Raw genomic sequence first — 144,179 nt, 5'->3', positions numbered from 1 at the left:
GGCAGAGCAAAGAGTTCATGGATAGGTCTAGTAAGGTTGTAAACATGAGGTGAGGCTAGACTGTAAATAACCTTGAACAATAGACTAAGAAATTTGAACATTTTTCTTTTGTCCCCTTTTTTCTTTTTTTCCATAAAAGTATTTTATTATTTTCCAGTTACATGTAGTGATAATTTTCAACATTTATTTTTATAAGATTTCTAGTTTCAAATTTTTCTCCTTCCCCAAGACAGCAAGCAATCTGATATAGGTTATATATGTACAGTCACATTAAACATATTTCTTCATTAGTCATGCTGTGAAAGAAAAATCAGAGCAAAAAGGGAAAACCTCACAAAAGAAAAACAAAAATAAAATAGAAATAGTATAGTTCAATCTGCATCTAGATTCCATAGTCCTTTTTGTCTGGATTTGGAGAGCATTTTCCATCATGAGTCCTTTGGAAATATCTTGGACCACTGTTTTGCTGAGAAGAGTCAAGTCTATCACTGTTGATCAACACACAGTGTTGATGATACTATGTACAATGTTCTCCTGGTTTTGCTCCTCTCACTCAGCATCAGAAATTTGAACATTATTCTGTGAGAAAGGGGAATTGAGAGCTGTTTTGTTGTTGTTGATGTTGTTTTTAGGACAGTGAGACGATAATAACCATGACTTAGAATCAATCTGGCACTGCTCTGTGGGGTAGGTTGAGGGGGGGAAAGACCAGTTAGGAGGCAATTGTCATAGATTATATGTGAATTAACTAGGGTCTTAATCAGGGGTAATATTAGTGGGAATATAATGGAAGGGGGATAGGTTCTAAAGCAGGAGTTTTTAACCTGGAGCCCATGAACTTTTAAGAAAATATATTTAATAGTTAAATTTCAACATAATTGATTTCCTTTGTAATCCTTAACATTTTTATTCCTGGAAAGGACCCACAGGCTTTGCCAGCCTGTCAAAGAGTGTACACAAAAAAGGTTAAGAACCCCTGGACTAAAGATATTGCTAAATAAGAAATGCCAGGACCAAATGGTTGAAAGAGTATGAGGAGTAAGGCAGAGGGGCCTCAGAGGTCACTGGGGTCCTGCTTGGTTGCCTGGATTAATGGTGACTTCATTAAGAGAAATGGAGGCATTAGAGAGTGATGAGGGGGTGATGAGTTTGGCTTTAGACAGGATGATTTGGGGTTGGTAGAAGGTTTACATCAGTATTTCCAGGTATAGGTATAATAGAAGGGCAATAGAGGTAGCTAGGTGGCACAGTGGATAGAGCACTGGCCATGGAGTCAGGAGTACCTGAGTTCAAATCTGACCTCAGACACTTGACACTTACTAGCTGTGTGACCCTGGGCAAGTCACTTAACCCCAATTGCCTCACTTAAAAAAAAATAGAAGGGTTGAGGGGAGCTGGTGGCGCAGTGGATAAAGCACCGGCCCTGGATTCAGGAGTACCTGAGTTCAAATCCGGCCACAGACACTTGACACTTACTAGTTGTGTGACCCTGGGCAAGTCACTTAACCCTCATTGCCCCACCAAAAAAAAAAAAAGAAAAAAAATAGAAGGATGATAGAAAAATTTGGGACAGTCAAAGGATTGACTTCAATACTTTCATCAATATGGAACCTTCTACTAGTACAGATCCTAGCTTCTCTACCTTAGCAGATGGTTTCATGAATGTTCTTGCCAGAAAATCTGTCTACTGTGTAATTTAAGATTCTAAATGTGGATTCTAACGTGTTCCCCCAGTTTGGGGAAAACTGACTAAAAATCACTGATAAAACGAGTTTAGGTTTTTAAGGGTTTATTGGAAAATAGAAAGAAAAAGATTGAGAACAGAATTCTAACAGCCTGGCATTCCTATCTTTCCTCAAATTTCCTGTGAAGTCCTCTGCCGCCACCACCATCAAGTCCGGAAGCCAAAAGGCCAGCGCTCTCTGCACAGGCTCCCTTTCCTCCTTCCTGTCTCCTCCCAGACCATAGGAGGCTCCTCCAGTTGATTGGCTGGTAGACTTGATAGACAGCACCCATGAGCAAACGTCATTTCCTGACGCCAAGGAAAAGCCACAATGCCTCTGAGGCATTTAGAAGATTGAGGGTTCGAATCCCTTCGTGGTTGCCATCTGTTAAGGGCTAAAATTCTAGCTAAACTGTCTAAAATATCTAATGAGTGGTCGCCAATAAATCATAAGCTTTAGCAAGAGTTAGACTTTTAAGCATTTATTAAGGAGAATAAGAATTTGATAAAGAGAGAGAAAGGCCTAGGTTCCTATCTATTAAAGGGAGAGCACATTTCTAGCTCCGCTCTCCACCAGAGTCCAAAGGAAAGAGCCCCAGACTGAGCGCCAGTCTCTTCCTTCCTCCTCCCACTAGTCCGCGTCACTTCCTGATGCCAAAGAAAAGACTCTTGGTCTTGCCCTCAAAGATCTTCGCTTCATGGGTGGAACTCTTCTACAGTAAGTCTCCAGCAGGTGGCGTCATTCCAATCGTTACACAACTGAAAGATAACTTTTTGACTTCAGATGAGAGTCCATTACCAGGGCCATATTTGAAGCTTTGCTGGTCTGAGGGGACTTTTCAGAGCTTGAATTTCCCTGGCATGGCCCTCAAAAACCCAGAGCCATCTTGATGCCAATCATATCAAATGCCAGTCTTTGAGGGTGTAGATGGAAGAAAGTGTCTAGCAAGCAGTCAGAAGTGAGGAACTAGACTTTGAGAGAGGAGATGGGGTTATAGATGTCAATATGGCAGACATCTGCTTAGCGAGGTTATGGAAGTGAATGTGATCTCCAAGGGAGAGAATGTCAAGAGAGAACAGAAGGCTAAGGGCAGTACTTGGTGAAATGGTAACATTTGAGAATTGGGAAGAAACTAGAAAGAGAGAAAAGCAGTGGTGAGAAGTGTGGAAAGACAGGATGGTGAATAGCTGTAGAAGTCAAAGAAGGAAAGAGTAAGCAGGAAGACAACGGCCAAGATTCAAGTACTACAGAAACGCCCAGGGAGATTAAACCTGAAAAAAGGCCAATGAATAATCTGGCCAATGATGTCTTCTTCCCCCATTCCTGGTCACCCATAGCATTTGTTTTGGCATTTGATTCTTTTGTTCAACTCTTGATTATTGATTGTATTTTATCTGTCACTACTTGTTTTGTGTGTAAATCTTATCTCCAAAACAAAAGTATAAATTTCTTGAGATCAGAAACCACTATATGCTAACTTAGTATTTCTACAATGCTGGGTAAATTGAGCATTCACCGAAAAATAAAATTATATTCAACCTACTCTGATTAGAGACAAGGAAGTACCTAATAAAATAACTTTTTAAAAAAGTTTTGGTGATTGATGAATAACAGTGGAATTAATTATGAATTTGTCATTCCTTTAATTGAATGAATTAATTTTTTTAAAGCATTTATTAAGTGTTTATTATATTGCAGACACTCTGCAAAATTCTGAGCATACAATATAAAAAGAGTTACCATAGCTTTTGGGGCATCCAAAGATGAACGCATTAACTTCCTTAGAGAATGGGGGCATTTGGTGTAGTAGAAAGACCTGGGTATAAGATACAGGACCCAACACTAATGAGTTGTTTGTGACATCCCTTTAGGGAGCTATTTCCCTTCAGTGGGCCTCACACTTCTCATCTGTAAAATGAGGGGCAGTGAACTAGACCATCTTTAAGGTCTTTCCAGTTCCATGATTCTATCCTGAACTTGCTTCTGTTTTAAATTTTATTAAGTTTTAATCAGAGACCATCTTGGGAAATGTCTTGACCACAGAAAGTAGAATTTAATATGAAGCAGCTGAATGAGAATGAAAATGGGAGGCACAGAACCAAAGGGAACATGAATAAAATAAGAATTGAATAAAAAAAATAAAACCACTCAGACAACATCTGACTGTGTGGGTTCCATCTGGGTGTGTCTATGTGAGGGAGAGGCTCGGCAGCTCGCTTGTTCCCAGTGGTGGGAAACCGTGAGAACTAACCAGGAAAAGGGACTATGGTCAAGACGTCAGCTCTTTGAGCTTAAAGGAGAGAACCCATCTCCTCTTTACTTCTCTTTTATAGCCAGTTTCTTTTAGGCCTGAACAAAATTAAGGACATGCTGCATTCAGGTACAACTGGTGCAATTTCAACGTCCTGAACACAGACAGGGTTTGCTGTGAATCAGCAGCGTGGTGTGGTAGAGCTAGCAAGGACTGGGTTTAAAGTGGGGAGCAGTTCACATATCAGTTCTATCATTTGCTATCTGAGTGATCCTGAAAAAATTTCTTGGCCTCAGTTTCTTCAATCTGAAAAATAAGAGGTTTGGACTAGATGAACTCTGATATCCCTTCCAACTCTGAATGCCCCATAAGCCTTAAAGGGATTGCTATATCATAACAAATTGCAATCAATGAGGTTCGCAATAGTAATTGAGCATTCACCGAAAAATAAAATTATATTCAACCTACTCTGATTAGAGGCAAGAAAGTACCTAATAAAATAACCTTTAAAAAAAGTTTTGGTGATTGAAGGAGTTTCAGTTACATGGAAAATTTGCTTAAGTGAAACATAAATAAGATAAATAATCTTAACAATCAATTTAGAAACCTTACATAACATATCCCAACCCTACCTTGTATAAGGCAGTGGCCTGAAGGTTGCTTCCTAGGGCCAGGGATGGGGACTGGGCTTGTGATGTTGAGAGCTCTTGGGGAGAATTTTCTAGCAATGTACCTTCTCTGAACTCCTAGTCTTAGAGAGCTGCCTAAAACGCACAAGAGGTCAATATTTGCCAGAGTCACCTAGCTGGTATATATCAGAGTTATACTTGAAGATTTTCTGACTCCAAAGCTGGTTCTGTATATCCATGATGCCACAGTGTTCAAATCCTGCCTTACACACATACTAACCCTGTGACCTTGGGCAAGTCACTTAACCCTGTTTGCCTCAGTATCCTCATCTATAAAATGAGCTGGAGAAGGAAATGGCAAACCACTCTAGTATCTCTCTCAAGAAAACAAACAACAACAAAGCAACAGATCTCACCAAAACCAAAATTAATGGTTTAGATCCACATTCTAAATCATAAGTGGGTTGTATGTATCAGTTGGAGGCAGAAAAATGCCATGTAATAACAACAATGAAGTCAGATCACATTTGTATGGTATTTTATTGCTTACAAAGTGCTTTCCTCACAACAACCCTATGAAGCAGGTAGTGGAAACATTGTTAGGCCCATTTTACAGGTGAGCCAGTTAAGTTAGTTGGCTTGTCAAAAGTCACTGAAGGTAGCCAATGGTTCCCCCTTGTGAAGAAGAGATAGTGGTAAGCATCAAGGACTGACAATGAAGTTTAAAGATGGAGAGAGAGGAGTAAGGAACTACCACAGACAGCATTGATAGATGATGAAAAAAAGAGGTCACAGGACTTGCCTAAGGTCACACAATTAGCTCTATACAAGTAGCAGGTGGCCATGCTGTGCTCTTTCTCCTATATCACAATGTCTCTAAGTATAGCAGAGACCCTATACACAATCTAGAAATGTTATTGAATCTATAGTGGCTTTCATCATCTTTTATTTTACATGCTAGTTGCTTATTTACCTGGAGATTTCAACAAAATTCTAGTAATATATCCTATTCTTCCTTTTTTTTTTTTTTGCAGGGCAATGGGGGTTAAGTGACTTGCCCAGGGTCACACAGCTAGTAAGTGTCAAGTGTCTGAGGCCGGATTTGAACTCAGGTACTCCTGACTCCAGGGCTGGTGCTCTATCCACTGCGCCACCTAGCTGCCCCTCCCTTTTTTTCTTTTTAAAAAAAATTTTCTTTTTAATTTATGGAATAAAACAAGCATTTCCACAATATAGTATAATGAAAAGATAATTGCACATGAAACTGCAAATCTATTATGTACAACATGCTATTCTTTTAAAATATACAACAAAGTTATCATGTAAATTTCTTTTTCCTTTTTTTTTCTTCTCTCAGCTCCCCACCCCCAACCTAGGGATGGCCACCATTAGACACAAATAAGTGTGTGTGTGTGTGTGTGTGTATGTAATTCTATATGTACTTTATATTTTATATATTAGTCTATATATACTCTCTATGTATACTTCAATTTATCAGTTATTTCTCTAGATACAGATAACATCTTTCTTTGCATGTCCTTTATAGTTAATTTGGTTATTTATAATAGTCAAAATAACTTATTTGCTCAATCATTATTAAAACAATAATGTTGTTACTGTATACAATGTTCTCTTGGTTCTGCTCATTTCACTCTTCATTATTTCATGCAAGTCTTTCTATGTTTTTCTAAGATCATTGAGCTCATCATATCTTATAGCACAGTAGTATTCCATCACAATCATATACCACTTATTCAGCCATTCCCTATTCTTTCTATAAACACATTAAAAATCCATAAGATAGTTATGTCAATGAACTATACCGTACAAAGACTTCCACCAAAAAACCCTGCCTTTTTCTCCTTGTCATGCTTTTCACCTCTTGTAAACCTCCCCTAGATGCCACTATATTTTAAAGGCTAGGTGATCTCACTCTCATTTCAAATACCCTTCATTCCCATTCCCGGTAATTAACAGAATGCTTAAAAAGAGATTAGGTTTCCAGACGCTGGTATGAAATATTTTTTTTCTGAGCCACTGAAATGCCAGAAATCTGCTTTGTCAAATTGAAGTAATCAATTGTTATCTTGCTGAACCTGCTCATCAAAGAGGCAATGTTCTAGGAATCTCACACTGAGACATTTTACTCTGAATTCATCCCCATCTCTAGTATTAACGGCTTGACCCTGCACTAACCCTCAGTTCACAGGTCACTGAGCATGTGTGGGCTTAGAATGTGCCTAGGTATACAGCTTTGTCTTTCTGTCAGTTCTTTTCACAAAGCACAACACTTTTAACTGTGAATGAAAATCCTTATGGCTTGTGTTATCTGATGATTTTTTTAATGCAGTTCTCATTCTCACAGAACCAAAAAAGTTGGGGGTGGGGAGGAGGAAAGGGGTACATCTAGTTCTTGGTCCAGCCAGCTAACTAAAAAGTTAACAAAAGAAACCAAGAAAACATACTTGTTGAAAAGTGAGCTTGAGTTACTTGGCATCCCAAGTATGATTAAAAATCCAAGGTCTGAGAACATTAAATTCAAACATCTTTAAAATGTTAAAATTACTTATTTGTGCTCAATGTTGAACAAACGCAAAATCACCCAATCACTGGCGATGACTCACATGACTTGAGACTTTTGAAATTAAGTCCATTTATTTACAAAAATGTATAAAATATGGTCCCAAACTTAAAGGTTTCTAATGTTAAAGGGAAAAATCTCTCAGTTCTTAAATTTAAAATCTGTAAACTCCTCTAGGAGAAAAGGAGAGAACAAAATTCACAACATATTTGCATCACATCCCATCTCACAAAGTACCACATAATTTAATTCTGATGTAATCCAGAGCAGTTGAGTCAAGAGATTCAATACAAGTGACAGCCACATAAAGAGCAGTACAAAAAAGACAAAAGAATTTGTTGGTGAGGCCGTTACTGAGAGTCCTGAATACACAAAGGCATAGGATCAGACCCTAAATAGTTGGCAAACATTCCACCGTGTCATTGGCATGTCACTTGACTTAAAATAATCCAGTCTATTTCCTCTGAATAACTGAGAGTGTAACTATATGTTATACCTTATATGTAGAAACCTACCCATTTGCAGACAGGTGTGTCTATTTGTAAACAGCCAGATGGGCAAAGAATGATTTAGGGCTAATCCAAAATAAATAAAATATAGACACTTGGAGGGGGATGGCTTTTAGTTATGCTACCATCAAGTTACCTCTGACTTGAGCTACACATAAGGCATGTGACACATAGGCACTTAGAAATTTGCTTTAGTAACATGGAAAAGCAGAGAACAGTTAAAAAAGGGTCAAGAATAGAGCCTGCCTTGTCACCCACCACTTGTCTCCAAGTTTACACTGAACCTTAATGATTATTCTTTTGGTGTGGTCATTTAGCAACTCCTGAATACACAAAAGAGTCCATCATTTTACCAGGGTGTACTGATAAATGTTTAACAACCAGCTCTCCCTTCTTTCCCCTCCATGTACACAGGACACATTTTAAATTTTAATCTGCATTGTTAACATTTTCTCTATTCATTTCTTAAGTCTAGACAAAAACCAAAACAATAAATCAAGACCACATTTGTCATTTGTCAATTTTTCAATTTCCAAAATGTAAATACTGACACTGAAAATTTTGTGAGCTGGTATGTGTTGGCTACAGCACACCTTCCATAATTCTCCAATATATGCATCAGGAAAGCAGAAAGAATCCATTAAATGTTTGCCAAAATAAGTCTTTCAAAGAATATTTACAATAGTCCAGCAATGACATCTACCACTTCTGTCAGTACCCAAGATATTATTTCTAAGGGACCCAATGTTTGAATTCCTCATTAGCAACAACGGGTTCTCTTATTGTTCCCTTCTTTATCTTAGGAATTTAACTCCCAATGAACCATTTTTGTTCTATCATTTTAAGACTGGATTGTGCTCTTTGGAGGAGAAAGCAGCAAAATCAGCAGTGGGAAGTTTTGCATTTTCTCCAATTGCCCTTTATCATTCTCCCTCCCCATCCCATCCCAGCAGTCCTATTCTCTTCCATCTTTCTCTTTTCCTTGATCTAGCCATATGAAAAAGCCTCCCCTGTTGCCTCCATCATGCATAGCCACTTCTGCTCATTTTGAGCTTTACTGTTCTTGATACAATCCTTACAAGGTCCTCTCACTACTTTGAGTTAATTCTCTGTTTCCTTCCCTTGCTTCCATCTTCAATCTATGTCTTTTGGAAATTTAAGCAAAATCAATGATCACGGGTTCACAGATTTAGCATTAGAAGAGACCTTACATATGAGGAAAATAAGGCCCCAAGACATTAAATGACTTGTCTAAGGTCACATGGATATTATACTTGGCAGAGCCTGGCTCTCAGACTTCAAATCTAGTGGTGCTACAGCTACAGTATGCTGCCTTCCTATTTATTTTCTCTTCACCCATGTGTCTTTTTTATCTTTTTTCTAGATCAATACATTTTTCCCATTTGTGTTTTAAAATTTTCATTCCTGAAAGCTTTCTGAAACATACATTTTCAAACATACTTAATGTATTTGCAATGAAGGAAATCAAGGGACAACTCCCTTCCCTCCCCAAACCTGTTGAACTAGGATACTTCCCATGGATTTGAGCATGCCCTCTGACTCTTTCCAGGGGGTCACATAATCTGATCCTTGTGAAATAATAAACATAACTAGTGACTCTTGGCTGGTCCTTGTATGTCATTATGACTTGGGATTGTGTTGAAGATAATCAATGACTGAACCAGGAATGGTTACCCTGTCAAATGGTTATAAGAAGTATAGAAAACTCTGTCCCTCTTTCTTTTGTAGTCCCCTCTTATTTGGAACATAGCTCTCCTATGGATTTCCAGTGGGGAATGGATTTCTCACCCCACCCTCCTACCCCCATCAACAGCTATGAAGGTTAAGAGTACATGGCAGTCGAGGCAGCTAGGTGGCGCAGTGGATAAAGCACTGGCCCTGGATTCAGGAGTACCTGAGTTCAAATCTGGCCACAGACATTTGACACTTACTAGCTGTGTGACTCTGGGCAAGTCACTTAACCCCCATTGCCCCACAAAAAAACCCAACAAAACAAACAAACAAAGAGTACATGGCAGTGAGAATATGTATTTGCATATATAATCCTAAAACTAGACTTCAAGTCCCTGCCAGTAGTGGTTACTCAAACAAGGAGGATACCACAAGATCTGTGTCTGATGAAGAGAAAATCTTGTCTGAAATCCAAGTGGAGAAACAAACACTAAAAGAATTAAAAGTGACTATGGACAAATACCTCCTAATCTCACCTGATGTAGCTAATATCCAAGAATGTCCAGAGGAAGACAAAAATTATTTTAGAGAAAACTCTTCAAGAGACGAAGGCTATTTCACGGTACTAGATACTCTGCTTAGCAACCTCCAGCTCCATGGTCCAAATCCTGTTCTCAGACACTATCTTCTTATGCAGATATTCATTTACCAAATTTACCAATCTCTTCTGAATCCTCACTAATCTCTCCCCTTGGAAACCTAAGGTACAGCAGAGCTTTGACCAAACCCCAGGCACTTCCCCTTTTCCAAAGTCTCCAGAAGAATGAAAAGGAGTATTGGACCCAATTTAGAATCACCTGGGAGCACAAACATTGTAGAAGTTCTCCTCCATTTTGCATCTGCTGCTCGACCAGGTCTCAACTCCAGAGAACAAGATGGCCCGGGGGCAGCTAGGTGGTGCAGTGGATAGAGCACCAGCCCTGGATTCAGGAGTTCCTGAGTTCAAATCTGGCCTCGGACACTTGACACTTACTAGCTGTGTGACCCTGGGCAAGTCAATTAACCCCCATTGCCCTGCAAAAAAAAAAAAAAAAAGAACAAGATGGCCCTCCCAGGATAAGCTCACCACTTGTAATCTCACTACTGTGCTACTAGCTGAAGTGTTGATTGATGCCACCTCCCTGAGCTTCCTCTCCCCTCTGATTGGATGGTCAAGCACCAAACTCTTCCCAAAGCAGTCCTTTGTAGAGAGAAGAAACTGGACTCTCAGTGGCTCTTGTATCAGCTGCTCTTGTTGTTCAGTCATTTTTCAGTCATGTTCTACTCCTTTGTAAGGTAATCCTTCCACCTGTGCTTTGGATCTCATCATCTCCTCCTTCCTCCAATACTTTATTCCATCAATATTTTATTTCTTGTTATTCATTTATTTCTGTTGTGTCCAATTCTTCTTGGCTGCATTTGGAGTTTTCTTGACAAAGATACTGAAGTTCTTTGCCATTTCTTTCTCCAGTTCATTTCATGGATGAGGAAACTGAGGCAAACAGGGTTAAGTGACTTGTCCAGAGTCACACAGTTAGTGTCTGAGGTCAGATTTGAATTCAGGTCTTTCTGACTCCAGGCCCAGCACTCTATCAACTGTGCCACCTAAGAGTCCATCTGCTGCTCTACCTGCTTTCAAATCCATAGAACAAGTTGCCCTTGAGCTGGATACTCCCTGGTGACCCCCCATACACCTTTCCTGCCTTGTTTTGAGTGTTATCTCCCCCATTAGATAATAAGATTCCTGAAGGCAGGGAATATCTTTTTCTAAAAATTGTCCCCAGCACTTGGCATGGTGCCTGGCACATAGTAGGCACTTAAATGTTTATTGGATTGGACTGTCTGCCTCTCCTGCTATTTTGCACACTCAGTCTCCCACAAGCCATGAGCCCTTTTGCCAGCTGCCTCTCCACTTTCCCAAGAAGTGAAAACACTATTTTCCAACTGTGTAGAGCATGGTTTAGTCTGTGAAGTCAGTCTCCAGGGCCAATGCTCTATCCACTGCGCCACCTAGCTGCCCCCAAAAGTGAGACTCAACACAGCCCCTGGCACATAGTATGCACTTAATAAATGAGTGTTGGGTTTTTTTGTTGTTGTTTTAAAAGAAGGTGACAATTGAGCTGAGCCTTGAAGACAGCTTAGTTTCCTCATCATGTAAATGGGGATAAAAGTAGCTTTGACCTCCTTGAATTATTGAAAATATCTGTAAAGTGCTTTATAAACCTATTAATTAAATACAAGGTGGTTTAGAGAAAAGATCACAAATTGTTGAGGGGATCAGGAAAGATCTCTAAGTAGAAGGTGCTGCTTAATTTGCTTTGAGAAGAGAGGAGGAGGACATTCTTGGCATTGGCAACAGCCAGTGCAAAGGCAAGGCACAGAGATGGGAAATGAAGTGCTCTGTGTGAGGAACAGAGTAAGAGGTTAGTTAAACTGAGTGGAGTTAAGAGTTGGAAAGGGAATAGCTACTGTCTATAGCTATAAGGAAACAACAACTGTTTTCCCACCTTGAAGGGGGGGGGGCGTGTTATATACATCAGGTGTTTGTGATGGTTGTCTAGAAGGTGACTCATTATACTATGACTGCAGGGCTGGTTATCCACTATGGAGAAAGAAAGAGAGGGGGAGGGAAGGAGGAAGGAAGGGAGGAAGGAAGGAAGGAAGGAAGGAAGAAGAAGAAGAAGAAGAAGAAGAAGAAGAAGAAGAAGAAGAAGAAGAAGAAAGAGAGAGAGAAAGACAGACACAGAGGGAAACAGAGACAGAGAGACAAAGAGACAGAAACAGAGACAAAGACAGAGAAACAGACACACAGAGACAGAGACACAGAGACAGAAACAGACAAATGCACAGGCACAAACAAAGACACAGACAGAAAGACAGAGATACAGACAGAGAGACAGAGTCCAAGATGATTCAGCACAGCTGCAGGGGTCTATTGTTGCTGTGCCTGCATTCTCTTTCTGTTTGGGGTTTGTGTGTCTCTGAAGAAGTCTTCTCTCTGCTCTGAGTTACTCAGGTCTTGGGCACAGGTGGTGAATGTGTGTTACAAGGTCAGCACCAGCTGCATCCTTGAGAATACCTTCTGACACCTTTCCTCTTCTCTTGGCTGTATCTGGGTCATGAATTGCAGGAGTCTGCTACTCTAAACTATAAGCTATTTTGAGTTCCTCCTTAGTCAGACATTATCCTCCCCCAAAACAACAGGAGTCTGGGCTGAGCCTGAGTCAGGGAAAAAGGGGAAAGGTCAGTGATGAGCTGCTGAGGAGACTATTCCAAACTGGGGCTTGGAGGAGGAGGTGATACACATCAGGAAAGATTCCAGAGCAGGGGAAAAGTCAGTGTCCCCAGAAGTTTGCAGGGAAAGTTGCAGGGAGGCAGTCATCTGGAAATGGAAAATCCAAGTGGAAGCCCAACAATGGGGGGAGGAGGAAGGGAGCTGTTGATACATGTTATCTCCCAGAGTGAAATATGTTAGCAATATGTGCCCTGGTATGGGTTTCCATGTTCACACTTTGTTCAAGATGTTCCTTGCTCTGTGAGCACCAGGCCCTGGGTGGCTACCAAGCAGAATAACTTGAGTAGATAAAAGCTGGTCAAAGCTGATAAAACCAGAACCTAGAGTCATGAGCTGCTGGTAGGTATAGGGAGAATTACGATCTGCTTCAGAATAAAATAATTTTTTTTAAGTGAGGCAATTGGGGTTAAGTGACTTGCCCAGGGTCACACAGCTAGTAAGTGTTAAGTGTCTGAGGCTGGATTTGAACTCAGGTCCTCCTGAATCTAGGGCCGGTGCTCTATCCATTGCGCCATCTAGTTGCCCCATAAAATAAATTTTTTAAAAAAGAAAGGAGGCAGCTAGGTGGCACAGTGGCTAAAGCACCGGCCCTAGATTCAGGAGGACCTGAGTTCAAATCCAGCCTCAGACACTTGACACTTACTAGCTGTGTGACCCTGGAAAAGTCAATTAACCCTCATTGCCCCGCATAAAAAGAAAAAAAAAAGAAAAAGAAAATAAAAAAGGAAGGAGGTTACCTGACTGACAGATCTTCTGGAGGGGGAAAGACAGGAAGAGGACTTGAATTAAATAATCAAGAGTCAGTGGCTGAAAGATCAGACAAACTAGAAGGAAAAGGGAAGCAGGTAGATTGCAAGCAATAGGTCAGGTTTGGAGAGATCAAATGAAACAGGAAGGAGAAGATAGAATGTAGATTCTGAGTAACCATACCTGAGCTAAGAAAAATTAAGGATTTGGTTAAAAGAGCAAAAAATGTGGAGACAGGGGCAACTAGGTGGTGCAGTGGGTAGAGCACTACCCCTGGAGTCAGGAGGATCTAAGGTCAAAATCTGACCTCAGACACTTACTTATCTGTGTGACCCTGGGCAAGTCACTTCACCTCTATCGCCTCCCCTCCCCAGATAAAAAATGTGGAGACAAAAACCAAGATGGACATGTGAAGGGATAACATGTTAACCTCAAAGTCTAAGACTTAAGGATCATCCTGTATACAAAATACACGCAAGACAATTTTGTAGAGAAGATACTAGGAGCTGTAGAATAAGAAAAGGCTTCATGAGAAGGTGGCATTTGAGTGGAGCCTTGAAATAAACTCAGAATTCTAAAAGGCTGAGTGAGGAGGGAAGGAATTTTAGTTGTGGAGAACAGTCAGTGCCAAGACATAAGAACAGGAAATGGAGTGTCACATATGAGAATCAATAAAAAGGCCAGGTTGGCTGGCCTGCTGTAAATGTAATGAAAAGGAGTAATGTCTAATAAAGCTACAAAGGTAGGTTAGGCCAGATTGTAAAGTGTATAAATGCCAAAGGAATTTCTATTTGATTCTTAAGATCATAGAGAGTACTGGAATTTATTGATTAAGGCACTGACATGGTAAAATGACATTCAGACACTCAACCAACTAGATAATCTGATAGACCACTTATTGATCAGAGGGCAAAGGGTGATTGGGAATTAAGAAATAGCAGAGACGCAAATAAATTCTTTGCCTTGATGTATATTGGAGAATGGGTGCAGGGGATAGAGTGCCCAGCCTGAAGACAGGAGGGCTTAACTTCCTGAGTTCAAATCTGGCCTCAGACACAATATAGAAGTCATCTTAGATTCCTCATTATTTCTCCCCCTCCAATATCCAAATTATTGCTAAGAGCTGTTGGTTTTACCTTTGCAGAACCTTTTGAATACCTCCCCTTCTCTTGTATGATACTGCCATCACTCTAGTGTAGGCCTTCATCATCTCATGCCTAGATTGCTGCAATAGCCTGTTGGTGGCTCTGCCTGCCGCAAGCTTCCCCCTGCTGTGATCCATCCTCCATTCAATCACCAAAGTGGTTTTCCTAAGGTACGGGTCTGTTCCTGTCACACCCTGGGCCCCTACTCAATAAACTCCAGTGGCTTCTTATGACCTCCAGAAAGAAATACAGAATGCTCTGTTTGGCATTTTAGACCTAGCCCCCTTCTACTTTTCCAGGCTTCTTACAACTTACTCCGCCCCTCCCCCCCCGATACTCTTTGATCCAGTAAATAGGCCTCCTATCTGTTCCACAAATAAGACATTTCACCTCTTGGGCTCCAGGCATTCTCTCTGGCTGTCCTCCATGCCTGGAATTCCATCCCTCCTCCACTCTGACTACTGACCTCTCTGGCTTCTTTTAAGTCTGAACAAAAATCCCACCATCTATAGAGAGCCTTCCCTAACCCCACTTAATTCCAGTGCTTTCTTTCTTCTATTTCCTATTTATCTTGTATATAGTTTGCTTTGTATATATTTGTTTTCATGTTATTTCCCCCATTAGATTGGTTTGGTGTGTGTGTGTGTGTGTGTGTGTGTGTGTATGTGTGGCAATTGGGGTTAAGTGACTTGCCCAGGGTCACACAGCCAGTAAGTGTAAAGTGTCTGAGGTCGGATTTGAACTCAGGTCCTCCTGAATCCAGGGCCAGTGCTCTATCCACTGGGCCACCTAGCTGCCCTGCCCCCATTAGATTGTAAGCTCCTTGAGAGCAGGGACTCTCCTTTGCCTCTTTTTGTATCCCTGGTGCTTAGTACAGTGCCTGGCACATGGTAGATACCTAATAAATGTTTATTGATTGATTGATTATTGAATATTAGCCTGGTTGGGGGGGAGCTTGGAATAATATTATTAGTTCCACCAACAAATCCTCATGTGTCATGACCTTAAGGGCCTTCACCATCTTAGTTCTCCTCTGAACAGTCCACAGCTTAACACTATCCTTCCTAAAATGTGGAACTCAGATCTGAACACAATGTCTCAGACACAATGTAGATAGCACATCCAAACTATCAGATTCCCCAGGTCTCCTGTAACGATTGGAATGACGCCACCTGCTAGAGACTTACTGTAGAAGAGTTCTGCCCATGAAGTGAAGGTCTTTGAGGGCAAGACCAGGAGTCTTTTCTTTGGCATCAGGAAGTGACGGCGAGCTAGTGGGAGGAGGAAGGAAGAGACTGGCACTCAGTCTCGCTCTCTTTCCTTGGGACTCTGGTGGAGAGCGGAGCTAGAAATGCGCTCTCCCTTTAATAGATAGGAATCTAGGCCTTTTCTTCTCTCTTTATCAAATTCTTATTCTCCTTAATAAATGCTTAAAAGTCTAACTCTTGCTAAAGCTTATAATTTATTGGCGACCACTCATTAGATATTTTAGACAGTTTAGCTAGAATTTTAGCCCTTAACACTCCCTTAATGCAAAGTGACTGCGGAAGAAAGAAGACTTAGTAGGGACAGAAGAAGAGACTTCAAGTATTTCAGGGGCTATCATATGGAAGATTCATAACTGTTCCTTTCAGAACCAGAAGGCAGAACTAAGGGGGTAGAATGACAGAATCATAGACTTGGAGCTAGAAAGGCCCTTTTAGAAACTTATCTCAGGGCAGCTAGGTGGCGCAGTGGATAGAGCACCGGCCCTGGAGTCAGGAGTACCTGAGTTGAAATCCGGCCTCAGACACTTAACACTTACTAGCTGTGTGACCCTGGGCAAGTCACTTAACCCCGATTGCCTCACTAAAAAAAATTTTTTTTTAAATTTAGAAATGTATCTAATCTGATCCCCTTCATTTTACAGATAAGGAAATTAAGGTTCATAGAGGTTAAGTGACAACTCAGATCACACTGGTAATAGGAAAGGCAGAAGTTACAGAGTGGTAGATTTAGGCTTGATATGAGGAAAAAACAAAAAACAAAACAAAACAACCTCCTGAGAATGACAGCTATGCCCAAGAGCAATGGATTGCCTCCAGAGATAGCTGTTTCTCCCTCAATAAAGCCCTTCCAGCAAAGGCTTGCTGATGTACGACAAAGGAGAATTGCTGTAAGGTACAGACTCCTCAGGTGCTGTCCAGTTCTGAGATTTTGTGATAACCAACACGACTTCCATTCATCTGAAAGATTCCAGATGGAATTCTGGGAACTACAGATTAATTAATTATCCTTCCACATTAGAAAAAAATAGAATTTGCAATAAAAATGCAGATCAATGACTATTTCAGCAAACAATCTATTGGGGGCAAAGACAACATGGTTTCTCTAAAGAAAAATCATGCCTCCCTAATCTATTAGAGTTCTCTGAGGTAGTAAATAAACGTGAATAAGAGGGTTCTACTGGATGTGATTAATTATGCCTTTCAAAAGGCCTCTGACAATATCCATAACTAAAATCTACTAAAAAATTGATTCATTATTACCATGGAATCAGGGCTAACATTTTTCCTTTATAGAATTCTGTCTTAAGTCCAGGAACTAAAGGGAATAGATAGACTTATCTGAATGGAAAAGAGATAGTAGTGGAGTCTATGATGAATCAGTGCCAGCACTAGGCTAATACAATTTTGTAAATGAGTTAGTGAAAGGAGGATACAGTGAAATGTCCAAGCTTTCAGGTAACACAATACCCTTAAGGAGGCAGCAAAATGCTAAACTGATGGAACATTCTCTGGCAAGAGCTTGTCAGAATATAGTATGAGTAGCAGAAGGTGAGTGTTCCCCAATAACTCACATTTATATACATTAGGGCAGCTAGGTGGCACAGTGGATGGAGTGTTAAAGACTCAAATCAGCAAAAACAAGACTCAAAGAGTTCAAATCTGGCTTTAAATACTCACTAGCTGTGTGACCCTGGGCAAGTCACTTAACCCTGTTTGCCTCAGTTTCCTCATCTGTAAAATGAGCTAGAGAAGGAAATGGCAAACCACTCCAGTATCTTTGCCCCAAAAAAAAAAATCCCAAAGAGGTCACAAAGCATTGGACACAACTGAACAACAAACAACGATATAGAACATTGTTTTACAAATTGATTTACATATATATGTATGTGTATATATATATGCATATATATAAATACAATCTCATTTGATTCTTCCAATAGTCCTCTGAAGTAGGTAATGCGCTTGTTGTTTCCATTTTCTAGATAAGGAAACTGAACATCCGCGGTTAAGTAACTTGCCTATCAACAGAAGTGTGCTAATAAATATTTACCACAATCAGGCTCTACAGGAAAAAAAAAGTCTACACATCTGCTTTTAAGTTTAATTTGCATTATTAACACTTTCTTAAGACTAGATAATCAGCAAAACAATGTTAAGCTCAGATTTGTAGCAATCTAATTTATGAGGTACAAATGCTCACACTCAATATTTAACAACAGCTCTCAAGCCGGTTAGAGCTGGCTCCAGCACACTTTTGTCTGTCACCATACAGCTGGGAGGCAAAAACTGAACAGAGATCTCTTAGCCGTCAGTCCAGCACTCTATCCATTCAGCAACACTGCCTCCTGAAAAGCTTTTGGTAATTTAGGAAGAAGCAATTCAAACTCTGAAATGCAACATGGGGTAGTAGAAGGATGCCCTTGGAGTCAGGGAGGCCTGTATTCAAACCCAGCCTCATACATTTACTAGCTGTGTGACTTTAGGAAAGTCACTGACCGCTGCCTTCCTCAGTTTCCTCATCTGTAAAATCGAGATAATAACAGCACCTCTCTCCAAGGGTTAAGGTAAGGAAAAAACAAAACTTTTTGCTAACCTCAAAGTGCATATACATGCTAGCCGAAATCAACAGGCCCTTTGATTTAGCAAAGTGAATGGACAACCATTAGGTTTAATTGGAGATACCCTACACCTTCAATGTGGCACAGAAAAGGGATAAAACAAAAAAGATTGCCAGCGAATCTCAGCCACGGTAGTCTTCGGTCCAAGGCAGAAGGAGGGAGTCTATGATTTTCTTGGGAAAGGCTGTTTCTGGGAGTGGGCTCATTACTACACCAAGCTCTGGTCAGTCCTATAGGTAGGACTTCTGGGTCCGGCACCACTCCTTACATGAGGGAAACTTGGAGGCAGAATCAGGTTAGACATTTAGTCTCATTCTGTTCTGTCTCAGTGGTCTGATGGGAGACAGGTGAGGAGGTGCCATAGGCCATAGAAATCAGTCAACTAGAAATTTCTAGCTTATACACTTTTGAGCATAGAAGCTTCTAAACATTGGAGATCCCCCCAAAAGAGAGAGTACAGGGATAGAGGAGGCAGGAAATAGGAGAGAAGGGGGAAGGCATGGTAAGGTCAGAGACTATGACACTATTATCTATAAAACATCAGCCTGTGGGGCAGCTAGGTGGCACAGTAGATAAAGCACCGGCCCTGGTTTCAGAAGGATCTGAGTTCAAATTCAGCCTCAGACACGTGACACTTACTAGCTGTGTGACCCTGGGCAAGTCACTTAAACCTCACTGCCCTGCAAATTAAATAAAATAAAACAAAATAAAACACCAATTTCTGTTCCTATTAGAGGCAAAATACTGGCTACCTTGTAAAGTTGGTGCAGATACATATGTGCTGTCTGCCACCCTGGGTTGTTTTTCTCTTTTTTAAGAACACCCACTGTGAGTGTTCTCTTCCTATAGAAACATTAGCTGCTGTGAGCATCTGTGAGAATAATTAAGTCTTACCCCTTGCTGCTGTGAGGCTAAGTCCCAATTTTACATGCTATTTCTTAGTCCACAAACTTCCCTTCTTGGGCAAAGTATGGACTTCAGAGTTTAGGAACCCCAGACAAATAACAACCCCTCAGATGACCATCTTACCCCTCTGCCTTCTCAAAGTTCAGTTCTTCTCAAGTAAGGGAAGGGAAAGTGAGACATTAAACCCATACTATAACAGACATATACATGTCTATATGTTACAGAATGACACATACATGCACATATATATCACATACATATTTAAGTGCATAGCCATTCCTACATAATTTTTATGTTCATAGCAAAATCAAATTCATTATTACTATTTCTAGGTAATATAATCGTATCCTAATGATAAATGAATGTGAATTCAGCAATTATGGAGAGGTCATCTTGTCATCAGTCTTCTAGAGAAGTTAGTGGTGAATGTATTACCATGCACATCCCATTAAAATGCCAAAAAGAAGAAGGATTGTCATGAGACCATTTGTTAAAGGCTCTCTGGGCTCAGTTTATTGAACGGATTTAGTTTCTTATTTCCTAATTAAGCAGATTTTAAGAGTTGACAAATCTGACGCAAGGATGTGGGTGTTCCCACAACCTGTGTGTTCATCCTTGGATGATAACATCAATAAATTTAGTTGAAACTGGATTTGTTTGTGTCATTATGGGAAGAGTTACCTTAGACATAAACTTATATGTAGCTGACCCCAAACCTTCCAATGCCAATTTGGAAACATCCTCAATAATTTTTATTCTTAGAGAAACATAGGTTCTCAAGACAAATAATAACTCCCCTTTTTGTCTCAGGATTACCTGTGACAACTGAAATCTGAGGCTGGATCCCTGGACAATGCCCTCACAGTAAAAAGAAATGTTAGCCGTACTGTCACAAGGGAGCTGCAAGATTGTTCCCACACTGGAGAGCATTAGTGTCCCATTTGGCTCCTGAGAAAGGAATTGATTTGTGTTCTTTGATCTGCTATCCCATTATGATCTTCTATTGAAACTGTTTAGACAAGCTGAAGAGATGAAGAGGGGAAAGTTTCAGATTCATCACAGTTTATTCCATTCGTTCTGATTTTAAAATTAGTTCTCTGAAAAAAGCTATGTAATCATACACAGAAGATGCAGGAATAGGGGAGAAACTGGATTCCCATCAATTTACACATTTCACTTAAAAAAAATAAAGATGCCTCCTTACCATGAGCCACAAAAAGCCTTACCATCTGCCCACAAAAGTGAGGTGGAGAATTAAATCAATTAATTAGAAAATCCGCACCACAAAAGATCTTGAGCAGAAACATCTAGTTTATTGAACCCACTGTTTCCTTTTTTTTCTTGAACAACATGAGTACCTAATTCAAAAGTCCAATTACCTTTGCAGATATAGCTTTAGTTTCCCCAAAGGAAATGGTTTAGAGATCATGGATTCATAGGATTTAAATCTGAAAGGGTCAGGAAAGATTTTCTAGTCAAAACCCTTTTGTTTTATAGGTGAGGAAACTGATGCCAAAAAGTGGTAAAATGAGTTGCCCAAAGCTACATGGGTAGTTTAGTATCAGAGCCAGAATGAGTATTCAGGGTGTCAGAGAGAGTATTGAAGAACTCCATTATTCAGTCTCTGCCAGCCCTGTGCTCCACATTACAAAAGAGCATCTGCTCTCCGTGTTAAGGACACATTTCCCTCTTTCCCATTCCTTGTTTGTTGGTGGTCCTCTCATTCCCTACACCCTTCTGCAACTTCAGCCCAAATGCCTTCCTTGGGCCACTTAACATCTTATGTTTTTCTGACTTCTGCCTTAAAGAATCTTTCTCCTACTCCTGATTATTCTACCTTGATCACATCACCTTTTACACGTGGGCTACATCTTGAATGCTCATCATCTTTTGAAAGCATTTATTAAACACCTAACTTCAGGGAGTACTGGCATAATGCCTTTCAGACCCCCTCCTCCCCCTATCAGTTTTAGATACACAACATAAACCTCCTGCCAAAAGGTTGGCTGGTTTATAATAGTAAACTCCCTATTACCTGTATTGATATAGGATAACTCAAAATAATGGGTGGTCTAAAAATAAGTCTCTTGGCTTTGGAATGCATTGTGGAATTACTTTTGAATGAGGCTAAGTCTGATGTCCTGCAAATTCATGACATTTCAAGCAAGTAGCTTGTAAATATGGAAACCATGGAAGGGGTTAAGAAACCTGGGAGTTAAAAGCCAAAGGCAAACTTCCCAGTCTCCCTTTCCATTGGTGAGAATTTAAAGATTTATCCACAAACAGGTGGCAAAATTTTCAGAAGAAGGGAGTTCTGTGTTTCATTATCATAAAGAACCTAAGAAGATTGGCTTCCTTTCTAATGTTTGCCTTTGTATCGAAGAGCAAATTGCACTGAAAGATGTCTGGTGATCTGTCTTTTCTTGGTTTCACATAGTGTATGCTTTTTATGAGGCATAATATATATTTGTTCTTCCCTGAGCAATGAGGCAACTCCAGGAAATCCAGTTACACTGAATAAACTAATCTTTGGGGAAATCATTGGTTACCATGTCTTTTGTAGAAAAAGCCAGTGGATTTTAAATACATGAAGAAATAGGTATTCCCCAGGTTGACTTGTTCATTTGTCACAGAAATCTTTGAAATAGTCTAGAAATACTATTACTCTATGTGAATATTTACAACTATCTGTAGAATGTGACACATCTTCCAAATATCAGTGGCAAATGCCACAACAGAGGGCAGTTGGTAATTGCAGATTCATTAAAGGCATGAAATATTTTGAGGTTGTATACACTACAAATAAGAATTTTCAAAAATTGGGCCCACCCTGCATATGAGGAAAGCTATATTTGATTTTTAATTTTGATCAATAAATTTTATATTGCCAATTTTATTTAAGGATAAAAACCCTAAAATATTTGACTAATATAATGCCTTTAGGGAAGGTAGGTGGCACAGTAGATAGAATGCCATGCATGAAATCAGGAAGACTTCTTTTTCTGAGTACAAATCTGTCCTTAGACCCTTACTAGCTTTTTGACCCTAGGCAAGTCACTTAACCTTGTTTGCCTCTTACTCATCTGTAAATTGAGAATTGGAGAAGGAAATGGAAAACCACTCTAGTATCTCTGCCAAGAAAACCCCAAATGGGGTCACAAAGACTCAGACACAACTGAACAAAACAACTATGTAATGTGTTTAATCAAGAATACAGCTGAAGGAAGAGAAGTATACTAATACATCCTTTGTAGATCTATTTATTATCCAACCATTCTGGAAAACAACTTAGAATTGCATGAAAAAAGTGATTAATTGTTCATACCCTTTGTCTCAGTGATCTCACACATTGCATATACTCTAAGGAAGGCAATGACCAAAAGATCCTATATCTAACAATAGCACTCTTTGTGGCAAAGAAAAAAAACAAGCCTGGAATGTCCATCAATTGGGAAATGGCTAAAGAAATTATACTATATGAATTTGAATAAAAGGAAAAAAAGAAAGAAAGTGAAAAATAGCATGCTTCAGTCTGTGTTTAATCAATAGCAGTACGTTCTCTGGAGGTGGACAGTATGCTTTATCATTAGTCCTTTGGGATTAGCTTGGATCATCGTATTGCTGAGAATAGTTATCATTCACAGTTCTTCATCAAACAATATTGCTGTCTCTGTGCACAATGTTCTCTTGGTTCTGTTCACGTAACTATACATCAGTTCATACAAGTCTTTCCAGGCCTTTCTGAAATCATCTTGCTTGTCATTTCTTATAGCACAATAATATTCCATCACCATCATATACCACAGCTTGTTCAGTCATTTCCAAATTAATGGGCATTCCTTTGATTTCCAATTCTTAGCCACCACAAAAAAGCAGCTATTTTTGTACAAATAGGTCTTTTTATCTTTTTTTGGATGTCTTTGGGATATAAACCCAGCAGTGGTATTGCTGGATCAAAGGGTATACACAGTTTTATAGCCTTTTGGGCATAGTTCCAAATTGCTCTCCAGAATGGTTGGATAAATTCACAACTCCACCAACAGTGGATTAGTGTCCCAGTTTTCCCACATCCCCTCCAACATACAATATTTTCCTTTTTATTATATTTTCCACTCTGATAGGCATGAGGTGATACCTCAGAGTTGTTTTAATTTGGATTTTTCTGGTCAAGAGCGTTCTAGAGCATTTTTTCATATGACCATAGATAGCTTGGATTTCTTTGTCTGAAAACTGCCTATTCATATTCTTTGACCATTTATCAATTGGGGAATGACTTGTATTTTTATAAATTTGACTCAGTTCTCTATATGGTTAAGAAATGAGGCCTTTATCAGAGACAGTAAGTCCTATACTCCTTCATTTTGTCTCAGTTCTAATTGTGAGTCATTTGGCCTCGATTAAAGATTATTAAGCATCATGTGCATGTGGGAGAGTGAGTTTTTAGAGACAAGAAGCTTTTTGGGGAATCTCTGAGCATCCTCTTTGTTACATGTGTAGTATAGCAATGAAAGGAATAAACATGTCTTCAGCATTGCAGGTATTTAATGACTAAATCCAAAAGATCCCAAAGGTAGTTAGGAGACTTGGGCTCAATTTCCATATCTGATAGTATGTGACTTCAGTCAAGTCATTTCACTTACTTTGTCCCATTTCCTCACTTCTAAAGTGAAGGGGTTAGAACATATCATATTTCAAGTCTTAAATGAAGTATTTCCTTCTGATTCTGTAAGTTCCCATGGACATAGTAACTTGACTAAAGAAATAATTTCCTACAAAGAAAAGGCAAGATTTTTCCAAGCCTCGACTGATTTCTTCTCTTTATTTATATCCCAAAAATGATATGAAAAAGGCCCCTCACTCAAAATCTTGGGAAATGTGGGAGTACGAGGTCTCTTCAATGCTATCCCAGCCCCCCAAACTCTTGTGGCTGGAGGAGTGGCAAAACAATAGAAAAGGAGGTAGCATTCAGCATGTCATAAAAATTAGTAAAACTGGCCTTTACATAAGGCCAGAGAAATGGTAAGAATGCCATTCTAATATTTCCTTCATTCTCTTAAGGGGTTACTTTTGGGGGGGGGCAGGGCAATAAGGGTTAAGTGACTTACCCAGGGTCACACAGCTAGTAAGTGAAATGAATTAGAAATTAACTCAATCCTCCCCCATTGCAAAAGACTTGCAAACCTTTGAACCACAAAGGAATAAAGTTGCTCTTAGTGGACATTTGGTACTATTTCTGCTTTTCCCCACCTAAAACTACACATTTACTTCATGTAATTTTCAAAGTACTTTAACTCAGAATTTGTTTTTTTGCCCAAATTCTCATTATTAATTTGTCCCTGTTCTGTAATAAATTGAGAACAGAGCAAACAAATATGAACAAACAAGTCATATGCAGGGTGAATAGAAAGTAAAAGAAGGAAGGCACAAGAATTTAGAGGTTTGGGGAAAGCTTTCCTCTAGAACAGGGGATGGACAAAATCAGCTCTGTATTCATATCTTATTCATATTTATGGTATGAGTGAGATCAGCTTGGCAGTGGTATGCAGTACAGTGGGGGAGGGACAAGACTGGGTTACAGAACGATAGCATCCTTGGTCCAGAGCTAGAAAGGACCTTGGGATCATCTAGTCCAAGCCCTGCTGTTTCCTTCTCCCGTCATGGGGGTGATCCTGGATTCCTGAAGATTATACAATTGGAGTAAAATATCTGGCTTGTCCTACTAAGCTGAAAAGGCTCCTGTGCAGTCGGGCTGACAGGATTTGTATCTATGAGCCCCAGATCGGCTTAGCTATTTTCACCAGATAATTAGCTACCAGGTGATAGAATAGATAATAGTAATAGAATAGTAATTCACAAAATCATCTACTAAGGCATAGAACGTGGAGAGAATGTGCTCATCGATGAAATCAGGCATCTTTGAAATACTGACGTATAGGCGATGGAATTAAATAGCAAAGACTGTATATTTAACGTTACCCAGTTCCAATGTACTGGGTACAATGGACTCACCTTCAAGTCCTAACTGACTTGTCCGACCTTATCTCATACAACTGCTCTTAGTATACTTTACTCTCAATGAAACTGAAGTACAGGCATGCCTCGGCTTACTGTGCTTCTCTTTATTGTGCTTTACAGATATTGCATTCTTTACAAATTGAAGGTTTGTGGCAACTCTGCATCGACCAAGTATATCTGGGCCATTTTTCCAACAGCATGTTTTCACTTTGTGTCTTTTTGTCACATTTTGGTCATTCTCTCAGTATTTCAAACTTTTTCATTATTATTATATCTGTTATGGTGATCTGTGATCAGAGAAACTTGATATTACTATTTTAATGGTTTTGAGGCATCACAAACTGCACCTAGATAAGACAGTGAACTTAATTGATAAACGTTATGTATTTTTGACTGCTCCAATGACCTCCCTTTCTGTCTTTCTCTCTCCCCTCAGGCTTGCCTTTTACCTGAGAAACATTATTGAAATTAGGCCAATTAATAACCTTACAATGGCCTCTGAGTATTCAAGTGAAAGGAAGAGTCAATAAATGAGCCAACTTTCATCAATGTCTTATTTTTGGTTTTTTGGTGGGGCAGTGAGGATTAAATGACTTGCCCAGGGTCACACAGCTAGTAAGTGTCAAGTGTCTGAGGCCGGATTTGAACTCAGGTCCTCCTGAATCCAGGGCCGGTGCTTTATCCACTGTGCCACCTAGCTGTCCATCAATGTCTTATTTTAAGAAATTGCCACAGTGGGGCAGCTAGGTGGTGCAGTGGATAGACCACCGGCCCTGGATTCAGGAGGACCTGAGTTCAAATCTGACCTCAGACACTTGACACTTACTAGCTGTGTGACCCTGGGCAAGTCACTTAACCCCAATTGCCCCTGCAAAAAAAAAAAGAAAAGAAGAAAATGCCACAGGAAGGAATTGGAAATTGAGGGGTTGCCCACCAATTGGGGAATGGCTAAACAAATTGGGGTATATGAATGTAATGGAATACTATTGTGCTGTAAGAAACAATGTGCAGTTGGATTTCAGAGAAACCTGGGAGAACTTACATGAACTGATGCTGAGTGAGATGAGCAGAACCAGGAGAACATTGTACAAAGCATGAACAACATTATGTGTTGATCAACTGTGAAAGACTTGATTCTTCTCAGCAATACAATGGTCCCAGATAGTTCCAAAGGACTCATGATAGAAAATGCTCTCCAAATCCAGAATAAAAAGGAACTGTGGAATCTAGATGCAGATTGAACCATACTATTTCTATTGTTTTTGTTGGTTTTTTTTTCTTTTTGTGGGGCAATGAGGGTTAAGTGACTTGCCCAAGGTCACACAGCTATTGTCAAGTGTCTGAGGCCAGATTTGAACTCAGGTCCTCCTGAATCCAGGGCCAGTGTTCCATCCACTGTGCCACCTAGCTGCCCCTGTTGTTTTCCTTTTTTGAGGTTTTTCCTTTTTGCTCTGATTCTTCTTTCACAGCATGACTATTACAGAAATATGTTTAATGTGATTGTACATATATAACCTATATCAGATTACTTGCTGTCTTGGGGAGAGGGGAGGGAGGGGAGGAAAATTTGAAACTAGAAATCTTATAAAAACAAATATTGAAAACTATCTCTACATGTAACTGGAAAATAATAAAATACTTTTATGGAAAAACAAAAACAAAATAAAACAAACAAAAAGAAGAAATTGTCACAGCCACCCCAACCTTCAGCAACCACCACACTGACCAGTCAGCAGCCATCAATATCCAGCCAAGACCCTCCACCAGCAAAAAAGAATATGACTCAATGAAGGCTCAAATTATGGTTAGCATCTTTTAGCAATAATGTACTTTTTAATTCAGGGATATACGTTGGGTTTTTAAACATGGTCCTATCACACACTTAATAGACTACAATATAATGTAAACACAACTTTTGAGCGCACAAGGAAACCAAAAAAATTGTTTGACTTATTTTATTGCTATATTTACTTTATTACAGTGGTCTGGAACCGAACCCGCAATATCTCTGAGGCAGGCCTGTCCTCACAATGCCTGCCCTCTCCCTGTTCTCATCCTGCCCTCTCCATTTCTTTCTTCATGCTGCCTCTCCTACCTAGAGTACACTCCCACCTCTGTTCCCTGAAGTTCCTCTCTTTCTTCAGGGCTCAGCTCAGATGCCTTCTGTGAGCAGCCCCCCAGCCCCCCAGCCCCCTCCATGAAAGTGATTCTCTGCATTAACAGTTCTATGCCTCTCATAGAGGAATTTTCCTTTGTAAATACCTCATTTTCCCTTGCAGCATAGTTTTTTGATATATTTGTCTTTCTTGTCATTATATTGTAAGCTCCTTTAGAGTAGGATCTATTTCATTACCCATCCCTTCATTCCCAATATTTAATACTGTTTTCCACACATATACATAATAAATGTTTGTGGAATTGTATTTTAATAATGAAAATATTTATCTGCCTTCCATTACAGTTGTGTTCTCTTCACATCTCCTCACTAGATTGAAAGCTTTCTGAAGGTAGGTAACATGTTTTGCTTAGTTTTATATTTCCCCTTGCACCCTGTGTAGTGCTTGCATTCAACAAATATTCATTTGTAGTAAATATGAAATTCACCTCTTACCTTTGAATTTCAATTATAAGCAGTCTGATTTACATGCAACTGGGCTTTCCTCTAACTCCAGTCTATAAAAGAGAAAGAAAAAAAATGAGATAAAATCAATCCTGGGACAGTAAGCCCACCTAAAACATTTCATTATAGCAAAAATATTCACATTTCTAGATTAAAATCCATTTAATTTAAGTATCTCAAATCATGGTTAGAAAGTTTCAAAGCAAGACACTAAATACCAAAGTTCTGTCTCCTCTTATCAAGGTTACATTGGATACCAGTTCTTCACTTCTCATGGTTGTCTACAGGGGCCATGGCGATGTGCAGACAGACCTCTTTCCAGGTCAGCATGGAGCTTGGTATCTCTGGCCATTGATACCAGATTTAGCAAAACCTGACAGTAAGTTAGTAGTCAGTCAATAAACATTTATTAGGTACCTGCCATTTACCAAACACAGTGCTAAGCACTGGGGATACAAAAAGAGACAAAAGACCATCCCTGCCCTCAAGAAGCTCACAATCTAGTGAGGAAGACAAGAAAACAACTATACAAACCAGCTAAATGGGAATAAAATAAATGGAAAATAATTAAAAGAGGGAGGCCACTAGAATTAAGAGAGGTCGGGAAAGGATTTCTGTAAATCTAGGATTGACATAATCAGCTCTGTATTCATATCTTATTAATACTTATGGTATTAAGAAGATCAACATGGCAGTGATGTGCAGTACGGGGTAGGAGGGCAAGATCAGATAACAAAATTATAGGATCCTGCATCTAGGACTGGAAAGCACCTAAGAGATCATCTAATTCAAGCCCCTTGTTTTACAAATGAGGAAATGAAGCCCAGGAAGTTAAGTGATTTTTCAAAGGTCACACATAAGTGACAGAGACAGGTTTTGAACCAAGGTTCTCTGACTTTAGAATAAATTGATTTATATATATGTATGTATGTATGTATACACACACATATATATACATATAAATACATACATACACACATATATTGATATAGATATCATGATGGCAAGAAAAAAGTTGGGATATTAAGAAGTATAGGTAGGGGGCAGCTAGGTGGCACAGTGGATAGAGCACCCTGGATTCAGGAGTACCTGAGTTCAAATCCGGCCTCAGACACTTAACACTAGCTGTGTGACCTTAGGCAAGTCACTTAACCCCAATTGCCTCACTAAAAAAAAAAAAAAAAAAGAAGTATAGGTAGAATCTTCCTTCTACAAAACAATTTTTCACCTAAAAGAAAATAGTTATCACATTTCCCCTAAGTCTTCTCTTTTCCAGGTTCCATGGAACATTTTTATTCCCTTCATCAGATACAGCATAGCTTTGAATCCTTTCACCATTCTAGTCATCCTCTTCTAGACATGCACCATTTTGTCAGTTGGTCAATAAACATTTATTAAACACCTATTATGTGCTAGACATCGTGTTAAGCACTGGGGGAGACAAGCAAACAGATATATAAAAAAGCTATATTACAGGATAAATAAAAATAATTAAAAGACAGAAGACGCTAGAATTAAGAGGGGTTTGAAAAGGCTGCCTGGAGAAGATGGGATTTTAGTTGGGACTTTAAGGAAGCCATGGAAGGTAGGAGGCAGAGATGAAAAAGGAGAACATTATAGGCATTTATCAGTTTCCCTCTTAAAATGTGGTACATGGAAAATACACCTTCTTCCCTTCTTTGTAGAGGTGGTAGGCCATGATTATAGGATACTGTACAGACTGTCGGACTTTGTGGGCGTGTCTGCTAGTTTTGCTGGACTGTTTTTTTTTTCTTTCTTTTTAATTCTTTCTTATGAGATATGGCTCTCTAGATGGAGGGGTGGGAAGAATGGAATGCAATTGGAAATGAAGGTAAAATAAAACCAAAAATTTTCAATGTGAACAGAGGCAAACATAATACTCCAAATGTAATCTAACCAAGCTGAGTTTTGGGGGATGGGGGAGGTCTACAATGCTCCTTTTTCTAGACATTATACTTCTATTAACACAGCTCAAGCAAGATCAACTAAGTTATTTTGACCATCACATCACACCAAAGTTCTTACTGAGTCTGTAATACATTGCAACTCTTAAGTCTTTTTCACATGAGCTATTGTCTATCCATATCTACTGTACTCTGTACCTGTGCAGTTGTTGGATTTTCCTTCCTTTTTTCCTTTCTTCCTAACCCTTCCTTCCTTTTTTAAATGTAAGAGCAGGACACTACATTTATCCCTGTTAAATCCTCATCATATTAAATTTAGCCCATGCATTAAACTATCAAGATAGTTTCAGATTCCAATTCCATCATCTGATATACTTAATTAGGTAACAAGCTTAGAATCTATACTGATGGGAAAGGAAGGAAGGAAACAAGAACTTATTAAGTATCTACTATGCACCAGGCACTGTGCTAAACACTTTACAAATACATTTCACTTGATCCTCACAACTCCGAGAGATTGCCACTGTCATTATCCCCATTTTATAATAGTGGAAACTGAGGCCAACAGAAGTTAAGTGATTTGCCTACAATCTCATAACTGGCAAGTGTCTGAGGCTAAATTTGAACCCACAACTTCCTGACCCCAGGGCCAACACTCTATTCACTGTGACACTTAGCTGCCTCAGGACTGACATAGGGAAGAAAATTACCCTAATGACAGGTATTCAATTGGTTCAGCACTAAAACCGTTTTATGGAATAGCAGTGGCCCAAATTCTATATACAATAGAGATCTGGGGCCTAGAGAATATGGAAATTACACAGTTCAAAGAAAATCAAGAACAAAAAACAAATCCACCTCCTTGGTATCCCCTAGCAACTCAGCCATTCTAATCTGGGTTGAAGATTAAATACCCTCCAGAAGACGAGTATTTATAAATGTCCATAATCTAATACCTGAAGAAAGGAAAGGATTCCTATGGGATACACCTCTTGTAACATGCTATGTGAAACTGCAAGAAGACATAAGTATAAATTGTAGGAAGGTGTAAATCAAAGGATATTAAAAATGGGTTTCACTGTGTTTGAAGCCTTTATACTAAGGGGATGCTAGAATCAGCGGCATGATTAGACTTGAGTGCATCATCTCTTAGCAGCATCTTCTCCTGACCCCCTGCCTCTACCCTACTGCTTCTAATTTGTTATAACCAATAAAAAAGGAAGGATTTCCATGGGAAAACACATGACTTAACTAGTTAAATCTGTAACTTTAATTTTTTACAAAATTTAAGTCAGTGTACTTTAACCCCAAAGAAGCTTAATCCTTCTCCTACAGAATAATTAATTGTAAGGTCTGATTTTGTGAAAACTATTTGTTGTTGTCATTGAGTAATTTCAGTCATGTCTGACTCTGTGTGACCCCTTTAGGGGTTTTCTTGGCAAAGATACTGGAGTGGTTTGCCATTTCCTTTTCCAGTTCATTTTACAGATGGGGAACTGAGGCAAACAAGTTAGGTGACTTGACCAGGGCCACAGGGCTAGTAAGTGTCTGAGCCCAGATTTGAACTCAGAAAGACAAGTCTTCCTGGAAGACACTGGTACAGGACTGCCCAGCATGGCGTGCCCTCATCAGAGAAAGTACTGTGCTCTATGAGCAAAGTAGAATTAAAATAGCTCAAAAGAAACATGAGATGAGCAAATGAAGAGAATCCAACCCAAATGTTCACATGGATTATTTATGCCCGACTTGTGTTAAAGCATTCCTAGCTCATATTGGTCTGATCAGCCATAGTCAGATACACCGTAATTTGACTCTAACATAGTGATGTCATTCTAAGCCTCAGTAGCTCATTGTTTGTTTTGATGACGTAGAATGAGTGTAAATAGCAATTTTTTTTTGTTTTAGCCAGAAACTCTGAGTGTCTTCTACTCCTAGACTGATATCTTTGTGACGGTAAACTGAGCTATCTTTTGTCTCAACTCTTACCCAGACCTTAGTCATTGAATGGGTGTGGCTTTAGAAAAATTGAGACCTGAGAAAGACCTTAATTTAAAAAGGCCATCATCACCCACTGCATCCTGGGCAATCTACAGTCTTGACCTTTGTTTTGCCACTAGATTTCAAGGACTCGAAGAGAGATGAGGCTAAGACATTTTGTAGCTCCACCCCACTCATATCCAATTCACTTGTAAGTCAAGACATCACCCTCATATCATTGGTCCTCTTCTAGAGCAAAGGACAAAAGCAATAGTGTTCAAGCCTTACCAATTTCTGACTTCTCAACACCTTTAACATTTTCCCCTTTTCTCTACTCATAACACTTTCCCCTTCTCTCTACTCATACTGAGACCAACATGGTTCAGGTTCTTATCACCTCTCATTCAGACAATTACAATAGCTTCCTAACTAATCTACCTGATTCCAATCTCTCCCCTTCCCCTCCCACCTGTGCTCCACACAGCTCTCAAAATTAACTTCCTAAAACCCAACTCTAAGCATGGTCCTTCCATGTTTTTTTTTTTAGTGAGGCAATTGGGGTTAAGTGACTTGCCCAGGGTCACACATCTAGTAAGTGTTAAGTGTCTGAGGCTGGATTTGAACTCAGGTCCTCCTGACTCCAGGGCCGGTGCTCTATCTACTGCACCACCTAGTTGCCCTCAGTCCTTCCATGTTAAAACAAAACAAAACAAAACAAAACAAATACTTCAGTGGCTCCCTATTGCTTTTAGAATAAATCACAAACTCAATTTAACATTTGAAGTTGTTCATAATCTGGCTTATCTGACACTTCTAAATAAATTCCATGTTACTTGTGTTTATATATTCCATGTTCAACTAAAATGACACACTTGCTGTTTCTCACTCAAAATTTCATCTCCCACCTTCATGCCTTTGCATAAGCCTGAAATGTACCTTCTCATCTCAGCATCTTAGAATCTTTGGCTTCCTCAAATACTCAGTTCAGATGGCACATTGTAGGACTTGAATGAATTCTTTTTGGTGGATTGACTCAAACTAAAATATCATTTCTCAAGTTTGTCCTAGAGCAGAAGTTTCAGCTCAGAGTTTCATAGTTGTTGTTGTTGTTGTGAGGCAATGGGGGTTAAGTGACTTACCCAGGGTCACACAGCTAGTAAGTGTCAAGGGTCTGAGGCCGAATTTGAACTCAGGTCCTCCTGAATCCAGGGCCAGTGCTCTATCCGCTGCGCCACCTAGCTGCCCCCATAGCTGTTTTACAAGTGCCCCATTTAGTTGAAAGGTAAGCAATTCTTTTAAGGGCAAACCTTTTAAGGACAGCTAAGTGACACAGTGGATAGAGTACCAGGATTAGCAGGATTAGAGTCAGGAAGTCTCATCTTCCTGAGTTCTAATCTGGCCTCAGTCACTTACTACTTATGTGATGTTGGGCAAGTCACTTAACCCTGTTTGCCTCAGTTTCCTCATCTGCAAAATGAGCTGTAGAAGGAAAGGGCAAACCACTCTAGGATCTTTGCCAAGAAAACCCCAAAAGGGGTCAGACACAAGTGAAAAATGACTGAAAAAGCAACCCTTTCCAATAACATGCTTCTACTACAGAGATGCTTTACCTAAGTTAATTGGCCCTAATAGAAACACCACATTGGGTGAAAACATTATAGAGACATTCCATCTGAATGATAAATACAAGATATATTCTCAAGTGGTGAAAGTTCAGTCTGTTAAAAATTTAAATTAGGTCTTTATAGAAGCCTGAGACTATATAATCTTTATAAATAATAACAGTGATTCCACCAAAGACCTGAGACTATATAATCTTCATAATGATACCAGATCTCCCTTCCTCAAAACTTTTCTGTTTACTGCCTCAATCAACTCAGGATTTTTCACCTGAGAGCAAATACACAGAAGAATTGCCCCATAGATGTCCCCTGCCAGGTCCATGGCAATCTTGGAAGCATCCAAAGGGGCTCCCTTGTCAAAGCACAGCTCCTGTTAGACAACCTTATACCTTTGCCCCACAGGTTGCTGTAGGGAGGAAGGGAGGAAGAAGCTAGGGGCAAATAATACCCACTCATTTTCTCTTTTTTTGTATATACCAAAGAACTGGAGACTAAGGGTTGTCTATCAGTTGGAGAATAGCTTTAAAAAAGTACCATGTGGACAAGAGTCCCTTGTATTTTATTTCTGCTATCCCAGGTCCCCTAATTGGCCTCAGTCATAAAGACAACTGGGTGAGCTGCTCGCTGCTTCTGCCAATTAGATTACAGAAGGGAATTGCACATCCAGGGATCAGTCACCTTTAGAGCAAGACTTTGTTAAGTTATGGTGGGGCTATGGTGAGATTATGTTGGTCTAGAAAAGCTTATGAACTTGTCTGCTTTTACTAAGGTTGAAGTTCCTAACAATATTTTCTGATGGAGAGCCACACAATCATCAACCAATCACTAAGCAATATTAAGTACCTATTATGTTCCAGACATAGTGAAGGGCAATGGGGACACAAAGGCAAAAGTGAAACCCAAAGTGAAATGGTTCTAGACCATTCTTACATTCTATTGGGAAGATAATATATGCATGGATAAGTATATGCAAAGTCTTGTTCCTGACTGTTGGAGGAGGGACCTGGGGGGAGAGATCAGGAAAGGTTTCTAGCAAGAGGTGCCCCTTGAACTAGAATTTTAAGAGGCAGAAGTGAGGATGTAGTGCATTCAAGGCAGGAGGCACATCATGTACAAGAGCACAGAGATGGTAAATGTGTTGTTGTGAAACAGTATCAGTAAAAAGACCGATCTGGCTGCACTGGACAGTATGTGAAGGGGATTTAAGTTATAATAAGGCAGGAAAAGTAGACTGGAGCCTGGTGCTAAAGGATTTTAAGAATGAAACCGAGGAATTTGGCTTTGGACCTAGAGAAAAATATGGAAACACCATAGTTTATTGAGAAGGAAAGAGACATGGTCAGGTCTTTGCCTTAGGAAAATTACTGCAGCAGCTATTCAGAGGATGGATTGTAAAGGAGAAAGATGAGGCAGAGAGACCAATTAGGAAACTATTGCAATAATCTATGAGAGGTGATGCTGGCCTGTACTATGTCAATAGACATCAACAGACAACATAAGAGATGTCATGAAAGTGAAGACCTGGCACCTGATGAGCTACATAGGGTGAGAGAGTAAAATGTTGTGAATGTGTGTAACTGGAAGGACAGTAGTATCCCCAACATCAATAGGGAAGTTTAGAAGATAAAGGGTTCTGGGGGGAGGGGAAAAAGATAATGAATTCTTGTTTGGACATGTTGAGTTGAAGATGCCCATGGAACATCCTGTTCAAAATGCCCAACAGGCAGTTGATATGGAACTGAAGATCAGGAAAGAGGGACTACTTTTAAGCTCAAATAGCTTAAAGATTTTTGGAGCATCCTGCATAAAATCTGGGAGATATCTGAGATAACAGAACCCCATAGGAGCTGATGAAGTCACCAAAAGAATGTTGAGTGTTGAGAGAAAAGTGAAGAGTAAAGAGTGAAGAGAGCCCAAGGCAGAGCCACAATTGGAGTCTGGAGGGTAGGATAAGGATAATAATCCAGCAAGGGATCAGGCAAGCAAGCAGTCAGGTAGGTTATACCCAAACTAGGGTTAACAGGATAAGGTCAATGTCAGGTGTTATTGACATTTACACTCAAGATCTTTTGCATAGTGTTTATCTCACAAAATGCCAAGGATACCCAGTGACTTCACTTCTGATACAACAACCTATGATGCTCTTAAAATAGCATCTTGTTTGGTTAGCAATACAAATTAAGCAAACTCAGTGCTGCATTCTCTAGAGTAATAAACAAATTTTTCTTTGAAAGTATCAATATATTCCAATTTTTCTAAAACAATTCTCCTTCATAACACAGCAATTACTTCTTTCACCAATTAATTTATTTTTTCCAGTTAAATTCAGTGACCACACTGAGGTTGACAATCAAATCTCAGCATAATCTGGAAAAAAGACAGGGAGACTAAATAGTCTCTAAGATCCTTTTTAGATCCAAAATTCTATGATTCTACTATCCTAATTAAGATTGAGATTGATGAACACTGGGCAAGTCACTTAACCTTTCTCAGCTTCAGTTTCAGCCTATGTAACATGGGGATAATAATACCTCTCAGGATCCAAATGAGGATAAAATGACATAACATATTATATTGTTTTGCAAACCTTCATATGTTATATAAAAACTATATAATAATGTTAAGGCTAAAATTCTAGCTAGTCTGTCTAAAATCTCTTATAAGTGGTTGCCAATAAATTATAAGCTTTAGCAAAAGTTAGACTTTTAAGCATTTATTAAGGAGAATAAGAATTTGGTGAAGAGAAAAAGAATGGCCTACATTCATCTATCTATTATAGGGAGAGCATAGTTCTAGCTCCCCTCTCCACCAGAGTCCCCAGGAAAGAGGGCGAGTCAGAGAGCCAGGTTCCCCCTTCCTCCCCCCCCACAAGCAATCGTCACTTCCTGACGCCAAAGAAAAAACATGGTCGGCCCTCAGAGACCTTCACCTCATGGCGGAGCTTTTCTACAGTAAGTCTCCAGCAGGTGGCGTCATTCCAATCGTTACAGTCCCTGCTTTGTTTCTTCAAGAAACGGGGCATTTCCTTGATGAAACAATAATAATAGCACCAACTATGTAGTACAGTGGATAGAGCATAGAACCAGGAGTCAGGAAGAACTGAATTCAAATCCTGCCTTAGGCACTGACTAGCTGTGTGCTTAACTCTCTGACTCAGTTTCTTCAGCCATAAAATGGAGATGATAATAATAGTACCCCTCTCCCAGGATTGTTGTAAGGATCAAATGACCTCGTATTTGCAAAGTGCTTTACAAATCTTAAAGCACCATATAAATGCTATTATCATTCATATTATTTTATGCAACACAATGTATTACTGGGAGGATTAAATGAGGTTCTGTTTGCAAAGCACCATATAAATGTCAGTGACTGTTAACAAGGCAAGCATCTTGGCCAGAAGTATTTTCTTTCTGTGTAGAGGTTAACAGAATACCTTGCTGCTGCAGGTAATCCATTTCAATTGAAGGAGAAAGGCCAGATTGTTGTCTATAATGTTCCTTTGGGGTTTGCAAGAAGATCTTTAGTGTTAATCTCTGAATCATGGCCAAGTTTATTTGAGATCAGTATATTCTACTCCCAGCACCTATATGTCTTCTTTGGTTTCAGTTGGAGATGGTATCCCCTTTTTGTCAGTCAAACATTATTGAGTATCCATTGTGGGAACTACCAAATCCTGTGTTAGCCTACATAGGTCGATTTGAACAAAATAACCAAAATGAAGGAGATTGTCTTCCCTGACTTCAGAGAGCTTACAATCTAATGGGGAAGCAGGACAAATTTCCATTAAAAAGGCATAAGAGGGGCAGCTAGGTGGCACAGTGGACAGAGCACCGGCCCTGGAGTCAGGAGGACCTGAGTTCAAATCTGGCCTCAGACACTTGACACTAGCTATGTGACCCTGGGCAAGTCACTTAACCTCAATTGCCTCACCAAAAAAATGAGAAATAAAAAAAAAAGTTTTTAAAAAAGGCATAAGAACAGGGTGCAGCTAGGTGGCACAGTGGATAAAGCACCAGCCCTGGATTCAGGAGGACCTGAGTTCAAATCTAGCCTTGGACACTTGACACTTAGTAGCTGTGTGACCCTAGGCAAGTCACTTAACCCTCATTGCCCTGCATGTGGGGGGGGGTGCAGAGAAGGCATAAGAGCAGACACTGAAAGCTAGAAATAATTACAAACTAAAAGAGCTTCCGTTGTATCTTCAGGGGCCAGTATGGAGAAACTAGTCTATATTTTATCTCGGGGGGCAGCTAGGTGGCGCACTGGATAGAGCATGGCCCTGGATTCAGGAGGACCTGAGTTCAAAGCCAGCCTCAGACACTTAACACTTACTAGCTGTGTGACCCTGGGCAAGTCACTTAACCCCAATTGCCTCACCAAAAGGAAAAAAAAATAATCTTTAATATTTTATCTCTGATAGAGAAATGTGCTACTTCAGAGCATTTAAAAAAATTCTTGGAATGGAAAAAAGCCTAGACCCTTTTGATTAGACTAATAAATAAATCAATAATTATTTATTAAACATGCACTTATTATATTCCAAAAATTGTGCTAGGCATTGGGGATACAGAGATAAAAGTGAGATTATTACTTCCCTCAGGGATCTTACACTGTATGAGAGTCATTATAATATATACATACACTGATAAGTAAATGTCAACTGTATATGAAATAAATACCAAATAATTTTTGCATGGGTCACTAACAACTAGATCAGCCATTCTCAAACTTTCTGGTCTCCAGTCCCCTTTGGACATTTAAAAGTTATTAGAGATCCCCTCAAAGAGCTTTTCTGGGTTCTATCAATATTAATTGTATTAGAAATTAAAAACATCTTAGTATTATTATGAAAATAATTGTGATCCTAAGGACCCCCTGAAAAAGCCTTAGGGATCCCCGAGGTATTTCCAGACCACACTTTGAGAATCACTGAATTAGAGGAACCAGGATAGCCCTCTTAAAGTTCACTTGAGGTGAGCTATTAAGGAAGTTTGGGGTTCTAAGAGGTTGAAATGAGAAGAGAGAGCATTTCAGGCATGAGGGACAGCCTAGGCAAAAGCTGAGAGAAGGGGATTATAACCTATCATATATGAGGAAGAGCAAGTAGACCAATTTAGGGTTTGGGGGGGGTTGTTTGTTTTTTGGTGAGGCATTTGGGGTTAAGTGACTTGCCCAGGGTCACACAGCTAGTAAGTGTCAAGTGTCTGAGGCCAGATTTGAACTCAGGTCCTCCTGACTTCAGGGCCCATGCTCTATCCACTGCACCACCTAGCTGCCCCCAAGTAGACCAATTTGATTAGAAAGTAGAGTTCACTAAAAAGAATAAAGACTAATCATCCTAGAAAGAACTTTAAATACCAAAGAAAGGAGGTTGTATTTTATCCTAAATGTATAGCATACCACTAAAGATTCACGAATATAGTCAGAGCTTTAGGAATATTGCTTTGGCAACTGTGAGAAAGAAAGACTGGATAAATAAAAGTAGACAGGTAGAGGTGATAAGAACCTGAAGTAGGATGGTTGTGGTATGATTGAAAAGGTTGGGTCAGATGTGAGACATGTTATAGTGGTAGAATCAATAACATTTGTAACCAATTAGGCATGGGGGGGAAGAGCAACTGAAAATAAAGTTTTGTGGATGACTGAACCTAGGAGTTGGTACCTTTGATGATGCCCATTATAGCAATAAGAAGTTGGAAGAGGGTTGAATTTATGGTAAAGATAATGACTTTAGTTTTGGACATTTTCAATTCGAGATGTCTCTGAGACATCTAAATGGAAATTCAAGCAGTTGTAGATGTACATAGAGTACAGGAGGGAGATGAGGGTTGGATAGGTAAATTTGGAAGTGGTATGCATAAAGAAGATAATTGAACTTATGGGAACTGATGAAATCAATAAGAAAGGGGGGAAGGAGAGGAAGAAGAGAAAAAGAGAGAGAAAGGAGAGGGAGAGAGACACAGAGAGACAGAGGCAGTGATAGAGAAAAGTTAGTACATATATAGATAGAGCAGGAGTTCTTAAACTGGGGTCCATGGACTCCAAAGGATTCTGCAGATAGATTTCTGATTGTTCATGAACTTGGATAGGAAAAAAATCTACATCTTTATTTTTACTAACTTCTAACTGAAACTTAGAATCTCCTTTAACTACAAATGCAGACAACAAGCCATAGTATTTTTGAATAATTTTTTATTTTATTCCAAATTACACATATAAACATTTTTTTTAATTTGGACTTCCAAATTCTCTCTCCCTCCCTTACCCCTTCCCTGAGGTAGTAAGCAACTTGATATACATATACAATCATGCAAAATATATTTCCATATTAGTCATGTTAAAACCATGTTGTATTAACAATACTTGTGACTTTGTCACCAATAGAAATCACAGATATTAGTTGCTGTAGATATCTTGAAATATAGTTTATGCTCTTCATTACTTAAAAGTTAGAAACTATTAGACCTCTTGCTATATTAGCATATCACAATTTAAAAAATATTTTATAACTATATTTCAATATAATTGCTTTCTTTCTAATCTTATATATGATTGTATGTATTAAAAACATTACTCTGAGAAGGCAACCATAGGATTTACCAGAATACCAAACAGGTCCATGATACAAAAAAATGTTAAGAATCTCTAACGTTGTTGTTGTTTGTTTTTCATTTTTGAAGTGGACCAATGGCATGATGGGGGTAATGTCTTGATTTGTGTGTGAATTGGATTTTAGTGAGGCAGAGCTGCACAAAGTCATCAGCTATATTCTCTCTTCCAGAGTCATTGAAGTCCAGTAGCAAGACAAAAGTCAGGACAACTAGAGATGACCTGGGATGACATTGGCATCTTCAATGTCTGACCAAGTTCTAAATGTGCCACAGTGCCTGCTTCTGCTGCCTTCGTGGCTATTGGAACAAATTGCTCTCATTTACCCATTCCACCGGGGAAGTCTTCACATGCTTGTGGTAGACATTGCCCAACTCACTGACAGGTTTGAGGCCTGTCAGTTATCTTCAATCTGCTTTAGCCCTTCTGTTGAGACAGCTAATTCCTCTAACTTCAAATCTTATACTTTCCCCAGCACACCATACAGGTATGTAGAGCAATTAAGGGTAAGTAAAGTTGCTATCTGTAATAAAAAATTTTTAGCCCATTACAGATAGCAATTTTACATACCCTTAATTGCTCTACATACCTGTATGGTGTGCTGGGGAAAGTATAAAATCCTAAAACTTTTCCTGGGTTTAATAGGAAGTAGGAAAAGATACCATGATTTGGCTAAAATAGTAAGAACCAATAAAAAAAGAGAAGCTGAAGAAACACTTGAACTCGAAGTGTGGGGGACCTACAGACAAATCCTCTGGGGATTTGGATACACAAAGCACCATTATTTAAAGGATATAAAGTTTCTACTACTCAGTGATTGACAACAGTTGAAGATTTGTATGAAGATACCTAACTACACTTAAGTGTTGATATTTCTTTAAATCTTACTCTAAATCATATAGATCATAACATTCTTTAGGTTACACAAATAACAATTAATTGTAATATTAATTTTTTTTATTGGAATAAAGAACTAATTTTTAAAGGAAATCATGTGACAAATCATGTAATAATCTGAGACTCACTTATTAATACCTGTAAGAAACCTAATCATTTGAACCAAACAGCCATAGCTAAGTAATTCTGCTCACTTTGTGACAACTACATGAATTACAGGTATAGCGTTTAGGGAGAAACAAGATTTGCAAAATTACACCTATTGCTACAATCAGCAAGCCAGGACAACTGAGCCATAGGAAACACAAGGAAGTAGCCATGAGGCTTAGGATACTGTCTTCTTGTCTCTTGTATGCTTGGAGTCTGCTAGTAAAAGTTGGGACAACCAAGATTCTCTACTAGTGTTTTAAACACCAGCCTATTATATAGTTATGGTAGCTAGGTGGTACAGTGGATCGAGTTCTGGCCCTGTAATCAGGAGGACCTGAGTTCAAATCCAGCCTCAGACACTTAGCTGTATGACCCTGGGCAAGTGACTTAACCCTGTTTACCTCAGTTTCCTCATCTGTAAAATGAGCTGGAGAAGGAAATGGCAAACCACTCCAATATCGTTGCCAAGAAAAACCCAAATGCATCACAGAGAGTCAAGGAGAACTGAAACAACAACAAAAACAACGAAAGTATATAGCTACAGAAGAACTATTTGTCTGAAGGGGAAAGGGATGCAGTAGATCCAGGTGAGGTTTCACAGTAGAGCAACAGAGTTATTAGAGTTTGGTAGATCTCAAGCAGGCTGATTTTACCTGCGTGTTGGTTTCCCCTTATATTGTATATCTCTCTGTGGAAGTCACTAGTGGCAAGCCCTGCTGTGAGCTGCCTTGTGATCTGGAGCACTGAGAACAGAGAAGCATTTGGCTTCTGTACCACAAGATCAGCAACAGCTGTATTTTTTTTTGTTGGTTTTTTTTTTTGTGAGGCAATTGGGGTTAAGTGACTTGCCCAGGGTCACACAGCTAGTAAGTATTAAGTGTCTGAGGTCGGATTTGAACTCAGGTACTCCTGACTCCAGGGCCAGTGCTCTATCCACTGCACTACCTAGCTGCCCCAACAGCTGTATTTTTGACAAGACTGTCTGAACTTCTCCCTGTTCTCTTGATCATGCCTGTGTCAGAGACTGTGGGACACTGATAAAAGTAAACACAAACATCAACTAAAGTATAAAGCATTTGAAATTAATAAATTAACCACCACAGAGCCTATTGTACCTTAATATCAAGGACAATAACAAAGTATATAGAAGTCAGTGAGTAAAGTAGTTAAACTTTCCTTATTCTAGGCAACCAATAGAGTCTTCTTAGCAGCAGACTATTTCCATACCCTTCTTAGTGTGACCTTGGCCATCAGCCCAGGAGGCATCTCTAAAGATGCTAAACTCTGATGAACACATTGTGATGAGATGGCATCCCCACCCTGAGCTGTGGGATTGTAGGGGAAGTTTGCATAAATCTCCAAAGCAGATGTTAGACATATAATAGCAGCTCATATCTGTTCTAAAAGACCAGTTCTAAGAAATGAGTGCAGACCATGAGATGTACTCTACAGATTTCAAGAACATAGCACATTGAGAAAATGAGAAATGTAACAGGTCCAGGAAAAAAGTAAGCATGTTAAAAAAAAAAGCATAAATTGAGGTGAGATGAGTAAGAGATTTCATTGCGTGTAAAACCATTTATACAGGAGAGATGCTAGAAGCATTGAGATGATCGGATCTTGGTATATTAATTTTTAGCAGCCCTTAGGTAATTCTAATACACTATCTCTTGTAACCAAGGAAGAAGTGAAGATTTCCAGGGGAAATTAGATTAGAAAACCTGTTGAATCAGTAGCCTTAATTTTACACATAAGTCTAAGTCATTAGACTTTAACCTGAGCAAGCTTCATCTCTCTCCTATAAAGCATGTGGACTTCATAACTATTGTTTCCCTCACTGTTGAGAGAACTTTCAGACTTCCTTGGGGTTGGTGACTAGGTTCTGGACCATCAAAGTTCTAGATGATATCTGAATAAATAACTGGGCAAGTCACTTAACCCTCACTGCCTCGCTAAAAACAAACAAAAAATAAGCAAACGAATGAATGAGTGAATAAATAAATAAATAAATAAATAAATGGATGAATGAATGAATGAATAGATAAATAAATAGATGAATAGATAGATAGATAGATAGATAGATAGATAGATAGATAGATAGATAGATAGATAGATAGATAGATAGATAGATGAATAACTAAGGAATTACTATCCCCTCCTCCACATATTTTGTTACAGGTGAGACTTGCTTTAAGAAAAGCCAATATTTAAAAATTCACCCACAAAACAGATACATTATGAAAGAAGGGATTATTTGTATAACCCCATTGCTTTAAAAATGAGGATTTTCTTTGATTTCCCTTAATAGTTAACTTTCCTAATGGATTTAAACAATCTGATTTAGAAAAATTTCCCATGGGAAGGAGTTTGATATAATAGAAATTGCATTGGATTTAGAGATGGGAAGACCTGTGCCCAAATCCTACTTCCACTATTTACTACCTGTATGATGTTCAACAAGTCACTTATAGGTCACTCAGGGCCTCTGTTTCCTAATCTGTTAAATATTATTATTGTAAAAAATAATCTTTAAGATTTCTGAACCCATTGATCCTGTCACCTTTTCAGGGGCATACCCTATTATGTAAACAAAAGGTACACTATATTTTAATTATAAAATATTTTTATTAATACTTGTCCCAAGAAATAGAATATAAAATATTGTTTTATTACTAATCTTCCTATTTGGCCTTCTTCTACAACACTTGTCCCTTCAGAGAAAATGGAGAAAATTTTAATGAGAAATAAAAATGACCTCTCTCCATTTTGACTATAATATTACTATTGAAACCAACTTTGGATATCAATAGATTTTATCAAGGCTATTGAATCCTTATTTCTACTCGGATTCTTCTCTGGTACTTCATTACAGAAGTGACCCTGGGTTTTAAGAAGGATGTCCTATTGGAACACAAATTCAGGCATGTTGATCAAGTTGAAAGGGCATCTTTGAGGACAGGCGCACCAATAGACTATCATTCAAGGACTGACCAACTCTATGCAGATAGGCTTATAACAGGAAGCTGGTCAACAAAGGATGACTTTTTTTCCCCCACCACAGTGACCCACAAAGGTGTGAAGGGAATTGAGCCTGGTTGCTGTAGACGGAAATCACACCTCAATGAAAATATTTTCAGTTCCTTATATTCAATGCATTCAGATCATTGACACTATCATCACACTGTTATAAATATAAAATGTCGAGACTTTGAGACAGGCCAAGGCCTGTACCTTTGGGGTAGGTTCACAGCTGTACTACATTCTTTCCAACTCATACTCAGGGAGAAAGCCAAGCCCTATAATTGTCCTGTCATTCCTTCTCATGACCCTTGTCAGAATAAATGAAATCCAGTGAATGCCCAGATTAGAAGATAAGGTATTATTGTTTTGTGGTCCCATATCCTAGAATAAAGGACATGGCCAATTCTTACCTCTTTGTATTTATCCATCTGTTCTACTGCATTTTTTTTTGCAGGGCAATGGGGGTTAAGTGACTTGCCCAGGGTCACACAGCTAGTAAGTGTCAAGTGTCTAAGGCCAGATTTGAACTCGGGAACTCCTGAATCCAGGGCCAGTGCTTTAGCCACTGTGCCACCTAGCTGCCCCCTACTGCATTTTTAAAAAATTAAAAAAAAAACCCATTGAAACAAAAACTACTTTCATAGAACATGGGCATGTCTACATAGACCAACAAAGCAGAACAAAATTACTATTTGTGGGTTTTCTAATTATTGCTATTATATTACTGTGTAAACCAGACAGACCAAATACAGATATGTGATCATTTACTTATCTATCAGGCCTTATAGTTAAAAGAATAAATGGCTCAAGTGTATGTGTATGGTCATAGTTTAGTTGGCATCCATCTACAAATAAATGTTGCATTAGACCTCCTTCAAGGACTGATATCGTTAGTTGTGCTTTTATATGTGAAAATCTTCCATCCCTCCTGAGCCAAACTATAAGCTTTGAGAGGGCAGAGAAATGGTTTTTTAATCCAGCACATATCAACAAATTAATAAACTGATTAATTGATATGCATTAAATTCCATATACACAAGTGTTTTTGAATGTTGAAAATGTTGAAAAAATCTATTAATTTAAAAATATTTATTTCATGCTTACTATGTTGGCTCTATTTCATTATTGTTCACCTAAATTTTCATCTTCCCAATTACAGGCTAACCACTCTAATTCAGTTACCTCAATGACCACAGTCCATTCCATACAGAAAGAGGACCCAACAAGTGGTCATTCAGACTCTGACTAAAAGCTGCACTGGGAGGAGGGACCCCACCACCTCTCAAGGCAGCTCATCCCACTTTTGAATGATTCTAATAATTAGGAAGCCGTTTCTTGACATCAAGCCAAAATTTGCCTTTTTGCAATTTCTAACCATTGTTCCTCATTTTGCCTCTGTGACAAAAGAGAACAAATCTAATACCTTCTCCACATGACAATCCTTCAAATACTTGAAGACAGTCATCATTCCCCACAATCTCCCAGCCTTCTTTAAAGCTAAATAGCTCCCATTCCTTCAATCAATCCTCATATAACATGGACTCAAGGGCCTTCACTGTTAGTGATATTTATGGGGTCAAATTTGCCTCGTTGCATTAGGAACTCTAGTTTTTCTTTCCTTTACCCAAATTTTAGGCATTTGTATCCAGACATGTGAGACCATGGGTTTCATTGTTGGCTCCTTTTTTGTATTTTGATTCCTGTGAAATTCTAGGTATCTTGTTGGTGATTCTTCTTCTTTCTCTGCATCTATTTAATATATTATCTGGCTTGCAGGATAATTACAGGCAGTTTTCCCCCCTCTTTCATCTTCTATAATTTAAGCTCTTTTGATTAGATTCACAGAAAATGTACTCTTACCAACCTTTGTCAGTTCCCATCTATCCTTGGCCAGGAGTCTGTCATCCCTGTATTTTAAGCCATTATCTAAAAACCCCAAATATCCTTCTCAGATACCACTTTCTTATCCAGTTGTCCACTTTTCACATCAAATTTTTTCTTTTTCATTCCTTCCTACTTACCTTTACTATTATAAAAGCATTTTAATTAGTCTCCTGCTTTCAGTCCCTCCCCTTTGTAATTTATCTTTCACAAGACTGCCAAAATAATGTGCCAGGTTTGACCTTGCTAAAGCTTTGTTCAAAAGTTTCAGCAGTTCCCTAACTCTCTCTAAGATCAAATACAGGGGCAGCTAGGTGGTGCAGTGGATAAAGCACCAGCCTTGGATTCAGGAGGACCTGAGTTCAAATCTGACCTCAGACACTTGACACTTACTAGCTGTGTGACCCTAGGCAAGTCACTTAACCCCAACTGCCTCACCAAAAAAAAAAAAGAGAGAGATCAAATACAAACTCCTCAGCTTGGCACTCAAGGCCTCCCCACCAATCTGGCTCCAGTCTACCTTTCCAGTCTTATTTCATATTCTTCATCTTCATGCATGCCACATTCCAGCAAAAGTGAACTTAGGGGGCAGCTAGATGGCGCAGTGGATAGAGCACCGGCCCTGGAGTCAGGAGTACCTGAGTTCAAATCCGGCCTCAGACACTTGACACTTAACTAGCTGTGTGATCCTGGGCAAGTCACTTAACCCCAATTGCCTCACTAAAAAAAAAAAAAAAGTGAACTTAGCACCTGTTCCTGATCTTGATATTTCATGTCTTATCTCTTTATACAATCTACACCTTCTGCAGGGAATATACTTCACCATAAACTCTTTAAAATTTTTTAAATTATCTATTGATGTTGTTTTTAAATCATTGTCATTTCCCAATTCAGTCCCCTTATAATGCATCCCTCCCTTGTTAAACTAATAAGTTAAAGCAAATCAACCCATTGATCATGTCTATATGCTTAATTCAATACAGTGGTGAAGTGGATAAAGCTCTTGGAGCTGGAGTCAGGAAGACTTGAGTTCAAATCTGGTTTTAGACACTTACTATCTGTGTGGTCATGGGTAAGCCACTTACTGTCTGCATGCCTCAGGTTCCTCATCTGTAAAATGGGCATAATAATGGCACCAAATCCCCCAGGGTTGTCATACAGATGAAGTGACATAATATTTGTAAAGCACTTTGCAAATTACTATATAAATGCTAGAAATGATAATTATAATAATTGTTATTATTTGTATTATTGCTTCTACTGAGAGATTGGAGCTATGCTTCACCATTAATCTTGTTAAATCAGAAATCATTTATATCTTTTTCAATGATCAACTCAGATGTTACCTTTGAAAATTTCTCTCATTCCAGAAGGTGCTAAAATCTTTCCCCTACTCAAATTGTTCTGGATTGTACTAATCTGTATATAGTTATAGTCCTTGGATAGAATATATGTTTCTTTTTTTTTTTTTTGGTGAGGCAATTGGGGTTAAGTGATTTGCCCAGGGTCACACAGCTAGTAAGTGTCAAGGGTCTGAGGCTGAATTTGAACTCAGGTCCTCCTGACTCCAGGGCCGGTGCCCTATCCACTGTGCCACCTAGCTGCCCCAGAATATATGTTTCTTGAAAGCTGAGACTGGTAAGGGTTTTTGTCTTTGTATTCCCAGTGCCTTGCTTATAGAACATGCTCAATCAGTGTTTCTTCAATTGTACTGTATATGTAACAAGGTTCCTTTTCCCCAGGAACTTATTATCCAGTTGGAGAGAGAGATTTACATACAAGGAACTGAAATACAAGGCACTCAGTGTCACAGATTAATGTTCCAAAAGCATATTTCTGGTCCTGACCTCTACTCTGAGTTTCTGTCCCTCATTTCTAAATGGATATATCCACCTTAACAAACATCCTTTAGTCAACTCAAATTCAAAATGTCCCAAAATAAACATAATCTTCTCCCTAAAATATCATCTTTCCTCCCAACTACCTGATTTTTCTGTCCCTGCCATCTTCTCAATCACCCAGGCTCTCAATCTCAGTCAACTTTGCCTTTTTCTCTTTTCCTACTCTCTACTTTCAGTTTGTCCAGTCTCCATTCATAACACCTTGGCAAGATTTGGCATATCCCCTCCTTTCCACCATCTCTGCCATCACCCTGCCATGACTTCATTACCACTAGCATGGATTATTATAATTATTTGCTAATTTCCCTTTCTGAATCCATTCTATCACCTTTCTACTCCACCCTTCAAACTACTGTCTAACATATCTTCCTTATTGCCATCCTATATCATACCTCTTCCCCCAAACCTTTGATGGCTTACCATTCCCTACTGAATGAAGTTTCCCTCATACTGTTCCTTTTCCTCATATTCAAAGCCCTCCACAATCTAGCACCAATTTACTTGTCTGGCCTTATCTCGCCATATTACTCCCTTGCACATATTCTATGCTCCTCCCAAACAGAACTACTCTGGAGCCTGCTTTCCTGACCTTCCCTTTCTAAACAACAAGCATTTAAGTGCCTATTATATCCTAGAGAAACACAGATCACAAAGATAGAGTCCCTGCCCTAAAAGAGTTTATATTCTATCATGAGAAACAACATGTATGCATATAAACAAAAATAAATACAAAGTAATTTTGGGGGAGACTCAATCCGCTTTGAGAACCAACCTTGTATAGGAAGTAGCTTTGAACTAAGTTTGAATGGAAATTAGGGACTCTAAGACATGGAAGTGAGGAAGAAGGACATTTCATCCATGGGAGATAGATTGGGCAAAAGTTATCTCCAGGTCTTTCCTTAAACCATTCCCTGAATCTCCTCCCACCTGTGTGGAAAATCCCCCCATCCTTCAAGGTCCACGTCTGGTAACCTTCTCCTCTATAATGCCTTCTCTTACTTAATATAAGAAAAGCTCATCAATCTGTAGTCAACAGGGTTTGAGTTCAGGGCAGCTAGGTGGTAGGGCACCAGTCCTGGATTCAGGAGTACCTGAGTTCAAATCTGGCCTCAGACACTTAACACTTACTAGCTGTGTAACCCTCGCAAGTCACTTAACTCCCATTGCCCTGCAAAAAACAAACAAACAAACAAACAAATCTGTCCTCAGACACTTATCACTTACTAGCTGTGTAACCCTGGGCAAGTCACTTAACCCTCATTGCCCTGCCAAAAAAGGTGGGGGGTGTGGGGCGGGGGTTGGCGGGGAGCTTGAGTTCAAAGCCCAACTTTACCAAGTACATGTGTGTGATCTTGGATACGTCACTTCTCTTCCTCTTGATCTCAATTTCCATAGCTATAAAAAGAGAGGGCAGAACTCTAAATTTTCTTCTCGTTCTAGATCTATGGCTTTATGATTGCACCTTGCACCAAATGAAAGCAATCTCTCCCTCCATGGAGTTCTCAAAGCACTTTGCTTGTACCCCTCTTTTGTATCCATGAATCCATGAATGAATGGATGATAAAAAGCATTTATTAAGCACCTAATATGTGCCAAGCTCTGTGCTAAGTGCTGGCAATATAAGTACAAAAGTGAGATAGCTTCTGCCCCCTGATTATATTTCAGGACTATAAAATTAGTTTATATTCTATAGAAGAGATTATATAAACATACATATATACATACAAATATGCATAGATATAGAGATGGATGGATGGGTGAGTAGGTGGGTGGGTGGATAGATAGATAGACAGACAGACAGACAGACAAGCAGGCACAGATGATGCATAGATAAGAATGGTGGTCTATGAGGGGGAGCTTGGTATGAAGAGTCACAGGGATTCTGAGTGGACCTAGAGAAGAGTTTGGTCTTGCCTTTTCCAGTCGCAATGGTCATAGAGCTTTGATTACTCTTTCCAGAATAAGAGGCGGAGAACAAATGAGGAAGGGGGAAGAAAAATGGAAAGATGCCTGGGTAAGCAGTGGTTTCCTGATATGGCTGAATGGAATAAGAAGCATTTGTCTGAGGCTGGTTAGATATAGTGGGTTGGATGAGTTTACTCTCTCACCTTATGCAGGCTCAGAGTTCTAAAATTGGATGGATTAAATCCCCCAGGCTATGGGGTGGCATCATTTCTGGAGAGGCACTGATCCTAGTGGGCAGAAAGAGGGCAGCCGCAAGGGATATAGCAAGATGCCCCAGAAGACCTTGGTTTTTAAATGGGTGGATGGGTGGGTGGGTAGGTGATTGGGATCCATGCTTGAGGAGTTGGGGCAGAATGAAATGGCTTGGAGTCAGGGATACAAATAGATGATTATGTGAACAGGTAAATAATAATTCATGCTGACCCTCACTAATACTATTGTTTTATTATGTTTTGCAATTACTTTTGGGGGGGGCAGGGCAATGAAGGTTAGGTGACTTGTCCAAGGTCACACAGCCAGTGTCAAGTGTCTGAGGCCGGGTCCTCCTGAATCCAGAGTCGGTACTTTATTCACTGTGCCACCTACCTGCCCCCTTGCAATTACTTTGACTAAAGATTGATTGTAACTATATAAGTAGATTAGAATAATTAGGAAATGGGAGAAGTGTGAGGGAGAAAGATGCAAGAAGAGGAGTTTCTTAATAGCATAGTGGATGTAACCAAGATCTGCTTGGGTAATTCCATACATAAAAAAAAAACAAGATTAACAGGACAAACACCAACACCTTCAAAGTAGAGAGAAGTAGCCAGCTCACTAATAACCTAAGAGCTTGGTTGTTAGCTCAGATATCTGGGGGTGAGGTGGGGAAGGGGATAAATGTGCACAGGTGCAGATGATAATTAAAATAATAGCACTTGGCCCTTACTATGGAACAAGGTCAGGAACTTCCCATAGCACCCACACATACCCTCTGCCCCCATTAGCTAGGCACTTATTAATGTTGCTCCATGACACTCCGTTTCCAGGCTTCATGTATTTACACTGGTTGTTCCCCATGACTGGAAACCTCTCCTTTACCTCCTTCTCCTAGCTTGTTTGGCTTCCTTCAAGTTTCAGTTCAAATACCACCTTCTGAAGAAGGTCCTTCCAGTAGCCTGATTCTCCCCACATCATTCCCTTTCCTCTGAGATCACCCTCCATTTGATAGATAGATAGATGGATAGATAGATAGATATACACACATATACACATACACATACACATACACATACGCATACACATACGCATACACACATACATATACATATACATATATACATACACATATGCATGTATATTTGTTGTCTCCCCCATTAGAATGTGAGCTCCTTATTAGTAGGGATCATGTTTTTGCCTTTCTTTGTATCTTTAGCACTTGGCCTAGTACCTAGCATATAATGAGTGATTAATAAATGCTGGTTGACTAAATGACTGATACAATTGAAGCACTAAAAGTGTGGTACATCTAGTCAGCACTATAGAAGTTCAGAGCAGGATAATTCTCACATAAAATCTCAGAGCTGGAAGGGACCTCAGAGACCATTTGTCAGTGGGGGTGGGGGGAGGGATAGAAATAAGCATTTATTAAGTGCCTACAATGTGCCAGGCACTGCGCAAATATTATCTCTTTTAAACCTCACAACCCTGAGAGGTAGATGCTGTTATGATTCTCATTTTACAGTTGAAGAAACTGAGGAAGATAAAAGTTATGTGATTTTCCCAGGCTCGCCCCACTTTGACTGTGTCTGAATCAAAATTTGAACTCAGATCTTCCTGACTCCAGGTGCAGTGCTCTATGCACTATGGTGCCACCTAGCTCTTTGGGTCCAATAAAGACCCAAACAAGAGAGACAGAATGGCACAGTGGAAAGACCACTGGGTTTGGAGTCTGAGCACCGAAGTTCCAATCTTGGCTCTGATACTGACTACCCATGTGACCTTGAACTATTCTCTTGCCTCTCCAAGAAGATATTTTACATTGCCCTCTATTTTTTTTTATTCGCTTGGATTTGCTTTATTGTGTCTTGATTTCTCATAAAGTCATTAGCCTCCATTTGTTCAATCCTAATTCTTAGGCAATTATTTTCTTCAGAGAGCTTTTCCATTTGGCTTTTCAAGCTATTGACTTTTTTCTCATGACTTTCTTGTATCACTTTCATTTCTCTTTCCATTTTTTCCTCTACCTCTCTTACTTATCTTCAAAGTCCTTTTTGAGCACCTCTGTGGCCTGAGACCAATTCATATTTTTCTTGGAAGCTTTGGATATAAGAGCTCTGACATTGCTATCCTCTTTTGAGGGTGCACCTTGATCTTCCTTGTCACTAAAGAAACTTTCTATGGTCTGCATCTTTCTCTGTCTACTCACGTTGCCAGCCTACTTCTTGACTTTTGATTCCTTCTTAAAGTGGGCCACTGCTTCCAGGCTGCACTGTCCCAAGCTTCAGGAGGTCCAAGATGGTACAATTTAAGGAGTGGCAGATTCTTTACTCACCTGGCCTGTGCTCTGGTCTGTAAATAACCCCAGGTCTACTTGCTCTTCAACCAGAAAACAAAATCTTTGTTTTGCTGGTTGATAGCTCCAGTGAGCCTGCACCCCTTTTCCCCGGGGACACCACCTCTCAAGGCTGCTTCCTGGTTCCCAGTAGGGGAAAAATAACCGAGCTCTACCTCAGCACCAGCAGAGACCCCTGAAATCTTCCCCCAGCCAACCACTCAGCCCTCTCACCAGACCATGAGCTTAGTTCCAGAAGAAGTCGGCGTTGCAGCCGATTCAGAGGCTCTGGAGGTTTCTTTTCCTCTTGCCTCTCTAGAGCTCAGTTTTGTGAGAGGATTAGATTGGATTAGTGGTTCTCAATCTTTTTGGTCTTAGCACCCCTTCATACCTTTATAAGTTATTGAGGACCCCCAAAAGTTTTTGTGTATATGGGTTATACCTATTTATATTTACCCTATTTAAAATATTTATTCATTAAAATAATAATTAAAAAGTCATTATATGCTAACAACATATTTTTAGTCAAAATGTTTTCCAAAACAAAAAAAAATAGTGAGAAGAGTGTCATTGTTTTCCATATTTTTTACATATCTCTGTAATGTCTAGTTTAATAGAAGACAGCTGGATTGCATTCAATCTGTTGGGATATTGTGTTTTGTTTGGAGTACATATGAAGAAAATTTGGTCTCACACAGAGATGCGGTTGGAAAAGGGAGAAGTATTTATTAGGCAAATAATGTCTTAGTATTATCATGAAAATAGTTTTGATCTCAAGGCCCCCTGAAAAGATCTCAGGGACACCCCAGGGGCCTGTGGACCACACTTTGAGAACTGCTAGACTAAATGGTCTCCGAGGTTTCTTCCAATGCTAAATCAATCATCCCATGACCCCCTTCCCAAGAATCCTTTCTACAACATAACTGACAAGTGGGCATTCATTCATTCTTTTTTTTTTTTTTTTTAGTGAGGCAATTGGGGTTAAGTGACTTGCCCAAGGTCACACAGCTAGTAAGTGTTAAGTGTCTGAGGCCGGATTTGAACTCAGGTACTCCTGATTCCAGGGCCGGTGCTCTACCACTGCGCCACCTAGCTGCCCCATTCATTCTTTACCTAATGATCTCTCATGAGGGAGAATTCCTGGCCTGACTGATTGCTCCTTGCAGATTTCCAGTGCACCTCCCTAACAATCATCTCCACAGTTTGGATATATCTCTTACATGGTGGAACCGATATGCTTCACGATATTAGAATTTACATTTAATCTTAGATTTCTACTGGCCTCCAATGCAAAAACAGAGAAATGTTTTGTGGGATAAAAAAATTCATTATTTTGGAAATTTTTGTCAAGGAATCTGTTAAGATAGTGGTGAGCCCGATGGTATCATATGTAATACATGATCAGTACTATGGCTCCTCAAATTTTTAGACATCCCATATTGGTCTTTTTTAACTGTTTGACTCCTCACGTCTCTCCTGAATTTAGAATAACTATTCGGTATTAGTTACTTTCTCAGCAATTTAACAGTACTATTTGCTAATAAATAGTATATTTTCCAGGGAGACAATGGTTATCATGGTTAAAATGAGATATCTGGATTATTTGTGAATTTCATATCCTTGTATAGTTTCCCCCCTTAAGGAACCAACTGGGAAAGTTAGGTGCTTAGAAACAATGCATGTGTCCCCATGGTAAGCAATATCATGATGCTCAACAAATGGATATTCAGAAGAGTCACTACAATGGAGCTGCTTTAATGGGGATCATTGCCAACCATCTAATTTCTAGGTCATTGGCCAAACAATATCACAGAGTACTTCTGAAGAGTTAGGATTGGGCCTGGTTATGGTAGACTAATGGCATTACTGAGAAATGGCATTGATTAGGCAAATGTTTCCCCTTTCTCCATTGACACGGCCCTCTCAACTCTGGAAAAGATTACTCCCCAAGTTTATCAAATGAATTTCAAGTAATCTCTTCCTCCGACATGTTATTTCTTTAGGACAGTAGTCAGTTGAGTAGTCAGTGAGCTTTAAGCAGCTCACATGGTATTTAAAAATTCAAAACTTGAAACAACATTGTGTGCATCTTAAATATGTGTTTAAAGCCAGGAGTCTTTCAACTAACCCTCTATTAGTCAAATTAGTAGCCTGCTGCTGGGATCCCTCCACTAGCCAGATGGTAAACACTGAATTACAAAGGACCCCAGAGTAAGAAAGCAGAAAGCTGTAATGTGGCACTCTATTGCCAATCCACTGTGAACGATGGGTGAAACAAGAGCTAGTGATGTTTTGATAAATTTTTTATGGCAGGCAAAAATTACAAAGAAATGTTTTTGTAATATTTTTCTTTGCCTTCTTTCTTTAATTGTCTAGAGGCAAAAAAAAGAAAGTTTATCATGGGAATTGTGTTTTTGTAATGCATTGTTATTTTCTAATTCTTTCTTTAAATTGGTTATTAATTTTGCGGGGGCAGGAGGCAAGATAGAATCACTTTTTGAGCCTCAGAAAAACATCACTATATCATATTGTCCTAAGTGAGTATTTCTGCCAGTTTTCCCTACTTGACTACAGATTTAATTACAGAAAGGCAATTTATGTTCATTCATTTCCAGAAGGCCAGTTGACAATAACAACAAAAGACTGAAGAGTTTTAACAAAAGAGATTCACAATTATTCTTTGTTCTATAGCCAGGCATGGTTTGAAAGCTGCAGAGGGATATAATGTTAAAAAGAATTAGCCAGTGTATACTAGAATGAAAAATCCAATGAGGGATTGCCTAGAATCCATGCAATTAGGTCAAACAAAACAGACTTTGAGCTATTTAGACTGATCCTTCCCTTTCCTGCCTCCCCCAATTCCCTCCTACTTAGTTTGTCTTTGAGGCTTACTTGAGATATCTGGGAAGCTCATGGCCATTTTCAGCATTCTCCAAAGTTTTCCTAAAAGGGTTATTACACCCTGTCAACTGAACTTCCTCAAAAGATAAACAAAAAGCTGAAACAAAAGGGGAAAAAACTGAATGACTACCTGGCTTCCTGAATTGTGTCCAAACATTTTCAAAGGGAAATGTTGAGTTGAGTCCATGGTTTAAGGTGGAGGGGAGAATGGAAGTTTCATCTCTCCTCCTCGCCTGGCATTGATATTCCCTACATGATGAATGCTTTCCCCTTTCTCATTTCATTACTGTAGGGTTGGGGTGAGATACAGAGTGGTGCTCCCGATCCATTTGTACACATTCCATGTAGCATAAACCCTTTGTGACATTTACTAGCTGTGGAACCATGAGCAAGTTACCCAACATCCCTGATCCTTAGTTTCCTCATCTGGAAAATGGGGTAATCGTATCTGTAGTAACTACCTCAAATGGTTGTAGTGAAGATAAAAAGTTAATGTATGTAAAGTACATTCGAAGTGTTAAAGTGGTATATAAATGTCATTTATTCTTTTGAGGGGGGGGGTAATGAGGGTGAAGTGACTTGCCCAGGGTCACACAGCTAGTAAGTATCAAGTATCTGAGGCCAGATTTGAACTCAGGTCTTCCTGAATCCAGGGCCGGTGCTCTATCCACTGCACCACCTAATTGCCACCCAAGTTATTTATTCTTTTTTTTTTTTAAATTGTAGTGAGGCAGTTGGGGTTAAGTGACTTGCCCGGGGTCACACTCCTAGTAAGTGTCAAGTGTCTGAGGCCGGATTAGAACTCAGGTACTCCTGACTCCAGGGCCGGTGCTCTATCCACTGTGCCATCTAGCTGCCCCTATTTATTCTTAATAAATAAACCACAATAAGAATAACCCAACTAACATTCCTTCCTCATTGAACCTTGAGCACTGTTTGAGGCAATTATCTAAAGGATGTTTGTCAAAAAGAAAAAGAAGTGATCTGGACCTGAATTATCAGGGGGGACTTTCTAAAGGCAGAGGCGGAGAATGGACCAATGATTTCTCTGGTACAGGGCAGCCATTCTCAAACTTTTTCATCTCACGACATCTTTACACTCTTTATTGAGGATGACAAAGAGCTTTTGCCTATGTGGGTTATATCTATCGATGTTTCCCATGTTACCTGACTGCATTATTCAAATTTGTTGGACCAATTTTCAGTTGCCTCCTTTACTTTGCTATTATAGCCCTGACCTTAGAGAGGCAAAAGTCAATGGGAATCTCTCTCTCAGGAGAATCTGACCTCAAACTAAGAAGAACATATTACTTACCTTATCCAAATGCCAATCACAGCGTTCACTGTAAATTATGAAATATAGTGGACTCCGATTGCGCTGCTTATATATGTTACTACAATGACATGAGGTATTTCCATTCTGATCCCTTGAAATAGGCCACATTCTAGTTAAAGTACTATAGTTAAACAAAATTATTTTTTCTTCTTTGAGAAAAATATGCATACTTTTATGAAAACACCCACATTCATCCACAAACCCACCCCCACTACGAGCAAAACAGCTCACAAAACACATCTCACTGGTGGTGGGTCAGTGTGCCATCTTCACATTCTGAGAAGCACATTCCATTCATCAAAACCATGGGAAAACCTCCAACCTCCTACCAAATGCCTCTAGACCACCCTTTAGCCAATCACAAAAGACCCACCAAATGCCACATTATCATCTCATTAAACCCCATTAAAATCCCCCTACCCAGAATTTATAATCACAGACAAGAAGGCAAAGAAAAGCCAGAGAAAGAGCTTTTGACTAGTAGTTTTCCAAAAGGTCTTGGGGATGAATAAAGATATGATAAAAGATAATGCATGAATTGTTATGGGGCAGGCCTGACCTGAAAAAATTTGCTTGAGGATGCAGAGTGGGGGTTATAGAGGGGACCAACTTAGATATCATCTATAATCCAGTCCCCTCAGCTGAGTTCCAATCTCATAGGTCCAATTGAAGGGCATCTCCTTTACAAATCTGACAGGCACTACTTCACTGGTTTACTGTGAGGATGAAATTAAATAATGTGACCCTTTTTGTTTCTTCCCCAGACTACGGATTTCATTGGTAAAGGCAACTGCAACTACCAATGTGCATCAATCAACAAGTTCTCTGCAATTTATAATCTTCCCCAATAGTATTCATTGCTGGTCAAGTCCTGGGCAACTAAGTAATAAGCATTGAGTATATAACAAACCCATGGTCTTACCTAACTGATCCATCCCCCTTCCAATTCCACCACATCACTCAGTGAGGAAGGAGAGGAAGAACATTCTTATGCCAGGAGTGACAACTGCATCTGTCTTCCCTTCTCAATCCTTCAGTACCCCAAACTGCTGGCATAAAGAGCTGACACTGATGTTTTACTTAAGACTATCTCTGAGTCTCAGTCTTCCAGACTCAAAACATTGATGTCATCTATTTCTCTTTTCCCTTTATGCCCTACAGTCGATTTCTCTTCAAGACCTTCTGGTTCTTTCCCAGCAACATTTTTTTCAGATTCACCCCTAAAGGCAGCTAGGTGGCACAGTGGATAAAGCACCGGCCCTGGATTCAGGAGTACCTGAGTTCAAATCCAGCCTCAGACACTTGACACTTACTAGCTGTGTGACCCTGGGCAAGTCATTTAACCCCCATTGCCCTGCAAAAAAAACCCCCAAACCCCAAAACAGATTCACCCCTATATCCAGGCTCTTATCATATTACACTCTAATCCACATCCTTAACATAGCACACTCGTATTACTGTAAAACCCTTACTAAATGATCTGCCTGTGTCTAGTCCCTCTGATCTATCCTGTACAACAGAGGAATCAAACTCCCAGCCTAGGGATGCAAGAGGCTGACAAACTCCCCTGGAGTCTGAACCAGATTAAAATATAATTGGAAAATGTATAGCAAAATAAATAAAAATACAATATGTGTTGAGTCATTTTTTTCAGTTGTGTCTGATCCTTCGTGACCCCACTTGGGGTTTCCCTGGCAAAGATAATGGAGGGGTTTACCATTTCTTTCTCCAGCTTATTTTTACAGGCGAGAAAACAATTCAGTGACTTGCCCAGGGTCACACAGCTGGTAAGAGTTTGAGGTCAGATTTGAACTCAGGACGATGAGTCTTCCTGACTCCAAAACTGGTACTCTATGCACCATGCCACCTAGCTTCTCTGGACAATACACCATAGATAATGTTAATTTTTGGTTTTCTAATTCAATATGCCTCTGCTTTTCTCTTTGAGTTTGACACCACTGCTACACAACTCTTCCAGATTTATCCTTCTCAAAACACTGTTTTCATCGTGTTACTTCCCTGCTTCAGAATTTACAATGGCCATGTAATGGATCAAGTACAAAGTCCTCCACCTTCTTTCCGAGATTTTCTCTCCACTAGCCTAACTCTCCATTCTTACCTCCAGCTACACTGCAGGATGAACCTTTTGCTCCAGTTAGTTTGGTATCTTCTCTGTAGCCCATATGCATCATGGTCATATTCACGTCCGTACCTTGGATTATGCTACTCTTTCCACCTGGAGTACTTTTGATGCATTTTAATTCTATTTATCCAAATGCTATTTACCTTCAAGGGCCAACTCAAACTCTACTTCTTCCCTTTGCCAACTCCAGCCTCTGCCACTGATCCCTTATCCTGTTATTTTCTAGCACCTCATCTCTACCACACAATTAAGTTCTTCATTACAAACACAGAATCAAAGAACTTTAGAGCTGGAAGGAACCTTGCACATGACTTGCTTCTCATCGGGGGAGCTGGAAATCAGCCAAGCAAAAATTATAACTAAAGCCAACAGAAAGGAAGGAGGAAGCTATGCACTGCCCAGGGGGAAGGATCACTAAGTAACTGAGAAGTGGAGTGAAACAAGCAGCAGTGATTCACAAAGCCAAGGGTCAAAAACTGGAAAGTGAGTTAGAAAAGGCATCTATGCCAATGAATAAGAGAGAGTCAAGGACTTCTGGCCTGGTGGAGGGCATTATATTTAAGCAAGAGGAGCAAAAGCTAGATGGGAAGGTAAGTGGTTCAGTGGATAAAGTGCTGGATCTGAAGTTAGGAATGCTCAGCCTCGTAAGTTCAAATCTGGCCTCAGACACTGACTAGCTGTGTGACCCTAAGAAAGTCACTTATCCCTGTTTGCCTCAGTTTCCTCATCTGTAAAATGAGCTTGAGAAAGAAATGTTAAACTACTCCAGTATCTGTGCCAAGAAAACCCCAAATGGGGTTGCAAGGAGTTGGACATAACTGAGATGACTCAATGACAATAGCAGCAAAAGTCAAAACAAGAAGAAAGTATCAGAATAAGGACCAGGTAAACCAAGGAAAACCTAACATTTATTTTCACAAATGAGGACACTGAAGCCTAGAAAAGTTGTTACTTGCCTAATATAAGGCTGCCACAATTAGAACTCTGGTTTTCTAACTCCCACCTAGCTCTTCTTTATGCTATAGCATGCATTTGGTATTCAGTTGTTTCAATTGTATCTGACTCTTCATGACCCCATTTAGGGGTTTTCTTGGCCAAGATATTGGAGTGGTTTTCCCTTTCCTTCTCCAGTTCATTTTACAGATGAAGAATCTGAGACAAAAAAAGGTTAAGTGACTTGCTCAGGGTCACACAGCTAGTAAGTGTCTGAGGCCTTATTTGAACTCAGGACTTTCTGAATCCAGGCCTGGCAATTTATCCACTGCTCCACACATCTATGCTATTCTCTCATTATTCTATGGATTGCTGAATTTATTTTTGGCAACTGTGATCTGTACTAGATATGCAGTAATTTTGTATCCCACCCAAAGTCAAGCATGGTGCTCTGCAGACAGTAAATTGTTAATAAAATGATTGTTTCACCGAACTGAACTGAACTGTATCATTGGTGGGAAAGAACACTGGACCTGGAATTCAATTCTGTTTGTCTTATTTACTTCCTGTGTTACCCTAGCCGAGTCACCTAACTTCTATTAACCTCAGTTTCCTAATATGAAAAATGAGGAGATTGAACTAGATGATCACTAAGGTCCTTTCCAGCTCTAAATACTCTGATCCAATAGAATGACTCAAAGGGTTTCCAAAAATCTCAGTATCAGAACACTCCATAAACATTAATTATTTTTTTTGAGGCAATCAGGGTTAAGTGACTGGCCCAGGGTCACACCACTAAGTAAATATCAGGGGCTGAATCTAAATTCAGCTCCTCCTGACTCCAGGGCCAGTGCTCTGTACTATCAAGCTGCTCCAAACATTAAATTTAAAAAATTTAAAAAATTTAAATGCTCCATTAAAAAAATTAAATGTTTTATAGGGCAGGGCTTAAACTTTTCCCACTTGTGACTCCTTTTCACCAGAGAAATTTTTACACAGCCCCAGATATATAGGTATAAAAAATAGGTATACATAATCTTTTACTGTTGCCAAATTTTTCTCAACCTCCACATTCAGGAACATGACCTCATACAGAGTCACAACCCACAGTTTAAGAAGCTAGACTATAGGGCACTAGGTTCACTAGTGTTTTCCTGAAAAACCTGAACCAGAAGTAGTATTAAAACATAGCAGATAGTGGGCAGCAAAAGACCTCCGGTCAACAAATACTTATAAAGTACCTACTGTGGGAAATTGATAATAATAATAATAATAATAATAATAATAATAATAATAGCTACCATATATTACTTTAAGGTTTATAAAGCACTTTAAAAATATTATCTTATTTGATCCTCACAACAATCCTTGGAGTAAGGTACTGTTATTATCCTTATTTTACAGATAAGGAAACTGAGGCAGGCAGGGGCTAAGTAACTCATCCAGGATCAAACAACTAGGAAGTGTCTGAAGCAGAATTGGAACTGTCCTGTGTTCTATCTACTGCAGTAGATGCAAAGAAACATTGGATTTGGAGGGGGAAAGGATACAAAGGTATAAAAGGTAGGCAGTTGTTTTCAGGTAAAGCTTGGAGCAATTTTCCAGGCTTTCCTGATCTTGGTGCAGAAAGGAGACTTTTTTTTTCATTATAAGAAAGCTTAACAGGGATTTCTTGGTCAACTGGAGCAGGAAAGCCATTATGTAAAGGTCACACAAAGTGGCCAGAGGCCTCCTCACTCCTTTAAACCCGAGCACTGTTATGTCTAGGTTGTAGACTGCCAAAGAGGTATTTCTTTTTTTTTTTTTTTTTTTTTAGTGAGGCAATTGGGGTTAAGTGACTTGCCCAGGGTCACACAGCTAGTAAGTGTTAAATGTCTGAGGCCGGATTTGAACTCAGGTACTCCTGACTCCAGGGCCGGTGCTCTATCCACTGCGCCACCTAGCTGCCCCAAAGAGGTATTTCTATCAAAGAGATTTGGAGAGTGAACCATACCATCAGAAGTGGTGTAAGTATACTCCAAACAATGAAGGGAGGAGGGCGGAGGAGTGCCAAGGGAAATAACTTCAGATGAATGGAGCACACAAATCATAGAAGGAAAATATCACTGACTCAAGAAGTGAACAGCCATAAATTTATGTCATTTGGTAGGGAAACAGAGGAATATTCTTGATTTTTGGCTCTGACTTTGGGTGTGGGATATAAAGAACCAAATACCTTGTACCTAACTCCTTCCCTTGGAGGTCAGGTCCTTTGGCCTATCTGAGGGCTACAGATCACTGGGGACAACAGAATTATTCCAAGAGACCCTTGAATCCAGCTGTGAAAGCCAAAATAAGCAAATGTAATTTTTGCAGAATAAATCAATAACACACTTTTGACTCTTCACTCTGACTTACTCCACATAGCCAAACCATTGACAAATCTTGTTCTTGACATTTCTCACATATGTCTCCTGCTCTCCCCTCATGCAAGCACAACCCTAGCCTAAACTGTTTTGATAGTCCTATATTGGATCTTCTTGCCTCTTCCCACTCTTTCACTCAGATATCAGTAATTTTCCTCAAGTGTTGGTCCACCTATTGCTCCACTCAAAAACCCTCAGTGTCTCCCTATTACCTCTAAGATCAAAGCCAGTCGTCCTGATCTACATTTTGCCATTGGACCCAGATGGCTCTGTAGCAGAGTGAGACTGATGTCTTTGCATAGCCCTTCCTTAAATCTAGTTCACTTGCAAGTAAAGACATCACCTTCCTGATGTCATTGGTCCTCTTCGAGAACAAAGGACAAACAATAAACAATTTCTAATACCTGCTTTTTAAAGCCCTTCACAATTTGACCTCTCTCTACCTATCTAATCCTTTTACACTTTATTCCCCTTGGAATACTCTAGTCCCCGTACACTGGTCAAGTTGCTGCTCCTTACACAAGACCAATGCCTTTGCACCATCCATCCTTCTTGCCTGGAGTTCTTTCCTTCCCCACTTCCATCACTTCATTTCCCAGGCTTCCTTTGAGACTCAGTTCAAATCCCACCTTCTGTTGGAGGCTTTTGCTGCCCCCCCCCCAGCTGCTACTATCTTCCCCCTCTGAGATTATCTGCCATCTACTCTACATATACCTTAGTGTTGCTATTACTTGTCTTTTGTTCTTGAAAAGGACCAAGGGCATCAGGAAGGCGATATCCTGCCTTGCAAGTGAATTGGATTTCAGTGAGGGAGGGCTGTGCAATGTCACCAGCCTCATTCTCTCCTCTAGAGCCATCTGGGTCCAGTGGCAAGATATAGATCATAATGACTGGAGATGGCCCCAGATGCAGTGGGAGACCCTGGCCCTTTTTTTGGGGGGGGGGGAGGCAATTGGGGTTAGGTGACTTGTCCAGGGTCACACAGCTAGTAAGTATTAAGTTTCTGAGACTGGATTTGAACTCAGGTCCTCCTGACTCCACGGCTGGTGCTCTATCCACTGGCAGAGCTAATATAGTAAAAATGACAATTCTACCTAAATTAATTTACCTATTCAGCGCCATACCAATCAGACTACCTAAAAATTATTTTATAGAGCTAGAAAAAATAATAACAAAATTCATCTGGAAAAACAAAAAGTCAAGAATATTAAGGGAAATAATGAAAAAATGCACAGGAAGGTGGGTTAGCTGTACCAAATCTGGAACTTTATTATAAAGCAGCAGTCATCAAAATTATCTGGTACTGGCTAAGAAATAGAGTGGAGGATCAATGGAATAGGCTAGGCTCAGGAGACACAGTAGCAAATGACATTAGTAATGCAGTGTTTGATAAACTCAAAGACTTTGATAAAAACTGCTGGGAAAACTGGAAGATAGTATGGCAGAAATTAGGCATAGACCAACATCTTACACCTTATACTAAAATAAGGTCAAAATGGGTACATGATTTAGACATAAGAGCCACCTAGCTGCACTGACCCTGGCCTTTTTAAGCTAAGGTCTTTCCCATAATGGATAGAGATGGTCTTGGAGGCAGGATGACCAGGGTTCAAATCCTGTCTCTGATACCCACTGGCTATGGCAACATTGGGCAAGTCATGGAAACTCTCAGTGCTCTGGGCAACATTCAGAAACTATATATGACTGAGGAGGTGCTGGCCTGTATGAGTATTGCAACATACCTTGTATGGCCCAATTTCATTGCATGTTGCCTCTCCACTAGAATGTGTGTTCATTGAGATCAGGGACTTTTTTTTTTGGTCTTTCTTTGTATCCCCAGTGCATAGCAGAGTGCTTGAAAGTATGTGAAGCACTGGGGGCAGCTAGTGGATAAAGCACTGACCCTGGATTCAGGAGGACCTGAGTTCAAATCCAGCCTTAGACATTTGACACTAGCTGTGTGACCCCGGGCAAGTCACTTAACCCTCATTGCCCCACAAAACAAAACAAAGTATATGAAACACTTAATAAATGCTTCCTGATTTTATCATTGTGGGGAACTTCCTTTTTATAATTGTCCTGCATTGATATGGCTCAGCAACTCTTCTGTAAATTATAATCTTAGAGAGTTACTGGGGGAAGTGACTTATCTACAGTCACAAAGGCCTTATGTATCAGGGGCACAACTGAATCCAGTCCTTCTTCATTTTGAGGCTGGCTCTTATCCACTACACCAAGCTGCCTCTTATTCATAGGGTCCCAAAAGTCTTAGTGTAGTTTTAGGCTGTTATATTTTGATTATTTTTCAAATGGATGTAGAAGCTTTTCAAAATTAATGTAATATGATTAATATGGCAATATGCTTTGCATGATTGCACACATATAATCTATATCCAATTGTTTACTGTTTCACAAAGGAGGGAGGGAAAAATTTGGAACTCAAAATTTTTTTAATGAATATTAAAAATTATCTTTGCATGTCATTGGGAAAAATAAAATATTACTTTAAAATTAAGATAATAAAATTTGTCCTTAAATTCATAGTAGATTTTTGTCACGTATTTTCTCCATTCCTACATACTAATAGTCCCACTATTGTGTGAGGAGCAGAGATAATTTTTTTTTATGTTATTTGAACATCCCTGACTTAAGTATCACCTCCTGTACTGTGACACAAAATCAATCATTGAAGAAGCATTTATTAAGGGCCTGTTATATGTCAGATATTGTGCTAGGTGTGTGGAGGATGCAAAAGCAAAAATTAAACAGGCTCTGTCCTCAAGAAGCGGAGATTGCATGGGGGAAAGGACATGTATCATGAGCACACTAATACACTCCTACCCCACTCGGTGGTACCTGAGATAACCTGAGTTAGTTTGCCAGGGGCAGCTAGGTGGCACAGTGGATAAAGCATCGCCCTGGATTCAGGAGGCCCTGAGCTCAAATCCAGCCTCAGACACTTGACACTAACTGTATGATCTTGGACAAGTCACTTAACCCTCATTGCCCCATGAAAAAAAGAAGAAAAAAAAGAGTTAGTTTGCCTCCCTAAGCAACCATGTTAAAACAGGAAAAAAAAAAAAACTTTCTAAACTATGAACCAAAGGAAAAAACCTGGTTTATAGAAAAGGTTTAATATTATATGCACAGCAAAAAGAAAACAAAAACTACATATCTGTGTGGTTCATAAGCAAAGACTAATGTAGTCTCATCACAATTTTCTTTATATAGACTACCAAAATGTTTTTTGGAAAATACAGGTAATCTTTTCAATTGGACCATTTCCACAATGTTACTAATTCCCCAGACTAGAGTTTAACCCAGGGTGGGGGTGAGACAGAAGGGAGGGAAGGGGCAATTCATGCCTGTAAGTTGAAAAAAGGAGAAGTGTCTGTTGAGTCTTCAAAACAATTAGAAATGCCTTTTGCAAACATGTAAGTACTAGCCAAACAAACCTTTGCCTTGTGATATCTTAATTAATGAAAAGGCTGCATTCAGAGGATGTACTTTGTTGTCAGACACATCATTACCAGAGATGGAAGTAATACAAGAGGCACAGAGAAGAATTCCACGATGTCAGAAAAGTGGGGCCAGGATATGAAAAGATCATTAAACACTGATTAAAATAATGTCAAATATGGCAGAAAAGCTTAAAATATGCACCTGGGTGTCTTGGGGGCAGGAAGAGGGGAGGAGGAGCTTTGCTTAGGGGCAAGGCCCCACCTGTGCTTTGTCAGGAAAGGGAGGGGAGGAGGCCCCAGGTTTTGAAAGGAGTCAGTGGTGGGACACAGACTTTGCTTTCTCCCCCCAATAATCATCTTCTAATAACCTGGAGAGCTCTCATCTTCCCCAAGGGAGCTGGAGCTACCTAGTGTGACACTAGGTCCATTTTGATCTCCAAAGTCTCCTAGCTCTAAAATTCAATTTTATTTCATCAATTCTATTCTGCAACACCTGCACTTCTTAGCTTGATTCAATACTTAATAAATTTTAGGGTGAGTGGCTGTCAATGTCTTACTTTAACCGGGTGCTCAAACCCCTCTCCCCCCTTACACACAGTTAGGCATTTACATTTTAAGCTTTTTGTCTCTGATTGTAGAGTTCAAATCATTGTCTCCTATTGCAGAGATTTCTGACACTGATGAGCAAAAGCGTGGAAAAATTGGGGGGAGGGGAAGAAGAAAGGTCATCTTCTGGCATCACATCTAATACCTGACTGGCTCTCAGGTAAAATTCACTTAGTACTTTGGACCAACCTTTCTGATCTGAATCTGGTCACCCCCAAAGTACTAAAGCTGGCAGGGACTTTAAGACCACATTGTCACTTAACCTAAGGTCCCTCAGGTGTAAATGGAGATAAATGTAGCATTTACCCCCTGGGGTGATTGTAAGGATCAAATGAGATAATAGTTGTAAAAACACTTAGCAAAATGCCTGGTACATTGTCCTAGCTATATAAAAATGTATATTTCCTTATTCCCTAGTATCCCTCCCACCTGACAAATGTATTTGCTAATCCCTACTTTTAGGCTATACTCCACCCTACATTCAGGTACATCCCTTACTCTTATCTATACAGCACTTTGAGGTTTACATAGAGCTTTCCTCACAACAGTGCTGAGAAGTAATTAGTACCAGTATTATTAGCCCTATCTAATAGATGAAGAAACTCAGCACAGTTTAAGTTAGTCAGTCAATAAACACTTAATAAGTGCCTACTATGTGCCAGGGCATGTGCTAAACACTGGGGATACACAGAAAGACAAAAGCCAGTCCCAGTCCCCAAAGAACTCACGTTTTAATGGGAGAGACAAAATGTAAGCAACTATGTACAAAAAACCGATATGCATGAAAAATTGGAAATAATCAATGGAGAACAGTGACTAGAACTAAGGCGTCCTGTGGAAGGAACATCGAGGAGGCCAATATCACTGGATCATCCAGCATCTGGCAGGGAGAAAGCTAAGAATATTGAAAAGGTAAGAGAGCATCAGGTTATGAAAGGCTTTGAGTGGCAAACATAGTATTTTATATTTACCACTGGAGTTTATTGAATGAGAACTGGGGGGAGTGATGTGGTCAGAATTGTGCTTTAGGAAAATCACTTTCGGGGCAGCTAGGTGGTGCAGTGGATAAAGCACTGACCTTGGATTCAGGAGTACCTGAGTTCAAATTTGGCCTCAGACACTTGACACTTACTAACTGTGTGACCCTGGGCAAGTCACTTAACCCCCATAGCCCGGCAAAAAAAAAAAAAAAAAGGAAAATCATTTTCACAGCTGAGAGAGGATAGACTGGAGTGGGTAGAGACTTGAGGCAGGATGACCAACTAGCAATAATCCAGATATGAGATGATAAGGGCCTGCATCAGATTGGTGACTGTGTCAGAAGAGAGAAGAGGACACCATAATGTACCACACAATTCTACATACAACCTAAACTGGTGAGGGAAGGGATTAGGTAAGGGGCAAGGCAGGACTGGGGGTGGGGCAGAGAACAAGACAGGAAGAGGATACAAGTCCATATTACTGCTAGCCCAGCTCTGATGAGTTGCAATGCTTCCAAAGTTGAACTTTCTGCCTTTGTATCTTAGCACAAAGCTTGACTCCCGCCCTTACAGTCTATGAAGCAAGAGTTTCTATCTTGGTTCAAGCCTTTGAATCACCCAGGTTCCTACCTGTGCAACCCATTCCTGGACCCCAGCACTTTAATTTTTCTGCAGTGGGGCCCTGAGTTCAGGTATTGAGGCCTTCCATGATGCAAATGCTGATCCTAGATCCCCTAGACTTTCCCACAGGATTTGTCAAAGCACTTGTCTTACTGTATGAACATTCACTCATCCATTATTGGTACCTTTTCCCATTCTTGGTCCCAGAAAGGTCCACCACATCTACTGACTAGATATATAGTCATCATCACCCAGCTCCAATCTGGACACCTCAGCTCTTTGTTGCTCACATTCTTTCAGCTAGGTGGTGCAGTGGATAAAGTTCTGAGTCGAGTCAGAAGGCCCCAAGATCAAACAGATTTGATACTTACCAGCTGTGTGACCCTGGGCAAGTCATTAAACTCTGCCTCAATCTCTTCAACTATAAAATGAGGATAATAATAGAACTTTCCTCAAAGGGCTGTTGTTAAGATCACAAGAGATAATATTTATAAAGCACTTGGCAAAGTGTATAATGGTTATTCTTTTTCTCTTCCCCCCTTTTTCCACCAATGAGCCTGAACCCCAAATCTCTAAATTTTGTTTCCACTTTAACTTTCAGAAGTCACACCCTCTCTGTTATTTCCTTAAACTGACCTACCCATCTTGGCTCCATGTCCAGGACACACATTCCCACCTGGCTATCACTAGCCCAATGGAGCCCAAGGACAGCCAAGGACACTGACATAGAGACGCCCTAGTCTAGGTTCAATAGCAGTACTCTGCTAAGCTGCACATGTACACAATTAAGCAGGATAAAACAAATAGTCAATCCTGTCCAAAAGTACTGACTATGTGCCAGACACTGTTTAGCACTAGGAATACAAGGAAAAACCAAACCATGGTCCCAGCCCTCAAGGAGCTAACACTCTAATGGGAAAAACAAGAGGCAAATAACTATGTGCATACAAACTACATACAGCGTAAATGAAAAGTAATCTTTGAGCAAAGGCATGCAGGGGAAGGAGGGAGTCAGGGGCCCATTGAAGGCCTCCTTGCAGAAGGTGTTGTTGTTGTTTGTCCTTCATTTTCTTTTTCTTTTTTTTTGGGGGGCAATGAGGGTTAAGTGACTTGCCCAGGGTCACACAGCTATTAAGTGTCAAATGTCTGATGCCAGATTTGAACTCAGGTCCTCCTGAATCCAAGGCCAGTGTTTTATCCACTGTGCCACCTAGCTGCCCCTGTCCTTCATTTTCTAAGAGGACCAATGACATCATGAGGGTGATGTCTTGACTGCTCATGAAATGGATTTCAGTGAGGCAGAGTTGTACAGCATCATCAGCCACACTCTCTCTTACAGAGTTATCAAGAGTCCAGGTGGCAAGACAAAAACCAAGATGACTAGAGATGGCCTGGGATGCAGCAGATGACCCTGGAATTTTCTATGCCTGACTGAGCTCTGAGCACCCTACAATACCTGCTTCAGCTTCCTTCATGGCCATTGGAACAAATTGTTCTCTGCCCGTTCCACCTGGAGAAAGTTCTGCGTGATTGGGTAACTCACCAAACAGTTTGGAGCCTATTGGTTCCCTTCAACCTGGCTTAGCCTGGCCACTGTATGTGCTACAACTTCTTGGTTGAGAGTTGGGTGTGAGGTGGACACCAAAGGTGGATGAGCAGCCTTGAGAGGGGCTTGGCTTAATAAGCCCTCACACTGGAGGTGCTGATCCTCCTGAATACGTGCAGAAGGTAAAATTTGAACCCAGTCTTGAAGAAAGCTAGGGAAACTACGAGGGGGAAGGTGAGGAGGGAGAGCACCCCAGACATGGGAGAGAGCCAGCGAAAAGGCAGAGAGTGGAGAGATGGAGTGTTGTGCTTGAGGAACTACCAGGCCAGCATGGCTGGACGGGAGAGTACATATTAAGAAGTAAAGCATAGAGGGCGGCTAGGTGGCGCAGTGGATAAAGCACCAACCCTGGATTCAGGAGTTCCTGAGTTCAAATCCGGCCTCAGACACTTGACACTTACTGGCTGTGTGACCCTGGGCAAGTCACTTAACCCCCATTGCCCCGCAAAAATAAATAAATAAATAAATAAATAAATATTAAAAAAAAAAAGAAGTAAAGCATAAAGTAAGAAATAATTAGCAGGTAGATTTCAGAGAAACCTGAAAGGACTTGCATGAACTAATGATGAGTGAGATGAACAGAACCAGGAAAACATTGTACACAATATCAACAACATTGCGTGTTGATCAACTGTAATAGACTTGATTCTTCTCAGCAATACAATGGTACAAGATAGTTCCAAAGGACTCATGATGGAAAACGCTCTCCAAATCCAGGAAAAAAAAAAAGAACTGTGGAATATGGATGTAGATTGAACCATACTATTTCTTTTGGTTTTGGTGCTGTTGTTTTTCTTTTTTGAGGTTTTTCCTTTTTGCTCTGATTCTTCTCTTATAATATGACTAATGCAGAAATAGGATTAATGTTATTGTACATATATAACCTATATCAGATTACTTGCTGTCTTGGGGGGGGGGAGGGAGAGAGAAAAATCTGAAACTAGAAATCTTATAAAAACTAATGTTGAAAACTATCTCTACATGTAACTGGAAAATAATAAAATACTTTTATAATCAAAAAAGAAAAAGAAGTAAAGCATAAGATGAAAGGGTAGGAAAGAGGCCAGCTGATGAAAAAAACTTTAAAAGCTAAACAGAGGATTTTCTGTTTGATCCTGGAAGTAATAAGACATAGCTGAGGTTTATTGCGTAGATTAAACCTTTGCATTTGGAAAATCACTTTGGCAGCCGAGAGGAGGATAGATTGGAGTGGGAAGAGATTTAAGCAACAAAAGGTTGAAACTAAACTGAAAAAACAACCCAGAGAGCTGACAAGAAATAGGAAAAGTTGGGGGCAGCTAGGTGGTGCAGTGGATAGAGCACCAGTCCTGGAGTCAGGAGTACCTGAGTTCAAATCGTGCCTCAGACACTTGACGCTTACTAGCTGTGTGACTCTGGGCAAGTCACTTAACCCTCACTGCCCTGCAAAAAAAAAAAAAAAAGGAAGAAGAAAGAAGAAAGAAGGAAGAAGAAGAAGAAGAAGAAGAAGACATTCATACTACCCTCCTCATAAGTTCTAACCTTTGAGACAAAGACCAGAGAGGAAAATTACTCACCAGTTGCTGGTGGCCTACATGGCAGCTCAGAAAAAAATAGAACCAAGATTTCTTGCCAGTCTGAACAGTGGCACACATACACAAAACCTGTCCAATCTTTAATCAAGTGGTTGGAAAACTAGGGTTTACTTTTCTTTTAAAAAGGGAACTCATCCTTCATGCACATAGCTTACCCATGTCATCTCAACATTCTGAACCTGAGGTCAATTTATGTCAAGATAAGAGGGGAGGAAGACAATGGGTAAGAAAATGAGAAATCTAAAAAGAAATGTATGAAAACATCTGAACTGCACAACACATTTCTACATGTTGCCATGATGTTATGTTACTTCAATTTATTAGTAATATTCTGACCAAAACAAATGACTTTTGGGGAGCTATATTCCCCCACCCCCCAAAAAATAATCATCTCTGAAATCTCCTTATTAAGCAACAAGTATATATTAAACAGTTTGGGGTCCTGCAATGTAAGTTGTCTTAGATTTCCTCTTTAGGTCAATGTTAAGTGTTAGAATAGCACTCTTTAATGAGTGGGAAGTATTTTTGTGTCTCTCCAGGGTTCAATTTTTGGCATTAGTTACCAAGCATCCATTCCCCCCCTAAAGGTATTCATGTCCCTTGGCCCCTTTCTATTCTCTTTCACAAAGTCCTTTTCATCTCAGTGTGTGGTCTCCTTACTATCCCTTTTCAAAGCAACAACAATGAAATACTCAGGCATTCTTTATTTTCATAACAAATCAGTTAGTTACCCTGTAACTTACACAGTAGGGAAGAGTATTAAACAGCTGATTGCAAGCAGCTAAATAGCCACGATATTATTGGAGAAGAGGAGACTGATTTTTTTTTTGGGGGGGGGAATCAAAAGATCAGTATTTTTAAAATTTAAAAATGTGTTTTCAGTTCCCCCACCACATCTTACATAAAGAATGCTTCTTTTTTGTCTCCTCAAGAGAGAGGAGTCTCCTTTTTCTTTCCTGTGTTCTTTACTGGAAGAAATGTTGACAAGGAACCTTTTTAAAAAGATTGGATACAACTTAATGATGCATCACAACTGGAAAGAATCAGTCCTGATTGCCATACCTGAAAATCAGGGTACTCTTCAGGTCACTGCTTCCATTTCTATCATTTAGAAGCTGAGTCAAATGCCATCTCTTTTATGGATACAACTAAGGTTCCCCACAGTTGGGAATGCCGTCATTTGTACTTCTTTAATGTATCTAGCATACATTTTTATGCAGTACAATTAACTATGCATGTTTATCCCCAGTCTAGGCTGCATACTTTATAAGAGAGAGGCCTAAATTTTATCTAATCTTTGTACTTCTTCCATAGACAATCACAGTACTCTGTCCACATCAGGTGCTTAATAAATGTCTATTACATTCAGTGAAATATTTAATTCCTTGTCTTTCCTCTTACCCAATATAACTAAAAGGCCCTTTTTGGTTTTCTAAACATTCATTGCAAATAATTGGTAAAGGTATTTTACTATAAAAGAATATGTTTTGATACAAAAAATGTATAATGGAAAAAGTCTGCTGTGTCTCTTTTGACTTGATTTACCTGAGTTTGGGAAGTTCAGCTTTTTGGACCATGCAGCATAGTCCAAGTCTCACTCACCATCCCCCTGGCAGCTCAGATATAGGCACAGCACCAAGAAGAAATAAAGCCTCTATAATACTAGCCTTGGGGGGCAGCTAGGTGGCACAGTGGGTAGAGCACCGGCCTTGGAGTCAAGAGTACCTGAGTTCAAATCTAGCCTCAGACACTTGACATTTAGTACCTGTGTGACCCTGGGCAAGTCACTTAACCCTAATTGCCTCACACACACAAAAATACTAGCCTTGGAAACCCAAAGGCAAAGTTCTTCACTACTTTCTAGGTTGTGAAGTGTATAGAGTAGTAGACTTGCAGTCAATGATACCTTAGTTTAAATCCTGTCTTAGACACTTACTAGGTATATGGAAAAGTCGCTTAACCTCTATTACCCTCAGTTTCCTTATCTGTAAAATGGGGTGGTGGTAGTGGTGGTGGTGATGATGATGATATCATGTATCTCACAGGGTTAGGGTGAAGATCAAATGCGATAACATGTGTAAAGTGCTTTGCAAACTTTAAGATACTATATAAAATCTAGCCATTAGTATTATTCTAAATCCAAATATAAAAGTAATGTTTTTATTATGCTTTTGATCTACTCCATTTTTCCCCCCAATGAGGGAAGCTGACTATAATTTGTTATTAAATAGCTTTGAATATTGACACTCAAAAAGTTGCCAAACTTTCTTGTTCTGCAAAATGTGTACTGCTTTCCCTACTAAGCTATGTCTTGCTTTCCAGAAAGGTAAAATTTTGCCCCTTATGAGAGAAAATTTCCCAACAATTAGAGCTGTCTAAAAGGTGAATGGTCTGGCTCTTATTAGAGAACTTCTGGTCAGCTAGTTAGTTAACAAGGATTTCTTAAGTACTTACTATATGCCAGGCACTGGTGAGTCAACAGGGCAATTGATCTGTGGAAGTGGAAGGCAGTGGCTCCAGCCAGTATCCTGATAAGGGCAATGGCCTCACTCCCCACATTTGCCTATAGCCTCACTAGAAAAGTAGAACAGCCAATCCTTCCAGACTAGGGTTTCTTGTATTGTAGAGCTGGCTATGTCAACAGAACATAGATCGTGAGAGACGATACCCTGTGGCGGAGAGCAGAGCACAACAGTTCTGGGGAGTCAGGTGACCTGGGCAAGATTCCTTGTGTTTGTGTGTCCCTGGGAAGCTTCATGCGGATAGCTGTAGTCTGAGCTGCTAGATCTTAAGGCATAGAATTAATGGAAGCTCAGAGCTGGAAAGAACCTCAGAGGACTCTAATCCAAAATGATCATTATTAAGAGACCTCTTTGCAACAGCCCCCAAACCGATTATCCAGCCTTAGCCTGAGGAACTCCAAGAAGACCACCCAGATTGTCCAGATTCTATGAAGAAACATGCTACCTACCTCCCAACTAATAGGTGACTGACTCAGAGTACAGATTGAGAAATACAGGATTTGTGGGGAATTTTGACATGACCAATGGGAAGGATTTATTTTTCTTGACTACACATATTTGTTGCAAGGGTTTAATTTTCATTTTCTTTTTCTTTCCTTTCCTTTCTCATTTTTTTCTTTTCTTTTTTCTTTCTTTCCTTTTCTTTTTTCTTTTGCAGGGCAATGAGAGTTAAGTGACTTGCCCTGGGTCACACAACTAGTAAGTGTCAAGTGTAAGTTTTCATTTTCGATGGGTGTTGTGGGTGGGAGGAAAAGAAGGCAGCTTTTCACTAAAGATTTCATAATAATCATTTTTTAAAAGAACTCCAGTGAGGGAGAACCCACTACACTAAAGGATTTGCTTGGTCTGAGATGATGATGCCGTAAGGTAGGCCACAGCTGCATTTTTGACAAGACATTCTGAGTCTTTGTCTATTCTCTTGACCGTGCTTTTAGCAAAGATCACAATAATAGGGGGCAGCTAGGTGGCACAGTGAATAAAGCACCGGCCATGGATTCAGGAAGACCTGAGTTCAAATCTGGACTCAGATACTTGTCATTAACTGTGTGACCTTGGGCAAGTCACTTAACCCCCATTGCGCTTCAAAAAAAGAAAAAAATAACAAACAACAAAAAAGATCACAGTTATACAACTATTAATAATAGCTAATGTTTTTTGTTTTTTGTTTTTTGTTTTTTTGGTGTGGGTAATGAGGGTTAAGTGACTTGCCCAGGGTCACACAGCTAGTAAGTTGTCAAGTGTCTGAGACCGGATCTGAACTCAGGTCCTCCTGAATCCAGGGCCGGTGCTTTAATCCACTGAGCCACCTAGCTGCCCCCAATAGCTAATGTTTATAGACGCTTTAAGCTTTGCAAGATTCTTTAAATATTTAAATATTTCATTTGATCCTCACAACAATCCTATCAGGTAGAAGCTATTCTAGGAGAAGAAATTCCAAGAGGGATCTTCAAGAAGGTAAGAAACACTCAGGAATGAAATTCTGGAGACATGAAAAAGTTCCACTGAGATACTCTTGTGTGTGCATAGGGAATTTATCAAGTCCCCGCATTTTTTAAAAAGAAATAAAAACATGAAAGCAAGGATGGCAAAAAGGAAATAAATATGAAAGAATGGCATGATGCTTTAAGAAGAGTGTCAAGGGGGGCGAAGCCAAGATGGCGGAGAGGAAGCAGCATGCTGCCTGAACTCTCCTTCTGTTCCCTCAAAAAGAACATTAAATCAAGCCTCTGGATGGATTCTGGAAGCACAGAACCTGCAACGAGACAGAGAGACACAGTCTTCCAACCAGAGATAATTTAGAAGACTTCAGGAAAAGGTCGGTCTGACTCGGGAAAAAGGGAGGCCCAGCGCAGGGCAGCAGCCCAGCACTGAGGGGGTCGGGGCAAGTCAGCAGGAGCTGCGGGCCACAGTCGAACAACTGAGGCCCCTGGAACCTGGCTCAAAAATCTGGTGGGCAAGAAGGACAGTGGAAAAGCCTACCTGCACCGGCCGGGAGGGCCACGAACAAGACAGGTGGGATCGGATGCCGGGATCGGGCACCTGGCCGAGCATGCTCAGACAGGAAGTGCAGGGGGGTGAACTGCACACACTATAAAGCCCTCAGAGTAAAAAGCCGGTCATACAGCACCTATACCCCTGCACAAGAAGCCCAAAACAGGGACCCTGGTGCCCCCAGAGCAGACCTTAACTTAAAAAATAAACAAACAAGCTGCAATAATGAGTAAGAAGCAAAAAAGAGCCCTCTCCATTGAGAGCTTCTGTATCAATAGGGAAGAAGCCAAGGCAAACTCAGATGAGGACAAAATCCTCAAATTGCCTACATCTGAAGCCTCATGAGGGAAGGTGAATTGGTCTCAAGAACAAAAAGCCTTCCTGGAAGAGCTCAAAAAGGATTTTTTAAATCAATTGAGAGAGGTAGAAGAAAAAATGGGGAGAGAAATGAAAGCAAAACAAGAAAACTATGAAAAAAGAATCAGCAGCCTGGAAAAGGAAACACAAAGATTGACTGGCCAAATGGAAAAAAAAGTGCATAATTTCACTGAAGAAAACAATGCCTTAAAAAATTCATTTGGCCAAATGGAAAAAAAGGTGCATAATCTCATTGAAGAAAACAATGCCTTAAAATATTCATCTGGCCAAATGGAAAAAAAGGTGCAGAATCTCATTGAAGAAAACACTGCCTTAAAACATTCATTTGGCCAAATAGAAAAAAAGGTGCAGAATCTTACTGAAGAAAACAATTCCTTAAAAATTAAAATTGGACAGTTGGAAGATAAGGAATCCATGAGACACCAGGAATCAGTCAAGCAGAATCAAAAGAATGAAAAAATAGAAGAAAATGTGAAATACCTCATTGGAAAGACAACTGATCTGGAAAACAGATCGAGGAGAGACAATTTGAGAATCATTGGACTGCCTGAAAGCCATGACCAGAAAAAGAATCTAGACGCCACATTCCAGGAAATTTAAGGAGAACTGCCCTGTTATCATAGAATCAGAGGATAAAATCCTCATTGAAAGAGTCCACTGATCACCTCCTAAAAGAGACCCCAAAAGGAAAACTCCAAGGAATATTGTAGCCAAATTCCAGAATTATCAGGTGAAGGAGAAAATACTCCAAGCAGCCAGAAAGAAGCAATTTAAATATCATGGAGCCACAGTCAGGATTGCTCAGGACCTGGCAGCTTCAACATTAAAGGACTGCAAGGCTTAGAATATGATATTCCGGAAGGCAAAGGAGCTTGGATTGCAGCCAAGAATCTATTACCCAGCAAAAATGTTCATTCTCTTTCAGGGGAAAAGATGGACATTTAATGACATTGGGGACATTCAATCTTTCCTGGTGAAAAGACCAGAACTGAATAGAAAATTCAATCTCAACATACAAGACTCAAGAGAAGTTTAAAAAGGTAAACAGAGGGGAAAAAAAAAAGGTTACCCTATATGGGTAAACTGTTTATATCCCTACACAGGAAGATAACACTCATAACTCTTTAGAACTGTAAATGTATTTGGGCAGAGAGAAGGAGTGTACACAGAAGGTATAAATATAAATTGTCTTTGATGTGATGATACAAAAAAAATTAAGGGGTTAAAAAGGGAGTCTATGGGGAGGAGAGGAAAGGGGAGGTGGAATGGGATGAATTATATCATATGAAGAGGTGAAAAAAAAACCTATTACAATAGAGGGAAAGAAAGGAGGGGTGAACATTGTTTCAACCCTACTCTCATTAGATTTGATTCAAAGGGGGAATAACATATACATTCATTGGGATAAAGAAACTTAACTCATTCTTTAGGGAAGCAAAAGGGGAAGGGAAAGGGGGGACTGATAGAAGGGAGGACAAAAGCAAGGGAGAAAAGGGTTAAAAAAAAGAGAGGGGGTGATAAAAAGGGAAGGTAGATTGGGGGAGGCATGGGGTAAGAAGTAAAACGTCGGTGAGGAGGAATAAGGTGAAAGAAGGGGGGGAAAGTACAAAGGGGGTAAATAGAATGGAGGAGAATAGACAGTCAGTAATAATAACTGTGAATGTGAATGGGATGAACTCTGCTATAAAACGGAAGCGAATTGCAGAGTGGATTAAAAACCAGAATCCTACAATACACTGTTTACAAGAAACACATTTGAAGCAGAGAGATACACACAGAGTAAAGGTAAAAGGCTGGAGCAGAATATATCATGCTTCAGCTAGAGTAAAAAAAGCAGGGGTAGCAATCCTTATCTCGGACAAAGTGCAGGCAAAAATAGACCTCATTAAAAGAGATAAGGAAGGAAATTACATCTTGCTTAAAGGTACTATAGATAATGCAGTAATATAAATATTAAATATGTATGCGCCAAGTGGTATAGCATCCAAGTTCTTAGAGGAAAAGTTAAATGAGTTACAAGAGGAATTAGACAGTAATACTATACTAGTGGGAGATCTGAATCTCCCCCTCTCAGAATTAGATAAATCTAGCCAAAAAATAAATAAGAAAGAAGTGAAAGAGGTGAATAGATTACTAGAAAATTTAGACATGATAGATGTCTGGAGAAAATTGAATGGGGATAGAAAGGAATATACCTTTTTCTCAGCAGTACATGGCACATTTTCAAAAATTGACCATGTATTAGGGCACAAAAACATCATAGTCAAATGTAGAAAGGCAGAAATAGTAAATGCATCCTTTTCAGATCATGATGCAATAAAAATTACATGTAAGAAAGAGCCAGGGAAAAGTAGAATGAAAATCAGTTGGAAACTAAATAATTTCATTCTAAAGAATGAATGGGCCAAACAACAAATCAAAGAAACAATCAATAACTATATCCAAGAGAATGAAAATAATGAGACAACATACCAAAATCTATGGGATGCAGACAAAGCAGTGCTTAGGGGAAAATTTATAGCTCTAAATGCTTACATGAATAAAAAAGAGAAAGAGGAGATTAATGAATTGGGCATGCAACTTAAAAAGTTAGAAAAAGAACAAATTAGAAATCCCCAATTAGACACTAAATTAGAGATCCTGAAAATTAAAGGAGAAATTAATAAGATTGAAAGCAAAAAAACTATAGAATTAATCAATAAAACTAAGAGCTGGTTTTATGAAAAAAACCCAATAAAATAGATCAAATATTGGTTAATTTGATTAAAAAAAGAAAGAAGAAAACCAAATTACCAGTATCAAAAATGAAAAGGGTGATGTTACCACCAATGAAGTGGAAATTAAATCAATAATTAGGAATTATTTTGCCCAACTGTATGCCAATAAATTTGACAATCTAAATGAAATGGATGAATATTTACAAAAATACAAACTGCCCAGGTTAACTGAAGAGGAAATAAAATCCTTAAGTACACCCATATTAGAAAAAGAAATTGAACAAGCCATTAATGAACTCCCCAAGAAAAAATCCCCAGGGCCAGATGGGTTTACGGGTGAATTTTATGAAACATTTAAAGAATAATTAATTCCAATATTATACAAATTATTTGGAAAAATAGGTGAAGAAGGAGTTCTGCCAAATTCGTTTTATGACACAAATATGGTGGTGATACCAAAACCAGGCAAAGCAAAAACAGAGAAAGAAAATTATAGACCAATTTCCCTAATGAATATTGATGCTAAAATCTTAAATAAGATATTAGCAAGGAGATTACAGCAAGTGATCACCAGGATAATACACTATGACCAGGTGGGATTTATACCAGGAATGCAGGGCTGGTTCAACATTAGGAAACTATTAACATAATCAACCACATCAATAAGAAAACCAACCAAAATCATATGATTATCTCAATAGATGCAGAGAAAGCTTTTGACAAAGTACAACACCCATTCCTAATAAAAACACTCGAGAGTTTAGGAATAGGTGGAGCTTTCCTTAGAATAATAAACAGTATCTACCTAAAGCCATCAGCAAGTATTATATGCAATGGAGATAAATTAGAGGCCTTCCCAATAAGATCAGGGGTGAAACAGGGATGTCCATTATCACCCCTATTATTTAATATTGTCCTAGAAATGTTAGCATCAGCAATCAGAGAAGAGAAAGGAATTAAAGGAATTAGAGTAGGCAAGGAGGAAACAAAACTATCACTCTTTGCAGATGATATGATGGTATACTTAAAGAATCCTAGAGAATCAACTCAAAAATTACTTGAAACAATTAACAACTTTAGCAAAGTAGCAGGATATAAAATAAATCCACACAAATCATCAGCATTTCTATACATGACCAACAAAGTTCAGCAGCAAGAGATAGAAAGAGAAATTCCATTTAAAGTAACAGTAGATAATATAAAATACTTGGGAGTCTACTTGCCAAGACAAACCCAGGAACTCTATGAACACAACTACCAAACACTCTTCACACAAATCAAATCAGATCTAAATAATTGGAAAGATATCAATTGCTCATGGATAGGCAGGGCTAATATAGTAAAAATGATAATACTGCCTAAATTAATTTACTTATTCGGTGCCATACCAATCAGACTACCTAAAAATTATTTTATAGAGCTAGAAAAAATAATAACAAAATTCATCTGGAAAAACAAAATATCAAGAATATCCAGGGAAATAATGAAAAAAAACTCACAGGAAGGTGGGTTAGTGGTACCAAACCTGGAGCTTTACTATAAAGCAGCAGTCATCAAAACTATCTGGTACTGGCTAAAAAATAGAGTGGTAGATCAATGGAACAGGCTAGGCTCAGGAAATGCAGTAGTAAAAGACACTAGTAATGTAGTGTTTGATAAACCCAAAGACTCCAGCTTCTGGGATAGGAACTCAGTATTTGACAAAAACTGCTGGGAAAACTGGAAGATAGTATGGCAGAAATTAGGCATAGACCAACATCTGACACCTTGTACTAAAATAAGGTCAAAATGGATACACGATTTAGACATAAGAGGTGATACCATAGGTAAATTAGGAGAGAAAGGAATAGTCTACCTATAAGATCTTTGGAAAGGATAACAGTTTATGACCAAACAAGGGATAGAGTATATTATAAAATGCAAAATGGATGATTTTGATTACATTAAATTAAAAAATTTTTGTACAAACAGAAGCAATGCATCCAAAATTAGAAGGGATGCAGAAACCTGGGAAACAATTTTTGTGGCCAGTGCTTCTGATAAAGGCCTCATCTCTAAAATATATAGGGAACTAAATCAAATTTATAAGAACCCAAGTTATTCCCCAATTGAGAAATGGTCAAAGGATATGAACAGGCAGTTTTCTGATGAAGAAACCAAAGCTATCTATTCCCATATGAAAAAATGCTCTAAATCTCTAATGATTAGAGAGATGCAAATTAAAACAACTCTGAAGTACCACCTGACACCTATCAGATTGGCTAAAATGACAAAAAAGGAAAATAATAAATGTTGGAGAAGCTGTGGGAAAATTGGAACACTAATGCATTGTTGGTGGAGCTGTGAACTGATCCAACCATTCTGGAGAGCAATTTGGAATTATGCCCAAAGGGCGATAAAGCTGTCCATACCCTTTGACCCAGCAATACCACTTTTGGGTCTTTTTCCCAAAGAGATCATGGAAAGGGGAGAGGGACCCACATGTACAAAAATATTTATAGCTGCTCTTTACATAGTGGCAAGGAATTGGAAGTTGAGGGGGTGCCCATCAATTGGGGAATGGCTGGACAAGTTGTGGTATATGAATACAATGGAATACTATTGTGCTATAAGAAATGATGAGCAGGAGGAGTTCAGAGAAACCTGGAGGGTCTTGCGTGAGCTGATGATGAGTGAGATGAGCAGAACCAGAAGAACATTGTACACAGTATCATCAACATTGAGTGTTGATCTACTATGATGGACTATATTCTTCTCACCAATGCAATGGTACAGAAGAGTTCCAGGGAACACATGATAGAAGAGGATCTTCAAATCCAAGAAAAAAAAAAAAAAGAACTGCGGAGTATAGATGCTGAATGAACCATACTATTTCTTTAAAAAAAAAAGTTGTGTCAAGAATAGAAAAATGCAACCATAAAGTCAAGAAATAAATTAAGGAGATAAATAGAATTCTAGATAAGTTAGACCTCTGAAGAATATTGAATAGAAATTGAGAGGAATATACATTTTTCTGGGCTGTACATGGTAACTTCATAAAAACTGACTACACATTAGGGTATTAAAACCTGCCAAATATGTAGAAAAGCAGAAATATTAAATGTATCCCTTTTGGACCATAGTGCAATAAAAGTTACATCCACTAAAGGGCCTGAAGCATAGATTAAAAATTAATTGGAAACTAAATAATCTAATCCTAAAGGATGAGTGGGTCAATGAATAAATCATAGAATCAATAAATAATTTCATTTAAAGATAATAAAATGAAAAACATATCAACATTTGAAGGATTCAGTTAAAGCAATACTTAGGAAAATTTATATCTGTAAATGTTTACATCAATAAAAGAAAGAGCAGATCAACAAATTGGGTGTGTAACTAAGAAAAGCAAGAAAAAGAACAAATTAAAAATCCACAATTGAATACAAAAATTGAAATCCTGAAAATCAAAGAAGAGAGTAATAAAACTGAAAGTTCCCCCCTCCCCGCCATGAATAATACATCTAGGAACTGGTTTTTATGAAGAATGTCAAGAAGTCTTAAGCTCAAGATAAACTGTGGTTGGTAAATGACTTAAGTCTTAAGAAAGGGGAGCAATAATCCCTACAAAGAGTCCTCAGAGCTGCCCTGTCCTGTTCTGCTGCACAGAGGTCTTTCCTGGCTCCAAGATCTTGGTCCTGTCAACATATTCGTTTCTGCAGGACAAGGGCCTGTGTAGAAACCCTACCCAAAAGGCCAATAGCTATAAGGACTTTATAAGTTAGATTGAGGACAAAAAGGAGGGATTAGAACCATTGCTCAAGGTGGACAAGGACAGTAACAACTCACAAAGGAAGAAAAGTAAAATGACTCAACTCATTTTGTTTCTGTTCTCTGTGTTCCCAGAAAATTAACTTTGTACTAGAAAGGATGCACGTTGCACAGGGAGTTGAAATCCAAGACGTATTAGGGAATAGCAAGAAAGTATCAAAGTGCCCCAATTTGTTCTTCACTAGTCCTGGATGAATCACGTCTCAGGCGCTGGATAAACTGGTGGGTGTTATGATTGAACTACTGATGTTTTAAAGGCTGTGTTTAACAAAAGAGGTGCCACTGCACTCCAGTAAGGCAAAAGAAAATGATTTTCAAAAAGGGAAGAAGGTAGATTCTTTAACCAATAAGCCAGTGAACTTGACTTTTATTCACAGCAAAATCCTATAGTACATTCTTAAAAGGATGATCTATGTGTCTTGAGAAAGGGTAGCAGTGATCATCTAAGCTCTAGTATGTATTCACCAAAAATGGGTTTCGCCAGGCTATTTCCCTTTCCCTTTTTCCATTTTCTTCCTTTAATGATTTTCATTTCCCTTTACTGACCCTATTATTAGATTAGGAAAATATTAGATAGACATAATGTGCATATATTTCAGCAAAAATCATGTTATTCTTGTGGGCAAGATGGAGAGATTTACACTGGAAGATAATACAATTAGGTAAATTTAATTAAGTTGAATGAAAGGACCCAAAGCATAGTGATTAATAGGTGAACATCAATTTAGAGGAAAAGTTCTAGGAGCCTGTGTTTGGCCATGTGCTGTTGATTTAATATTTTTTTATCAGTGAGTTGGGTAAAGGCAGATGGCCAACTTGTCAAATTTGCATATGATAACCATAATAATGGACAACATGAACCTGGGAGAGAGAGCTTACACAATAAACACCAGAGTCAATATTCAAGACACTGATAGGCCAGAACCATGGGTGGATCTAATGAGATATGTAATGGAGACTCAGGTCTTTCCTCCTGTTGCAGGATCCCTTGCAGTGGCTAATAGTTGTCTTCCTTCTTGCTCCAACTTAGATTCTTGAAGCTTCTCCAAGTGCTGAGTGGAAAAAGGTGTGTTTTCCCCCAGCCTCTAAAAAGACTCAGCAGGAAGTGCTCACCACACAGGGGACACATTGCTTGCTCTCTAAGGTAGGAAAGAGGTGAATGGAATTCTGTTGCTCTAACTGGGGACCATCAGTTGAGATAGGTCAGTTGCTATGTTTTCACTGCCACCAAATGCCTCTTCTGTTTTCAGGCTGGATGGAGCTGTGACCTGACTAAAATGAAAGAGCAAGAAATATGTTCATTAGCTCAGTGGCTTGTTGGCTATGGCTGTAACATTATAAGAGATGCAATACTTTCTGGAAAAAGGTGAAACAAATTGGCAACGATATTTAGCATCAGTAAAAGGGTTAACAGTAGCACATTAGATAGAACCTTCGGGACAGCTAGGTGACACAATGGATAAAGCACCAGCCCTGGATTCAGGAGGACCTGAGGTCAAATCTGGCCTCAGACACTTGACACTTACTAGCTGTGTGACCCTGGGCAAGTCCCTTAACCCTCATTGCCCCACCCCCTCAATAGTAATGCAACACACACACACACACACACACACACACCCCTCTCACTGCCTTCCTGGTGGAAATACCCAATTATATGTCTCCATGAGTTGGGGATTGTGGTCAAGCAGTGATATCCTCTGTGGAACCTAAAGGCTCACCTCAATCTCATTTGCACTTCTGGCAGCAAGTCTAGAACTATGTTCTTTAATGTCTCTTCTCCTCCTTCAGCACCCCATTTCATGCAGCCCCCAGCATGCTCATGGTGGCACAAAGCCCATCCTTTATCATGGTGTAGAATCTACTTACAGTTCTTAGGTTTCTCACTGATTGACATCCATTGGCCCTCACTATTGAAGAGCTTACTGTATATTCAGGAGAGCAAGCAAGAAAACATCCCTGAGTAGCAGTGCAATGTGGTTCTTGGGATAATGATTACTTAAGTGGTCTTTCTTGAAAACTCAGTGATAGCTGTTTCCTTGACAACACCTTCTGAGCTCTTCCATAGTGTCTTAGGAATGCCAGTACCAGAAGTCGCCCTTCCTTCATTCATCCAGCAATTATTATTATTATTATTATTATTATTATTATTATTATTATTATTATTATTATTATTATTTTGCAGGGCAATGAGTGACTTGCCCAGGGTCACACAGCTAGTAAGTGTCAAGTGTCTGAGGCCAGATTTGAACTCGGGTCCTCCTGAATCCAGGGCCAGTGTTTTATCTACTGTGCCATCCAGCTGCCCCACAGCAAGCATTTATTAAGCACTTACTATATGACAGGCATCGTGCCAGGTACTAAAGACCAAAAATAATATCTGTTGTTGTCATTGTCCAGTCACATCAGTCATGTCTTTTTCTTCATGACCCCATTTGGTCATGCTAGAGTTGCTTGTCATTGCTAGATGTTGTTTGTCATTTCCTTCTCTAGCTCATTTTGCAGATGAGGAACTAAGGCCAACAGGGTCAAGTGGTCACACAGCTAGTAAGTGTTTGAGGCCAGATTTGAAGTTGTGAAGTTGAGTCTTCCTGACTCCAGGTCTGCTCCTCTATCCACTATGCCACCTAGTTGCCAAAAATAATATAGTTCTTCCCTTCGAAGAGTTTACATTCTTTTGGACTCTAGCAGTTAGAGGTTACCATGGGTCTCTGTCATAGAAAGTAAATGATCATTTGTCAGGGATGTTGTGAGGCTGTGGATGGGATGTGCTATGAATTGGAATGGATGACTTCTGAACTCCCTTCCAACTGAGATTCTATGAATCCCACTCCTTGTCATCCTATTTCCTTCTATTAATAAATAGATTGAGAGGAAGGGTTGAATAGAAGAGACAAAGCTGGCTTCAAGAACAGGAAGATCTTGGTTCAGGTGTGCCTCTAATGCATATTGGCTATGACTCTGGAGGAGTCAACTAACCTCTCAGTGCCTCAAGACAACTCTTAATACTACAAATGCCAGGAAAGGTACAAATCTGAATACTTTTGCCTTTCTTTTTACCTCCAGCACTTAGCACAGTGCCTGACATTGTTGACTGCTTTGGTAGATGGAGTTTACTCATCAGAGGTCCAATGAAATCACCAATCTTATCTAATTGATCAATTAAAATGTAAATTAAGAAAATATAGTCATATATAGTCAATGATTTTAAATCAACAGGCAGGTCCAGAAAAGCCTGTTTTTATTCAGCTTACCAGGTAAGCAAATTGTATAAATAAAACTTATTGTATTTTAAGTGTAAAAATCATTCTTACCTCACAGAGGTTTACAAAAAGGGAGGGGGGAGAATTTGGCCCTTAGTTTGTCAGCTGTGGTCCAAATGACCAACTATGGTTCCAGAGGAGACAAGATGTGACATGCTACTGATAAAAAGATGATGAACTCAAAGTACATATTTTTGGACATGACCAAAGTAGGGATTTGTTTTGCTTGACTACACATGTTTGTATCAGGAGTTTTGTTTTTCTTGCTTTCTCAATTGGAAGAGGAAGGGAGGTGGAAGGGAGGGAATGGAGATCTGAAAATAAAATAAAATTTAATTCAAAAAATAAAGCAAGCCAAAATCCATTACTCAACAACAACAACAACAAAACCTAATATAGTCTACTGGTTTTTGTTTGTTTGTTTTGGTGGGGCAATGAGGGTTAAGTGACTTGCCCAGAGTCACACAGCTAGTAAGTGTCAGGTCCTCCTGAATCCAGAACAGGTGCTTTATCCACTGCACCACTTAGCTGCCCCCTAGACTACTCTTGATTACCAACCCCAATGGAAGGATAACAAAAGTATAATGTATGATGCATCCATTTGGGTTGGGGTCATAGACTCTTCCTTATGGCAGATTTTCCACAATAGAGAAATAGTTATCGCTATAGCTCAGAATAGATGGATAGCGATATGTAGCAAGCAATCACGAAATAAGATGTAAAACTGTAATCCTGTGACCTTCCTCTTAGTAATGAGGGGCAGCTTTTGGATAATTAAAAAAACCCACCTCACTTAAATAACAATTGAAGCTTAACAAAGGGTTTTTCTCACAATAATTTTGTAAGAGAAAGAAAACATCATATTTTTTAAAATGCAAGTAAATAATTTACATAAGTTGGTCAGTTTCATAATTAAATGCACTTGAGACATTGAAGTCACAAAGAATGGGTAAAGTTAACCTCATAGTAAGATAACTTCACTTATTTTTTTACTGCAAGGTGGCATTTGAGTTCACAAAAGAACACCTTAATTATTAAGTATGACTATCTTCATTTTACAGATAAAAAAGGCTCAGAGAGGTTAAATGATTTGCTCATAATTATACAGCTAGTAAATGCCAGAAGCAGGATTTGATCCTAGAACTCATGTTTCCAAGATCACTCTTTCCCCTATTTGATGTTCCCTCTTTAAAGAGAAATTGAGAATTAGCCCTATGGATATTTGCTATGATTACACAACACTCAGTTGTCAAAAAGACAGGTTTTCATAAAAAATTAACATTAAGTAATTGAAAGAAAAACCAAATGTTTTCATTTTCTTTCAAGTATTTAAATGTTTGATAAGAATTAGGCTTGTCCCATTTGTTTCTAGCTTCTGGGTACGGATGCATAATTCTTTTCACAGCTTGATTAATTTTCTTAATAGAATAATACCATCCATACACAAAGGATGAATGAACAATATAGAATATGCTCCTGGGTTAGATTACAAATACACTCAGTAGTATACTAAATTACATAAAGAGATTTGGAATTGTGCTTAATGTTTTTTCAGGGAGCTTAATAAATCATCAATCCATGTAACACCCCTGAGAGAGGAGTAGCAGGAATGAGGGTTTATGGCCCCTTGTGGAACGGCTCCATTGTACAAACTCTTGGGCATATTTTATGCACCAGATTCAATTATACAAAGACTGAATGCCCCCAATGAGTGGCAATTCTCCTCTTCTCCCACATTGGTCTGACTCAAGTTAGAAAACTCAGCATCCCTGATGCTGACTCACCACAAACTACTTTGAAGAAAGGATAAAGCCTGAAATTTGTGGTTATTAGGCCCTGGCATTTTCTAAAAATAATATTAAAGTAACCTTCCCAATTGTGATGTTGACCTAATAAAGTCATCTGCCTTCAAGCACTGTTTTGGTTTTTTTGCATAAATGATCTAATGAAGAGTATTCTCATTAAGGCCAATCTGGAAAGCAATTTGGAACTATGTCCTCCTACCTCCAAATACTAAACTGTGCATACCCTTTGACTCAGCAATATCAATACTAGGCTTATACACCAACGAGTTAAAAGATAGAGATATAAGGACCCATATATACAAAAATATTCATAGAACTGCACTTTTTGTTGTCACAAAGAACTGAAAACTAGAGGGTGTCCCTCAACCAGGAAATGGTTGAATAAATTATGGTATGTAAATATAACGGCATATTATTACACTATAAGAAATTACAAAATGAACAGATTCAGAAAAAACCTGGGAAGACTTGAATTAAGTGATATAGGGTAAAATGAACAGAAACAAAAGAACAATTGGGGTTTGTTTTTTTTTAAGACTTTCTTTCTTTCTTTCTTTCTTTCTTTCTTTCTTTCTTTCTTTCTTTCTTTTTTGATGAGGCAATTGGGGTTAAGTGACTTGCCCAGGGTCATACAGCTAGTACAAAAGAACAGTTTAAATAATAACTACATCACAAAGAAGAAAATACCAAACTATGAAAGAACCCAGTTCAATGTAATTCACAACCAGGATTCTAGAGGACCAAAAATGAAATACATTATTTGTTGTCTTCTAAAGGTGAAGAATGAGACATGCATTTTTTGGATACAGCCATTGTGTAGATTTCTTTTACTTATCTAGGTTTATTGATTAAAAGGAATTAGGGGGGGCAGCTAGGTGGCGCAATGGATAAGGCACTAGCCTTGGATTCAGGAGGACCTGAGTTCAAACCCAGCCTCAGACACTTACTAGCTGTGTGACCCTGGGCAAGTCACTTAAACCCCATTGCCCTGCAAAACAAACAAAAAAAAAAACAACAAAAAAAACCCAAAAGGAATTAGGGTGTTTTTTTTTAAGAGGGGGAGGGGATAATTGATGGGAAAAGGGAGCGATGATAGCACAGTAGAAAAAAGATATGAGGACATCAATGAAGCATTTAAAATGTGCATATAACCAACAGAAAAGAGTTTTAGAGGGAAACACAGATAAGCAGAACAGTTCTGGAACCCATGTGCTGAATGTATTAGATACTAAAAAGCAAAACAAAACACCAAAACTGTGTATAATATGTATTTGTGGTTTCACATACAGTCCTCTTTTCTGTTCTTTGTATATGGAAATGCTCATGTTCATTGGTATTTATCTAGTTCAGAGCAACAAAAGATTTTTTAAAATTCTAAATGAATCAAGGGAATCAAGGGCCTTACCTCCCTGGTTTACTATTCTTAGACCTTAGTTACAATGTATAGAGTCAGTAAAAATGAAAGATGCTGACTATTTCAAGCTTTTAAAGTGCTCCCTGGCTCAAGGGCAAAAGACAGAAATTATTTGAATAGTATCAAAGCAAAAGGAAATGCTGACTATTTCTAAGTGGTCTACATGGTAGATCCAGAAAGATGGAGTTTCAGAGTCCAAACCCCATGTTCTACAATTGAAGAAACTGTAGCCCAAGGTTAAGTGACTTACTCAAAGTCACACAGCTTCAAAGGCAGGATTTGAACCTTAATCTTCTGATTTAAGAACCAGTGTTCATTCCTTATATGATATTTACTCTAAACAGTCAGCTTACTCCAGAAGTTAATGTGAGATTTAGAAAAAAAATCATTTCCATATATATCATGGTACTTAACTAAGAAAGTACCTACATCAAAAGATGGGGTAAGGGAAGGGAAAGAGAAGAGTAAGATCTTTTCCCTAAAAGGAATAAAATCCAAAATGTTGGTATACAAAGCCTGTTAAAGTAACATAAGTGTGCATACCCTTTGACCTAGTAATACCACTGCTAAGTTTATAACCCAAAGTCATCCCCCAAAAGAAAAAAAGACCTATTTGTACAAAAATACTTATAGCAGCTCTTTTTGTAGTGGCTAAGAATTGGAAATCAAAGGAATGCCCATCAACTGAGGAATGGCTAAACAAGCTGTGGTATATGATGGTGATGGAATATTATTGTGCTATAAGAAATGACAAGCAAGATGATTTCAGAAAGGCCTGGAAAGACTTGTATGAACTAATGTATAGTGAAGTGAGCAGAATCAAGAGAACGTTGAGCACAGAGACAGCAATATTGTTTGATGAAGAACTGTGAATGACTTAACTATTCTCAACAATACAGTGATTCAAGACAATCCCAAAGGACTAATGATGAAGCATACTATCCACCTCCAAAGGAAGAACTGATATTGATTGAATACAGACTAAAGCATGCTATTTTTTCACTTTCATTTTTTCCCTTTTTATTCAAGTTTTCTTTTCTTTTCTTTTTGTGGGGCAATGAGGGTTAAGTGACTTGCCCAGGGTCACACAGCTAGTAAGCGTCAAGTGTCTGAGGTCAGATTTGAACTCAGGTCCTCCTGAATCCAGGGTGCGGTGCTTTATCCACTGTGCCACCTAGCTGCCCCCTCAAGTTTTCTTATACAAAATTACTAACATGGCAATGTTTTACATAATTGCACATGTATAACTCACATCTGATTGCTTACCACCTCAGGGAAGGGGGAGTGGAGGGAGGGAAGGGGGAGTGGAGGGAGGGAAGGAGGGATAAAATCTGGAACTATAAATAAAAATGTTTATTGTTTTAAAAAAATAAAAAATAAAGTAACATTAGTGCTAAATGGTCTCAGTTGCTTCTTGCTCTAGAATTCTATGTCTCTGACTAAAAGAAATAATCTCATATATTAATTAGGGAAAAAGAACAGAAAAATGACATAACCAATCTTAAGTAAGGGCAGAACTATTTTAAACATTCTCTCTTCAACTCCCAGAAGGAACAAATCAAGTTCCTAATATTTTATAACCACAGAGAGTCAGAAATCAAAGAAATGTAACATGGTTATCAGCCTTATGCTGCTACTGCTTTCCCTGCTTTCCCTGACCAGGGACATGCAATTCCCCAGAAAAAAAAATAAAGTCTCTTTTTCCCAGGGAAATAACTAGGGCAGGGTAACAGAGGCTTTACCTCCAGGGCACCACATTTAGAGGGTACCCAAATCTCAAGAATGCTGACAGCTCTTTAAATCCTCTAGCAGCATAGAAACAACCTCCTTAGCAAGAAGTTGCCAGATGGCAGTCTGAGGTGAGAGTGAAGCAGACCAGACTGCAGAAGAATTTCTTCATGCCTCAGCCTTCCCAGCTCCCACCCTCAGGGATCGATCCTACTGGGCGCTCAAAGGCAGAATGGAAGTGCTTCCTCCCTTGCCAGCTCACCACTTGACCATCTAGATCCCACTGCTACCTCCCCTTTCCAATGGTCACAGTCCTGGGCCTCTCTTGTCCCACATATGACTGAAAGACAGACACTGACATTTGACACTGCTTCAATGCACAGAGAATAATCCTTCAGGGAAATTGGAGGGTCACTAGGCTTTATCTGCCTTGCTGCTAAACCCTAAAGGCCCCTGAGGTTGCTATCTACTTGTTCCTAGGAACCACTAGGAGCCTCTCCCAACTACCTTTTAGGTAAGTCCTCCTATATTTTCGCCCAATTTTCAGTTTTTTCCCTTAGCACTTAGCACATAATATTCATCTAGTAAATGCTTTTTTTCATTCTCCAACTAATTATTTCTCCATTCATGGCTACCTCCCTAGTAGCAGCCCCACAATGACCTATCCTTTCCCCTCAGCTAAGGGCATAATACATTCCACTTGCCCCAGGCATGATTCCTGGGGTGCAAAAAGTCCTACATATGTCTCAGCTCTTTCCAACACCATCAACAATCCAATATCTCATTGAGAAAGTGGTCTCCAAGGTGGAGAATGAGGCATGAATTCCAGGAGGCTGTTGACCAATTAAAGGTTGGAAGGATGGGTTATATTCTAGCTTTCCCATGATAGCCAACACATCTGCCCTTATTCTCCAGCATTCTGAATCCTTCTTTCACAAGTTCTAAACATCCCATCTTCTTTACTCAGAGTTTCTCCACTAAGAGAATTGAGAGAAAGGCCTAACTGCTACTAGGAAAACCTCAACAGTAACTAAGTGCCATTGAGAAAGAGATGGATTCAAGTCCAACTTCTAATATACTCTGGCTGTATGACCCTGGGCAAGTCATTTAACCTTTGTCTCAAGGAAACCCTTTAAGATGAAAAGTTGCTGAAGAGCTGCCAACCTGATTTGGTAGAGGAAGCTTTCTTAACAGGAGTACCCTAATATCAATGAAATCCTAAGTCTAAGCCAAACCACCCCCCCCCAAAATGCAACAGAAAACAAAAACACAAAACCAGCTTTGAGAAATAGCAATATCATAGTCCGTGAGAACCAACTAATGTGCAATTTTTTCCTAAACTAACACTCTTCCTTGAAAGCCACAGTCTATACCTCATGATGATGTGGTGGTGATCCTGGATTTTCAAGGGCAATTGGAATAAAACATAAACTCTGACCAGCTAAAAAGCCTTCAAATAGAGGCCCAGTGATTACATATCTATCATACAAAGATCAGCCTGAGTATGAAGAGGCTTCTCATCTGAAAGTCACTCCAAAGTATTGAATTGAATTGAATTGAATTTTTTTGGGCCAGAATAAAACATGAAAACCATCTCTTTACCTGTGGTCTTCACTGATAGAAAGAATACACACAAATGAAATCACTGGTCTTTTGAAATATTAAAATGTAAGTAATTTCACCTGATGACTTTATGGTGAGTTACAGAAATGTTTGAAGGCAGTATCTAATTATCAAATTGGTAATATAGTCAGTTAGTAGGATTTCAGAGAAGAGGCAATCATTATAGCCTGGAGCAATTTAGACCAGTAGTTCTCAAAGTGTGCTCTGTGAACCCTCAAGGGTTCCTGAAACCCTTTTGAGCTATCCATGAAGTCAAAATATTTTCATAATGATACCAATGTAAGTTAATTTCTAATATGGTTGATATAGACAGATATATAACCCACATAAACAAAAGTTCTTTAGTGTACTCAATAATTTTTAAGTGTATAAAGGGTTCCTGAGACCAAAGAGTTTGAGAACTGCTGGTCTAATGATTTTATATAGAAGGTAGAACTTGAGTTCAATCTTAGAGGTTGGCTACAATTTGAATACATAGAAAGGAGTAATGAGAACATTCCAATGAGTATCAGCAACAGAACATGTCAATGATGGAGGAAATGGTTGTACTCCTGATTCTGAAGGGACATGCTACTTTTTGAAGCTTTTCACTGTTCCAAGAATCTACCAAAGAATCATTGGGAATACCCTTGATGTGAGTTTTAGGTATGGTAGAAGAAATTAACCCCATGATATATGGAATATGGTTTAGCATGAGTATTGTTGACAGGAGATTTAAAGGAAGGATTTAGTACAATGACTCATACTGTGTCCAAAAAAAGTGTTTTTGAGAACATTAATGTGTCAAGAGATAGAATAACAGAAAAGACATTTATTCTGAATCTTAGAGGTCCCGAGTTAGTATTCAGTTAGTTAAAGAATATCTCTGTGTTATGACATTTAAATAATTACTATAGATACAAGTTTTGGATAAGCTTATATTAATTTATCAATAATATACCAGTAAAGGATTGATCATATGTCTCCCTAACTTCTCATGGTCCCATGGACCCATGCTGAGTGATAGTGAGGAAGAGAGAGTGCTTCAGCTTGACGGAGAAAAGCTCTCAAGAGACCCCAAAAGACCCAGAAGACTGTGTGTGGCATCTTCCAAAAGTTTTTATCCTCTTTTAATAGAGTCAGGTCATTATATATCAATCAAATCTAATTGGTTCACATTATTCAAATCTATTAGTTGTCATGACTTGAAAGTGGGCTAAATTATTATTAATGCTTTTTTTTTTGGTAGGGCTATGGGGGTTAAGTGACTTTCCCAGGGTCACACAACTTGTAAGTGTCAAGTTTCTGAGACCAGATTTGAACTCAGGTACTCCTGAATCCAGGGCCAGTGCTTTATCCACTGTGACACCTAGCTGCCCTGAAAGTGGGCCATATTATAATGAACTGTAGGGATGAAATCAGGGAAAGGAATACAAAACCCCTCACTCAAGTTGGTCAGGGCAAAGTCCATTATCTAGATGTGGTTTAATCCCAGCAATCCTTCAGCAATCTAGACAAAAGAATCTATCTCCATTCCTTTCCTTTTGTTCCCTTGGATTTGTCCCAGAAGAGATTTAATGAAATCTCGCAAGGAAAACTGACTTTCTGGAGTGGGGGGGGGGAGGGGAGAAAGGATGGAGAAAGTGATCTCTGGGTACCCCAAGAAATCTATTATTAATAATTATTTTTCACAGTGTCAAGATTAGGGTCAGCATGCATAAGGAGACTATCAAATGTTCTGTATCCCTCACCCATTCTGTGATGCCACTATTTGAGAGCCAAGATGAAGAGGCGCCTGAACAGATTCTGTACTGGCAAAGCATAAATAAAGGAAAAGTTTCCAAGCTCTCTGTAGTCTCCACTTGGGAAGTGAGTAAGCCCAGGGTTAGGGTGGGGAAGTGGTAAACAAAGGAGTTTGGAGCATAAGTGAGTGTGACTAAAGGGATAAGAGCATAATTGGTAAGAATTCCTTGTGAAAGAAATGGAAACAAGAAAGTGTAAGGTAAGTGATACAATGAAAAGATTAGCCTAACACATAGAACTATATATCACTATGTTTATAAACTATATGTGTGTGTTTATACACACACACACACACACACACACACACACAGAGTTTCCCCTCTCCTTTATCCTTTACATAACTGAATTCTGCCCATTCCCTTTTCATAGGATATTTCTTTCAAATTCCCAGCCTTTGTTTTTTGAATGATTTTTTTTTTTTTGCGGGGCAATGAGGGTTAAGTGACTTGCCCTGGGTCACACAGCTAGTAAGTGTCAAGTGTCTTGAGGTCAGAATTGAACTCAGGTCCTCCTGAATCCAGGGTGGGTGCTTTATCCACTGCGCCACCTAGCTGCCCCTTGAATGATTCTTAATAAGTTTATCATCTTATGCCCTGTTACCTGTAAATCATCCTTTACTTCTTTCTTGCATTAAATTCTACATTCTTTTGTTTACTTTTAGGGTGCTCAGATAATTTGTGCATCAAAGATCTTGGACAATTCTGGATTATTCACCTCCCCCCCAAAAAAATTAAAATTCTAAGCTTATTAAGAAACCATATTTTCTCATGCTGGAATATGCTTAGTTTTCCAGGCTGGGTAATGTCAGAGAAAAGGTTTATTTTAATTGCTTTTCAATATAACCTTTCTAGAATAGTCTTTCATTTCTGATCATTGTTGGGAGTTTTGTACAATTCAAGCCAGTATTTCTTTTTATGTGAATTATTTCCTCCTGGTTGCTTGCAAGATTGTCCCTTTGATGTTGATGATCTAGAACATTTTTACAGATGAGTTAAATTAAGGGTTCCTCTCTGCCAAATCCCTGTGGATTCTATTGATTTTCCACTCTGTCTATGTTTCTAAAACATTCAGGAAATTTGATGATTTACTAAAATACGATATTCAAATTCTTCCTTTGTATTTTTCTTGGAAACAGGTAATTCCCAGATTGTAGATTATTGGATTAATGCAGAATTGGAGAGAATTTAGAGTTCCAAATCCAGTGTTCTTTCCACTATACAAAGCTTCCTCCCTTTGTCTTAACAAGATTTGTCCTCTAGTTCTATTGCTTTTTATTTTATTGATCTGAGCTCTTCTTTGAAAGGTTCTATTATCTTTCCTGGTCTGTCAGTTCTCATTTGTATTCTTAAATTTTTCCTTTAGTAATCTTACTTCCAATCTTGGAGATGCTAGATCCTTTTTATTGCCATTGTTTCTCTTATTTTGATTCTAAATCACTCCAGAGGTTCTTGAGGTATATCCATCTTCCTATCTAGTAAGTGTTATTATTAGATTCCTGAACTCTATTTCTTGAGATTGCTCTCTTTTACCCTATTGTATTTATTTATCTGTAATTGTGTTCCTGTTGAAGAGGGGTAGCTTGGTGTTGTCTTGTCTAAGACAATGGTAATGCAAAAAAGGGGAACACCATCATATTCACTATGTAACTCACATAGGATATTGACCCCACACATTCAATTTTAGGTGCTTATATAAACACCCCATCAATACTGTGTGCTTGTAAAGCAACAGCTAAAGTAGGAGGTCCCCTAGGCACCTTACAGTCTTGAGTAGACTAATCCAGAGAAGAAATAATTACTTAGGTTTTTTTTTTTTTTTGCAAAAGACTCCAAATAATTGCAAAAGAATTAGATAAAGGGAAATGCCCAAGGAAATCTAACAGTTTAATGTAATTGTTTATAGTCATTGAATGCCAGTTCATGTAGAATTAAAGTAGAACCAACATGCAACTTGTAGACTGCCAAACCAGCCCCTTAAAATCTACATTTTGCCCTGAATTATCTAGAAAGAGGATTTTTTAAAAAATTCTAGTTTACTTATCTACAAAGTCTGAATTCAGTGAATAATAAATAACCAACTCTTCCCTTTATTTTATATTGTATAGACTTGATTTTTAAAAAAAGGTAGCAAAGGCAGTTATCCAAACCACAATGAGCCAAGGAAGAAGGGTTTAAATCTAGGGATTTTCCCATACCTGCCACAGGGGGAAACTGCACTTTCTTTTAAGTCTTCTTGGCTTTTGGATTCTAAGGAAGTCTTTCATGTTCAACTGCATGAATCATTAATTTTTATGAATACACAAACTAAGGAAATTACTTACAATGATTATAATAAATTCAGAACAGACCCTGTACTCTTAAAAAGAGCTCATTATTACATGGATTTAGATGGCAAGAATGAAATCATGTCTTCTGTAACAATACAATTAGATTCAGCAAAAAGCCAATATAGTACTAGTCTGTAACAAGGTTATTAGTCCTAATTTTCCTTTTTGGCATACTCATTTACCAAATGAAGAAATTAACACATTTAAATTAAATTAACACATTTCTCTATACAGCAGGTTCCTCATCTGCAAAATGAAATCATCTCTTTAAAAAAAAGTGAATGACAGAACTAGGTATAAAACCTCAGTTATGCATCTACTCATATCTAGACTCTGTCCAACACCAAACTTAAAACAAAAAGTTCCATTGTATACATGGCAGGGCTAATGGTCATCCTCAATACTTCTTTCTACAATCAAATGAGACATAAAACAGGGAGAACATGCTCACCAAAGGTGTTGCCACTGTCATAGAAGATGTCTAGTATATACAATTGAAGAGGAACTCCTTAGGGGAGGTATTTCAAATACTTCTCTTTAAAAATCACTTTATAATGATTGTATCAAGCCCGAGAACACTGAAGAGCCTGCTAAACAAGACCCTTTATCACTCAAAAGTTAAACCTAATTAAGAATGTCCATTTCCCAGAGTTGGGTAGATAGCTCATAGAGCTAGACTGTCAGTAGATAGATAGATAGATAGATAGATAGATAGATAGATAGATAGATAGATAGATAGATAGATAGATAGATAGATAGAAAGAAAGATAGATAGATAGATAGATAGATAGATAGATAGATAGATAGATAGATAGATAGATAGATAGATAGATGGATAGATAGATGGATGGATGGATTATATAGATACATTTTATATGTTTCATATCAGTGACCTAGGCCCAGAATTGAATTGGAGAATGAAAATGAGCTGGAAAGCATTTGGTAAAATTGTGTAGGTCTTTTAATAGCCTCGAGGTTCTTCTTGAGATAAAGACTCATATATTTAAACATCAATATTTATAGGTGACTCTATGACTCCAAGTCAGAAAACACCAGTCTCTAAAGAAATATTGATCATTTAAGTCACTCAAGCAACAAACATTTATTAAATGCCTACTAAGGTCAAGGTATTGATTGACAAATTAGTAGTCTGTATCAAGAGGAATGCTTATGTATACAAGCTAGGTTTTTTTTTTTCTTAACTATCCTCCTTATATGAAATGAATACATCTAAATTAAAGGTTTGCAAGGGTAGGGTTTTTTGTTTGTTTTAAAGATATAATTATCCTTTAAAACAAAAGATTAAACACAAGCATATTTATTATTCTATCAGCTTTAACAATAAAAAAGTCTAGATAAATCAATTAAACATAATAACAATAATAAAAGCTAACATTTACATAGTGCTTTAAGGGTTGGAAAACATGTTAGATATATTGTATAATATATTTATCCCCAAACAACCACATGAACTAGATCCTTTTATTATCTGTACTTTACAAATAAGGAAACTGCAGCTGAGAAGGGTTAAGTGACTTGCCAAGGCTCATCCATCCAGCCGGTAATTGTCTGATGCAAGATTCAAACCTAGCTCTTTCTTACTCCAAATAGAGTGCTCTGTCCACTACATAATGCAAGAACAATGGTAACCAATTTGCTAATCATAAGAATTTATATAACATAAGTATGTTTTATTGATAACCTCTCACAATTTTAGAGGTTAGAACACCCATTTTATGTAAATGTCTTCACTAAAATCTGCCTCCTCTTCCCTCTCATATTGTCAACCCAGTTTCTTGATGCTAACTAAACAGATCTTCCACTTATGGAATATAATATGCTTGGATTTCCTCTGGGGGATCCCAGAAATGGAGAATAACTTTAAGTATCCAATACCAATCCCACAAGAGCCCTTAGAAGATCCCAGCTGATGGTTGTACACATAAAAAAAAAAGCAAAAAAAAACCAGCCTCAAAATTCACCTATACAGTTACTAAACTATATCTGTCTTAAGAGAGATTGGACCCTAAAAACATTCAAAGCATCAAAACAACACTAGCTCTATTAGATCCAGTACCTAGAGCATCAAAAGTACTTGGTCTCTAAGTCCCACAATAGAAGAGGAAGAGACCATGTGGGGAAAGCATGGATTGAAGATAAGACTTTAACAATACAGAGTCCACAGTAGGTTAAGTGCTGAAACAATAGTCTCCTACTCTTTCTATCCTAGTCCACCCGGAGCTCTCCAGGGTTCTGACCCCCTATCTCTGACCTGGCTTTCCTGAACTCCAGCTCTCTGGACCTCTGAATCTGAGACCTTTCAATTACCACAAATAAAGATCAGTTGTCCCCTGAAAGGATGAGAAGGATGTCACTATAAACTTCAGTATGTGACACTTGATGGTTGATTGTGCTAGACAATTAGAGAGAACATTGGGTAAGAATTGTGTAACTCCAGCAATATGTGGGGCCCATTGGTAGTTCTCTGGGGTGAAAAAAAAAGAGATAGACAATCCCTTGGATGAGACAAGCCATTGGAAGTTGGCTATAAAACCTCAGGTCTTCTGACTTGAACTTCCATTGGCACAAACCCTGACTACTCTTACTCCTAGTCCTTTATGGAAGACTTCATTCTTACTACTTAGATTCAACTCTTCTGGTCTCAATTCAATAAATATATGAGTCTAGTACATGCAAAATACTTTGTTAAGAATTAGGGGAGAAGAAGAGGCACACTTTGCCATCATGAACCTTATAATCTACTGGGGACAGAGTGCATAACATGTAGTAATATACTATAATACCAAAAAGAACATGGAGTAAATAAAAGAGGTACTACAGTAAATTTAAAAGGTGCTAAAATGTAAAGAAGGACATTATTATTGATCTAGACAACTTGAAGGAGCATTGGCAGTAAATGGATAAATCAAGAAAGGAATCATGGAAGAGATAACATTTTAACTACATTTTTGAAGGAAGGGCATGATTTCAACAGCTTGAGAAAGAAGGCATTCTTGATAAGGGCAATAGCATGAGAAAAGAAAGTACAGAGACAGTTTCCTCCAAGTGGAATTCATGACAATGTCTAGAAAAGGCAAGCAAAGTAATTTGCAGAAGAGGATAACCTATTTAGGCAAACAGTAAGCAATGAGGTTAATATCATTAGCCTGTCATTTTGCTCACAAACAAGGTATATAAGACCTGTTTGTTTCTGTGTCATTGTACCATTTTTAGAAAGACTTCTTCTGCATCAGTCTATATATAGCCCTCCCTAGCAGCATGCAACTGATCACTCCTATGCTTGGTGAACCTTAGCCACTTGTATATTCATCTTATATATTACACCATTTTGCATTTGTTGCAATCTTGCCTTTTACAGATTTTTTTGGCCCAAATATGTTCGGGCATTCTATCTTCCCAATGAAAAAAAATTCTCTAATTAGGCAAGAATTATCTCTTTTGTATTACTAGTAATTACAAAATCAAATCCAGTACATACCTCTACATTCAGCTTTTGAAATGTGAATTTATTCATATAGACAAATCAAAGCATAAGACAGTTACCTTGGGCAAGTTGTTGTACTTCTCTGGACCTCAAGTTCCTCATTTATGAAATGAGAAGATTGGATTAGATCATCTCTAAGGTCCCTTTTGACTCTAACATTCTGTGATTCTGTGAACTATCTTGTTCCACAAGAAAAATTTAGGTGCAAAACCTCAGTTGTATGTCTTCTAATTTCCAGCCTCTGACCACCAAACACCTCTTCTGGGATTTCTCTCTTGTTACATTTTACTAAACATAGGATTTATGTTGGTTTGGTTACATTTCATGTCAGAGATTGTCCCCATTATCTGTTCTTACACAAGACAAAGAACTCTCCATTTCTTTGTATTTTGCAAGAGTTTATAGGGTCCATACAACTCCTGACCAATGCTCCTCTAAATTGTCTAGACCAACAGTTCATCCAGTAACACATATTGAATATTACTGCTATAAATTTTTTCATCTCTTTCAAAGAGCAATTTAAGTTTACGTCTGTTGGTTTATAGCTGACTCAAACCACACATGGTGTTATTTCAATTTAGCAAGTAATGGATTGAATTTTTTTACTATGAGGTATTGCAGAGATCCAAAGGGAGTAGGATTCCATTGCTCCTCAGTAATCATATCAAGAAGAGTCAAGGGGATACAATAGATTTTATCACTATGTGTTGAGCATTTTGCTATGAAGTAGGGAGATAGAGAGATTAAGAATAGACAGTACCAGGGGCAGCTAGGTGGCACAGTGGATTCAGGAATATCTGAGTTCAAATTTGGCCTCAGACACTTGACACTAGCTGTGTGACCCTGGGCAAGTCACTTTAACCCCCATTTCTCTGCAAAAAAGAAAAGAAAAGAATAGACAGAGCCATTATAAATCTTATAATCTCATAGGGGTGGAAGGACAGAGGCCTTATATGATGTAACATCAGAGGGAACAACTGCTAACAACTTTATAGATAGGCGACACAGTGGATATAATGCTAGATTTGGAGTCTGGGAGATCTGAGTTCAAATCCTGTCTCAAATATCTTGCTGTCTAATTCTAGGCAAATCACTTAACCTTTCCCAGCCTCACTTTCCTCATCTATAAAATATGGATGCTAATAGCACCTACCTCCCAGAGTTGTTGGAAAGATAAAATGAGATAATATATGTAAAGTACGTTGCAAACTTAAAATGCTACATAAATGATGATAATTGTTGCTGTTGTTACTATTTCACAATTTCTGGCTGTTCGATTTCAAACCAACAGTTATTGAACCATTCTTTTTCCTGGACCCCTTTTCCAAATAAAAATCTATTGGTGGGGCAGCTAGATGGTGCAGTGGATAAAGCACCAGCCCTGGATTCAGGAGTACCTGAGTTCAAATCCAGACTTAGACACTTAACACTTACTAGCTGTGTGACCCTGGGCAAGTCACTTAACCCCAATTGCCTCACCAAAAACAAATCTATTGGTGAGGTGGGGTAGGGGTTTCTGGTTTGAGAAAATCAGGGTTTGGTTTTGGGGGGAAAGGGGCCTAGTGGGGGTCCAGTGGAAAAAGTGTAATAAACTAATAGACAAAAAAATTAATAACATAGAAAAACTCCAGAAGCAAACAATTAGCAGTAAAAGTTAGCTTGTTTTTTATGACCAAACAAGAGATAGATAATATTATGAAATGCAAAATGGATGATTTTGATTACATTAAATTAAAAAGGGTTTGTACAAACAGAAGCAATACAGCCAAAATTAAAAGGGAGGCAGAGACCTGGGAAACAATTTTTTTATAGTGAATATTTCTGATAAAGGTCTCATTTCCAAAATATATAGGGAACTAAATCAAATTTATAAGAATGCAAGTCATTCCCCAATTGAGAAATGGTCAAAGGATATGAACAGGCAGTTTTCAGATGAAGAAATCAAAGCTAACTACTGCCATATGAAAAAATTCTCTAAATCACTATTGATTAGAGAAATGCAAATTAAAACAATTCTGAGGTACTATCTGACACCTATCAGATTGGCTAATATGACAAAAAAGGAAAATAATAAATGTTGGAGAAGCTGTCGAAAAATTGGAACACTAATGCATTGTTGGTAGAGCTGTGAACTGATCCAGACATTCTGGAGAACAATTTGGAACTATGCCCAAAGGGCTATAAAACTGTGCATACCCTTTGACCCAGCAATACCACTATTAGGTCCTTATCCCAAAGAGATCATAACAAAGGGAAAAGGACTCGCATATACAAAAATATTTATGGCTGCTCTTTTCATGGTGGCAAAGAATTGGAAATTGAGGCGATGCCCATCAATTGGGGAATGCCTGAACAAGTTGTGGTATATGAATGTAATGGAATACTATTGTACTGTAAGAAACGATGAGCAGGCAGATTTCAGAGAAGCCTGGAAGGACTTACATGATCTGATGCTGAATGAGATGAGCAGAACCAGGAGAACATTGTACACAGTATTAACAACATTATGTGTTGATCAACTGTGATAGACTTGACCCTTCTCAGCAATACAATGGTCCAAGATAATTCCAAAGGACTCATGATGGAAAATGCTCTCCAAATCCAGAAAAAAAGAACTGTGGAAACTAGATGCAAATTGAACCATACTGTTTCTACTTTCTCTCTCTTTTTTTGGGGGGGGGGTTCTTTTTTGAGGTTTTTCCCTTTTGTTCTGATTCTTCTTTCACAGCATGACTAATGCAGAAATATGTTTAACGTGATTGTACATATATAACCTATATCAGATTGCTCACTGCCTTGGGGAGGGGGGAGGGATGAGAGGGAGGGAGAAAAATTTGAAACTAGAAATCTTATAAAAACAAATGTTGGGGGAAAAAAGTTGACTTGTTTTTGTTTCCTGATGAAAACACAAGTTAAGTTTGCTCTCAGGTCCCCCACCATCAGTCAGTCTTATCCTCTAGGGTTAGACTGGATCTGCTACAATGGTCAGAAGTCACTGATAAACTGCAAATTACCCCCCTTTTACTAGTTTTGGGCAAAAATAAGAAATATTTTTTAACTTTTTAAAGTTAAATTTTATTTTGTTTTCAAACAAATACTTGTCTTTTCTCCTTCCCATGTCCCTTCTTACATCCCCCATTGGGAAAGAAAGAAAAATCAATCCTCTGTTACAAAAATGTATGATCAAGCAAAATAAATGTTCATATTTGCCATGTCTAAAAAAAAATTCTCAATCCGCACTCTGAGTCCATCACCTGAGGTGGGCAGCATGCTTCATCATGAGTCCTCATGAATTGTAGCTGGTCATTGTATTGATCAGAATTCCCAAGTTTGGTTTTTTTCAAAAATGTTTTGTTTTAATTAGGCAAGATTCACCTTTTCTCCCCCACCCCATTTCCCTTTCCCCTCATAGTGAACACAAGAAAAACAAAACCTATTACAAACATGTATAGTCAACCAAAAAAAAAAATGTCCACATTGGCCATGTTCTAAAAAAGATTTGTGGGTAGCATGTTTTGTCATTAGTTCCCTGGAATCCTGGTTAGTCACCATGTTGATAACAGTTCAGCTTAATAGAAACCTATCACATTTATATGCCATAACTTGTTCATCCATTCTCCAATTATGAGCACCCCCTCAGACTCTAATTTTTTGCTACATCTTAAAGAGTTAGAAATATTTTTGTACATCCTTAGAATTTGTTTTGCTTAGGACTAATCTCTCCCTTCATCTACCCTCCAAATTCCCCTTCCCCCTTCTTCCCCTACCCTTCTATTTCAATGTTGAGTGAAATGTATCTCTGTACCCCCTCTCCTCTCTCTCTCTCTCAATTTCTCTCTTTTTTTTTTTTGACCAATTCAGAGTGAGGTTTGGCTGTCACTTTCCCCACCCACCCTCTCCTCCTTGTGTAAATAGATGTCCATTTTTGCACTCTGATCAGGCAAGATACATTTCCCTATCCTTCCTATTCCCCACCACTCCAGTATATTTATTACTCCTCCCTTCTCTTTCCATTCTTTTTTTTTAAAGATCAAGATATAACAAAACCACTCCCAGGCCTTCTCTAATTGGACTCCTTCTACACACCCTGATGATGATAGGGATTAAAAGGAACACACCTATCATGTTCCCGTATTTGAATGTAAGCAGTTTATCTTATTTAGTCCTTTATAATTGATCCTTTATGTTTATCTTTTTATGTTTTTCTTCACTCTTGTGTTTGAACTTCAATTCTACACATCTCTAGCCTTTTCATAAGGAATTTTTAGAAATCTTATAATAAATAGAATAGAAAATAAATAAAATAAAATTTAAAAATAAATAGAACATTTATGTACTTAAAAATCTACTTTCTCCCATATAGCATTATACTCAGTTTTGCTGGGTAAGTTATTCTTGGCTGTAAGCCTTTTGGGATACTAAATTCCAAGTTCTCTGCTTTTTTAAGGTGGTGACTGCTAAGTTTTATGTGACTGTGGTTCCTTGGTACTTGAATTCTCTTTTTTGGGCTACTTGCAGTATTTTTTCTTCAATCTAGACTGAATTTTGGCTCTGATGCTCCTGTGACTTTTCATCTGAGGTTCCATTCAAGAGGTGAACAGTGGATTCTTCCTATTTTCACTTTCCCTCTAGTTCGATGAGATCTAGGCATATTTCTTTAAAAGATTTCTTAAAATATTATGTCCCAGCTCTTTTTAATTTTTTTTTTTGGTCAAAGCATTCAGATAATCCAGTGATTCTTAATTTCTTAATTTCTCCTTGCTGTGACATAACTTATATTTTCTTCTATTTTTATGAGTCATTTGACATTATTTTAATATTTCTTGTCACTTCATCAAGTCATTGTTTTCTATTTGTTCCATTCAAATTTAAATAAAGTTTGATGCTTGGAGAGGGTTTTATACCATTTATGTCAAGTTGCTAATTTCCTTTTTCCAATTCTTTCTTCCATAGTTCTCATTTCTTTCCAATTTTCCCCTCAAATGTTTTTATCCTATTTATAAGAACAATTTAAAACAATCTTTTAAACTCTTGTTTTATGTCTTCCAGGAATTCTAGTTGGGTTGGTTCCCAAGCTGTGTTTTTCTCTGAGGCACTAATGTAGGTGATTTGGAGTCATTTTCTTCTTCTGACTTTGTGTCTTGAGCATCCCTGCCACCACAATAACCATTATTGTGGGGTTCTTTTTCTTTTGTTGGTCTATTCTTTCTTTTTTTTCCCTTTTTTTTCTTTCTTTTTTTTTTTTTTAGTGAGGCAATTGGGATTAAGTGACTTGCCCAGGGTCACACAGCTAGTGTTAAGTGTCTGAGGCCGGATTTGAACTCAAGTACTCCTGATTCAAGGACCAGTGCTCTATCCACTCCCCTAGCTGCCCATCTGTCTATTCTTTCAGCCTACTTCCAGGCTTCAGATGTGACGTAAGGGCCCCACTTCTGGAGGGAAGGTTTGGACTGGTTCTGTTGCTGTTTTCTCAGAGGTGTTAAATGTTGTATTATTATTGGAAGATCTCAGGGAAAGCTTTGCAAGTTCCTAAACTGAGTTTGGGTCTAAGCAATAGTAGAATGCTGCTAGAATCCACCCCTATCAGCCAACTGGAAAACGCTGTTGACTCAGAGTGACAGAATAGTAGGTAAACTTTTGGTCTGAGATCCCTGCCCTACTTAATCCTGGGCAAACTAGACTAAATACTGGAAGTGAGACTCCAGTTCCCCTAGGTTCTGAGTCATGCTACTGGTGCTACTCGATTTTGATCTTCCTCCTTTTTCCATACATAGCCTAGGGCCTTCCTACTTAGGAAAGCTACACTACTGTGCAGATCTCCTTCTCAGTCCACACTGGATCTTTGACCTGGAACTGAAGAGTGGGGAACAAAACTAGCAGTTCACACCTTCCCCATTAAAGTGCCCTGGTATGGATCTGGGGGCAGCTCAGTCTGGGTCTGGGATCTTCTTTGGCCATCAGGATTCTGTCTAATACATTTCCTAGATCTATCTAGAGGAGTTTATAGATGGGAGCTCATCATCTTGCTTCTTATTATTCTACCAACTTGGTTGTGGCCTATAAATATTTTATTCCTTAGATTCACCTCTATCTTCTATATTGGTGTGGGTAACAAATGAAAGAAATCCCTACCTATAATAATCAATAAATTAATTAGCACTAACTGAGTACCTACTATGTGCTGGGTACTATTCTAGGTACTGGGGATGCAAATATAAACAGGTGAACATGGGAGCTATGAGAAATAATGGGACTTAGAGTAATATAGCAAGGTAATAAAAAAAAGGCTCAAGGAAGAGTCTAAAACATATTTCTCTTTTAAGTCCCCAAATAAAGACTCCTTTAAATGTTCAGTTCCTTCTTGGTATATTTCTACAATCTAAATTACTCACTAAAAAGACTCATATATACTTTGGAAATCTACTGAGGAGATCCCCTGATATTCCCAGAAAACTCTCCTAGAACTCAGCTGATCTGACCACAAAATCCCATTCCAATTGGACTTCAACCTTTGTTTTCCTGCAGTTTGAGCTGAGTCCTTCAATCAGTAGTCATGAACACAAGGGATCATTTTCCACAAGCAACCTTGGACTCATTTGTTGATTGCTACCCTATCTCCCTTGAGCTTTCTCTAACTTCAGCCCTCTCCATTTTTAGTTCAAAACCACAAGGACACTCTGTTTATCGGCATGTTATAGATTTCATTGGACATAGGAATAAAAATGCTAGAATGAATAGGATTCCTGGCATTTTTTCAATGCTTACTTCTCCATCTTGTGGCAAATCTTAAGGTCCCTCTTGATTACATTGTGTATTTATTATAAGTTCATAGTTGTTATGAGCTCTTTGAGCACAAGGACCATGGGGGAGCAGGGGGGGACTTTGTGACCTGAGGGCTTAGAACAGTTGTACCTGGTACATAACCAATGCTTATTGATTGATTGATTGAGAATCCTAATATCAAGATGCATTGCTCTTCAGCTCCTTTCTCAATCTGCTGCCACCCATGGGATGAGAATTTGGAAAGGGGCAAAATAACCAACATTGTCCCAGGGATCCAGATGTAAAAGCTGTTTCCCTCCCCCTCAAAGACAGTCTGGAAGCTGAGATACCCAGTAATCCTTTTTTACAGCCACTTCTGCCACCTCACACAGTCACAACCCACATACAGACATAGACACACAAATACACAACTTCATTAGACAGATCCTTATGCAAACATACAAACTCCCCCACACTCAGAAGTTCATCTTGATATACTCTCTGGCGTGTATACAGTTTCAAAGCCAATATACCTAGCTACTCCCAAAGTCTATGATACACGAATGTGTCCTGAATTAGAACTAAATTCACAAACACTAGCCTCCTGGCTGTTCCACATGCCATCTCTCAGCTCTGGGCATTTTCTCTGACTATTTCCCATGCCTAGAATGCTCCCCATCCTCTGCTCTGACTACTAACCTCCCTGACTGCCTTCAAGTCCCAAATGAAATCCCACCTTCTACAGGAAGCCTTCCTAACTACTTTTAATTATTCTCTATTTATCTTGTATATAATTTGTTTTGTATTTATTTGTTTGTTTGAATGTTATTTACTCCATTAGATTGTGAGCTCCTTGAGGACAGGGACTATCTTTTGACTATTTTTGTATCTTTAGTGCTTAGCACAGTGCCTGACATAGTAGATACTTAATAAATGCTTATGGATTGATTGATTATAGGTACACAATGCAACCCTCAAAGTTATGCTAGAAACAAGACAAAAACAGCAAAAGAAGGAAATGGAAATGAAAGTAAAATACAATCAAAAATAAAAAAGAATTAGGACAAGATGTGAAAAAGGAAAAAAAATGAGTTATTGGCATAGAATGGATAGCTAAAAGAGAAAACTAGGTACACATGAAATAAATACATATTTTCATAGAATTATAGTCTGCCTTCATTCCAACTAAACAGTTACTTATTGTTGTTCTGTCATTTCTGACTCTTAGTGATCATAGTTTTGAGGTTTTCTTGGCAAAGATACTGTAGTGGTTTGCCATTTCCATCTCCAGCTCATTTTACAGATGAAGAAACTGAGGTAAACAGGGTTAAACGACTTGCCCAGGATCACACACAGGTAGTAAGTGTCTGAGGCCAAATAAGAACTCATGAGGATCAGTCTTACTGACTCCAGGCCCAGACCTTCATCCATTGCACCACCTAGCTTCCCAAACATTTACTAACCACCTGCAAATCCAATTCATTGTACCAGATAATTAAGATATAGAGATAAGAGACACTGCTCCCAAGGAGCAGTGAGAAATGTCATGTATAGACACGAAACTCTGACAGAGAGAAGGGCTAGACAAAGAACTTTGAGAAATGTGGTGGAGCCTTAACTTGGGTAATTGCAATGAAACTGAAAAGGAAAGAAAAGGTGTAGAAAATGTTGTAGAGGTGAGAGTATGAGACTGAGAAGCTGATTTGATGGAAGTGGGGTAGAGAATGGGAAAGTTATCAGGTAAGGGCATGGTAAGAGCCAAAGAAGATTCTACGGTTACAAGCCTACATGATCAGGAGGAGGATGGTGCCAATGATAGAAATAAAGAAAATAGGTATTCCATTTTGAACATATTGAGCTACAGGTGCCAACAGGACTTCCTGGTAGAAAGTACGTATCCAGACAATTGGATAGGGGAGCCTAGAACACTAAAGAGAGGATGTGGGTAAAGAAATGAATTATTTGCAATGGGATAAAAATGGAGACACGAGGGCAGATGAGTTCACCAAGAGAAGGAAAACATAACAATAGCTGACATTTCTATAGTGCTTTGAGGTTTACAGGGCGCTTTCCATACTTCATCCTATTTGAACACCACAACAACCGTATGTACTACAGATATTATTCCTCTTTTATAGATGAAGAAAACTAGCCTAAGAGACTAACCTAGGGTCATATGGTTAAAGGTCAGGATCCAAAGCCAAGTATTCCTCACTCCCAGTTTGGTGCTATATACTGTGCCAAAATGCTGCTGCATATAATAAAGGAAAGGGTCAAGGAGAGAATGGTGAGACTCACTTAAGATTAAGCAATGGGGAGAATGATGAGAAGAAAAAGACAGAATAAGGAGAGATATAAGGGGGAAAACAAAAGAGGCCAGTGCCATGGAAGCCAAGAGAGGAGTATCAATAAGGAGGAGCAATCAAGAGGTGGGGATATGGGGGCAGCTAGGTGGCACAGTGGATAAAGCACTGGCCCTGAATTCAGGAGTACCTGAGATCAAATCCGGCCTCAAACACTTGACACTTACTAGCTGTGTGACCTTGGGCAAGTCACTTAACCCTCATTGTCTCACTTTTAAAAAATAGAGGGGTGTACAGCCCATCAAGCTGGCTTGGGTCACCAAGGTTCTGGGCTGCACCGGTTCTCAGGGCCAGTGCACCCAGGTTCACATGGAATTCATGAACAATATGAGCTGCTCCATCATCTGCAAGGTGAAAGGCCCCGTGGGGGATGGAAATGTGCTCACCTTGCTTGAGTCAGAACTCAAGGCCGGGAGGCTGTAGTGAAACCCACCAGTGGAGGCCCTTAGGCTGCTGGTCATGGAAGGACTGCTAAGAGATATGTAAAATAAAGAGTTTTGTCTAAAAAAAAAAAAGATGGAGATATGAAAGATTTAGTGATAAGAAAACTAGATATTACTTCGGAAAGAGCAACTTTATTGTGGTTGTGGAAACAGATTGCAAGGGGTCAATGAATGAATGGGTAGTGAAGACGTGGGGGAAAGGCTTGAGGAAAAACCAATGCCAGCTTAGTGACGAGGACCAGCTATAGTAATCTTGGAGAAGTCAGGACCAAAAGCATTGAGGCCCAAACCATTGTGACTCCGTAGTGGGCACCATAGTGCACTTAGGGTACAGAAAACTATCACTAACTTTGGTGGTTCCTTTTGTATTAACTCCTAGCAAGTAGTTCTCAAACTTTTCCATTGTAGAAAGGAATTTCCAAGTAGAAATCCTTCTATTTCAATAAATTTCAGCCATTGTAGTAAATCTTCTAAAATTATTACTTTAATGCTCATTAAAATCATTTAAAACCAGATTGGGTTGTTTCAGGGTTTCTTGCAGTACAGTTTGAGAAACATGGCATTTAAGGATTGGCACGATCATATTGGGGCATGGGGAGGTTACTTGGGCAGTGATATTAAAGATGGGATGGAGAGAGAAAGGGGATAGAGAATGAACCAAGGGACTTCACAAATTTTGAGCTGGAAGGGGCCTTTGGGGTTATCTAGTTCAACATCCTTATTTTACATGGGAGGAAACTGAGTCCTAGAAGGTTTAAATGACTTGTCCAAGGTCATACAGGCAGATACAGCGGCATATAGTAGCATACAAGGTTATATAGTAGCAAATCTGGAATTCAAACCCAGATCCTCTCACTTTTAGGTGTAGTGCTCTTTCTTTTATAGGACTCTACTAAACAGGTGAAGCAGAAACATGGTGAGAAAAATTCTCACCTTCTTCTTATAAACAAGATGGAGGAAGGATTCACCTCCTAAGAACAATTTGGCAAGATACCATGGATACAATTCCTCAATTGAAGAAAACAAGAAAAGAAAGAAGAATCGATCCATCAAAATAGTAACTAGTTATTTACTTAACTGACTTAATGACATCGATGGATTTTTTCATTGACCATGTACTTCTGGTCAAACTGAACACTTATTTCAAACCCACACAATAAATGTTCTCTTCAGTCACCATGGGGCCAGGCTTCAGTAACTACTGAAGCACCTTTTCTGGGATTCTTCTCTCTCTAACACTCAAAGCCTGGGTTCCAAGACCAGTGACTACTTTGGGGTCAAAATCCTCTGTGGCTCCAAACTCTTAAAATTCACAAGTCCCCACCAGTGTGAGTACCTTTAACATTTAGTAGATGCAATTAGGTCAGAGCAAAAGTATTTACTGAGATCATATCATAAGAACAATAGTAACAAAACATTTCTCTCCTCCCCCATAAATTAGGGTGCACCCTGCTACAACTACACAGCGTGTCAGTGAGGAAAGTGGTCACATACTAAAAGTGCTAATAGAGAGTACACTTAGGGAACATGTGTGGCCACAGCAATTCATTCATCTAACAATACAGGGCCTTGATGTCCTTTCCGGTCTGCCTCTGTAAAGAATGTGTCTTGATTTTAAAAGAACCACTATGAATAAGACTAATCCTTGATCATTCATTCAATGGCTAATTGCTCTCTAATTCCATCAAGTTGAATTTTTTTCACTCCATATAAAGGAGTAACAGAATATGAGCCCTTTTTATACATTGTTAAACATTTTAACATTTTAATCTTCATACTTGGTTGTTAGAATCTGTGATTTCATCAATTTGGGCTGAGAGGAAATTAATAAAGGTATCCTGATCAAATCCCCCCACACCTACTTTTTATTAACATAGGCAACATAAGTTCATTCAAATCAAATAACTTACACATGATGGTTGATCCCTTTGCTGACAGAGTGAATTGCCAACTAATTTACATCGTTATGAGAACAGGCATGCTCAGTTCTCTAAATACTCACTGCAAAAGATGGTGGTGGCAAAAGGGAGCAATGCTTCAATCACACTTTAATGCCACACAGAGGGTACAAGCACAACAAGCATAAAAATACAGAGACAAAGGACAAGGGGTGGGGGTATATAGAAGCTGACAGTGTAGGGCCTGGGGTGGGTGGTAAAGTAAGGTAAGAAGCATGGGGAAGAGATTGGGGAGGGGGAAAGGCACAATCACTCATGTTACCATTGATTAGAGTGAGAGCACTCAGCAGCATGGGCCAAATGGAGATAGAAGAGTGATGGGGTTGGGGGGGGGGATGAATTTGAGGTTTCATTTTCACTAGGTTTTGGTGAGACAGACTCTTATCCATGCCACTTAGGAGTTTGTTCAGTAATACATCCACAACATCTCAAAGTTATCAGCAACATTTGACGTTCTGCTGGTCTTACTGCAAATGTCTGGAGCTTATCTGAAGTTTACAATCCACAGGACCAAAAGGCCCTAACATCAAGTCCTACCTGGCTTCCTCTGATTTAGTACATAGTCTCAGGATGTGATTTTTAGTTAAGATATGATACAGTTTACAAATGATGCACTTTTGGTGTATGGAACAGTCTGTGAGTGACTACTAGGTTCATCTTTGCAATCATACTTCCTGCTAATATTACTTTATTCTGGCTACTTTATAATATATGATACTAACTGAAATGTGTGGGGTGGTTAGAAAGGGGGACCAGAACAAGATACAATTTTAACACATAATGGCACAAAGCAATTTTAACAATAATCAGAGAAAGACCAATGTCTTTTAAAAATGTTTACTGGCACTTTTGAGGAGGATCAGGGCAAAATAAGATAGACAATAGAGTAAATATCATTGGAAAGGAATGGGATGGAGGGAAATAGTTATGATGATTGACTACAATGTCAAAACATTTGGTACCTACTCTGCTGGGCTATTGTGAAGAAAAATTCTCTGTCAAGTTCAAGGTACTATGTAAAAATTATGATGAACAGGACGCTATCAGAAAAACCTGGAAAGACTCACATGAACTGAAGCAGGAGAAATGTGCTGTATACAAAATAACAGCATTATTGTAAGATGATCTGCTGGGAAGATTAAAAAAAAATGTTTACTAGGATCATCTTCTTCAATCACATCACACAGGTCATCCTATTGCCCAACCCTTTGGTTTAGTACCAATTTAAAAGGATTTATTTTGGAACTGAACACATTTGTCATATTAGGTTGCAGTTAAGTGAGCCCAGATGAAGGAAAAAGTTAGGAAAATTATCCTGGTTATTCCTCTCAGGTGCTTCAATTATTTCTTCTACAAGTTAAAACAACTTTTGGGCAGGGACAGCTAGATGGCACAGTGGATAAAGCACTGGCCCTGGATTCAGGAGGACCCGAGTTCAAATCTGACCTCAGATGCTTGCCCCTTACTAGCTGTGTGACCCTGGGCAAGTCACTTAACCCTCATTGCCCCACCAAAAAAACAAAAACACACAACTTTTGACCAAATTAATTGTTTCAGTTCTTTGTTTTGTTAGCACAGACTAGCCCTTTGTTAATATTTGTAGCATCTACAAGAGCATTGGGATATTAAATCACTCTTCCAATTTTAACTCATCACAAGGACATTTATTTCCACCATCTTCTATAAACATCTCCTTCAATTCGAAAGCTAAAAGGTCATAGAATCAGAGATTTAACATTGGAAGGGACCTAAGAGGTCATTAAGGCCAACTTCCTTATATTACACATAAAATTAAGACCTGGAGAGGTTGAGTGACATGCTGAATAAGTGGTAGAGCCTCGATTAGAAACCAGTGCCTCATATTCCAACTCTCAGAATCTTGCCACTGTACCTAGCTGTGTCCTTGAAATCTCTTAAATAAAGATTATGTCTCTCCTTCATGCCAACAATTGATGAACTAGCTTTTAGGGGGGAAATATGTGTTTATTGTTAAGCATTATATTACGGGTTCTTAATTTTAAAACCAGTAATTTTAATCTTTTATAAAGTCTGCCATAAAAAAGAAATTGTTGCTGTCTCCCATATCTGAAATGCTCTGCCTGAAATCATCTCTGCCTCTAGGCTTCCCTAGCTTCTGTCAGGTCCCAGCTAAAATCCTATCTTCTACAGGAAGTCAACCCTGCCTCCTTTAATGCTAGTGTTTTCCTTCAAAGATTATCTCTTGTTCTTCTATACATATCTTATTTGTACATAGTTGTTTGCATATTGTCTCCTTTATTAGTCTGTGAGCTCATTGAGAACAGGAATTAGGTTTGTGGGGGTTGGGGAGGGGTTGGCCTTTGTATCCTCAGCATTTAACACAATGTCTGGCATATAGCAAGTACTTAATAAATGGCTGCTGACTTTACTTCCAAATATCTTTTAATTAATTGATAAAGACAGGACAGTATCTCCTGGCCCATCATGAGGGTTGCTGGGGGGTTACATAAGCTTACTAAGAAAAAGAAATTGCCTCTAGCAATCTGGGGGTGGGGGGAGACTTCCCTGGTTTATTAAAAAAAATGAGGAATGGAAACATAATAATCTAAAATCTACATGATGCTTGGTAAAAAAGTGCATTGCATTGACCTAGATCAACAATAAGCATGTGTTCCAACAACACGCTTTATTTTAAGAAACTTTGTTACCAGAGGGAGAAACAACAGGAAACATGGGGATACATTCCAGATACAAGAAAAGAAAAAGGGGGTTGCTGTGCAAAAATATCATCAACTACTAACTAAAATCCTGCGAAATGTTTCAGAAGGTACATAATATGCAACTTAACGTGAATTTTAGCACCTAACTCTTTTGAAAGTTCAGAAGACTGAGTTAGATAAAACTATGTATGTGTATAGATACAATAATAATCATAATAACAGCTAGCATTTATGTCATGTCTTTAAGTTTGCAAAGGATTTCACAAATATTATCTCATTTTAGCTTTACAACAATCCTGGGATGTAGGTGCTATTATTTTCCCCATTTAAAAGTTCAGGAAACTGAGACAGATAGAAGTTAAAGTGACCTTTCCAGGATCAGACATGTAGCAAATATCTAAGGCCACCTTTGAGCTTAGGTTTTCCTGACTCCAGGTACAGCACTATTTAGACAGTGCACTCCCTAGCTACCTATCAGTGTGTCGTGTGTGTGTGTGCGCGCGCGCGCACACACATATCTGTGAGGGATACAAGCCTTATACCTTTTATTTCAAAAGTACTCTTTGGGACACTAGCCAAGAAGAGGGCAGCTGGAGATGCACCTGGCTTCTGACTCTTTTGGCTGGACTTTCTTTTCTACCTGACTTCACATCTCTGGCCTATGAAGCTTGTTGTAATAAATGAATTTAAAATACATCCAATTTATCTACTTACCCAAGAAAGCTCCCCAATTTTACAACATACTTTGTAAAAGAAATCAGCAAACTTTCTGAACCAGTCTCCTGCTACATTTTGGGGGAGTTTGGGGGTGAGGCAATTGGGGTTAAGTGACTTGCCCAGGGTCACACGGCTGGTACGTGTTAAGTGTCTGAGGTCGGATTTGAACTCAGGTGCTCCTGACTGCAAGGCCAGTGCCCTATCCATTGTGTCACCTAGTTGCCCCTGTGCTACATTTTTTCAAAATTTTCTTTTGTTTTTTCCTCCTGCTACATTTTAAAGTTAGTTGTAGGACATTCATAATTTGTTTTCCAATAGAAATAATGCTATTAGACAGAAACAGCACATCTTGCTCTTTGAGGGCAGATGCTGTTCTTGTATACCTAGCAACTAGTGATACATCTTGTCCATTGGAGACACTTAGTAAGCAATTGAATTGAAGTGACCATTGAGTACTGAAAGCCATAAAGATAACTGATAAACAGGTCCCTGTTCTAGTGAAATTTATCATCTAATAAGGAAGATGAGATTCTTATATAAATAAATGCAGTCTGGAGCAGACAGAAGGATTCCTACCTTCACATAGACAATTTCTGACTGGAGAGAATGATAGGATCTTGGGATGGTCATTCCAAGCCAGTCCCCAAAAGCCTATTCAGGCCACTGTGTGCTAGCAGTACTATACTCACAGTGCTCTTCCAGCTATACCTTACAACTATATGTAACATTACTTCATAGTGGTATGAGGCTGACTGGGTTTGCTATATCAGAGAAGTCTCTATCTGTGAAATATGCTAAGTATATCCTCTAAATGTATTCCCTAGGCTGCCTTAAATATAACTGACATATGTATTATTTCATTGGAACTTCACAAGAAGCAAGCACAAAAGATCCTATTATCCCTTTTTACAGTTAGCAAACTCAGCAACAGTGAATTGCCCCAGCAAAAGTTTTAAAAGTGTTGGGGATGGATTTGACACTAAGTCTTCCTGACTCCAAGTCTTGTACTCCAATAGTTGTACCAAGTCATATGCTTACACTATTAACATTTAGTCAGTGTTAAGGGCTAAAATTCTAGCTAAACTGTCTAAAATATCTAATGAGTGGTCGCCAATAAATTATAAGCTTTAGCAAGAGTTAGACTTTTAAGCATTTATTAAGGAGAATAAGAATTTGGTAAAGAGAGAGAGAAAGGCCTAGATTCCTATCTATTAAAGGGAGGGCACATTTCTAGCTCCCTTCTCCGCCAGCGTCCTCAGGAAAGAGCGCGAGACTGAGCGCCAGTCTCTTCCTTCCTCCTCCCACTAGCCCGCGTTACTTCCTGACTCCTGGTCTTGCCCTCAAAGACCTTCCCTTCATGGGCAGAACTCTTCTACAGTAAGTATCCAGCAGGTGGCGTCATTCCAATCGTTACATCAGTTACTACCTATGTGGCTGTAAATGGATGCTCTACCTCTCTGCTGTGACAGACTCATTGCCAGATGTTAGCTACCAATTGAGGTGTGGGGTGAGGGGAGAAGTTTGGGGGTTTTGGGGGGGAGGGGACATAGCTATTTAGGAAGTTTACTAAGTCAAAGGCACAGCGATCTGCTTGTGTGGAGGTAGTATAAAGATTGATGAAATGGGGGAGGGGGCAGCTAGGTGGCCCAGTGAATAGAGCAAGGGCCCTGGAGTCAGGAGGACCTACGTTCAAATCCTGCCTCAGACACTTGACACTTACTAGCTGTGTGACCCTGGGCAAGTCAATGAACCCCAATTGCCTCACCAAAAAAAACCCAAAAAGATGGATGAAATCCCAGACCTTTGGGGTATGCAATTATTATTCAGTTAGAAAATACACTTAAAGTTCCAACTCAAGATACCAGGAAATTATACCCTCCGGAAGCATCAAGGCATGGGTGAGAGACTGGGGGAAGAGGTAGTGGGTGAACCCTGAGTTGATATTCTCTGCAAGAGTAGCATCATAGGCACTACATTTACATAAGAGAAGGTGCATCTCCAGAGCTGTATAAAAGAATGCAGCCCTTCTAAGTCAATCACTCCCTAGGTGCTGGGGGGGGGGGGGTGCAGGAGAAGTTCCCGATTCAAAATATCTCTCGTTCTCTTCCCCTTTCTCCACCATTACCACTACATAAAGATATAGGTTTTAAGTCTGAAACTGTCACAATAATCCTCTGATCATTGTTAATCAAACCAGGTATCATGGCATGTCTTATTTTAGAATGTAAGGGGCGGGGGGAACCACATACATACATTTCACAGTCTTTCCCCAATCTCCTAAACGTATAGCCATTATGAAATAAATAAGAGTTCTGATGCTGCTGAAATGAAGCAAGCTTGCTTTGCAATATTTAGAAATCGTTCTGGGGACCATTTCTCTAAGGCTTGCCTTCCAAAGTTGAGTTCCCATTTCTGAAATGGTATCCTTCAGAAATCCCAGTCCCAGAGCTCCCGTTCAGCCATTTCTGTTTCCCTAGACACACAAGGAAGCTTGGGGTTTAATCAGGTGGAAAAAGAATGAGGTGATTGTTTGGGGAAGGGGCGCTTTCTGGCAGTCTGCTTTGATCTGGTTGTAAAGAAATCATTTTCTATAGATGAATTGATCAGCATCGGTTGAGTTATGGAAAAGGGGCTTGGAAACAAGCAGGTATCAACTTAGCGACTATAACCGGCTAAAGACCATGCAGAAGAAGTCAGGACCAAAGGCAGCGAGCCCCGAGCCAGGGACACCGAAGGCCACAAAAGAGAGCCACGGACTTAGGCGGTCACTTCCGCGTAACTCCTAGCAACAGGTGAATTTCTCCACTAGGGGAATTCCGGTTATCTGTAGTCTCCATAAAGCACACACACACACACACACAACACACACACACACACACACACACACACACACACACACACACCGCCCCTCTCTGCTCCCTGCCTGCTCATCACCCCAAGAACCACTGCACACCCTGGCCTCCTCCAGCTGGTGTCAGGGAGCCGTCTTCAGTCACGTGCTCCTGCCTGGGGTGCTCAACAGCTCCCTCTGAAAAGAGGTTTGAAGTTGGGGAAAAGCAAACCACTGAACTTTTCTGTCCAGCCCCCTGTGTCTCCGCCTCCTGGGACCTCCCGGCTCAAACAAAGGGAGGCTCTGCTGCCCGCGTTCCCTTGCTCCCAGGCTCCCCAAGACTGTGCCCAGCCTGGGGTCCGAGGGGCTGCCCCCAGAGCTAGCTGACTCTCCTTCCCTTCCCGAGCTCTCGGCTGGCTCCGGACTCTGGAGAGTTTCGTAGTTACCTGGAGAGGTGCTCTCCACGCCCGCCGGGCTCGCTCTTGATCTCGCCGCTGCAGCCCTGGGGCAGGTGAAACAGCCCCTCCCAGGCGCCACCGCTGCCAGTGATCAGGCTCTTCCTCCTCCTCCTCCTCCTTCCACCTGCTGGGCCACTACCCGCGTAACCGGGAAGCTCCCGCAGAGCCGCCGCCGCCGCCGCTGCGGTCGCTGCAGCTCCTGCGGGGCCCGGGACTGACTGGGAATGAATGGGAAAGAGGAGGGGACACGGAAATAGGCGGGCTGGGGAGGGGTGGGGTGCAGGCAGGCAGAGCAGCCAGCAACAAGCCCTCCTCCTCGTCCTCCCCAGTCTCACCCACTCCCTGGAGGGAAGGCGAAAGATGCGTAGCCAGGAAGGGAGAGAAAGAGGGCGGGAGAGAGAGAAGGAGGGCGCGGGGGAGAGAGCGAGGGCGCGAGGAAACTGGCACTGGCTTTAGAAGCGCCCGCTCCACCTGCTCCCACTGGACCTGAGGCTGCGGCCGCGCCTCTTCTGGCACTACCGGGCTGGAGGCTGCGGGACAGAGCAGGGACCGGGCTTCACAGCCCAGAGGAGTCGAGTCTGACCTCGCTCAAGCTCAGGCCGAGCACTGGACCAATTCCCTGGACAGCAAGGAAAACCGGGGCTCCGACGAAGCCCAGAAGATGCAAGGCTCGCTTTGGGGTTAAGGCCCATGCCCATCCATCTAAAGTGGCAGAAAAGTCTTGATGACCCCTTTAGGAAAAGATACCCGGGGGAAAGCCCGGCGAGCCTCTTACTTTCACTAACTTAGCTGCGGGAGGAGATAGGACACCCCCAACTGAACTGCACCTCTGTAGGCAAGGAAGGATGAGCCCAGAGGAGACTAAAACACCTAGGAGGGTTAGAACCTTGTGTTTTCTAGACGTGGTGTCCCCGCCCCCCCGCACTCCACCACGTCTTTAAGAAGACAGAGAAAATTCTCCACTTCAAAAAGGAGGTGGGGAAAAAACAAAACAAAACAAACACCACACAGAGCACAACGTTTGTCACAAAAGAATTAATATCTAATCAGTTGTCTCAGATACTATTATAAACAGTTTATGCTTCTTATTTCTTATTTAATTATCTTCATGGACTTTCACGTTAGTTTATTTTGTATTGCTTTCTTCAAGGTCACCTCTTACTTGCCAAACTCCTTGATTCTTTTATCAGCCTTCCTCTTTCTCCTGTCCCCGTTGACCACTAAGAAGTTCTCTCCCCTTTTGGTTTCCAAGGCTCATCTGACCATTCCTCTTTCTGCTCTGCTGATGCTTCTTTCTTCTCCATTGATCAGAGGATTTAGATTTAGGAGAGACCTTAGAGATAATCTCCCATTTTACAGATGAGCACCCCACCTGAACACTCCCTCTTAAAATTACTTTGTACCTACTTGTATATCTACTTGTCTCCGTGTTATCTCCCTCCCACTTTTTACATTTTCATTGACTTTTTTGCCCAGGGCAATGCCCTGCACCAAATTACGTTTGTTGAATTGATTTGAATGAGGAACTCGAGGTGATGTCTAGAAAAAATTAAATGATTTGCCTAAATTCACACGGCTAATTGCAGAACCAAGATTCAAACCAAGGTCTTCCAATTCCCAATATAGTGTTCCCCCTGAATGTAGGTGGGCATTCCCTAAGATTCGTCCTCATCTCTCCTCTCTCTCTAATAGTCTCTCCCTTCTTGATCTCATCTGCTCCCCAAACTTCAACTATTGAATCTTAAATCCTTCTCTGTGCCATGTTGTGGATGATCAAGGCCTTGAAATTAAAATGGACCCAACTGGGCTGGATAGGCAATCAGCCTGTCACACGTAGTCACACATACAACCTATTCAATTTCTGATTTAAATTTCTGATTAAATTTCAGTACTTATGTCAAGCAGGAATGATATAGAATTATTAATACTAAATTAAGCATTGATATCGATTAGATCTGTAATCTAATTCCTTCCATTAGTGCAGTTTTTAACACATCCATGTCATCTCATCTTGTGTGTTTTTAATCCATATACTTCCTTCAAGCCTCTATATGTTGGAGGTCTGCTGCTTTTATTTTTTAAAAAACCTATTTTGAGAGTACCAGTTAAAGGCTTCAGTAATCTGTTACCCTTCAGCCTCAATGCAACAATAGCCTCTTTTTCTGGAGACATAAGTTCATAAAATCATAAGACCATACATTTAGAACTGGAAGGGACTTTGGAAGTCCTCTAGTCAAACACCCTCCTTTCATAGATGGGCAAACTCACCTGTGTGGCCACAGGGTTAAGTGACTTTCTCAAGATCTTGAAGGTATGTCAGTGGCAGAGCCATGCTTCGTACCCAGATTCTTTGATTTCTTAGCCTGTGCTCCTGTATGTGCAGGGTGGTGAGTGGGGTCTACACCAAGGGGGATAAGGTCTTTGCAGAATACCTGACAGATGAAATTAAGGAGGTGAAAAATATCCAGAAACATAAATCCTTTCCCAAGATGTCCAGGGTTTGGGAACTGAATGTGCAAGGGACGGAAGCCAGGTTAGTCTGGAGATTAGCTGGTGAGAGGATCACGGTCATATGCAATATTAAGAGTATCCCAATGGGGCTGCTAGGTGGCGCAGTGGATAGAACACTGGCCCTGGAGTCAGGAGTACCTGAGTTCAAATCTGGCCTCAGACACTTAACACTTACTAGCTGTGTGACCCTGGGCAAGTCACTTAACCCCCATTGCCTCACTAAAAAAAAAAAAAAAAAAAGAGAGAGAGTATCCCAACAATATTTGACAATGAGCCACCAGAGGGCCAGAAGGCCAAAGAGCATCAAGAGCCTGAATTTATGGCAACCCCAAACTTTGGGGTGGAGACCCTTGTATCAGACTGCCACTGTCCAGACAGCGATGTTAGACAGGAAGAAGAGAATGAGAATAACATTTTCTCCATCAGGGAAGTTAGCTTTCACCCCACCAGCAAGACCAAGTGAAAGGACACAAACTACATGCTGAACACATGGGCCTGAACCAGGCCCTTTATGGCTTATTGGACTTTCCGGCCCATACAATACATTTGCAGATGAACTGATTGAACTCAGCATGACCTGGGAACACCAGGAATACATTAACTTTCTGGGAGATGGGAAAGGGTTTGTCAGGTGTCAGTAGGGAGGCCTGAGGCTTTGAGACCCCATCTTGGATCCACAAGTACTTAGTAGAGAACAGTTATCTAGATGTTATCATGGAGAAAATCCAGTAAAATGCTTTCAGACATAAATTATGTTATCTAACCAACCCATTTTTATTTTCCTGGTTCCGCTGGCATTTTTGCACACCACCATAGAATGATGAGAAATAAAGCTGCTTAGACTCCTCTTTAAAAAAAAAAAAAAGCCCCTGGGCTATGCTATAACTAATAATGACTTTTACTCCATGCTTTGGGCTTAGCTAGAGAGAACTGGCGCTATGATCATCTTTCACTACCTGCCTTCTCTAGTTTTACAGCACTTTAAACACCGTGTTCCCTTAAACATGGAAATAAAGCACCATGCCCATTTATGTGCCTTTGATTAAAGTTCTAGTCAGGGATACCCACTGCATACATAACTCCCAGTCACCTAGTCCAGGATGAGATGGCCCTGCTTCTGTCATACCTTTCCATTTCAGGCTTGTTCTTCTAATACCCCAGGGGGTATGATTCCCAGGTCACTGGCAGCCAACACTGCTCTATGCCCAGCAAAATGCTCTGGTGAACAGAGCAATGAAGACATTGACTGGGCCTCAGTTGCTTTATATCTGAGAGTCTCCACTCCCAAGATATTGGCTTTCTTTCTCTAAACCTTCAAGGTCTATGCTGTATGATCTTTGGCTACCACAAGTGGTGGAAGGGGTAAAGGGAGGAGGGGCTTGCCTAGTGTGTTAATAGCTTTATATGTTATATACATCATGCCATGGGGAGAGTGGGGGGAGACATGCTTATATGGCTTTGCTGATGTCCATTATCTTACATATATGCATAACTCTCTAAGGACACATAACAAATAAGCAGACTTCTTTTTCTTCTTCTTCTCCTCCTCCTCCTCCTCCTTTTTCTTCTCCACACATATAGGCACATATATGGACATTTATATACAAATTTGCATAAATAAATATATGTATGTATATGTAGAAATCTTTGCTTGTTATGTCCCTTATTTTTTTAAGGGGCATCATCCTGTATATGTATATAAACAGTGATCCCCCTCATAATATAGAGATATAAATGTAAAGAATTAATTGTTATTTGAGGTTTTTGCATGCACTGGCCTGGGGCTCCGCAAACCGCATGGTGCTCCACCCACTGGTTGTGGCCGTTGCCAGGGCTCTGGCACCTCACGTCATTACCACCCACAGACGCCTACATGGGCCTGACAAAATTATAATGATTGGAAGCCTAGTGAGGGCAGTCATGTGACTGTCAGAGCGGCCATCCCATTGTCTGGGGCTGTGTGGGGTGTTTCTAGGTTTGGGGGAGGAGAATTGGGCATTCTACTTGGAGGCTGGAAAGCGACAAGTGTTCTGCTGCGTATTTTCAGCTGATTCCTGGGCGGTGGTATTTTTTCGGGTATTATAATTTCCCTTTCTCCATTTTATTTCCTTTCCCTTGATCCTACTGATCCTGTTTGTGTTGGTTTTTTTGAAGTTCATTCTTGTTAAAATAAATCTTGTTCTATTTTGAGGGAGGCTGCCGGTTTCCTTCCTTGCCCCAATATTGCGGCGAGCCGCTTAGCTAGCACTCCCCAATTAAAAATTGTTCCCCACATATACATATAATCAATCATATGTATATATACTATGTGTATATATTAAAATATAAATAGCAGCATATATTAAATATACTACATAATATACACTACATGTGTATAGTATATGCATACTCTCTCTATACACACACACACACACACATATTCATTGATATAGAGAATCTATTCTACCAATGTAGATAGGCAGCTGGAGTACTTAGAGGTTGAGTGATTGCCCAGGGTCTTAAAGTCAGTATATGTAAATAGAATTAAATCTAGGTATTCCTGATTCCAAAACTGTCTGCCTTTCATAATAATAGTAATAGCTAATATTTATATAGTAAAGATTTGTTTACGTATTTGGAAACTTAGGCTGAAAGGTTAAGTAACTTGTTCACAGTCATAGAGCTAATCTGTGTCTGATAGAAATTAAATTTAGATGCTTCCTTGAAGTCTTGTATTCTATCCACCACACTACCTAGCTATATACACCCAGATCCACAACCACACACACACACACACACACACACACACACACACACACACACACACACACACACACACACACACGGGAGGTGTACTGGTAACAAGAAGAGTTTTATGGCTCTCCAAGAAGAAAAATGTACTCACTACACACTTTTAAGTTTAATCTGCAGTACTACCTACATGGTAAAGTGGATAGGGTACTGACCTTAGAGTCAGAAAGACCTGACTTCAAATTGTCTGGCCTCAGACAATTATTAGCTGTGTAATCTTGGACCAGTCAATTAACCTCGGTCTCAGTTTCCTCAACTGTAAAGTGGGAATAACAACAGCATGTATTTCCTAGGATTGTTGTGAGGATTAAATGAGATAATATTTGTAGAGCGACTGGCACATAGTAGGCACTATATAAATACTAGCTGTTATTATTTTTGTTGTTGTTATTCTCCATTACTTTTTTTTTGATGAGGCAATTGGGGTTAAGTGACTTGCCCAGGGTCACACAGCTAGTACGTGTTAAGTGTCTGAGGTCGAATTTGAACTCAGGTCCTCCTGAATCCAGGGCCAGTGCACTATCCATTGCGCCACCTAGCTGCCCCCTTCCATTACTTTCTTAAGTCTAGAAATCAACAAAACAATAAATCAAGCCCTGATTTGTAGTGTTTGCTTATTTCTGAAGTATAAATGCTCACACTGAAAATTTGATAATTGCCTCTCCTGAGCTGGTTCCAAGCTGGCTCCCCCACAACCTTGCATTGTGTGTATGAGTATCTGCAAATTCCATAGCCCTATATGGGAGAGCTAAAGTCAAGAAGGAAACCTTTGTATTGAATAGCATACATAAGCACATTACAGTCGATCACTTGTCACCCATCATCTTGACACCTGGCACCCTTATCCTTAAGTTGCTAATGGTCACTGTACTCATCATTGCACCCTCCCATTCATTATCCTTTGAGTCACCTGTAGCCTTGACTTTTGTGAGGAAGAGTGTAATTCATAGACATGGAGCATAACCAGAATAACAAACCACCATCAAAGACAAAATTCTCTTGGCTTCCATTAATGTAGAAGCAACATTATCACTTTTTTAGTTAATAAGCTGTTCAGGAGAAAGGTTATTTTTGAGACTAAATAAAAAACACCAAGAACAAATTGCAGATGGCAATGTTATACCAAAAACTCTTTGCCCCTGTTTGTTATAGGTCTAGCCTAACCATTTCCATTCGGGAATTCTGGCTAGCAAGCAAGCCCAGGTTTGATTCTATTTCACAAGTTGTTTTCCACCTGGGAGGTGTTAGGTGATCTGGGCATGCCCTCGACAAGCCCCTCAGGGTGCTTCCTCATTAGGTGCTCTGGGCTTACTCCAAGCCACATTGCATGGAAAAAAGGGAAAAGCAAAGTCCCTTGCTTTCCCACAGCATCTTTACTTCAATAACAATTCACTGGGGGCCATGACCTCAGCCTAGTACACATGAAGCTCTTTCCATCCTTCCTCAAGCCTGATTTTTTGTTTTGTTTTTGTTTTGTTTGCTTTTTTGCAGGGCAATGAGGGTTAAGTGACTTGCCCACGGTCACACAGCTAGTTAGTGTTAAGTATCTGAGGCTGCATTTGAATTCAGGTCCTCCTGAATCCAGGGCTGGTGCTTTATCCACTGCGCCACCTAGCTGCCCCTCAAGCCTGACTGTTGAGCCACAAGACTTCTTAGCTGCTGCCTCCTCAGTTAATTGTGCAATCCCCAAATTGCCACCAAGTCCCAAATGTATTTTTAGTTTTGTGACTTTCCCTAAGTTCTTGGTCCTTGTCTCAGCAAGGCTGCTCCGAGTTTAAAGAATAGTTTGGTTGGCAATGCTTCCAGATCTAGAAGGACCTTTACTCCCTCCCAGAAGCTGCTTCCTTTAGCTTCTGTTTGGGCCCTGTAGGTTATGCTCCACATCTGCTACAAGCATGCCCTTAATCCATTTGGGTCCTATCCTGGCCCTTGGTCTCTTGGAAAAATAAGTCATTTTCCTTTCTGGGTCCCAAAGATTCCTCCTCTGTTTTTCAAGCTGCCCAGCACTGACCTATCTGTCACCTCTATTGCTCCTCCTAGAGATTTCTATGGCTCCTGGCCTGGCATGTCCTGAGTTCAGTGAAGGATTAAGTCCACCAGCTCAGGTTACCACCTCTGCCCACATCCCCTTTTCTCTTTAATGACTCATCACTCAGGTGTTCTGGGAGGGGGGGGGGCAGGAGTGAAACTTTGCCCAAAGTTCCTTAATCACATTCTTAGGTACATGATATTTTAAAACTAAGACTCAAAATCCCCAATGAGAGTAAGAGGAGATAATATCCTTTACATCCTCTTAATATGAACAGTGGTTTCTATACTGGGATATTATAAGGTCCTTAACTCTTATCAAAGGCAGAGGGGGAAAAATTACAACCCAAAAGGCATTATTGTTGTAACAAAGAAATGGGAACAAGATGGGGAACGACAGCCTAAATTTTGGTATGTGAATACAATGAATTATTATTGTGTAACAAGAAATGACAAAAGGGCCATCCCTTTTAAGAGAATTTGGGTAAGAGTTATATGAACTGATCCAGAGTAAAGTGAGGGGCAGCTAGGTGGCGCAGTGGATAAAGCACCGGCCCTGGATTTAGGAGGACCTGAGTTCAAATCCGGCCTCAGACACTTGACATACTTACTAGCTGTGTGACCCTGGGCAAGTCACTTAACCCTCATTGCCCCGCAAAAAACAAAACAAAAACCCAGAGTAAAGTGAGCAAAAGTAGAAGAACTATACACACAATAACTACAATAATGGAAGAGATGACAATTTTGAAGGACCCAAGAACTGTGATTTAATGTAACAATAAATCATGATTCCAAGAAACTGACAATGAAACAGGCTCCTCACCTCTTGACACAGAGGCAATGAACTAGCAGTTTAGAATGGGATGTTCGTTTTCATCAAAGACCAATGGTGCAAATTTTATTTGTTTGTATTTATTTCTCACAAAAGAGGGGTTTTATTTTCTATGGATGTAGAGAGAATTGTGGGGATAGAATGGATAGTAGTAATAATAGTGGCCCCCAAAAAAGAACAAAATAAAAAGAAGAATGTCAATCAAACATTAAAAATGCACTGAAAAAGGGCAGCTAGGTGGCTCAGTGGATAGAGCACTGGCCCTGGATTCAGGAGGACCTGAGTTCAAATCCAGCATCAGACAATTGACACTTACTACCTGTGTGACCCTGGGCAAGTCACTTAACCCCAATTGCCTCACCAAAAAACAAAACAAAACGAACAAAAATGCACTGAAAAGAGCAGAAGGGGACAGTAGGGGACACAGACAGTCAGGGAAATGTTGCTATTACTGTATATTATTGTATACTATAAAGACAAGTTGTACATAATGGAGTTTCATGGATTCATTATATTCTTTTTCTGTTCTTTGCATAGAGAAATATTTGTGTTTGGTGATGTTTGGTAAACTCAAGACAAAAAAGGAATTTTTAAAAATACCATCACCTCTTATTCTTCCTTGGTGAAATTCTTTGGCATATAAGGAAATGATATGCTACTCTATCCCATCAAGTTTTACCACAGAGTTTGTGTCACCACATTATTTCCTGCACTTAGAATTTCTTTTGCTATAGATTTTTTGGAGGGTTTCCAAATTTATGATGTCAACAAGAAACAAGTTCAGGCTCATGAGATACACATCTTATGGCTGCAATAAGTGGATATTTATCACCAGTAGTCTCCCATGTGGCTTTCATCCATTCCCAATCAATAAAGACCTTTCCACTCTGAGACCTCACATAGCACTTTGTAACACTCTAATTCACTTATGTTTTATACACAAGAGAGACTGTACAGTATAGTGGATATCTGCCATGCTAGACTTAGAATCTGGGAGATTGGAGCAGCTAGGTGGCGTAGTGGATAGAGCACCGGCCCTGGAGTCAGGAGTACCTGAGTTCAAATCTGGCCTCAGACACTTAACACACACTTACCAGCTGTGTGACCCTGGGCAAGTCACTTAACCCCAACTGCCTCATTTAAAAAAAAAGAATCTGGGAGATTGCATTCAAATCTTATTTCTAAATATTTCCTAGTCATCTATAAAATGGGTTGAATAACACCTGTACTAGTATCCTCCTCACAGTGTTATAGTGGGGCCAAAAGGGAATAATATATGTGAAGCAATATGCAAACTTTGAAGTGCTATATAAATATTGGTTATCTCCTCTCCCAGATCCTCAGTTCTGATATCCAATAATGTTTGTTGAATTTAGTTCTATTTTGCTGGCATTGTCAGTTAGCAAAGCAAATACTTCAGGGCTCTCTTTCTTCCTTATGATTCACCTATTTTATATTTATATATTGCATTTTATATTTATGTATTATATGCCAGTTTCACTGCTCTTTTTGTGCTTCTGAAAATGAACAATGGATGGATGGATGGTTGGAAGGGTCAATGGGAGAATTAATAAATACAAAATGAAACAGCTAAGGTGTTATTTCAACATTTGCTATTCCTTTATCTTGTACACTTGTAAATACTTCAAGATACAGAACTTTGATCATTCTTTTTCCTTTCCCTTTCATATTCCTGGATGAAAATGAATGCCCCATTTTGCCCCTCTAGTCCATTTACTCTGTGTCAAGGGATGAGAAGCATACTTCATTATCAGTCATACATTAAAGGTCCCTTCTAGGTCTAAATGTATAGTCCTACTACCAGGAAAATTATAAATTATTGAAAACTATGATGCCTTTAACCCAAGAGACTTAAAAAAATAAGTCCTTTCTCTGTCACATGAGTGTGCCTATGGGCAAATCTCTTAGGCTGTCCACTAAGCAGCCCTCTAAGGCTATACAGGTGAATGTCAGTGTAACCACAAATCCATACACCCTCAAATGAATTGAATTGTAATTTGTATAGGTTATAAGGTAAAATGTCAGTGAACTGAAAATAGTTTAATTTTGCTAACATATATTTAACCTCTTATCTTTCACTAAGGATGAAATCACAGATTTATTAGATAAAAGATTTAGTGCTGGAAGCAACTCTGAGGTCACCTGATCCAACAATAATAATCCATATTGCTTTGATTTACTCTATTGTTGTTGTTCAGTTATGTATGTATATGTGTGTGTAGTCAAGGTGAGAGATGAGAAGTGCTTCCCTGGTGACCTCAAGATATCAAGAGGAAGCAAGGAAGGCCTCTAGCACAGTGGGGGGATCCTCTGTGGTGAAATTGTGGGAAGACTTGGACAAAAGTCAAAGAAGATGGCAGGTGTGGATGAGTACTTCATTGTAGAAGGGAACTTCCAAATATTTAACATCACAGATGCTTAGTACAGTACCTGGAACACAGCAGGTGCTTAATAAAAGTTTATTGACTGACTGATCATTAGAGTATTTGAGAAAGAGCCAAAAGCTACCTCTTTTCTTCTTTCACCCATCCCTCAGGGTTCTACCTTCTTGCAACAACCAGAACTATAATTTATCTTGACAAAACAGGGAGCTAGTGGTGACACAATGGGTAGGGTGCTGAGTTGGAGTCAAGAAGACCTGAGTTCATACGCCCAAAGGGCTATAGAATTGTGCATACCCTTTGATCCATCAATGCCACGCTAGGTTTCTATCCCCAAGACATCCCCCCAAAGAGAAAAAGACCTATTTGTACAAAAATATTTATAGCAGTTCTTTTTGTGGTGGTTAAGAATTGGAAATGAAAGGAATGCCCATCAATTGGGGAATGGCTAAACAAGCTGTGGTATATGATGGTGATGGAATGTTATTGAGCTATAAGAAATGACAAGCAGGATGATTTCAGAAAGGACTGGAAAAACTTGTATGAACTGATGTATAGTGAAGGGAGCAGGACCAGGAGAACGTTGTGCACAGTAATAGCAACACTGATGAACTGTGAATGACTTAACTATTCTCAGCGATATGATCCAAGACAAACCCAAAGGACTAATGATGAAGCTCCAAAGAAAGAACTGATAGTGATTGAATACAGACTGAAATGTGCTATTTTCCACTTTCATTTTTTTTCTTATATTCAAGTATACTTATACAAAATGACTATTAATGTTTTACATAATTGAATATATATAATCCATATCTCAAAGTGGGAAATATGGAACTCAAAACTTTAAATAAAAATGTTTATTATTTTTTAAAAAGAAGATCTGAATTCAAATATGACCTCGGACACTTACTAGTAGCTGTGTGACCTGGGCAAATCTGCCTCAGTTTCCTCAACTATAAAATGCGGATCATCATAGCACCTTTTTCTCTGAGTCATTGTGAAGATCAAATGAGATAATTGTAATGTTCCTAGCACAGTGCCTGGCACATAGTTAAGTGTTAATTAAGGTGAGAAAGGATATATTCTAGGCACACAGGGTAGAACATAGTTTGTGCAAAGACACAGAAATGGTAGATGGGGTGTTGAGTTTAGAAAGTAGCAAATGGGGGCAGCTAGGTGGCGCAGTGGATAAAGCACCGGCCCTGGATTCAGGAGTACCTGAGTTCAAATCCGGCCTCAGACACTTGACACTTACCAGCTGTGTGACCCTGGGCAAGTCACTTAACCCCCATTGCCCTGCAAAAAAAAAAAAAAAGAAAAAAAAAAAAGAAAGTAGCAAATGGGTCAGACTGGCTGAAAATAGAGTTGCAGGAAAAGAAAGAACATGAAATGAGTCCAGAAAGGGATGGGAAATCCAGACCATGGAGGAATTTAAGTGTCAGGCATTTTATCCTGGAAGTAATAGAAAATCACTAACATTACTGAACAGAGGAGTGACATAGACCTGTTTTAGGTATATTTGTTTAGTAGCCATGTGGAGGATAGATTGGAGAAGGGGAGATAGTAGAAGAGGCCACCATTTGGGACTTCACTAGAGAAGAAACAAGGTCTAGGGGCTAGGATAGTGACTGTGTGATCGGGCTAGGTGCAAGATGACAAGAGTTGACAACTGAGCCAATGTGGGGGCAGGGTAAAAGAGAAGGAAGAGTAAAGGATGGATGAATGAATGTAAAAATATTTGTTAAGAGCTTACTAAGAGGGGGTAGCTAGGCTGCTCAGTGGAGAAAGCACTGGCCCTTGGATTCAGGAGGACCTGAGTTCAAATTTGACCTCAGACACTTGACACTTACTAGCTGTGTGACCCTGGGCAAGTCACTTAACCCTCATTGCCCCACAAAAAAAAAGAGCTTACTAAATGCCAAGCATCACGTTAATTGCTGGGGATACAAGTACGAAAGTGAGCATTTCCCCTCCCCTCAATCTAATTGGAAGAGTGGAAGCATGTGATTGAGTGCTGGAAAAGGAAGGAACATTCTGTCTTGGAAGGTCCCAGGGATGGTAAATGGGGCAAGAGGGGAGTAGGCTGACATACCCTTTCTAGGATCAATGACAGGGTTGATTGTGTGTAACTCATGAGCAGGAAAGACAAGGGATGAAGAGTAGAGGGTACCTGCTATTCCACTTGGTGAGAAGATGACCTGGTAATGTTTAGGGACCCTCAACAGAAAGGGGGAAGTTTGGAGGAGGGATAGGAGTTTAAAGACATTTTGTACATGTTGAGTTTGAAATGTGAATACGACCTCCAGGTGATGTCCAGAATGCAGTTAGATATTCAGGGCTGAGCTTAGTAAATGTTTGCTGACTTCACTTGATTTGAATGTTTGCCAAGTGCCTAACATCAGTGTGCTTTAGAAATGCTGTTTTTGTCCCTCCACCCCACCCCCAGGGGTTGGGGTGGGGAGGGAGAGAGATGCTAAAGGAAAAAGATGGACAATGGATCTGTAATTTCATTGTTATTGGGAGCTCCCAATGGGAAAACTCCCTCTGCCAATGAACATGGGCACGGATTGACAAGTTCTAGTCTGAGAGAGGTTAAGTGAATCCTCTGGGGTAAGGTAGCCAGTACATTTTACAGACAAGCCTTAATCTTGGATCTTCCTTCCAGGAAGCCAGCTCTCCATCTACTAGGCCATACCACCCTCTCTTAGAAAAAAGTGATCACCAAAGAAGGTCCCTAAAATATGTTTGTTTTGGGGGAGGGGCTTTTTTGTGGGACAATGAGGGTTAAGTGACTTGCCCAGGGTCACACAGCTAGTAAGTGTCAAGTGTCTGAGGTCAGATTTGAACTCAGGTCCTCCTGAATCCAGGGCCAGTGCTTTATCCACTGTGCCAACTAGCTGCCCCCAAATATATATTTTTTTTAAAAAGAGGGCAAATACCTTCCTTTTGACTCAGGTTACACAGAGCTTCCCATTTTAAACTCTGACCATAATTGCAAGTTTCAGGTAAAATGATCACAAGTGGTGACACATGAAGCAGCAAGAGAGAAGTCACTGCTAGATCACTGGGAAGACTGAGGAATGTAGGACCATAAGATGAGATTTAAAACAAACACATTCCCAGTGACTCTAAAGGTCTCCCAGAGCACATCAGGAGGAATAAGAACATAACCTTTGTCCTTGACCTTGAATTATATAATGCCCATTTTGTTATATTGCTGTTGCCTTCCACCTAAAATTCACTGCATTTTATTGGAGAATTTGGTAAAGTTTAAAAAAAAGGTTTTGGCTTAAGCACTGTTATATAAACATAATTATATTCTTAAATACTTTTCTTGTCTCTCTGTGTTTTTTAATAAACAGCTTCCTGCTACATACTTTAGCAGCAATGACCTCCAGGGTCATTGGGAAGGCCTTCAGTGTCCTACCTACTTCCTCTCAGTGCCTTACCCACTTCCCTTCCATGCCCTATCCTTCCAATGATTTCATGTTATCTCCTACTGGCTCATTATTTACCCCTAACCCTCTCCACATATATTGTACTGCAAAAATTTTACTCTTTTCCCCCTATCTTCTAGATTTTCCTTGTCTCCACCATAAACACTTACTTGATTTATATCCAACAGTATGATACTAAATGTTGAACAGCCAGCTCTCCATGGTGGGGTGGAGGGAGAAGGGAGAAGGGATCCACTTCTGGGAGAAAACATACATATGTTTTATGCAGATCACACTTTTATGTTTAATTTGCATTATTAACATTTTATCCATTATTTTCTTATGTCTAGACAACCAATGAAGTGATAAATCAAGCCAGGATTTGTAGCATTTTCAGATTTCTGAGGTGTAAATGTTCACATGCAAAATTGAACAACTGGCAGGCTTATTTGAGCTTGATCTCTCTTATCATCAGTTAGATTACCTGACAAGCCCTTTATCCACTCTGTGTCCCATTTCTTCACAGATAAGACCTCAACTCCCTAAAGACCTAGGAAGCTCATCCTAGTTCCTGATTAGGTGTCAATTGGTTGTTAATGGCTTTAATGTAGGCTATTGGCATTTTAACTGAGGACTGCAAAAGATCTGGTGCTTTAAACTCAGAGGTCTTTAAGGAACCAGGATAGTTAGTAGAGGGCAATGCTTCTTAAACTGTGGGTCAAGACCCCATATGAGGTTGCGTAATTGAATGTGGGGGTTGTGGAAAAATTTGGCAATAGTAAAAGGTTATGTATATCTATTTTACATACTTATATACCTGGGCTTGCATAAAAATTTCTAGGCTGAAAAGGTGTCCAGTGGAAAAGTTTAAGAAGTCCTGGTGTAGGGGACTGGGTGGATGGGAGAAGGAAGTTATCTTTGGGCAATTGATTTTAGCACAACAATAGCAGCCTACTAGAGACTTTTGCCAAAGTCGATGTATGTTGCAATAAATTCAGGCTTCAGGCAACAGGAGTGGTTTAAAGGGTCTAAAGAGTCAACATCAGATTCTTGAACAAAGTTTAGCTCTATACTAACTCATCAATATCAACAGCTCTCAAGTCAGAACCCAGCCTTAACTACCTATTTACTTAGGTAGTTTGCTCTCACAAGGGTAAAGTCTTACACACTTTGAGAATTCTTCATTCCTGGGACAGAAGTGCAGGGAAGCATTGGTAGCTTACATTTCAAACTCAAGACTTTTACCTCTAAGAAAGAAATAGCTGTCTTTGTTCACTATGGGGCCCACTTGAGTACCAAGTGAATTTTCAAAGGAAGTTTATTAAAGATCCATTATACTTGCCCTGACTAGCTTTCTTCTCATTCCCTCACAGTTCCAAAAGATTGTCTTGCTTATATCCTCATACCTGGGCAATATGATCCCAGCAACCCCATTGGCTGCCCTGCTCCTGGGCAGACTTGCATAAAGGATATTCAGGTTGCTTTGTCACTTACATTGAAAGTGCTACTGGAGGGTGAGACAGAGGAAAAACCCCTATATAGTCCTATCAAACTTCTCCAGCTGGCCCCATGGACAAAAGCCTCTTTGCCTCAAATATATCTCCCTCACCACCTGTCATGATTCCTGAATTTCTTGCCATTGGAATCACTCTTTGAGGACTTTGTGGAAACATATGCAATTTCACCAAGTTGCCAGCAGCTTGGGAAAACTTACAACTACCTAGCCAACTAACAAATCCATTAGCATTAGTTTACTAGAGAGGTGAAGGTCCATCTAGTATAACAATGGAAACTTCTGAGTGGAAGAGTTTTGCTTTTATTTCAAAGATTCTGGGCAGCTAAGTGGCACTGGGCAGCTAGGTAGAGCAGTGGAAAAGGCACTGGCCCTGGATTCAGGAGGACCTGAGTTCAAATTTGACCTCAGACACTTGACACTTACTAGCTGTGTGACTCTGGGTAAGTCACTTAACCCTCATTGTCCTGTTTAAAAAAAGAAAAGACATTATTATGTTGCTACCTAGAGCAATGATTTTTTTTTTTAGTGAGGCAATTGGGGTTAAGTGACTTGCCCAGGGTCACACAGCTAGTAAGTGTTTAGTGTCTGAGGCCGGATTTGAACTCAGGTACTCCTGACTCCAGGGCTGGTGCTCTATCCACTGCGCCACCTAGCTGCCCCTATAGCAATGATTTTTAAAAATTGTACAAACAAAATATTCACTCAAAACTCTCAGGGAACCAAAATATTTCAATACCTGGAGGCTAGGAATAAGGAAGATAGATTATCTGTTAAATATCAGAGCAAGCTTCTTGTCTGCCTTCTGGAGATATTGCCATTTTTTAATTTTTTTGGTGTGAGGCAATTGGGGTTAAGTGACTTGCCCAGGGTCACACAGCCAGTAAGTGTTAAGTGTCTGAGGCCGGATTTGAACTCAGGTCCTCCTGACTCCAGGGCTGGTGCTCTATCCACTGCACCACCTAGCTGCCCCGGTATTGCCATTTTAACAAGAAAAAGAAGTCTTTCTTTGTGTGCTTTCTCCTGTTGATTCTGATTCAGAAGGTTGGGCATGTTCCCTTTCTCCTGATTAGGTTTCAAAGGGATAAGAATGGAATGGACTTTAACTATGACATCTGTTTATCCTTGTAAATTACACTTCTAATCCCTAACTCCTATGTCTCTGGACTGTTTTTCCACTTCTACACCTTCTCCTTGGACTAGTGAGTTCCTTCTCCAACCTCCATTTGAGGAGATACCCACTACAGAAAGATGGAAGATACCTCATTAAGGTGGGCTCTGAGAGAAGTAACACTTGGGATGAAAATACAGTTTGCCTCAAAATACCATCATAGTAACAGGACAACATTTAAAGAGGAGGTGAATGCTATGGAAGCTGGTCATCCTGGCAATGAAACAAAATAATATTCAGGGTTGTAAAATGTTGAAAATGACATCAAAATGCTTTAACAGAAACACCTGCTAGTCATAAAACCAATTCCAGTTGAATATGCTATTATGAAATAAAACTATGATGAAACAAACCTTACTCAAGCACCTATCTATGAAAAGATGCACACAATCACCATCCTATTTGACCTTGGGGTGACCTTAGGGAGGGAAAGGATTGTGACCTTGGTGATATGGGGTGACATCCAGGTGACACTGGGGTGATATTGGGAGAGGAGGGGATGACTTTGGGTTGAAAAGGGTAGGGATGATATTGGGATGGAAACGGAGGGTAATGGGAGGGAGGAGAAGGAAGGGGAGAAAGGAATGGAGGGATGGATGGATGGATGGATGGATGGATGGATGGATGGATGGAGGGATGGAGGGATGGATGGATGGAGGGATGGAGGGATGATGAAGTCCTTTGTTTCATATTTAAGGCTCTTCACAACCTGATCCCTTCCAACCTTTTCAATCTCCATGTACTCTACACAGTGTATAGCTTCCTTCTTGCTGTTCCTTATATATCATACTGCATCTCTCACTGCCATGCCTTTGCACTGGCTGTTTCCTATGTCTGCAATGCTCTCCCTACTCATGTATGCCTCCTGGCTTCCCTGACCTCCTTCAAGACTCAGTTCAAATACAACCTTCTCCACAAGGTTGGATATAGATGGAAAGATAGATGATGTTTCCCTGGATAAAATGTGTCTCTGGGGCAAGAACTGTTCATTATTTGTTTTTATATTTCTAGTATCTAGCACTGGCTAGCACTAGCACTAGTATCTATCATGGCACATATTTCTAGCACTAGCACTAGTATCTATCATGGCACACACTGAATAAATATTTATTGATTAGAGGGTAGTTTTTAAAAAAGTTTTAATGATGCACATAGCATATTAATAAACTCATTGTTAATATACTTAACATAACATATTAATATAATTAATATATAAATAAAATGTAATGGCATGCAAATAATTAATATATTAGTAATATAATATATAATATAATTTAGATATTTAGTGGTACATATATATTTATATATTCATAAATATAATAAATGTAAATATATAAATATAGTAAATGTCTATACTATATATTATATAGTATATTTATAATACTATATACACCTCTCTAAGGACAACCAGTGCTTTATCCACTGTGCCACCTAGTTGCCCCATCATGTTTAAAATATATGTCTGTATGAATCCCAGTCTGACTGGGATTAAATACATGGTCAATGCCCATAAGAAATTTAAGATAATTCAAACTTGGAAATGTGGGACCTGAGTGACTTGACCTCTCAGTGTCCCAGGATATTCTGAAATGATTTTATAAAAATTTTATTAAAATTCTGAAATTATTTTATATGGACTATAAATCCCATGACCTTAAGTATATAAGGTTGTCAGGGTCTATGTAGGCAAGAAATTTGCTACCTATAGAATTATTTAATTACAGAGTCCTCAAGGGAGACTGTTGACATGTCAATACAAGGTAGCTTTTTCTTTTGTTAGAGATGAAGTGAGATAGTTGTAGTCAGAGTAGCCAATAATAAATAATAATAAATAAAACAGTAGTCCACACATATGATCATATATCTAGGTATGGAAGATCTTAAGAGATCATAATGAGGCTCAATGAGGTTGAACAACACAGATGAAATAGAATAGCTAGGATTCAAACTCAAGTCTCATGATCAAGTTCAGCATTTCTTCCAAAGGACCAACATCAAACTTAAATATGCAAAGAGCTATACCTTACAACTATATATTGTAAACCAACATGGTGGCTTGGGAGTTATATTAGAAAGTATAGAAAATGTAAATGGCTTATTTAGTCACACTTGTACAATATTGTTTTTGTCAGAGAAAAATAATACACAATCACTTGATCCTAGGTTAGTAAATATCAAACTAAAAGTTATACTGTTTCTTTCCTTCTTTTTTTGGTGAAGCAATTAGGGTTAAGTGACTTGCCTAGGGTCACACAGCTAGTAAGTGGTAAGTGTCAGAGGTCAGATTTGAACTCAGGTCCTCCTGACTCCAGAGCTGGTGCTCTATCCACTATGCCATCTAGCTGCCCCTGGTTTTACTGTTTCTACCCACATGGCTATCTCATTAGATTTAGTCAAGGCAGCATAAAACTAACATTTCAAAAAAAAAATTGTAAAGCTAGTTCTTGTATTCTACCCCACACAGTATCACAACAGGACCATCAGGCCTATCTATTTTCTAATTTAGAGAGACAACTTAGGCAACTGTTGGTGGTCCTCCCATAGGCTTCATTATAAGCACCACTTCTTTTCTTTTTAAAATTAATTTTTGCATTCATCTTCAAAAATTTTGAGTTTCAAATTCTCTCCCTCCTTCCAGCCCCTCTCCCACCCATTGAGAAGGCAAGAAATATAAATTATGCATGTGAGTCATGCAAACCATATATCCCTATTACCAATGTTACACAAAAAAGCAAGAAAAAAAATTTTATAACAAGACATTTCAGTTTCTCTTTTACTTTGCCTTAGCTATGAGCTAGTGACACTCAGGGTCAAAAGATTGATGACTGAATCTATGAGTATTTATTGCATAACCTGAAAATTCCATAAACACGCTGTGTGTTTATGGTGTCTTGGTAGTATTAGAAAGGATTGTTGCCAGGAAAATCCTTTGTAAACTCTAAAAATAAATATTATTGACCTCTAGGGAAACAACCCTCCTCAAAAGTAGCAATATGTCCTAAGGAAGAGACAGAAGGGCTGAATGTACTACTATAACCACCTTGAACATCACCTTCTTTCAGACTCCTGATGGCAGTGATGGAAGCAGTGGTGGCCTCCAGACAAGCAGGTGAGCTTTAATCTTTGTGAAAGGTAGACATCTTTGTGGAGACCAGAGCTGGCACTGCTTCTGCAGGTGCTACAGTCCCCCATCCTGCCTCAGCAGCTAATTTCTGAAGACCCAGAAAAATTTTCACCACTGAAGTCTTTGGTAGTGCCAAATGGTTCAGTATTAGAAATGGTTATGGGGGCAGGTAGGTGGTGCAGTGGATAAAGCACTGGCCCTGGATTCAGGAGGACCTGAGTTCAAGTCCAGCCTCAGACACTTGACACTAGCTTTGTGACCCTGGGCAAGTCACTTAACCCTAATTGCCCCGCAAAAAAAAAAAAAAAAAGAGAATAAGAAAAAAAAGAAATGGTTATGGAGGACTTCCAGAGGTGGAGCCAAAATGGTAGAGGAAAGACATTAAACACACACAGAGCTCCTGACACAATTACCCCCAAAATAGCCATAAAACAACCCCTGGAGCCAGCAAAACCCACAAAAAGATGGGCCGAGATTATTTTCCAGCCAAATACAGCTTTGAGGGGGCCATGCTGGGCTGTTAGTAGAGTCCAACCCCATGATTGCACTGACACAGTCCCTAGGCAGGCTGCATCACAGAAACTTACCCTCAAGCCACCAAATCAGCTGCAGCACTAGCATCTTCTGGAACTAAGCTTACAGTCTGGTGAGAGGGCTGAAGAATAGGTGGGGGGTGGAAAATACAGGGCTGTCTGCAGGACCTAAGGAGGAATTCAGCTATCCCACCCCAGCAGGTAACCAGGAAGAAATCCTGAGCAGCAGTAGCCCCAGGTAGGAGAGGGGCAGAGGCTCATCCTGGCTAAGAACCACCACAGCACAAAAAGTTCTGCTTGGTGGCTAATTAGCAAGTTGGTTTGCAGTTCTCTTTGGACCAGAGAACAAGCCAGGTGAGAGAAAAACCTGCCCTACTCAAACTGAAACACCTGGAACCCTCTGAAGCTTGGGACATTGTAGCTTGGAAGTAGGGCCCCACAGTAAGAGGGAGTTAAAAGTCAAGTAAAAGACAGCAAGATGAGCAAGAAAAGAAAGTTGAGAACTATAGAAAGTTTCTTTAGTGACAAGGAAGATTGAGGTGCACCCTCAGAAGAGGATAGCAACCTCAGGACCCCTACGTCCAAAGCTTCCAAGAAAAACATGAATTGGTCTCAGGCCATGGAAGCACTCAAAAGGGACTTTGAAGAGAAAGTAGAAGGAAGATTTAGGGAGGTGGAGGAAAGAATGGAAAGAAAAATGAGAGTGATGCAGGAGAGTTATGAGAAAAAAGTCAACAGCTTGAAAAGTCTAATGGAAAAGGAGGTACAAAAGCTTTCAGAAGAAAATAATTGCCTAAGAATTAGGGTTGAACAAATGGAAGCTAGTGACTTTATGAGAAACCAAGACACAGTAAAGCAAATCGAAATGAATAAAAAAAAAATAGAAGGCAATATGAAATATCTCCTTGGTAAAACAGCTGACCTGGAAAATAGATCCAGTAGAGATAATTTGAAAATCATTGGACTACCTGAAAACCAAGACCAAAATAAGAATTTAGATATCTTCTTTCAAGAAATTGTCAGGGAAAATTGCCCTGATATTCTAGAAGCAGAAGGTAAAATAGAAATTGAAAGAATCCACCAATCACCTCCTGAAAGAGATCACAAGAAATGGTTATGGATCTATTAATGAGAATGGATCTTAAGATGCATTATCATCTGCCCTGGTGCTACACTCTAAGAGCTTGACTTGAAACCTCTATCTGTTGTTTGCACTATTAGACTTGAGTGTTTCTTTTCTTTTTTTCTTTTTTCTTTTTTTTTTTTGTGGGGCAATGAGGGTTAAGTGACTTGCCCAGGGTCACACAGCTAGTAAGTGTCAAGTGTCTGAGGCCGCATTTGAACTCAGGTCCTCCTGAATCCAGGACTGGTGCTTTTTATCCACTGTGCCACCTAGCTGTCCCATCTTGAGTGTTTCTTGAGATCAGGGACTATGTATGTTGCTTTTCTATTTGTATGGCCAGCATTAGCACAAAGAAAGCATTACCTTCCATCCTTCTATCCATTTATCCATCCTTCTGTCCAATTACTTCCTTATAACATTAAAGTCTTTATGTAGAAGACCTCTATACTTATCTTCCATGTCATGCAGAAATACCTAATCTTATTTATTTTTTATTTTTTTGGCAGGGCATTGGGGGTTAAGTGACTTGCCCAGGGCCACACAGCTGGTAAGTGTCAAGTGTCTGAGGCCGTATTTGAACTCAGGTACTCCTGAATCCAGGGCCAGTGCTTTATCCGCTGCACCACCTAGCTGCCCCAACCTAACCTTATTTAACTTGTCCTCTAGGTCTAGTTTTTTCAAGGTCAAAACTCCCCTTTCTTCTGGAATTATCTCCTTGATACTTTTTCCTCTTGGAGCATGTTATTTTTTTACACGGTGTTGGATCACCCTACTTTCAAATAAATTATATGCTTGATTCCAATGATTTTTAAATTTTTTATTTTCATAAATGTTATTTTTATAAATATTTACACAGAACTTGTAGTTTTGTGCTGAGTGGCGATAGTGCTATGTGGATAGGACAAATCATGTACAATACCTGTATTTAATGTTGTACCCATGTACCCTTCTCCAAAACAAGGCTAAGGGCAGGTCTGTGGGCCATAAATAAGGGAATCTTTGCCTTCAAAATAAAGGCTGTATTTTTTTTTGTTAATTCACAAATTAACAAAAATAAAGTTGCTTTTAGTTAAACTGCCTAAATAAAACATTACCTTCAAATTTTAAAAAAATGTATTATACATTCTAATACTGTTCTTTTCTGGGTCCCAGGATATAACTTGCACTGCATAGGCAGCTTCTAATCTTATGTTTCAGTCACAAAACCTAGAAATGCTATGTCAAGAATCCACTGTTTTGGTGCTGCTGCTGTATGCACTTCTCTTCTTTCTCATAGGCTATGGATAGTTGTTGCTTCTGTTTGCCAAGAAATTCCACTTACAGTTCTATGCCGAGTGTAGTAGTAGAGAGTAGTAGAGCTATATGGACAGGACAAAACATGTACAATAGCTGTATTTAATGTACACAGGCTTCTCCTATCATCAACTTGTTTTTCTATCCTTTGCACATTCCCCATTTTTTATAGCCATATCTTTCCAATTTCATCAAGCAACTCTATAATTTGTACTTGTTGGTGCTTTGGTAGATCTAGAAAATATTGTCATAAAGAAACTTAGGGTCTTCAATCTTTTTTTCCCCTTACATTTTGATGTATTTCATTGTAAATATGTAGGGAAGGGGGCAGCTAGGTGACGTAGTAGATAAAGCACCGGCCCTGGATTCAGGAGTACCTGAGTTCAAATCTGGCCCCAGACACTTGACACTTACTAGCTGTGTGACCCTGGGTAAGTCACTTAGCCCCTATTGCCCCGCCAAAAAAAAAAAAAAAGAAAAGAAAAGAAAAGAAAATATGTAGGGAAAGAATGGAGTATTTAAATGCCAGCAACATGTGAACAAGGAATTTATTTATTAAATTTAACTCCTCTTAGTTGGTTCTGGGGGTAAAAAAAAACAAAACCACATAAATTTGTAACTTATGGCTAATTGCCCTTTTCCTTGCCATGAGGAAGATATATTTTGAAACTAAGGGCTCTGATTTTAAGAGACAAAAAGTCTATTTCCTTTCTTTCTTGAGAATTCTAAGTTGATTCAACTGACTCAGTGTTAGGATATCTAATCAAGAGGATTTATAAAACTTTTAAAAATGAACCACACAGCATTAAAGATCATTAGTTTATTATCTATTCTTCAGGTGTTACCTCAGAAACTGCCTAGTTATATACAAAAATTTGGAATGTTGAATAAATGCTGATTGATAAAAACATCACACATAGCTGCTGACATGGGGAAATTTGCCAGGGTGGGGGGGGAATTAAAGCAAATTAATACTAAAGGCTCAATTCTGTGTTTCTTATTGCTATAATTGTGTTCAGAAGATGCTTTCAAGTATATAGAACACATATATGTACACAAATACACACACATATATACAAATTCCCATTCATACTCATTTACATCCACAGTCGTGCTTTTCAAAACTCCAGTCCAATAAGAAAGATCAGAAAAATATTTACAAAATAAATACAAGAGAAATTTTAAAATGTCTCTATATCATTCAAACCAATTCTTTAATGAGCTGTCACAAAACATGAAGATATCTTGTGTTTGTGTAAGCAACTTTATACTGAATAAATTACTCTCTTTTCATTTTTATTTGTTTTAAAAATCCAAGATAAGAAACATGAACTACTGCTACACTGAAAAATATTAATTCTGGTTTAAGATTTTTATCATATATTTATTAAAATGAAATTAAATATGTAGGGGTGATGATACTTACATGGATTTTAAACTAAGAATGATTTTACAACATTCTTTTTTGGGGGGAGGGCTATGGGAGTTAAGTGACTTGCCCAGGGTCACACAGCTAGTAAGTGTCAAGTGTCTGAGGCTGGATTTGAACTCAGGTCCTCCTGACTCCAGGGCCAGTGCTTTATCCACTGCGCCACCTAGCTACCCCTTACAACATTCTTAAACTGCTTATACCTATAGGTTTTTCTCTTCCCAAATGGAAACAATCATCAAAACATTTTAATTATACAAATATCTACTTGCAAAGCAAATTTACATTTGATGTTAAGATTCTGAATATTTTGGAAATGAGTTTGGGGTTGAATAGCAAAGAAGGAACATTTCTTTCCAACTCACTTTTTCAAACAAACAAACAAACAAACAAAAACCACAAAGTAGGGTGTGTGTTTTTCACTAGCCCAATATAAAAAGTCATCATTACATTTGGGTTAAAGAACAATGTGTATCAGTTTAAAATCATCAACTTACATTTCTTAATAATTAAAAATAAATTGCAATAACTGAATATTGCTCTCATGAAAGCCTAATAATTAGCCTCGATTGAAAACAGTTATTGGTCTTCTATGGTACTTTTCCCTGGTTCAAACAACCATGCATTAATTCTTACCACTGCACATTATTCATTCTCTACTGTCATGATCATGTCTTACCTGTCTCATTTTTCCAATTGGCCCAATCCCCTCCCCACCTTCAGTTCCTTTTTATGTGTTGTCTTCCTCCATTAGAACATAAAGCTCCTTGAGGGCAGAGACTTTCTTTTTTGCTTGTATTTGTATTCTGATTTTAGCATAGGTTCCTGGCACATAGTAACCTCTTTATTATTATTATTATTATTATTGTTGTTGCAGGGCAATGAGGGTTAAGTGACTTGCCCAGGGTCACACAGCTAGTTAAGTGTCAAGTGTCTGAGGCTGGATGTGAACTCAGGTCCTTCCTGAATCCAAGGCCAGTGCTTTATCCACTTCACCATCTAGATGCCCCCACATAGTAACCTCTTAAAGGCTTTATCTACTCTAATCTAACTTTGTGGACACAGAAAGGAGCTTATTGACTAGGTATGAAAAAAGTTCAGAACTGACAGGCAATTAGGGGGGTAGGCTGGGCAAAGCATTAAGAAGGAGGCTAACAGGTGAATTGGGAGGAGGTGAAAGTTTGGAGATAGATTCCAATGAAGGCAGAAACTCAGGTTTTTTTGGAGATTAGGGAGTAGCTGAGATAGAAGATATTGGAGAGTGATTAGAAACGGAAAACTCCTACTCTTGAGTTCTCTGAGTTGGAGCAATGCTAAGTGATGATGAGGTATGGGGTGGAACTATGTAACCACCGAATGAGGAAGGAGATCACCAGGGCCAAGAGGCTGAGGAAATCAGAGGTGAAGGGGTTCAGTGAGTCATCAGTATGGATGTTGAAGTTGCCAAGGATTACATCAGAGTCTAGAGGGAGGAGAAAACATAGGAAGCAGGTCATCTAGGAAGATTGCACTAGGAATAGGTACTCCACAGCATCCAAGAGCTAACGAGGTAGGTTCACATGGAGGGTGGGTACTTTCCCATTTGGGCAAGGAGTTTAGAAGATGAGTTTCTTCTGGGAGAAGGTAATGGGGACTAAAATGTTTTCAAGGGGAGCTAGATTTTAGTTAATGCAAGGGGTTGGAGGAAGTTGGGAAGATGAGAAAAATTTGTTCGGGGTTGTGGGAAGTTTGTTCACAGCTGAAGGTAGTTTCCAAAGGGCACAGTGGAAGGGAAGTAGTAGGTGGGAAGGGGGTGAGGGTCTGGGGGAGGGGGGG

General features: G+C 39.4%; 1 pseudogene; it reads left to right on the top strand.

Moving 5' to 3' along the window:
* Positions 1-118,899: 118,899 nt before the first annotated feature.
* Positions 118,900-121,327, top strand: LOC122748851 (annotated as a pseudogene).
* Positions 121,328-144,179: the final 22,852 nt, after the last annotated feature.

This window comes from Dromiciops gliroides, chromosome 1, assembly GCF_019393635.1.
Source record: "Dromiciops gliroides isolate mDroGli1 chromosome 1, mDroGli1.pri, whole genome shotgun sequence".
In the NCBI taxonomy this organism is placed as follows: domain Eukaryota; kingdom Metazoa; phylum Chordata; class Mammalia; order Microbiotheria; family Microbiotheriidae; genus Dromiciops; species Dromiciops gliroides.
The sequence above is the reverse complement of the archived record's forward strand: the minus strand, read 5'-3'. Positions and strand labels throughout refer to the sequence as shown.